General features: G+C 43.2%; 2 protein-coding genes across 6 annotated transcripts; one reads left to right on the top strand and one right to left on the bottom strand.

Moving 5' to 3' along the window:
• The first annotated feature begins 9,323 nt into the window (after nt 1-9,323).
• CLTA (clathrin light chain A) lies at nt 9,324-41,025 on the top strand. Of its 4 annotated transcripts, XM_083179901.1 has the most exons (7): nt 9,324-9,672; nt 14,869-14,897; nt 18,783-18,900; nt 19,286-19,397; nt 22,496-22,549; nt 39,182-39,217; nt 40,548-41,025. In XM_083179901.1, exons 1-7 carry the CDS (start codon nt 9,498-9,500, stop codon nt 40,717-40,719), a joined length of 696 nt encoding a protein of 231 aa, XP_083036027.1. In that variant the 5' UTR covers nt 9,324-9,497; the 3' UTR covers nt 40,720-41,025. The 4 variants fall into 4 exon arrangements, with proteins under 4 accessions (XP_083036027.1, XP_083036035.1, XP_083036043.1 ...); XM_083179909.1 differs by lacking the exon at nt 39,182-39,217 and having other exon boundaries at nt 9,325-9,672; XM_083179917.1 differs by lacking the exon at nt 22,496-22,549 and having other exon boundaries at nt 9,325-9,672.
• Nucleotides 41,026-67,453: 26,428 nt separating this feature from the next.
• Nucleotides 67,454-120,430, bottom strand: GNE (glucosamine (UDP-N-acetyl)-2-epimerase/N-acetylmannosamine kinase). 2 transcript variants are annotated; one of them, XM_083179934.1, is made up of 12 exons: nt 120,098-120,430; nt 84,455-84,657; nt 79,557-80,008; nt 79,071-79,223; nt 78,718-78,930; nt 77,716-77,803; nt 77,402-77,612; nt 75,850-75,979; nt 73,793-74,014; nt 73,267-73,449; nt 71,333-71,449; nt 67,454-70,603 (listed from the first exon to the last, which is right to left on the bottom strand). In XM_083179934.1, exons 1-12 carry the CDS (start codon nt 120,302-120,304, stop codon nt 70,368-70,370), a joined length of 2,415 nt encoding a protein of 804 aa, XP_083036060.1. In that variant the 5' UTR covers nt 120,305-120,430; the 3' UTR covers nt 67,454-70,367. The 2 variants fall into 2 exon arrangements, with proteins under 2 accessions (XP_083036060.1, XP_083036068.1); XM_083179942.1 differs by lacking the exon at nt 120,098-120,430 and adding an exon at nt 106,826-106,977.
• Nucleotides 120,431-144,179: the final 23,749 nt, after the last annotated feature.

The raw sequence follows: 144,179 nt of genomic DNA on the forward strand, positions 1-144,179 counted from the left end.
TTAATGTGATTATGTCTGATTATGAGAATCAGACATAATCACATTAACCTGTTTGGGGGTGAATCCAGGGGTAAATGACAACCCCTGGATGTGTCAGTCACTGGGGAAGGGAGGGTGAGAGAAGCAGCATTGGCGGGCGCACATCTTCCCACCCGCCCGGCTATATTACCGATTAATCAGATGCCCGCCCGCCTATATAACTGATGTATTATCAGCCGCCCGCCCCTATATTACTGATGTATTATCATCCGCCCGCCCTCCCTCCTATATTACATACCAGGCGCCGGGGATGGCTGCTGCTGCTGCCGCCGGGGAGATGTGTAGAAGACGCGCCCGCCAATCACAGTGGCTGTGGAGGGGATGCGCCGGCAGTGATTGGCGGGCGCGTCTTATGCACATCTCCCCGGCGGCAGCAGCAGCAGCCATCCCCGGCGGCTGGTATGAAATATAGGCGGCCGGGCGGATGATACTTCTTTAATATAGGCGGGCGCGCGGCTGTAATATAGGCAGGCGGGCGGGCCGGACATACTGGGTGCGGGGGCCGTATCCGGCCCGCGGGCCGGAGGTTCCCCACCCCTGGCCTAAATGCTCAACTGACAATGGCGGAGAAGCGATCATGCGGGCGCCAGCGGAGGCGCTCCATCTGCCTGAGATGCAGAAGCGTCTCAGTAATTCTTGCGGCAGTGTACGTCAACCCTGCCCATGTCGGCTTCAGGGAGACGGTCAATGCGTCTCAGGCACAATTAAAGATGCATTTGCCAGTGCTCCATGTTACATACTGGCAAGTGCCTCCATTTCAAACCCCCACTATCACGCATCCTCCCTACCTTTTCACGGGATCCCGTCTGTCATTAGCTCGATGTTGGGATCCCGACTGGGCGGACTCAGACAGCGGGGCGATTGCAACAAAGCCCCTTGCGGGCAGGGTTGCTCGCTACTCTTGCCACCTATTCTATTCTCCCTCTATGGGGGTCGTGGAACCCCACGAGGGAGAATAGCCGGTGGCCGTCGGGACCCTGATGTGGGATAATGACTGTTGGGATCCCGACTGTCAGGAAAGTGTCCGGCACCCCCTGTTCATACCCCCACTCATAGGCGAATCTAGAATTATGGTAATGGGTGGTCCCAGATGTAGACATAATAGTAGGGGAACCTTTGCGCGGCGTAGCAAAAAGGGGGCGTGGCCTCATGGGAAGGAGGCATGGAGTCACAAAAAGGGGTGTGGTATTACACTTTAGACCATACACAGTAATGCCCATTACACATTTTAGCAAACTCCGTAATACCCATTACACATAAAGCCACACGCCGTAATGCCAATTACACATAAGGCCACACACCATAATGCCCATTACACATTGTGCCACACATCATGATGCCCATTACATACATATCAAACTGTAATGCCCATTACATATTTGCCACATAAGTGCTGCTTACCTACGTGCTCATTGCTAGGGGGTTCTTGCTTGATGGCACCATAGTACCCATTACACATGATGCCGCACACCATAGTACCCATTACACATGATGCCGCACACCATAGTACCCATTACACATGATGCCGCACACCATAGTACCCATTACACATGATGCCGCACACCATAGTACCCATTACACATGATGCCGCACACCATAGTACCCATTACACATGATGCCGCACATGATTAAAGGGGGGGCGGGCTGAGGTGAAAGCGTGGAGAATAATTGGAGCGGAAACTGCAGGGGTGACAGTCATTGACAGCTGGGCAGAGAGCAGGGGGCTGCCCGGCTGTATTCAGAGCACTGCAGGTCACGGCTGTTTGAAATAATACCCCTTTCACAATAGAAAATGCAGGGATTTTCCCGGGAATATGGTCCCAGGATCAGGCAGGGACATTCCCAGGCTGACCCCTTATACACCAGCCTAGTCCCTGCATTTTATGGTATGAGGGGGAGAGACAAACACTCCCCTCTTCCTACCCCCCTTTAACCAACCAGCTATATCTTCGGAACCAACTGACCCATTTACATTATCATATTGAAGAACTTTTGAGTTGGCTTTGAATGATTTTGGTCCCGTGAAACTGGGCTGTTTGGTTCCAGAGAAATCTGCCCTCAAAAAACATAAATAGTCATGAAATTACATTTAAGAAATGAAAAAAAAAAAACAACCGGTTTAACCTCAATATCCCTGGAAACAATTAACCCATATGGATCCAGCCTGGTATCAGATTGAAGGCCCAGCGATTTGGGTTCGATTGAGATCAACTTTGAGCTTCAGTGATGCCGAAGGGGGAACTGGCAGCCATTGAATTCGGTGGGGGTCGGAATTAGTGGGTCCCATGTTATTCTATAGGGAAAACGTTCCAGCTTTGCCTGGCTGTATCTCCGGTTCCCAGAAATGGGCTAATGGGTGGTCCTCTCCAGTGGACCCATTAATCCGCAATATTGTGAGGCTGCACCCTACGGAGCATAATATCCTCCAGTGGTTATTTCCAACCAAGCCAGGTTAATGGATTCCATTGGTAATGTATTGCTACTATAAGTGGACCTATTGCAGGGACTCTTACTTGCCTTTATGAGAAAGGAGTGAGCAATCTAGAAACAAGCAGCAGGGCTGTACTTAAGTATAATTACTCCTCTTTGTGCCCTTATGTTTACAGTGCACATGTCTATTACCTGTTTTATTATCATTTTTAACCTTGCATAATAAATAAGCATGTTTTTAAAAATCCAGTTAATCCAACTCACATTATCCTTCGCATATACTTAATCTCCCTTAACGTCCCTACTCCTAGGAAGCATTAAATCAAGACAGCATCTGACCTGCATTTTCATATTGAGGGTCAGATGTATCAAGTTACAAAAAGTGATAAGAGAGTGATAAATAACCAGCCAATCAGCTCCTAACTGCCATGTTACAGATTAGGTTTGAACAATGACAGGTAGTAGCTGAATGGCTGGTTGTTTATCACTCTCCACTTTATCATTTTTTGAAGCTTTATAGATTTTTGCCAAAACCTACACAATGGGGGTGATCTACATTTTATAGTATTGTCTGTTAAGGTATATCACCCATCAATTTAGATGGGGAAAAATGCAAACGTGCTCTGGCACTGGGGACCAATTGTTTTTCATGCTTGTTGTGCTCAAAAGTAATGACAAGTAAAATCTGCGAAAATCTAGACTTTGCTCACATTTCTGCTCAAAGGAGTGGAGAGCAGTAGTTTTTTGCCCATTTTGGTTACTTTTTTTTAAACTAATGGTAATTATAATTGGTATTATAATTTATGAGGTTACCGCATACAGTGATACTGGTTTCTGAATGTAACCAATGCAAATATGAAAATTACAACACCAATATAAAAAATTCCTGAGACAGAACCAATTTTGTTGCAAAAAAAATACAATTATTTCAAAACGTATCAACTTGAATCCCCTATAAATGATTACACAATTGCGAACCAAAATGTTGTGCCACCTTTCCACCTGCACAGAAAAGAAATGTGATTCTTCTAAACTCCTTACTTAGCTGTGTGGCTTACAGTAGGTAATTTATTATTAAACGGAACTTGGAAAGGTGACTTTGCCATCTCTATGGTTCAAGTATAAGGGCCCGACAATTCTCCCATTTATTTATTTTTATTTTAATTGAACAAAATGCACCAATTTTTGGATACAAATAACAGCACTTCTGACTTCAGTCAAAAATGTGGGTTATAGTGACACATTCTGCTCACAACTTCACAGCATCTCACCTACAAGTGTGAGCTATAAAAGCTGTGAGAGCGTGAGTTTTTTACAGAAATAATTTTGTACTGACAAAAGTGAGAGCAACTTAAACACCTCTTAATTAACACCTGAGCTATAGGGCCTGATTCAGAGGTGGATGCACACAAAATATCGGGTACAAAGTTTCATTTGTGCAAAGGGTGTCACATGGTCATTGCTGGCAGATGACTGATACAGAGATATACGCAAACTATTCTGAAAAGAAGGCATCAATGACTGTTATAAAGCAACAAGCTCCATCCATCAAGATTATGTTAAAAGCAAAGTGCAGCCACCTACAGCCAATCTGTGGGCAGCACATATAGAGGTGCTCTTTGAGTGGGTGGGGGCTCTTATAATGACAGGTATCATATGATTCCAAATCATTCATGTATGTGTTGACATATGCCGTTGCTCATGTCAGTTTTGGTTTTGATTTTTGGTATAATATTTTTTTTTTAACCCTCTTGGATGCTTAATAGACTTAGGTGGTCCTGATCTACACCACTAGGCATAGGTGCACATTATTTTTATTTTTTTCTTACAGGTTAGCTGAATGCATACCTGCCTACTCTCCCGGAATGGCTTAGAGCAGGCATGTCCAAAGTCAGGCCCGGGGGCCAAATGCGGCCCGTGCTGTCATTTCAAGCGGCCCGCAGCCTCCAGCTGGAAGCGGGAAGAGCATCAGATGTGGGAAGCACAGCACAGGACACTGAAGGTGGGGCCCCGGCGAGCGCACCTTTACCTTGCTGTCTGCTGCTGTGAGGAGGTGCTGGCCGCTACAGTCAGGTGTGTTTGGCGCCCTACCCCTGCTGCTTCAATCGTATATCACCCTACTCCACAATCACAGTGACAGCAGTCTTTGCGGAGGGGGCAGCAAGGGGGAAGCTTGCTCCTGTAACATGCAGAGCAGAGGAGGGCAGCAGCGGGAGCCCAAGCACCTCCTGTCCTTGCAGTGCCTGCTTTGCCTCTCTTTCCTCTTGGCTCACACAAGGGGCTGGGAAACATGCAGAGAAGGGAGGGGGCAGAGTGGGGGACATACAGTGAAGGAGGGTCAGGCTGGGGGACATACAGTGAATGGAGGCAGTGATGGCCATTCAGAGAAGGGGGAGCAGGGGCATGCTGGGGGACATAGAGAGAATGGGGGCAGAGTGGGGGACCATTCTGATGTGATTAATGATTCCAAGAATGTCAGGCTGAATGGTCGGCCCCCACACATTTACACTTCACCAAATCTGGCCCTTGTCGCAAAAAGTTTGGACACCCCTGGCTTAGAGGCTCCCGAAAATCGGGTCCACTCCCCTGGAAAGGTTGGCAAGTGACCTACATTTTCCCCTGACTCCCGTGGCAGTTTGGGGAGGAGGTGGGCTATTTTGTCATTTTGTGTCATTTTAGCCCCCATTTGGCTGCAATGGGGCGGGACTTAATGACGTCATTGTCCACTCTTCCCCCTTGAACCACAGCTTCTCCCAGAGAGGAGCACACAAAAGTAGGCAAGAATGGCTTGCTACTTGGAGAAGAGAACCAAATGGCTACAGGGAGTGTAGGTATGTGTGAGTGTGACTGTGTGCAAGAGTGCTTATTAAATTTATACTACGACGATGTGTCTTGTCTTTTTTTTTAAATATTTTTTTTACAGGGGTACCATGGGCCTGATTCTGTTTTACTCGGTAAGCTGCAAACATCGCAGCCTACCGAGTGACAGATAGCCTGCGCTGACAAAAATCCGCCCCCCCTCTGCCACAGAGTCCCCTTGCTACCATGTGAGGGGATGTGTACCAAAGACACATCCCCTCGCATGCCGCCGCCGCAGGAGAAATCATTTGATAGTTGCCGACCATCGAATGTTTTCTCCTGGACTTGTAAATAAAAGTTAGTGGAAACTGAGTTTTATTTGCGCGTGCCAGAACGAAGACAGGGTGGGTGGCTGACTTCCTGTGACGTCAGCCTGCCGCCCCCGGCACACATCGGCCTGCCCGCATCACCATGGGAACGCCCAGCGCTCCAGCTCTGGCCTTGGGGGATCCCCACTCCCCCAGGAATTTAGCGATGGCTGAATAGTTAGTGGGTGTTAAATCTTTGGCATTACCTCAATGACTAGTGGTGCCTGGTGCTGATTTAAATTGTTTTCTTCTGAATTTTTAAAACCAGGACTAGACTAAAAGTCTGGGACTGGTTCTTAAAATATAGGAGGACCACAAGCAATTTTTATCCCTATATTTTGTGTACCAGTACTGCCTCAAAGAAACTGGGGCTGGTAATGCTTGTGAGGGGTCGGGCTCAATGCTGGGGGGGTGGGGGGGGGGGGGAGGTTGGTCACTGTTTAGAAATGTACACAGAGAACCCTGCAGGGATCTCACTGATCTCAACAGACTTCACGTCAGGAGTGTTTAGCTGCCAGTAAACACGACAGTCAAACACAGAGACGTACACTTTGGGGACGATTCCGGTCCATCCGTAATTAACTGTTCATCCACTGCCCTGATGGTTGTGCATGCAAACCCCAACTGCGAATGGCAGTGGCAATATGCAATGTTTCCAGCGACCATCGTATGATTTCTCCTGCTGCGGGCACATGCGAGGGGATGTGTCTTCATGATACATCCCACTGATGGTTGCGAGGGGATACGGCGGTGGGAGGGGGGCATGGATTCAGCGGATCCGGTAAGCTGCAAGCTTCACAGCTTACCAATTCAACCTGAATGAGGGCCTATAGGAAAGCACCATTGACTAAAACATGGGTACTTAATAAAATAATGTGTTTAAGTTACAAAAAAGCACCAATGTCTGTTTGATCTCATACATGTTTAATTATAAGCAAACACAGGTGAGATACAATTGTTAGTAACTTTTATCCCCTAATATCTATCTCTTTACATATATCAATATTAAAGTTAAGTGGGTTTGGTTTACTGAGAACAAAATACACCCAAACTTAATATAGTGTGGCGAGCGCAGCGAGCCCGAAGCGTGGCGAGCGCACGCGTAATACCTGTGAAGTAATGCACGTGCGCTCGCCTTGCTTCGGGCTCGGTGGCTCGCTGCGCTCACCACACTATATAGAATCAACTCCACGCCGACGTGGATAGTGGGGGTATGAAAAGGTCGGAGGACGAGTACCGCCGCCCCTCGCGGGCTCGTCACGCTTCGGGTTGCCATTGATCGTGGGGTGCCGTTAACAATGGGGGGGGGGGGCATTTGACCCATCAGGCTTGGGAAACAATAAAAATTGGGGTCTGGGGGCCATTTAACATTGGGGCCAATGTAAAATCGGGTCTCATGGACCATTTTACATTGATTCCAATGTAAAAATCGCGTTGATCGCATCGCATGCGATTTGGTTGCATGCAATGCGATCAATGCGATTTCGGGGGGTCCCGATGGTTAAAATTTTTATCGCTGGCGCCGTGCTAGGAAACAAGTACCAAAAAATTGATGGTCATCCATTGCAAAAGGTATGCAACTATCAATGGTCAGTTGCACTATGGCAATCATCGATGACGATGGCCAGCCCTACAACATGGCTCTTCTAATGTGGACCAGCGGCAACCAGTAATAGCTTGGGGGCTCCCACTTTTCGTGTTTGATATATCAAGCATTGAAAAGAGTGAGGAAGTGGCCCATTGAAGATTTTGTCCATACCAACCACTCAGCTCTGGGGTAGCACTTATCGAGTACAGATTCTATAAAAATAAATAAATATATCTATATCTATCTATCTATAGATATATATAAATATAAAAACTGATAGGTTGCTAATGGCAACGTATCCACTCTTTGCAATGATTGAAGCTTCCACCCCACCTAACTAGAGATGTGTCGTTCGCGAACGATCCGGTTCTTTTGAACGGATCCATCAAAAGAACGAGCGAGCCGCCGATCCCAAAATGGTGATCCGGATCCGTTTCGCTTAGCATTACATACAATACAATGCACATTGCATTGCTTGAGCTCAGCACTGCCCCCTTTGGCAGCTGAGATATTTTCTTCTAATTGGCTGCTTGTGCTGCTGCTGCTGCTGCTGTGTCACGTGCAGATCTAGATTCTTCTGAATCTGGAAGCCCTGAGGGAGGTCTGGTGACTACACATCAACAGCAGAGCAGAGCAGAGGCATTGGCACTGGCAGGCATTTCAAGATTGCTTCACCTGAGTTCACCAGTAGTATCACAGAAAGGTGTGTAGTAGAAGTATGAACACACAGACACACAGACATAAATTAGGCAGTGCACATGTGTTTTTTTTTTTTTACTAGATCTCTGTTTGCTGGGCTGTGTAGTACATTTAACTTTAATTTGGAGGGGGAGGGGGCCTTCTTTTAACTTTCATTTGGGGGGGGGGGAGGGGGGGCTCGGCAATGAGCAAATTTAGTCTCCCTTGGCAACGAGCAAATTAATACCCCTTTTACACCGCTGCAAAACCCCGGGTCTTCAGCGGGTCAGACCCCTGTCAGCGGCAGTGTAAATGGGACACGCCGTGTCCCTTTACACGGGACTTCTACCCAGGTCCTGGGAACTGGATTGTTCGTCAGACAAGTGTTGGTCAGACAGTCACTAGGTCGACATGCAGAAAGGTCGACATGGGAAAAGGTTGACATGGGAAAAGGTAGACATGGACGTTAGGATGACATGAGGAAGGTCATAAGGTCGACATGGGGTTTTCGCTGTTTTTTGACCCGAATGTCAACACAGTTGACATGGACACAGTTGGAAGTGAGAATCGGACCCTCGCATCGCTCGCAATGCTTTGGGCACAGTGTCTCACTTCGCTCGCCACACTATTATAATCTCACTCCATGCCCTAGTGGAAGGTAGGGCATGAAATACCGCCTGTCGGCACATGTCGGCTCAAAAAACAGTGAAAATCCCCATGTCGACCTTATGACCTGTCGACCTTCCTCATGTTGACCTATAACCATGTCGATCTTGTTCCACGTCGACCTTTCAGCATGTCGATCTAGTGTTGTTGACCTAATGTCGACCTAGATCAGTCGACCAAACGACTATCTATGTTAAGTGCACCACCTAGGTCAGGGTTAGAGAACCTTTGGCCCCAGCTGTTGTTGGACTACACATCCCAGCATTCCCTGCAACAGTGTTATCATGGCCAAATAGCAAATTGTAGCAGGGCATGCTGGGATGTGTAGTCCAACAACAGCTGGAGGGCCAAAGGTTCCCCATCTCTGACCTACGACTTTGCTCTGTTTCTGGACTTCCCTCTTAACGAATGATTGCTATTACCTGTTCTAAACAGGTAAATGGATAAGAAAGGTGTTTCCACACAGGTAATAACAATCAAACATTAAGAAGGAAGTCCAGAAACAGAGCATTGTGTCCCTCCTGGAAAGGGTCATGTTGGGAGGTATGGTACACTAACTCAAACCATAAATAACTGTCTTTTTTACACAAACTGAGCCGCAGAGCCGCCCAAAGGATCTAGATCTTTTCACCGACCGACCCAGGTCGACCCGGGTCCGCGAAAAGATCCGTTTTGCCCATCTCTACACCTAACAACGACTAAGGAATAAATTAGCTGACAGAGCCACTTATCATCACTTCCTGCCACACGTGACGTTTCGATCTCTGCCGCCTCTTTCTAACCATCGTCACTTCCGGTGCCTTTCCTCGGGTGACTGATCGCCGGTGGCAGGAGGAGAGTGACCGGGAGCGACCTGTCATTAGTGACGATCGGTCTGTATCTCGCCTCGCTCGGTCACCTCCACGGTTCGGATCTCGGTAACTACCATCATGTCTGAATTTGATGTCTTTGACTCTGTCGGTAACGGAGTGTCCGCCGAGGAGGACCCGGCCGCCGCCTTCCTGGCCCAGCAGGAGAGTGAGATCGCCGGCATCGAGAACGACGAGGGGTTCAGCATCCTGGATAGCGGCGACTTGCCCGACAGTCTGCACGACGGGGGATCCGGTGAGTCACTGAGCGGTGGCGGCAGCATAGTACCGGGAGCAGGGCATCACCCTGGCTGTCACATAGGGTTCCCCTCTAGCTGCCATGGTAACACGTGTACATTGCAGCCCACTCCCGGCTCACACACTGCCTCTGATCAAATAATCCTGCACTGGGCGTCCCAGCTCCCTGCCCGTTATATAGCGCTGCTGCCAGCCCGCATCTACTGTACTGTCCTCTCATTACAGCGCTGTGTTATGTGACCGGTGCCAGCACCGGGGATTGGGACAGATGACGTTTCCTTTATATTATAATAAACTTTTATGATCAGACGTCATTTCTATGCAGCGTACTAGCAAATGCCGGTGTTTTGTGCAGTCATCATACATGTCAGAGGTCACAGATGACTATCTTTGTCTAGAAGTCTAGTTACCCATGTAGCTCTTGCTGAAAACTCTATAACTTGCCTGTTAATAATTCAGTGGACACCAAGGGGTCTATTCATGGAGCAGTGACTGGCCCTGTATCAGTGATATCATGGTTTTCCTCAAATTCACAGAAGGGGTGACTGTGGCATAATCTCCAATTTCACAGCAGTGCCTCAGTTCTGTGTCTGGATCACTTCCCCTTATGCTAGTATTTGGAGGGTGATTCATAGAAGCCGTGAATGCTCAGCTTTCCGTTTAACTTTTACATAAAGTATTGGTCATGTGAGGATGAGGTGGGCAGCCTGCGGAGGGGAGAAGAGCAAGGAAGACTGCTCTCTGCCCTTGTATCTAAAGCCCCATACAGACTACATGACCGCAGCTGATATTAACCATATCGGTTGCAGTTGGTCAATGTTGCTCGTACACACTGAATGGTATCGGCCGTCGATGTTATTCAGTGACGTCATCAGGACCCACTTAACATGCAGGTCGTCTCAATGTATTGCCAAATTGACCTGCATTTTCAGTAGATATCACTCATACGGAGTGAAACGCATAGTCGCTCATCCAAACTATAGTAATAACACAGAGTACAGGATCTCATGAATCTACTTCTTCAAATCAGTCCACCAGAAAGGTGAGTATGCATAAATTGTTAAAGGTCCCCATATACTAGTGCAATTTGGGCACTTTTCAACTGATTACGATGCATCAGGCAAAGAAATTGGATGAAAAGTGTCAAATTGCAGGTGTCTCCGCTCCCTACACAAAACGGTCGGAGATCGAAAGGCCTTCACTATAGATTTATCCGATCCCACAGGCTTTGCTGGGATCGCATCGTAGGTAGGGAAGCCAATCCTGGGGCATTTTTTCAATCCCAGGATTTGAGATTGAAAAATGCTCAATCCCGGGATTGGCTTCCCTAAAAAAAAATGCCCCACTTTTTTACTTGCAGGGCAGGGCAGATGCGGCCAGGAGCCTGGTGGGTGATGTTGCTGGGAGCTAGGTGGATGGGCGGGGTCGTCAGGAGCCGGGCAGGATGGGTAAGCAAGTTATCCGGGAGCTGGGTGGGTATGCGGGGTTTCCGGGAGCCGGGCAGGATGGGGCCAGGACAGTGTAGGTCACAAGGGGGCTTGGGCTGTCTGTGCGCCTATGTGGCCTGCGCAGCGTAACCTATGACCTCGTCACCCACTGCCGGGTACTGGGGATGCTGGGCAGCGTCTGAGCGATGCTCAGACGCTGCTCGGCATTGGACTGCCATGTGCAGTCTAATCTTGAAAAAACGGGATTGGAAGCGCCATTCCGGGGATTGAAATCCCAGTGTTTTGTGGGCCAAATCCCGGGTTTGGCCACCCTAATCGTAGGCAAAAAGACCACATACAGTGTATTGTATGCAATCCAGCCACCCAGAAAGCAGCTGGCCAGTTAAAGGTGGATCATATGTGGCTTCTCCCCTCGACAAAGTCGCATAGTGTATGGGGGCTGTTAAGATTCCTTATATTTTAATGTAAATGCACCTATCCACTAGTGCTGCGATGGAATGCATGGAAACATTGCATGTCCTTTTTCCTGTGATTGTGATGTCAAGCGTGCTCCCGTACCTTGCATCTCAATCGCAGATCTGATGGACTGCCATGAATATGCATGCAATTACTAGAAGGAAAGTTTATATATGGTAATAGCCCTTCCCACCTGATGTATCCCATGTGTATATTGCAGGTAAAACATGTTCTTTGGGATTTATCACATCAGATGGATGTAGGATAGATTGCATGTGATAAATCTGATGTAGAACAGTAGCAAATTGCAACTGCAGACCTCCCAGGAAGGTCCAGCCCAGATTGCAGGGAAAAATGATCCAACTTCTTGCTAAGAGAGTTATCAATAGTGGATGGGGACCTTAACTTTGCAACCATTTTTTTTTTTTACTTTATTTTAAGTTCAGCTTTTCCCAGTCAAACAGAATTATAGTTTTATTCATACATTAAGCCCCGTACACACTTCGTGACCCAGCTATTTTGCTGAGGGGGGTGGAGCAGAGGCCATGCTACAGCATTGTCATCGTTAACCTCTCTCGTCTCAAGTGTTGCGACGAGGGAGGGGGGTCATTTATGATATTGAAAATGCATACAAGATGACATAGTAAAAGAGATGACCCAGAAGAGCCCTTCTGAGCAATATCTTTTACTTTCTAGTCTAGTGTGTGTGTGTGTGTGTGTGTGTGTGTGTATAGGGCTTAAGGGGCATACACACAGTGATTCTGGCTATGGCTGATACATTACAAGCAACATAGTCAAAATTGTCTTTCCTGCATAGTCTATTTATCCTTTGGATACTGACCTAGTTTGGCTGTGCATTATTATTATTATTATTATTATTATTATTATAATTTTATTTATAAGGCGCCACAAGTGTTTCGCAGCGCCGTACAAAGGAACAATACAGGGAGACAAAACTTGGCATAACATTGAATAAATAACAAAAATACAGTACAAATAAAGAGCACCACAGTTCAATACACATTACAGCTTAAATGTAAGTAGTGAGGACCCAATCAACATACAACTAGAGGCTTGAGGCCAATGATGGAGATAAGTATGCGGACAAAGATGGTCACTGAGTGTTGGAGTAAAGGAGAGCTGTGAGTGAAATGTGAAGAGAAGAGGGCCCTACTCGGAGGAGCTTACAATCTAGTAGGAAGGGGAGACAGACAGATTACAAGAGGTGCAAGCAAGTGGGTGGTGGTTAGATAGCAGGCTGTAAACAGGCAATAGGTCGGAGAACCAGCTAGTTTATGCAGTGGAAGGGTATGCTTTGATGAATAGGTGAGTTTTCAGTGCCCGTTTGAAGCTTTGCAAGGTCGGGGAGAGTCTAATGAAGCGAGGGAGTGCGTTCCACTGAAGGGGTGCAGCACGGGCAAAGTCCTGTACTCTAGCATTGAAACTGATTTTGACTAGCTGTTCATACAAACTTGACAAGTCAAAGTTGGTAGCCAAAATCTCACCATGTGTATGCACTTTAATGTTTGTGAGCAGATTGGGCAATCACAATCTGAATCCCCTTTTTTTTTATGATGTATGGGACTCTTTCCACTTATTTTATTATTTATTTACAGTTTCTTATATAGTGCAGCAGATTTCGTTGCACTTTACAATAGTAGATCGTGATCAAACAAACTGGGTAACAACAGAGGGTATGAGGGCCCTGCTGCAAGCTTACAGTCTATACACTTTCTAATCATATATTAAACAGCTGTTGGTTTTAATCTTTAAATTTAAAGTGCATACATACTTCTAGTCAATTGATTATATTATATTGCTATTATAATTCAATAATTTTTGTTGTTGTTCGTTGGTGATGGGAGTTACAATTTGTATATGGAATCCTTTCTCTCTGTTTTTACCAGTCTGTAACTGAGAAAACCATGCCTTCAATTAAAGAAATGCGGTCATTATAATATTGTAATAAGATTTGTGACATGCATTGAGACAAAACTGGATTATATTGTAGCCGCTGTCCAGTGTTTCCTGTTTTTTTTGCTTTGTTCATCTTTTGCTAGGAAGGAAATATGCCTGAAACTGCTGATACAAGACAGATATGCATGGAAGAAACAGTCCAAATGTACAGGAAGCACCTAGAACTCTGCAGTTTCCACTCTGATTATATGTAGATGTCATACATGAATGGCATGTCTCAATGTTTCTGCAACATACTGCAGAAATAATTCAATCTTTTAAGGAAAAATCGGGTCCTGACAGTTCACTTGTGCCAGGCATCTCACGCTGCCTGCTATATTGAGGACATGTCTATGAGGACACTTCTGTATTAAATGTCATGTTAGCAAGTGCATGTAACATGATCAGAGATCAATTTCCTTTGGTGTAGTATATACTTCCCATTACTAGTCTTAGCAGAATCCAGTCATTATTTGCAAAATTGAAATTCGAGGAAAGTATGGGTAATGCAGCCTCGCTTTTATTCTCCCAGAATAGGCAGGAGGCTCCTGAAAATCAGGTGGTACTCCTAGTCCTCTGTGACCGTAGACAAATCTCCTGGAACAGGCCCACCCCAGTGCCCACATACCCCTGCAGCCGTCTGTAAAGAACGGCTTCCGTAATGGACTCCTTGTCCATCGACAATACCCTCCCTATTTGTAGTTAGGGGAGCTAGAACCAGCACAGGGGTTGAATTTGGGAACCCACTGGGTACCTGCCATACCAAACTCCATGTGGGTAAACTTTGGAGACCTGGTTTATTCTATTATACATGCTACACATTTGACAGCTGATTAGGTGATTTTTGATCAAATTTCGAAGAAACTGCAGTGTATAGGAGATAAAGTAGATCACTTTCACCCATCAAAATCTTTTGACTGATGTAGTTTATCTGTTTATCACATCCGATTGTCCAACTGTGCAGACTGTACCCTTTATGATCCAGCAGATCATCCTCATTCTCCTCACAATGGCTATATAATAAGTAGTAGTACCGGTATGTAATGAAGATTTGGTAAATTTGCTAAAATGACAGCACTTTGTTTTTATGGTTATATTGCCCTGGATAGACATGGAATTTGGAGTAGTTATGCATACACTGTGGAATTGATTTGCAAAGCATCTGGTTGTATAATCAGCCCCTTCTGATTTTATAATTAAATGTAAAAAAAATTTTTTACTAGCAAAGCTACTAAAAGCATTGGCCTTTAAATATTGGGCATAAACACGAACAGAAATGTTGGACATTTATTGCAAGGATTACATTTGAAAATTAATTTTATTTTCTGTTACAGATGCTGTTATGAATGGTGACTTCTACCAGGTAAAAGCACTTTTTTTATATATACATATGCATTATAATGGGATTATTCACTTTTGTTTGTTTTTGTTTTTTTAATTCAGTCATTTTTATTGAGTTTTGCAATTTTTAGACAAGTTAACATAAAACCCATCAAACAGAAAGATAAATAAAAGGAAAAACGGGTATATAACATTGCACATATCTGAGTGGTGAGCTTGGGAATTCAGACATTCCTACGACAGAGATGTATTATTGCAGTCACCCAAAGGTGCCATTTGGGTTTAACATTACAGGATAGTTAGGATTATACAGTGAAGTGTTGCTCGTAAAGCATAGTAATCAGACTCAGGTATGTACTTTAAAAGATATTACTATATATATGTATCCAAGCATAATGTAGCCAGTAGCAATAAAGATATATATCCAATTAAGGTGCCATTTGGGTTTAACATTACAGGATAGTTAGGATTATACAGTGAAGTGTTGCTCGTAAAGCATAGTAATCAGACTCAGGTATGTACTTTAAAAGATATTACTATATATATGTATCCAAGCATAATGTAGCCAGTAGCAATAAAGATATATATCCAATTACCACTCAAACATAAAATGGCAAATAAATAAAAATTCAAATAATAAGTAAAAAAACAAAACAAACCTTCCCCATAACCCCCCACCCTGTATTTCCTAATCCCAACCTAGGTATACCTGGATCCCTTAAATTTTTAATCCCTAACTGAGCTATCTACCAACTATCTATTCCCCCCTCCCATGTAAAAGAAAAAACGCTGTATAATAAATAAAAATTGGGCACAAAGAACTAATGACCTTAAGCCCGGAAGAGCGGAACCCAGCTCCCCCACAGTATACGGATGTAGAGGAACTCCCATTTTGAATGCGTGGAATCACATTTGCAAAAATAGGCAGAATATGTAAATACTAAACATAAGTAAAGAATAAAAATAAATTAAGACCAATAACTAACCGAAATAGAAACAGGATACAAATATAGAGATAGACTTTGGTAGGAAAAACAATTAAAGGAGAATAAAATTAAGAAAAAGGAAAATAAAAAGGCGGTAAACGGAAAAAAACATCTTCGGTTACAATGCGGTCGTGAAGCATCAGTCTGGCTAGTCCTCGGAATCTCGGAGGGATAGAAATGTATTACAGGTTGAGTATCCCTTATCCAAATTATTCCGAAAACCATGCATTCCAGAAAGTGGGGAAATTTTTTATTTTGTTAAAAGCACTACTGGGGGACATCTGTAACAGCACTACTGAGGATATTATATATAATGTAGAATAACAAACTGCGCTGAATCGGAGTAAGATTAAAAAGATAAATTACCAATTTACCGGTAATTTAGTATCGCAAAACATATCCATTAATGGACTATACAGACATATTGTGGGATTGTGCATTGTGTCCTACACAATGCACAACCCACAATATGTCTGTATAGGCACATCAGATTTTCAGATAAATTGACCCAATCCACCTGAATTGGGTCAAATCTGACAATCTCACAAGTGTAAGGGGCCCTTAAGATATGAGATCACAGGAGTTGTATATGGTACAGCAGCAGGGCATTTAGGCATAAGCTCCTCATTTGGTTCAGCACATTACCCCTGAATGTAGGAGGGAGATGCAGTAGCCCCCATAGGAAACATGTGGAGGAGCCTGGTAGTTGATGCCTGAACAGCTATCGGAATGCATTGCATGGACGTTTCCATAATAATGTGTAAAACACACTCACTTGGCTGTGATTTCTAAGGTGGAGCAGTAGAAAGATAACCACTGTAGCAGAGCTTCAATCTAAAATGGCGACGGCTAGCACGTCTCCAAATATGTAATAATACCGGCAGCCCTATTTTAAGTTCCCCAATACCAAGTCCAGGTAGCTTCACTTTACAACGCAGGGATGATAGTGGAGATCACCTGCTTCGTACGCTGGGACACCACAGGAGCATCAGCCAGTGTTGAGGGGGACTCTCCAACAAGGGGGGAATTAAACACTCAAGTACGGAGTGTGATGGAATTGTGTGACCCTTCTATTGTGTTCACAGGTCAGGGGAATTGGTTTGGTATTGAATTGGTTTGTGACTAGGATCTTGGGGTTGATTTACTAAGCAGCAGCTTTTACAAAGCCACCACTTGTTGGCGGTTCTGGATGTCGATTATTTATTATTATTATTACCATTTAGAATCCCATGGCCAAGCAGCCTCGTCCTGTTAACATTGAAATGTGGTAAAGTTATACTAATCCTAGTGCACAGGGGACAATATGCATAGGAGTGGCGCTTCCAGCTGCGGAGCAGATATGCTATAGGGCAGTGTTTTTCAACCACTGTGCCGTGGCACACTAGTGTGCCTTGGGCTGTTCTCAGGTGTGCCCCCAGATCTAGAGATGCCCAAACCAGTTTACAGCCACCACCAGTTCAACTGTTATTTACTGGTCTCTTCTTTTCATGGTAAGGGCCAATGTATTTATTTTTGTTACCTGTGGGGACCAGTGTGATTGTTTTTTTATATTGGTGCCAATAGGTTTTTTTTTTTCCTGTGAGGGCGAATGTGTTTTGCCCTGTGGGGATCTCATGGTGTGCCTTGGAAAATTTAAAATCTTATTTAGTGTGCCACAAGGTAAAAAAGGTTGAAAATCACTGCTATAGGGGTTGCGCCCAGTCATCAATGTCACTATTCGGGGCATGCCGTGTTGGGCTTCCCCTAAGCTCTCCATTTCATGCGCACGGCATCTCCACATGCGCACGGCACTGGGTCGACACTGGCACGCTGTTTTAGCAGGGCACTGGTAAAAGGACAAGGCATATTTTGCTCTTCTAAACCAGCCTAGCGTGAAGACTAGGTTAATAATTTACTTTCTCTAATGGACAAAACCGTGTACACTGCAGGTGGGGCAGATGTAGCATGTGCACAGAGCTCAATTTGGTTGGGGTGTGTTTAAACTGAAATCTAATTTGCAGTGTAAAAATAAGTCGGTGTTTACCCTGCACAGAAACAAAATAACTCGCCCAAATCTAAGGTGGGGTATACACCAGAACGATTAGGGCTCAATTCCATCAATCTGGATCCAATTCCGACCGATTGGATGTAGATTAGGCATGTTTAGATCCAATTCCAATCCAATGCGTGTCCCCGCTGTCATTTTACAGATCCTACCTGCTGCAGGTAGGATCTGTAAAAGATCCATTCAACTGGATACAGACTCAGATCGGATTGGGATCAGATTGGATGCAGATCGTGTGCTCCAACAGATCGTGCGACCATCACACAATCTGCTAACGATCTACTAACAATCTGGATCGTTCTGGTGTGTACCCCGCCTAACTCTCTGCACATGTTAAATTTGTCCCACCAGCAGTGCACATGGCTTGCCCAATAGAGCGAAAAAATGTGCTTTGGGCCTAATTCGGACTGCATGGCAATGTCCCTTGTGGATAAACAATTTTTTAGCATAATGCTTATCCACCACAGAACTTGAAGTAATATGGCCGGTTAGACTACTTGCTGAATTGCAGTGTGCGTTACAGATTTGTCTGTTTTAGACTTGTTTTGCACCCAAGTCCAGTTGAATGTAATAATATGGCTGTAATAACACTTGTCAGGATCCACTTCCGCAGGCAGTCTCATGGATTTTACTATAAAGTATAAAGGCAGATTCTTGCGTTAGTGTAGACCACTATATCAGGCCCTTAATATGTCCATTTGTTGTTTTCACTACTCTGCTGTCTGGCAATACAGTAAACATGGCATCTAGCCACCCTTTATCTTTAGTGCAAGAACATCACAAATAATTGTATCGATCCCTAGATGTTACAAAAGTCTTCATCCTTAATTTATTGTAAGAATTATGTTCTAAATGTATTTTATAATTTTTTGTAAAGGAGTCAAATGGGCCAACAGACAGCTATGCTGCGATTTCCCAAGTTGATCGTCTCCAAGCAGAACCAGAGAGCATCCGTAAATGGAGAGAGGAACAAAGAAGTCGATTAGAAGTTCTTGGTAAAAGAAGATCACTTATGATTACTAATCAAGTGTTAATTGTGCAGTAGGACTTCTGCATTGCTTTTAGTTACTGGACAGCAGAGAACGTGTGATAAAGACCACAACACTTGCCAAAGGCCATGCAAAAAAGCAATGATTTTGAAGGGGGTTTCTTTTTTATTTATGCTGTAGGTTTCTCTTGAGCATGTGGTACATCAGTCTAAAAGACGTGTAGTTGAATCTGCCTCAAAGTTTTCAGTGTCCTAATATGATTGGTGTGATCATGTCACTGGTTGCATACTTAACCCTTTACTGGAGCGTGTTTTTAAAAAAAAAAAAAACAACAACAACATTTGAACAACTTTTATTTGTCCTAAGTGATTGCATTTTCTCCTCCAAACAGATGCGAACTCTCGAAAACAAGAATCTGAATGGAAAGAGAAAGCTTCAAAGGAACTAGATGAGTGGTATTCCAGACAAGATGAGCTGTTACAGAAGACCAAATCAAATAATCGGTAAAATGAATCCATTTTGGCTTTGAAAATATTTAACAATTACTAATGAAACCAAGGTGCACCAGCTGTATGATTGGGGGGGGGGGGGAGAGAGAAGAGAAGAGAAAGGTGTTATCTATTTATATACTGTGTGTGTGTGTTTAATATTTCTCTAAAGCCATGCCAGTATTATCAAGCTTATCCAATTACTGATCTGAGCACCATTCATTTTAATACAACAGCTGATGATTTAAACTCTGAGTGTTTACAGAAAAAAACAACTTTGGTAAATGTGTACATTAGTGTAAAACACACCATTTAGAGCAGGGGTGGCCCCCTCCAGCTGGTTTTATAGGTTTTTTTTTTGTTTTTTTTACACTACACACCCAAATCGAACCATTTGATTATGAAATCATGAACAGGTGGACGATAATAAAGAAACCTTTAAAAGGAGTCAACATACCCATCCCATTGTGAGTACAGTACGCACCCTAGCCATTCCCCTCCTTTGAAATTGACACCGATGGTGTTCCTATAATAAACTTTTATACACGTGAGTTTACCTATTCTTATGTGAGTTTGGTACGAGACCCATCCTCCTTCCTTCCTCATTATCTTCACACCTTATACAAATTGTGGAAACTTACACTTCGTTTTGTATTTTTATTTCAAACACATTGACCACCAATGGACACTTCACTTACATCATGGAGTCAAGTGCCAGCAATATTGTTCCTTCTTCGCAAGTTCTAAAAAGGAGGTACTCCAGTGATCCTCCATCAATATTGAGGCTGCAAGGACTCAAAATTTCCGCCTTGGGACTTTCTGCTTTTTCCTCTTCTTTTTTTGCAAAAAATAATCAGTTTGGCTGGTTTATACCGTTCCGCTAATTTATTTATTTATTTATTTATTTATTTATTTATTTATTAGCAGTTTCTTATATAGCGCACACAGATTCCGCAGCGCTTTACAGAGAATATTTTGACCATTCACATCAGTCCCTGCCCCAGTGGAGCTTACAATCTATATTCCCTACCACATGTACACGCACACACAGACATTCTAGGGTTAATTTTGTTAGGAGCCAAATTAGCCTAGCAGTATATTTTTGGATTGTGGGAGGAAACCGGAGTACCCGGAGGAAACCCACGCAAGTACGGGGAGAATATACAAACTCCGCACAGTTAGGGCCATGGTGGGTATTGAACCCATGACCTCAGTGCTGTGAGGCAGTAATGCTAACCATTACACCATCCGTACTGCCCCTAATCCTTGTTGCTGAGTGCACTAGATTAAGTTCTGTTTACTGCATGTTGCAGTGCTATGCATTCTGTTAAGGTGCCCATACATGTTACAATTGTTGTATCCAATATCGCATCTCATCGAATCTCGGTTTTGAGATGAGATCTAGTACAAAAAGTATGTGCTGCACATACTTTTTGTACTAGATCTCATCGCAAAACCGAGATTCGATGAGATGCGATATTGTATACAATAATTGTAATGTGTATGGGCACCTTTTAGACCTTATGGACTGGCAGCTCAGATAAGCTTAAGGTAGGGATTCAGAAAAGAAAGAGGTAGACAATTGAATACATGTTGAGCCTCCTATATCCAAAATGCTTGGGACCAGAAGTATTTTACATATCTGATTTATCCGTATCTTGGAATATTTGCATACCCTAATGAGATTTTCGGGAAGGCATCCAAGTCTAAAGCAGGCCATACTCCTGTCCGATCTGGCCCCTTTTTCACCCGATTCTGACAGATCGGGCCAAGAAATCTGGTTAATAGTGGGCAAATCGTAGGTGTTTGGCATCTGATCCAATGCACATTCCTCTGCGCCTAGGAGTCAAAGATTGGACCTTCTTGCACATCCAACCTCAGAGGGACATACCCCGGGAAATGGGGAATGGATCATAAGAGGTATATCCCGGATATCTCAAGGGGGATTGGCTGTGACTTTTCCAGGGCAGAAGTAACAGTGGTGTATGGGATGCTTAAGATTCGAATGCATTTGCTTAATATACATACAGCCTGAAGGTCATTTTTGTACAATATTTTTATTTATTTGCATTAAACAAATAGGTACTTTTTTCCTAGCACGGCGCCCATCGCATAGTAGTGTTCCCTCTAGGAGTGACAGCGCGCAGGGGGCGGACCGGGCACGCCGACTTCACAGCTGGGGGCATGCCCGGGCCGCCACCGTCATGAAAGGGGCGTGCCCACCCCCTCCGAAGCGTGGAGTTGATACTAAATAGTGTGGCAAGCGAATGCGCAATACGAGCCCGAAGCGTGGCGAGCGGACGCGGAATACATGTAACGTAATCAGTGTCCCCTCGCGGGGCTCGCCACACTACAATCAACGCTGACGTGGATAGTGGGGGTATGAAAAGGTCGGAGAACACGTACAGCTGTCCCTCGCGGGCTCGCTACGCTCGCCACGCTTTGGGTTGGCGTTGATAGTGGGGGTGGCGTTGCCAATGGGGGTGCATTTAACATTGAATGCACCCATCAAGGTGCTTGTACATTTAAAAATCGCATTGCATGCCGCTATATTGCATGCAATGCGATGCGTTTGTATAAGATGTACTACGATCAAAAGATTGGGCGCCGTGCTAGGAAACAAGTACCAACAAATATTATGCACATTGGACCATCAGGAAACAAAGCTGTCAGTCTCATTGGCACTCCAAAAAAACTGTCTTTTGGTATTGTGTATTTTGACGTTTTATATGTGGGAAACTTTACCTGCATGATGTATGTGGTCATCGTCTGAGATAATGTTAATGTTTGTTTTTTTTGTTAGAAAACAATTCAGACCACCAATCCATTCTCTGCTAAAAGATATTTATTTTATTTCAGTGTATTTAAATTTCTTAATTTATTGCTAGTCATGCTTCGTGCCTTCTGAAATATAACACTCCATTAATTATCTATACATCTTGTGTTATCAGTTGTGGGTGTTGTGTTCTTGTTTCATATATGTTCTTACTAAAACACCTTTTTTTCTTTAACCTCGTTCAAGCTTATTAAATCTCTCTGATCTCTTTTCAATGCTCTCTCTCCTTCTTTTTTTTCTTGCCTGCTTGCCTTCTTTTTGGACTTGCTGTCTGTAGGGTGGCAGATGAAGCTTTCTACAAACAACCCTTCGCTGACATGATTGGTTATGTGTATGTTGCAATATTACTAATTCTACTTTGAGTACACATACCTTTTTACTTACCTTTTTATATTTGATATGTTTCAGGTGGTATAGATTTAAAGTTATGATTGTGGTGTGAATAAATATTGTGTAGATGAAAGTTTATTATGTTCTAAACCTAATATCATTTATTCCAACACACTCCTAAATCACACTTGGTACACAATGTAATTTTTACATTCTGTGCATATTTTAATGCTGGCTTAGCAGATATTTAGCAAGATTTACATGAACAAGCGTTGCTTACCAGACAGGAAAGGAAAATAGTTTACCCCTTTTAGATGTCTGTAAAACCTGTGTACATTAGTAATCGGCTGTACACGAGGCTTTTAGGATAGTGGGGGCTTGAATAATGTAGTATGCATCACTTCAGCAAGCCTGTAATATAGTCTGTGACTGTCTTGCTCACTCATATATAATTAAAAAAGTAAAAGGCAAGCTGTGTAATCTCTTCCAACTCACATTTGCAAAATTCAGCAAACTGCCCATCTCTGTATGGTTTCTGTACAGCAGTGGTGTCAAATACGTGGTCGTACATCTGTTGTGGAACTACACATCCCAGCATGCCCTACCACAGTCTTAGCAACCCATTATATAAAATCTGTGTCAGGGCATGCTGGGATGTGTAGTTCCACAACAGCTGGAGGGCCATGAGTTTGACACCACTGCTGTACAGTATATGCTTTCTCCCTTACAATCCCCATACACTAGTCCAACTTGTCTGATCTGATTTCCCTTGAACTTTCCCCAGCAGCTCCCCGGGAGGGTTTTCATCTGGTTTGGCACTTGATGTGCCATTTTTTAAATGCAATTTATCAATGGAATCTGATACATGGAAGGTGCTAAAAAGCACCCGCGATATGGGGCTGATTTTAATTTATCTTATGCGCTGCAAGTCCAACCTCCGACTCGCAGGAACACGCATCAGATCCGATGATATGATCTCGTCCCGCTAAATCCAAATCTGGTGAAAACAAGCCAAATTGGACTAGTGTATGGGTAGCCTCGGTATTATGAATGTACAGTAGCACATGCAATGGAGATTTAATCAAAATGATTCTTAGTGGTTTACTGAACTGTAACATAAAAAACTCAAATCAGCAGGAATAAGTTCAATGTTTTTTTGTGTAGTTATTTATTCCAACTAGAAAATTGGGTAGAGAGATGTTTGAGTCCTAGCTTATCTAAACTAAATATAGTCCTGTACTAGCATGGTGAACTGAATGCTGCTACAGACTTCCAGATGTGCTCTTCAGTTCTGTCCCAGGGCTATCTTCCAGTTTCCTACTACCTCAGGGATGTGGTCCTCCTTTTTTTTTTTTTTTTTTTTCTTTTCTTTAAATGCCCTTTGTATAGTGCAACTTATGTGCGATAAACCATCATATAATTTATAAAAAAAAAAAAAACATGGTAAAATATCGTGTACAAATTTGGGAATAAAGACTTAAGCCCCGTACACACGGGGGAGATATATTGCTCAGCAATATATTGCTCAGTTTCTCCTGTTCATCAGCGACCAGAGATGGCCACTGATGAAAGGGAACCTCTGCCGGGGTTCTGCAGAGGTAATCAGCTGGTTGCGGGGAACAAGCTCCTGCGACCAGCGACTACAACGGGGCTGAAAACAGGAGCGCGCACCATCACTGGCAATATGGTCGCCAGCGACCGTATTCCCCGCGATTTCACCCCATATCACTGCCGTGTGTACAATGCCGTGTGTATTCAATCATTGCCTTTTTTGTTTTGCAAAGATTATGAAGATTCATATTAAAACACATTGGTCAACCTTTTTTTTTTTTTAAACGGCATGGGCAAAAACGTCTGTGAATTCAACAAATTCAGCAGCAAATTCACCAATCCATTTGGGAGTGATTGAATAAGGAGCATCTACATTAAAATGTATTTATTTTTTTGCTGGTGAAAAATTTAAGCACGGCTTGATTACCCCTATAAATATCCACAAAAAAAAAATGTTTTTATGATTGAATTAAGTTAAGAACATTTATTTAAAACATAACTAACTTTAAGGGGGAATTTTTTTTTTAGAATATATTTTTCTTAAAGAAAAAGCCATTAAACATCATTGCCCAAAATAATGGTTCATTTTCCCAATGGAAACTTATTTTACAAATTAGGGCTGGAAAATACTTGTGCTTCCCTGGTGTTTTTTAGTCTTTTTATTTTATTTATTTATTTGTTGCTATTAGTATATAATTCTCTACAGGTAGGTGTGTGTGTGTGTGTGTGTGTGTGTGTGTGTATAAATAAAATCCTCCTTAATGCTCTTCCTCCACCTGCTTCCTTGAGTCATCAGTAATCAAGGCAAGTCTTGCCCATAATTCCCTCTGCCTGACTTCATCTCTCCTTTCTATAACAGTAATTTTTATCAAAATACATGCACTTGATAGATGTGTTTTTTGCTAGTAGCATATGACCGCTAATTTTAGGTGTGTGTTTATAAATAAGCTAATTATATTAACCCTATGATCACCTGGTAAACAAACACTTTTTGATGTAGCTCCAAAATAAATTTTGGCTGAATAAATATAGAGGGCCGTATTCAATGAGCCTAATTCGCCATGTTTTCTGGCGATTTTGTGCTATTTTCGTGCTGTACGGCGATTTTTTGACTAAAACGGTGAATCACCCTATTCAATGACCAGATGGCGAATACATTTCAAGGTTTTTTTCGCCATGATTCACCGAGTAGCAATCACTATCTTTTTATGGTGAAGTGGAATGTGAACTTTTAAAATAAAGTGTTTTTTACATTTGGTGTCAAAAAATCAGGAATTTTATTCTGAGGGGCATGCTATTTTTATTCATGTGCTTTAAGCACATGAATATATATTTAATTTTAAAAGAATTATTATTATTATTATTATTATTATTATTATAATTTTTTTTTTTTTTACACTAGCAGCCAGCACAAAACTTCTGGGGCAGGCAGGGAGACTTCCATCTCCCTGCCTGCCGCTGTCCTCGGGCTCCCTGCGGCATCCGCCGCAGGAGTTAAAATTCGCCGGTCAGGGGCAGTGAGCCCCTGTCTTGTTGAATACTGGAGCCGGCGAGGCTCCGGAACGCGGCGGGCAGTGGCAAATGTGCAGCGAATCCTAAACAGGATTCGCTGCACGTCGTCATTTTTTTTCATTGAATACTGCCCTTAGAGTGTTTGTCATCAATTGGGACAGGATTGATATTGTCTTGGTGACGTGTGACTTTGGCCTTTCTAGCAGTTGACTTATTTGTCGTTATTACCGGCATAAACTTGGGCAAATGCATAAAACCTATGTTGAAAGTCTGCTGTTATTTACCAGGCATAATGTAGCTTTTAGCAGCAATGGAAAGTGTGGGATTCAGAACAGTACAATTAAGGCTAAGTAATGTAAGTTCTGTTAGCTGAGTAAATTGCGTAATGTATGTCACAGGAAACGTATGCATAATTGGTTTACCTTGCTTTTGAATATTAAATAAAAGTAAGACTACCTTTTTAATGCAAGTCCATTTTTGTTTTACAATACATTTCAGGATATGTGATAGATGAGAGATACAGATAGTGCTGTACAATGTTTTATTACATTGTGTGTATATTTGAGTAACATGAAGGGGATCAGTATGTGAAACCAGGGGCTGGATAAGTATACATACCATCTCCTCCTACCAGCCTAACTGGCCCCTTCTTTCATGCCTAAAGTTAACTAGCTTTATACAGATACACTGGTATTCAGTATTTGACACTCCAGCTGCTGTGGGACTACACATCCCTGAATACCCTTCCACAGTTTTGCTGTTAGGGTATGCTAGAACTGTGTTGGGCATCCTGGGATGTGTAGTTCCATCTGGAGGACTGCATGTTGAATACCCCTGTATTAGAGGATCTGAGCAGGCCAAATGATGTGTTTCCATGTCACCTGAGCAACACACTCTTCCTGAACTCTAATGACAAACCATATCAATGTTTTACTTAGTGCTGTTATAAAATTAAATACCTTTTAAGTATTCTGTAGAAAATGTCAGTCAATTGTTATGCAAGAGAAACAGAAGCTGGGGTTAATAAATATTCAGTTTGGAGATTGGGAACACTGGTTTGAATTTTTGTGGTCCACCACCTATAGGGGATTATTCAGTGGTGCTGGATAGCTCACCATCAGAGTATTTTACAGAATCTCCTTCACTTGCCCTTTTCATCGAGGTGGAAATGGCGAGTGCAGTCGTCAAAACTGCGAAATGCAGCAGGCTCACTGAAAACCAGCCATCCTGGCCGCACAAAGCCCCTTGCTGCCGGCATTGAATACCGCCCATATTTGGTTACATATATTGATTAGTGACACAGTAACAGCCAATCTGTGCCTGTCATTTGGCTGGTGCTTTGCCACTCTCCCCTTTATCACTTAAGGCTATATACATATGGTCCATGGTCTGTTAGCTTGCAGTTTGCTGTCAATTTTTTGTTAAATTATTTGTGATCAGCTAAAATGTGTGCTGTTCCATGCAGAGGAAATGTGCTAACCCTTGCAAAAGACAGTGTTTTGCTATATTGTGACCTATAGAGAACATCGTGTCACCCATCTTATCCCAAATACTTGTATAGATGTGTCTTTTTATTTCGTTTTGGGAAACATCCCACAAAACTAACACTAACTTAAAGGAAATTGTTATCTTAAGTATTTAATGAATTAAGCCCCATACACAAGGAGAAGATAGTGAAATATATATATATATATATATATATATATATATATATATATATATATATATATATATATATATATATATATATATATACACATTTTTATATTCTCTCTCTATATCTATATCTCTGGCGCACTACCGTGCATCGTTAACGATTCCCTCCCTTGTCCAGCATGTTCAGGTCCTCATTAATAATGGCTCCCCCCGCCATCACTCGATTCGGAGCTGGCTGTGTATGCACTTGCTTATGCTGGCGCACACTGGGTTCTCTTCACCACCAATGTTGGCGGTGTCCCCTAGTGTGTATGTTGCTTTAAGCTAGGTACACACAGAAATATTTTTTTTGTCCTATCTCTCTGCAAATGTGTGGGAGCAAAAGACGATCAACCATTTGCTCCTAAATGCTAGAGAGCAGACCAGTTATTCCGACAAACTGCTCTAAACCAATTTATGTAAACCATTGTTTATCTGTTTTCCAGTGTGTATCCAGCTTTAGGCTTGCCCCCACACATTTATTACCAGTCACTTATATAGCGCACACATATCCTGCAGCGCTTTTACAGAGAATAGTGGAACACTCACATCAGTCCCTGCCCCAGTGGAGCTTACAATCTATATTTCCTACCACATGTACACGCACACACATTCATTTAACCTACCAGTATATGTTTGTATTGTAGGATGACATCTGAGTACCCACACAAGTACAGGGAAAATATACAAACTCCATACTACAGTTGAGGCCATGACTGGAATCAAACCCATGACCTCAGTGCTGTGAGGCAGTAATGCTAACCATTACACCGCCCATGCGGCACACGTGCAGTTTTGTGTGATGGACCTGATGCAGAATAAGTTTGTGGTGCATGAGGATGTGACCATCTGTTTGAGACCAGAGTTGAGGCTGTAGGGGAATCTGGGGAGTAACTAGCTTGTAGTATATTTGACAACACTTAGATTAAGGGCTTGCTGTCACAATTTACTACATGACCTTAGAAAGACTGTTGGAGTGGTGATTAGGAGGCTTTCAGCAGGTAAAGCTCCAAATCCTGTTGCAATATAGCCATAAATTGTAAAAAAAAAAAAAAAAAAAGCTAAAGCGGTTTGTGCCCTGAACTTGTCTGCACTTTATAGCATGATAGAAGTAGGTTATTTTATGCAGTCTAGACTTCTTTGCATGCAAGTAACTTATGTAGGTGGTTGAGCTGACATGTCAATTTATATATGGGTTATTACTAACGCTGCTTTCAGACCGCAAAACTGGCTTTGACCAGGTATTTTAAAACGTTTCTAAAAACGGGTCTGCCAGCTACAACCCCTTTCACACGCATGTCTAAACAGTATTTCAATGCAGTTTTTGTCCCTTCACAACACTGAACCCGTTTTAACCCATAGAAAACAGTGGATGAAAAAAAAAATGGTTCTGAAACGGGTAGGACCCTGCTTTATTACCGTTTAGAAATACCAGTTCAATAGAACCGGTAAATTCACACGGCACCTTTCAGACTGCACAAATTACCGTTTAAAAATGGAAAATAACTGGTAAATAGTGCGGTCTGAAAGGGGCATGAGTAGTGCATTCTTCGCAAACCTCTGTTTTTCTGCAGGCTGATATTACATACTTCCTTTCTTTCAAGATCGTCTTAGCACTTTATTATTTGAAATGTTTTTTTTTAGCCCTGGAGTAAATTCCATTTAATGAGGGCCATTAGGTAGCAAATTGCACAACTCTACTGTAACTACTAGTAAGTAGTTGCATATCCTCTTTTGTTGAGGTTAAATAATGAAAATATTTAGTTACTCTGGGTATTATGTGCTCTATATGCAATGTATCAATTAGTGACCATTAGTCATTGGATGTATATATTTTCTACATATCATAAACAAATACTTGATCCCTTTTTAAATGCAATGTAAGCTGTTTGGTGCTGTGGGAGTGTGTGAATGTGTGCTATTTATCCTTGTATGTACTGTACATATGTGATTGGCCAACTGTAAGTAGTCTGGGATATCATTAGTGTAGCTGGGTGATTATCTTATCATGTATACTGTAGTCGCCTTCAAATCTCATATATATATATATATATATATATATATATATATATATATATATATATATATATGTCTGTCTGGGATTGGTGGTATTTTCAGACCAATATACAGTGTGACCTGAAACCATTAGAGCTACAATGAACGTATTAGCCATTACCATTCCAGGCTTTGGGGCATTGGGCACCTTTATCATATCCTGCCCCGCTTCAGTTGTGACACAAATATACTTGGTTGTACAGGTAAATTGCAGTACACAGCCAGCTTCCAAGGTTTATAGTCCCCCTACTCTGGTATATGGGAGACGGGGAGTTTTGTTTTTTGTTAGGGGGATTGTTCATGTGTAGGATGGCTTCTATTCTTTGTCAGTCAGTATAGTAAACCTATTTATTTGCTGTCCCAGCTGGGTATTATCTGAATGTTTTTAAGGCGTATTTTTGGGATTGCAGTGACTTCTAGCATAAATATGGAATAGTGTACAGTTGTATTCTCAGCTGCCACCTTGTGAAAACATTGTTACCATGTTCAGGTTACAATAATTCATGATAATTCATCAATGGTTTAAATAAGGGCTCATTTTTATGTTATATTTTTTTTAATTTATTTATGGTTCTCATTCCTTTTGACTTTGAAAATGTGTGTTTGTAGTATAGTGTGTACATCGGGCCAAATCAGAGATGTTTGACGTCCAATGCGCAGTCCTGTCCGGACCTGCTGGCCATCCAACCTCTGACTTTGCCCTCCTCCTGCCGACAGGGGTCGGGGTTGCGACGACGGAATCTGTTGCGCTATATAAGAAACTGTAAATAAATAAATGTGAAAGGACAGCATGAGATGTGTTTAGGGGGGGGGGGGGGGGGGGCAGTTGGGTGGCCCATACACTGCTGCTATACATCACAGCAGTGTATGGGTACCTTTTTACTTTAGTCCAAACCTGGTTGCTACCTGGGTTGGATTCCTGGGTCACTGAAACCCTTTTTTCCACTGAGCCATGACATATCCTGAGTGCTGGCTGCAGTGGAAAGGGGGTATTAATGTTGCAGTCTGTAATACATGAGAAACTGTCCAAGCTCTGCTTCTTACGGTAATTTATATCCGTTTTGAAACCACATTTATATACATTAGACTTCTTTCATTTTCTCTAGATGGTCCGGTTATTTGGGGGTGATTTTTACTTGGGTTTAATTAACAGAATATTGCGCATTGTTTTAACTGATATATATTCAATATGCAAAAGAGAAAATATGCATGTAAGTATTTAAAAATGTCATATAGGTAACATTATCTGATTTTTGATGAATGTTGTCAGCTTAGTATGTACAGATAAGGCGCAGTAGCATTATAATTTCAATTGAACCTTCTGGTCCTTTTTTTTTTTTTTTTGTCACACATTCCTATTAACATTTAATGTGTAGGCTATATCTAGAAAGATGAATAAAACATTAGCTACAGAGAATTGTATTACATAGCTAAATTAATATAATAGATTAATTCTTAGAAGGGAGTGCAGGTATGTTTATAATTGGCTGTCCTATTAATTCATCCAACATTCACGGTTTTCTTCAGGCTAATAGTCTAATGATGTAATTCACTATATTGTCTCCTGGTTACAGATAGATTAGCATAGTCCCTGTGTTTCTAGCATATCTACTTTGATATCAACATCTGAGCATCTGTTGTGAAATGTATTGCTATGGGGTGTATTCATGAAGCAGTGAAAAGAGTGGAGAAGTGCACCAGTGGATGGTTGCCATGGCAACCAGTCAGCTGCTACGTATAATTTTGTAGAATGTACTTGGTAAATTTTGCATTCAAAGCTGACTGGTTGCCATGAGCAACTTCTCCATTCTTTGTATGGCTTCATTAATAGACCTGTTTTTATAAACTCCAATTGTAAAGTACCAAGCACAGTGCTTTCTTTGTAATTAGAGGAAATGCCATGTATAATTCTTTTAAACACGGTTTATGGCACATATGTAGTATTTTTTTTTTGTATTCTATTCAGCTTCTGTTATACATGCAATAAAAAGATGGATTCAGTTGCAAAATAGCTACAAGATTAATGAACTTATGATTTATTTCACGGTCCTCAGCACTTGTATAGACATTAAGCTGGGTACGCACTGGCCAATGTATCAGGCTTTTAAGTGAATTGCCAATATATGGTGAGCCCATTGGCGGGTGTGTGCATGATGGACAGACCACTTGCTGCAAGGACTGGTTGAGACTGATCTCTCAACTGGGCAGGGAAATTTAAATGCCCGCCCAATTGTGACCTCACATGGAGGGGGGGGTGTAATGCGTAAGTGTACGTATTTCACTAACGTCCTTGATGGGATACTGGGAATGGTCTTAAGACATTGGGTATTAGAGGGTATCCGCAGGAGACAGGCACATCTATAACTTTGAAGCTGGGTGTACTGGCTCCTCCCCTCTGATTCCCCTCCCAGGAACCAGTTTAGAAAAATGTGCCCTCAGGAGAGGATGCACACTGCTGGAGCTCCAGAGAGTTTGTCTTCAGTTTATTTTCTTTTATTATTTTGGGGTTACTGTGTTGGACTTCACAGTATCCCTGCTTCGTGGGAGTCAGTTGAGGAGGGTTCAGCTGCAGGCCTCTTAAGGTACCGAGCTGTCCCTGCTGCAGGACCACTGTCCTGAGAGGGTGTTTGTACTCACGGGCATTGCGCTGCAGTGATACTCACCCCCAGCATGCCGCACACTCCTGACACAGTCCGAAGACGTCTGTAGTGAGTAGAAACCGGGGTTCCCACAGTGGGGTACCCCGGCGCATTGTGCGGCAAGATGGCGGCGGCGGCAGACGCGGTACCCTGCACAGGGGCTGCGCAGACCCCCCGTCACAGACTGGCTGCGGGTGACAGTCCCTGGGCTACCAGGGCAGATCCCACCTCAAAACGCTGTTCAGTGTAAAGGGCGCCATTAAAACTGACAGCCAGCGCCAGTATAAAGATCAGTGAAGCCCCTGCGCCATCACAGGGGGGCGGGGCTTCAGCGGAGCGAGGCCAGAGCTCTGAGCGCGCATACACTACTTCCTGCTTCTCCCTGGGCGCCATTACAGCCTACAGATCACTCCTCAGCGGTGAGGTGTTGGACAGAGGAAATCTGCAGAAAACAGCAAGTGTATTTAGCGCTAAAATCGCTTATTTGATCACACTGTTCTGTGTTTATGCGTGTTACCAACTCCTAAATAGGAGTTCAGGTTGTACAGGGTGTGCTGGTCTCCTCAGTGTAATCTGAGCGCTCCCCCACGTGCTTGTTAAGCTACACACTTCCAGTGATAGAGCTCACACATATATAGCTGCTATACACTGCACATTGATATATATATATATTTTATTTCATTGTGATTGTGGTGTGTTTGTGGAACAAAGGTTACTTATTCCCCCAACATGGTGAGGAAGTTAACCTGTCTCATTTGCAGCAGCAAGTTTGTGCCTAAGTCCACCTCACAGATTACCTGTGAGGAATGTATGTCCACTCAAACGAGTGGGGCAGGGGTTTCACAGATCAGTGGTACTCCTCAATCAGACTCACAAGAGCCTGAGTGGGCGGCAGGCATTAAAACTATGCTGCAGGCAGTGTCAACTCAATTGGCTGCAAATACAGTGCAGACCAAACAGGTGCAGCAAGACTTAACAGTTCTAGCCGCACGGGTGGATAATATGAATACCACCACGGGCCAGTCACGGAAGCGTGCTGCGACCGCCATGTTGCCTGATTCAGATGATGATCTGCAGGCGGGTGACGACACAGATGATAATGTGGACGACGGGGCTCTGATCCCTGATTCACAGTCATCTCTTAGAGGCCCTGAACCTCTTATTACAGCAATAAGAGAAGTGTTAGACCTTCCCTTAGCAGACATGCAGGAAGGTGATCCGTTTTTTGGGTCCCAAAGGAAACAGCAAATTGTTTATCCTGAACAAGTTGACCTTGATGAGACGTTTAAGGAGACTTGGAAACAACCTGAAAAGCGTTTCCAACTTTCTAAAAGGTTCAAGTCAAATTTTCCCTTTGATCCCGCCACTAGAGCGGTGTGGGAAGAGCCTCCGGTTGTGGATGCGTCAGTGTCCAGACTGTCCAAGAAGGTGGTTCTCCCCGTTCCAGGGGCAGCAACACTAAAGGATAGTACAGACAAAAAACTGGATACTACCCTTAAGTCCATGTACACAGCGAGTGGGGCGTCTCAGAGACCTGTCCTCGCCAGTTGTTGGATGGCTAAGTCCATTTATACATGGGCTTCTCAAATCCAGGAAGGCATGCTGGCCGATATGTCAATGGCGCAGGTCGGAGAGAGACTTCGCCATATCCAGGATACTGCAAAGATCCTGTGTGACACACAAAAGGAGCTTGGAGCTATAAATGCTCGCTCTTCCGCAATGGCGGTTTCGGGCCGCAGGGCTCTCTGGTTAAGACAATGGGTAGCTGATCCAGAGTCAAAGCGTAGTGTGGAGAGTTTGCCTTTTAAGGGAGAAAAGTTGTTTGGTAGCGAACTTGACGACCTGATATCCAAGGCTACAGCCGGCAAGTCGACTTTTCTGCCGACAGCTTCCACTCACGCAAAACGTCCCTTTCAGGGGCATGCTTCCCAGTCCTTTCGGGCGTCTCAGTCCTTTCGGCCTTCCAGGCCCAGGCAGAGGGCGAGAGGCTCCAGCTCGGCCGCCAGAGGGGGCCGCGGTAGGTTCAGAAAGCCCGCCAGCACAGGATCTCAGGATCGTGCCGCTAATGCCGCCGCCTCTAAGCCTGCAGCATGACTCGGGTTCCGGCCCTGGAGTCACTTGCGAGGTGGGGGGTCGCCTGTCAGTTTTCAGCCACGTGTGGTCAGTCTCTCACCTGGATTCCTGGGTGAGGGATCTTATTACCAACGGCTACAGGTTGGAATTCGAGAAACCTCCCCCTCACAGGTTCTTCAAATCAGGTCTGCCGGCCCTACAGGCAGATCGGGTGAACCTGCAACAGGCTATACAACGCCTGCTGACGTCACAGGTTATCACACCTGTCCCATTGGAGGAACAAGGAAGGGGTTACTACTCCAATCTGTTCCTCGTGCCGAAGCCGGATGGCTCGGTACGCCCCATTTTAAATTTAAAGTCACTAAACCCGTTCTTAAGGGTTTACAAATTCAAGATGGAGTCCCTCCGGGCAGTAATAGCAACCCTGGAGGAGGGAGAGTTCTTAGCATCGCTGGATGTGAAGGACGCCTACCTCCACATACCAATTTGGGGTCCACACCAGGCTTTCCTGAGGTTTGCGGTAAAAGATCTGCACTTTCAGTTCAGAGCGCTGCCATTCGGCCTGTCATCAGCGCCGCGTGTGTTCACGAAGGTGATGGCAGAGATGATGGTACTACTCAGGAGGTCGGGTGTCAACATTATCCCCTACCTGGACGACTTGCTGATCAAAGCAAGGTCGGAGCAGGTCCTGCTGCAGGATATAGCAAAAACCAGGCAGGTTTTATCCGAGCATGGGTGGATCCTAAATATCCCCAAGTCCTTCCTGACGCCGTCGCGTCGTATCCTCTTTCTAGGAATGTTCCTAGATACAGAGTTGAAGCAGATTTTCCTCCCTCGGGAGAAGATGGAAGCCATACAATCCCTGGTGATGGTGATTTTGGCAAAGCCTCAGGTGTCGGTTCACCAATGCATCCAGCTATTGGGCAGGATGGTAGCCACCTTCGAGGCCATTCAGTTCGGACGCTTTCACACCAGGGTGTTCCAACTGGATCTGTTGGCAAAATGGTCGGGCTCCCATCTCCTGATGTACAAGAGGATTTCTCTGTCGCATCAGTCCCGGCAGTCCCTTCTATGGTGGACCCAGGAGTCGAACCTGCTTGCGGGTCGGAGATTTGGCATCCAGGATTGGGTGCGACTCACAACAGATGCGAGTCTGCAAGGATGGGGTGCTGTGACCATGGACAGAACCTTTCAAGGTCAGTGGACTCGGTGGGAAGCGAGACTCCACATCAATATACTGGAGCTGAGAGCTGTATACTATGCAGTGTTACAAGCCCAGGATCTCCTCCAAGGTCGGGCGCTCCAGATACAGTCCGACAATGCCACAACTGTGGCCTACATAAATCGCCAGGGAGGCACGAAAAGCAGGACTTGCATGAAGGAAGCTTCCAAGATCCTGGCTTGGGCGGAATTGTACGTGGTGGCTCTGTCGGCCATCTTTATCCCGGGTGTGGACAATTGGGAGGCGGACTTTCTGAGCCGTCACGCCCTCCACCCCGGGGAATGGAGCCTGAACTCGCAGGTGTTTGCAGCAATTGTGGACCGTTGGGGCCAGCCATCGATAGATCTGATGGCATCCCGGTTAAACCACAAGGTCCCCAGGTATTGCACAAGGACCAGGGATCCCTGCGCAGTGGCAATAGACGCCCTGACAATTCCATGGGTGTTTCCCTTGGTGTACCTGTTTCCACCCATACCACTGCTGACAAGAGTTCTAAAAAGGGTTCGAAGTCAGGGAGTGGAAGCCATTCTTGTGGCTCCGGACTGGCCAAGAAGGGCTTGGTTCTCGGACCTACAGAGCCTGCTGATCGAGGATCCTTGGCCTCTGCCTCTAAGGAGAGATCTTCTCACACAGGGCCCTTGCGTCTTCCAAGATTTAGGGCGGCTACGTTTGTCGGCGTGGAGGCTGAGCGGAAAATTTTAGCTCAGAAGGGTCTGCATTCGTCAGTTATCACCACGATGATTCAGGCCAGAAAGCCGGTGACAAACACGCACTACTACAAGATCTGGAGAAAGTACGTGGGTTGGTGTGAGGAACAGAAGGTTCCCCCTGCAAAATTCAACCTAAATAGGTTGTTGTGCTTCTTACAAGCGGGATTGGATTTGGGTCTTCGTCTGGGCTCACTAAAAGTACAGATTTCGGCCCTGTCCATATTCTTCCAAAGAAAATTGGCTGTCATCCCGGAAGTACAGACCTTCCTTCAGGGAGTGCTTCACATCCAGCCTCCCTTTGTACCTCCTACACCTCCTTGGAGTTTGGACGTTGTTCTAAACTTCCTTCAATCCTCCTGGTTTGAACCATTGGAGTCAATTGAGTTGAGGTATATCACCTGGAAGGCAGTGGTCCTTTTGGCCCTAGCCTCGGCTAGGAGAGTGTCTGAATTGGGAGCCCTTTCCTGTAAAAGTCCTTATCTGATTTTCCACTCAGATCGAGCGGAGTTGAGAACAAACCCGCGTTTTCTTCCCAAGGTGATTTCTTCCTTTCACCTAAATCAGCCAATTGTGGTCCCGTCTGCATCTGGTTCGCCGGATATTCCGGTATCCCTGGATGTGGTGCGTGTCTTGCGTGTGTATGTCCAGAGGACGTTAAGAATCAGGAAGACAGATTGTCTATTTATTCTGTATGACGCACAAAAGAAGGGACACCCTGCATCTAAGCAGTCCATTGCTAGATGGATTAGGACTACAATCCAACAAGCCTATGTGACGGCAGGCATGCCGACTCCTCCGGTTTTAAAGGCTCATTCCACCAGATCGGTGGGCGCATCCTGGGCGGCTGCTCGGGGTGTGTCAGCTCTGCAACTCTGTAGAGCTGCTACATGGTCGGGGCAACACACCTTTGTAAAATTTTACAAGTTTGATGCCTTGGCCCAAGAAGATACCCAGTTTGGGCAGGCAGTACTGCAGCAGTCTCCGCACGTACCCTCCCTTTCTGGAAGCTTTGGGACATCCCCAATGTCTTAAGACCATTCCCAGTATCCCATCAAGGACGTTAGTGAAAATAGGAATTTAATACCTACCGGTAATTCCTTTTCACGTAGTCCTTATGGGATACTGGGCGCCCGCCCCGTGCGGGGGTCTGGCTGCAGCCTATTCTGCTGTTTAAGTTCAGAAGTTCACCTTATGGTCTTCTGGTTCAAAGGTCTAGTTCAGTGACCTTGTTAAAGAAAATCCACCCAGTTGGTGGTATTATAGTTGTTTATTGTTTTGTATGAATGCGGGTGTGCTGGCATAAATCTCACCACACTATTCACACTTATGTTTACATAGGTGACATATATGTTATTCCTCTCATATGTACATTCTCCTTCGGGCACAGTTTTTCCATTAACTGGTTCCTGGGAGGGGAATCAGAGGAGAGGAGCCAGTACACCCAGCTTCAAAGTTATAGATGTGCCTGTCTCCTGCGGATACCCTCTAATACCCAATGTCTTAAGACCATTCCCAGTATCCCATAAGGACTACGTGAAAAGGAATTACTGGTAGGTATTAAATTCCTATTTTACCACTCTCCAGGACGATCCGTTGGCCAGGAGTGTACCCAGCATTAGACCACTAAATTGATTTTGTATAATGCCTGTTTTAGTCTCCCTTACGTTTGTGTGCTGCACCCTAATAGAACAGTTTTTATAATAATTTATTAGAACTTAAAGAAAATATTAGAACCCCTGCAGATTCTTGGCATATAGGGCCTTATTCGAGTTCACTCTTTCTGGCAAAATCCTTTTTAGACGGACAAAACCACGTGCACTGCAGGGGGGGGCAGATGTAAAATGTGCAGAGAGAATTAGATTTGGGTGAGTTTTATTTTGTTTCTGTGCAGGGTAAATACTGGCTGCTTTATTTTTACACTGCAATATAGATCTCACTTTGAAGTAAAACCCCACCAAAATCTAACTCTCTCTGCACATGTTACATCTGCCCCCCTGCAGTGCACATCTAAGAAAGATTTTGTTAGAAATTGTGAACTAGAATAAGGCCCATAGTGCTCTACATAACATAACTGCATTGCACTTTTCCTCTGATTGTATCACCAGAAATGCAATGATCACTGCCTTACTGGTGACTACAGTGGGGGCTTCAGAAGCCATTCACGTTACACGTAAACATAAGATTTCAGAAATACAGGAGAATTTTTTTTTTCATATGACTAGCTAGCTTAGAATTTTAGAATGTGAGATGAATAGTGTAATTTGGAATTCTGTCAAATTAGTATTACCTATCCATTGTTACCAGAGACCAAACCCAGAGCCATTAGTTGGCACGGTCACAATTTCCACTTGGCATCAATAAGGCTTTATAGACATAAATATGTACTGTGTGTGTGTGTGTGTGTGTGTGTGTGTGTGTGTGTGTGTATGTATATATGTATATGTATATATATATATATATATATATATATATATATATATATATATATATATATATATATATATATATATATATATATATATATATATATATATATATATATATATATATACTACAGATAGATACCATAGGTATTCTCATAATCTCGTTGCCCAGGGACTAGCTGTGATGTAAATTAAGTTGATAACATACTAAATGAGTCTTGGCTATGGTGCACCTAACCAATTACAGAGGGGCGCTAAATATAGGCCAGTATACTGTGGCTGCACTACTGATTTCTTGTACATGTTTACTCTTAAAGTATACAGATGTTGGGATTGAGTGGTGGATCCTTGATCATTCTAGACTCCTCACAATAACACAGAACTTCCCAATTGAAGCATCTTCCCTGCCTTTAGTCTGTATGTGTGTGTTTAATGCCATCAAAGCCTTTCATTGTTGTGATCTACTGCAGAACCATGCATCTTCTTGAATAGAGGTGAAGTGGATGTACAGTATTTGTTTAGAATCCCCCTACAAAAGAATGAATCTTCTATGCTTTAACTTTCCTCTTAACTGCTAATACAGTTTTCTCGAGCAATTATTGTCACCTAAAGTGTAAAACCAAGTTTCCACAGCATGTCCGCTTAATACCATAAGGCATGTCCTGCTTGTCATCGACATTAAATCATTTTCATTTTCTATATCTGACTTAAACTTTTTTCTTCTTGTTTTTATTTCTTCTCTTCACCTATAAGCACAAACATAAACCATCCTTGCTACAGCCTAGAACAGTTAAGTAAAATCTTCTCACTGCCCCCTTAACCTGTCTGTCCCATGGTTAGTGCTAGTGTCGTAGTGATCTGTCTGCAATCATGTTATGTACTCAAATATACCCACCCCACCCCACGTCCAGATGTACTCACAACTTGCCTTGAAATATCATCCTTTTTTCTTTTTATTTGTTTGCTTTTCCAGTTTATCTACATGTTGCTTTTGTTTTTAGCCTGTTTTGTTGTCATGAACACAAATGATTACGGTTTGGTGGCTATTGTAATAGAGGGGGATTTTGGTGGAGGTACTGGTAATAACCAGCTTCTCTCTGCATGAGCTGGGACATGTCTAATTCTGTGGTGAGGCTTTAGAAATGTATGCACTGTAATAACCCTGCTGGATTAGTGACATGCAAACCTTTTTTTATTCTAATCTCTATAATGAATGGTCATCTACTAAATGTAGTTCTGCTAATCTGCTCTACTTGGATGCATTAAGCTTACTTTTATGCTAGCTATGTTTCTGTACAAAAGCTTGCTGTAGTATGCTATGAAGTTCTGGAAAACGAAATAGATGCTTGTAGGTGGTGTGTTTTTAAAAGCAGTCCTTTTTCTAGCTTAGCTATGTCATAGTAGTAGGCTTGTGATATTATACTGGAAAATGATAGGCAATCTTTATTCAATCACTACACGGGGACAGATATAAAGATTACATTTTTAAGGAACACATACAAAGCACTTAGCATCTCATTGAAAAGGTAAATGCATAGAAATGGGTGTTATATAACTATACTTTTGGGGGGCAGATGTAGTAAGCCTGGCAAAGTAGACTTTGATAACGCATCAGCCAATCAACCCCTGTCATTTTTTTCAAACACAGCTGGTTGGCGCTTATTAAATTCCACTTCGTCACTACTTAATAACTTACCAGGCTTAATACATTTTCCCCAGTGTCCTCCAGCGGTCAATAAGTAACGGAGTAATGTTAATACAATTATTTCTATCTTTACATATATGCTTTTCTACATATTTCTGAACTCCGCTTAAACCTCCAAAATATGCCGAAACGTAACTTTCAAGTTGACTAAAAAGTATGTGGTTAAAAAAAAAAAAAAATTAAATATGAAAATTTAGTCCTGAACACTACATACAATTGTTTTTTGCAGCATAGGTACAACAGACCTATTGGTCTAAATTACATAGTGAATGTGGTTCTATTAAAAGAGTTATGTAGGTGGCTCTTAGTTCAAAGGTGAATATATATCTATCTATCACACACACATTTTTTGAGGGGTGGGGGTGTTTCGATCTTAAATGAACATTCCTAATAATTGTGATTGCTGCATTTCAGGGCCGCTGAGGAGGCGTTTGTAAGTGATGTTGAAGAAACAACCCCAGGAACAGAATGGGAGCGAGTGGCTCGTCTTTGTGACTTTAACCCCAAGTCTAGCAAGCAGACGAAAGATGTTTCCCGTATGCGCTCTGTCCTGATATCACTGAAGCAGGCTCCACTGGTTCACTGAGAACAAAGCACGACAAAACATGACACTTCCAATATTTTAATCTCAGAGAAGCTATGTTTGCAAAATATGGTTATTTTACTATTCTCCTTTTGGGACCAAACTTCCTCATGTATTTGATATTGATCATTGTATGTAATTGCCAGTTTACTCCTTGTTTCTCCTCCCTTGTATTTAGGAATGAGATATTGGAGTGTACCCACATCGATCATTAGTCTCAGTCTGCTTCTGTGTCATATGAATTGTCATTGATTTTTGATTTGTGCTTAATTGTAATAGTGATATTAAAGGTCTATATATGGTAAAGTCTTCATGATTGTTAAACTGCGCCATAATAAGAGACTGTATTCTTCTGAAAACGACGGTTTTCTGGCAAAAATGTACCTAACTTTCTGCTCACGTTGGTAAATAACAAAGCCCTCAAAATCCTTTAAACCTGTTCCAGTCTGTAATGCTGGGTACACACTAGATCAGTGATGGCTGGCCTTGACACTCTGGCTGTTGTTGAACTACACATACCAGCATGCCCTCCAGTTTTAGCATGGCCAAATAGTAAAACTGTAGCAGGGCATGTTGGGATGTGTAGTTCAACAACAGCTGGAGTGTCAAGGTTAGCCATCACGGCACTAGATGATATTTTTGCTTTATTTGTTACTAATTCTTTAAATCATCTGGTCTGTACCCACTATATCACTAGCAATGTGTTCTCCTGCAGTTCAATAGCAACATCCCTGTACATGCAGCTCAATTGTGGGACATCTCTAGCGATGCCTTGATGCTGAATGCAGCATGGCCCCCTGCAAAGCTTTCCCATCAAACCCCCACCTGCTCCGACCTGCTGGCATCGGCAAGTATATGCACTTACTGAGGCTGGGCCATGACGCTAATGATCTCACTCGGTGTCCACATTGTGTGATGTTAAAACCTTAGCTGGTACCTTTGTGGGGGATGCAGTTGAAATCCCGGCGTTCAAAATCCCGACCGCTGAAACCCCGACACTTTCTCCCTTATCGGGATTCCGGCGCCAGTATTTTGAACACCGGTATTTCCTATGTATTCCCCTTGTGGGATGAGCAGGAGCACTGTGTATCACCAACTGTCAAATTTAAAAAAAAAAAAAAATCCACAGGTGGACTTGAAAACAGGAACTGTTGGGGGGTACTTGAGTTGCAGAGTTGTAAACCATTGGTGTATATACTTGCACTAATATATAGGTCTTGTTCCCACAAATGTAAACTTTGTTAAAATTCTACATTTAACATTTTAATTTTGTAGAAATCCATGGTCTATGTCCCTGAAGTTTTCATTATTTTTCAGCTGCACAATGGGTTATCTTTGCTAAGCATCTGTCTTCACTTTTAAATGTAAAGTGCAAAATCCGAAGCTAGTTCAAAAAGTATGCGCACAACATACTTTTTGAACTCTGCGGCAGGATGTGCGTGGGAGTGTATCGCACCTGCAAAACGCACCGTGTATGGGCACCTTAAGATGTGAGTTCTATTACACATGAGAGAGCAATATTAACATGAGATGTTGCTCATAGCAACATCCCATGTGAAATAGAACTCCCGTCTTAGTAAATTTCCCCCTTAGTGTACATCTAACTGCAAATAACTTTGCAGTTATATGTAAAATAAATGTTATTATTGTGTTTAATGTTTAGCACAGAAAACTTGATTTTAATGTTTTAGTACCTATAGACGTACCTAGTATTAACACATTCTTTGTGTTTGACTTAAGTTCCATTTTAAGTGTGCATTCTTGATTCAAATTGCTAAATTTAAGATTATGGGAACATACACCCTTTGCCTATAAAACAGATCCTCAATATCATCAATTTCTTTGAAAGAACTGGGATTTGTATAAAAAGAATTGTATATCATGTGTGATTTGCTCAGCAATCCTCCTTGGGCAGCTGTTGCCTAATCTAAATAGAATGTGTACAGCAACTCTGTGCCCACATTACCAACGCCTGTATCCTGACTAGCGCCCAGTTGGGGAAATAGTGAATGCGAGTATGGTTTAAGCATCAGAGAGTGACTTCGGGTTAGGTTGGTTGTGGGGAGTGTGGTCCAAGGAGAGAATTATTCCCAATATAGGGCAACCAGAAAGTGCAGCCTAAATTTACACAAATACTGATACTAGAGAGAGACGCAGATATACAGTAAATAGTGCAATAACAATGGTGCTTTGCCTTGTAGTCTCTTAATACTGGACACCACATCTCAAGTATAGAAATTGTATTTAAACCATTTCTACACTTGAGGTGTGGTGTCCTGTATTACGAGACTAAAAGGTAAAGCGACATGGTCTTTGCACTATTTTCTGTAAATCTTTGGGGAGTGTGGGAAAAGTTTAATTTTAGGTACTTAGATGGGCTAGGCTGAAGGGCGGGGAGTTAGGAACTTCATGGGGGGGAGGGATAAGCTGAGAGGAGTTGGAGGGAATCCCAACAGTAACCAAAAAGAGAAAAGATGTTGATCGCACAGGAAAGTAACGTGAGTATAGGTTTCAATAGACCCCTTAGATAATTAATTGAGAATAATCAATATAATGAATAAGGGTGTGCTACCACTGGGCATTGATTTTGCAGCAAACAGGGATTTTTTCAAGATAGAAAAAAAGAGAAGTATGCCTCTTTGTGGTGCACCAAATAAAGGATACGTAAAATATAACTTTTATTTAAGTCTAGATAAGAAAGGCGAAATAAAAACAGACACAATACATATACAAACAAACGTGTACAATTATATAAAAAGGATAATGAATCCTCACAACGTGGGACCCCCTGTCCAAATTGAGTTGTAATTAAACTTTATTAGTACAAGTAAAATGACTTTTTGATCAGTATGTTTTAACTGTAATGACCCTTTGTGGGTGCGACATAGAAGTGAGAATCCCTTTATTGCGTAGAAAAGGGAGAATAATATAGTCGTGCTGTCTCATATAGTATCCAGATACGTATGATTACGTGCATCTACAAATAATTGGCACACATATCTTTCTGGAAAGTACACCTGAAATCTAGCCTGCATATATGACCTTAAATTGCGGCTTTCAAAATTGTGCCGTGGTTGGTGTGTATACAACAAATTGGTTTATTCCTAGTCAGTCCGTCAGACTCTCCTGGGCAACTTGCATGTAATTACAAATTGCTCTCTATATATTAGAGTAGTCTGACCTTCAGATGATAGCTTTCTCAAATGCGCAAAATATTCGTTAATTAATTAGCACATAAATCTAGAGAAAATGCACTTAGGATTAATGTGCATACATTTGTGACCGATCTAAAGGCAAGGTATACTTGCTATAGAGGTTGATAATGAAATGAACGGCATTCAAGGATTACACCGCGCTCACCACAAATATTAAGTGGTTTTGCTAGGTCAATATAGCAGTGGTGTAACAAAACAATCTAGTAGACTCGCAGATTGCCTCGTGTGTAGAGAGGCAAACTGCTTGCTATGTTTGCGGGCAGCACGCTCTCAGGGCAACACAGTGCCGAGTAACAGTCAGCTCAGATAAGGGCTAGATATACGTGGTGCAGCCGGCATGTACCACGCGTCTGTGCCTGATATACCCGCAAGTGCGGGGAGCTGCTCACTTCGTCGCTGGAAAAAAATTTTGTTAATTACAGATCAAAATGCATTGTATGTGGGGAGGGGGATCAGGGGGTGAAGCCACGAATCCCAACAGTAGTTTACTTACCTGCATCAGGCTGCTGGCATTGGTATTCTGAACACCGGCATCACCAATGTCACCGGACATTCGTATGTTTCCCAACATTTTCTGAACATAATTTAGCTAACATCCCTTTAGAAGGGAATCTTTCGTTGGAAGAAAGAATTAAAATCCACTGCATTAGAATCTAACCAATCGCCAGAGTAGTCACAAGTCTTCCAGTCTCCACTACATCCGCTTTAGAGACTGAAGGTGCTATGAACCAGTTATATCATGAAAGACAGTACCAATTCAGACCTGCTTGCTAGGCTGCGTATATATGCTGCCTAACGAGCAGGTAAAAGCTGCCTGAATCCTTGCACTAAAATGCAAGTGGATGTATACGCTTACACATCCGTTTGCATGGAGGAGAGAAAGATCATTTGATAGTTGTTCACCACCGAATAATCTTTCCACCCTTTGGTATGAAAATTAAGTCTATACTAACTTTTCAGATGGCCGCTTTCTGCAAAATTGGGGCGGGCACGGGTAGCATTTCTATAGGTGCACCCACCAGTTTTTGTGGGCACGCCCATAAAATGCTGGCTGCTCTCCTGTGACCGCCCCTGCCTGTAGTGAATGCCCTGGTGGGAGTATAACTTGCTGATGGCATTTGCTCCAGGAGTTTGCACATGAGCAGACCTCCACCATCAGGGGCGGGCCAAATTCGGACCTGTGCGAACATGTGGTCTATACCTCTACACATAATTACACATTCTTTAGAGATAAGGTCACATTTGTATTCTTTATGATGCTAGAAAAAGAGTTCTGTCTACATCACTTTAGTAGGAATAGTTGGGAGCTGTATGGCATATTCCAGGTAGCGATCTCTGCTCTTTACACTTTGGTGGTGGCATACCATGGAGCTTATGACAAATGGTACATGGTCCTCATTTTAAAACTTCAACCAATGTTAAAGTTTATATGATTTGGTTGGAATGGTTCTTTTTTTATGGAAAGTATTGCATTCAGCAAAGGTGGAGTATATGTTCCCCTAGGAACAACTTTGACATCCCCATTGTCAAGGAGTGTGCTCCATATGGATGAAGGGGAAAAAAAAGATTTTTGTGTTCTTTTTCTAAGTCCATGTAGGTCAGTAGTTCCCAATCCTGGTCCTCAAGTACCCCCAACAGTGCATGTTTTTCATGTCTCCACATATAATCACAGGTGACATAATTAGCTCCACCTGTGGATCTTTTAAAAGGTGTCTGACTAATGAGTGCACCTGCTGGGTGACCTGGAAAACGTGCACTGTTGGGGGTACTTGAGGACCAGGGTTGGGAACCACTGATCTAGGTGACACTTCAATTCCTTTCCTATTTTGTAATGCAGTGGTAGCCAACCCTAGCCCTCAAGAGCTACCAACAGTTCACATTTTCCAGACAACCTAGCTGCTGCACTCATTAATCACTGACACATTTTAAAAGATACACAGATGGAGCTAATTAGCTCACTTGTGATTCTGTGAGAAGACCTGCAAAACATGCACTGTTGGTAGCTCTCGAGGACTAGGGTTGGCTACCCCAGCTGTAATGCATGAGAAGGATGTGACTTATGTCCTTATTCATGGAATTTTTGATTATCCATAGATCTCATGGAGGCGGTACTTATGTAGTATCTGGATGCCCGATAAAAAAAATCGGGCGCATCGATCGTATGCGATGCGATGAACCCGATTTTTTTCATCGGATTCAATGTTAAAATGGAGTCCATTTCCACACTATCCAAGTGGGCATGGAGTTGGATATAATTCGGTGGCGAGCGTAGCGAGGCGAGTGAACGCAGGATACTGTTTAAGAAATCTGCGTCCCCTCGCCATGCTTCGGGCTCACTACGCTCGCCACAGGTTTATATCCAACTCCATGCCCACTTGGATAGTGTGGAAATGAAATGGGCCCATTTTCCCATAGAATCCTATGTTAAAATGGACTCCATTTTAACATTGAATCCGATGAAAAAAATCGGGTGCATCGCATCGCATACGATCGATGCGATGGACCTGATTTTTTTATCGGGCGTCCAGATACTACATAAGTACCCATGGAGGCTTACTTTCTCCTTCTCATTTAAGTTTAGCTTGGATAAGTTCTTCGGTTCTGGATCATGGTACAACACTTCTAATTAACTTTCAGCTTGTAATGTATTCAATAGCATTTACAAAGGTGCTGGTTATATTAATGGTGGTGTTCAAGGGCAATCATACATTACCAGGGAAGTCCAGAAACAGAGCATTTTCTCCCTCATGGAGAAGGTCAGGTAGGCAAGTATGGTCTGAGGCAACACTGGCCCTCCAGATGTTAATGAACTACACATCCCAGGATTCTTTGCATTAGTTTTGCTATGTGGCCATGCTGAAACTGATGCAAGGCATGCTGGGATGTGTAGTTCATCAACATCTGGAGGGCAGGTGTTGCCCAGCCCTGGTCTGAGGGGTATTCTGACCCTATGCATTGCCCACGGCAAACCCCACTTACCCCGACATGTTCACTGCCACAGCTATCTTATTGGTGGTCGACAGGAAATGACTTGCTTCATTCTCTGCTACCATCAGTCTCCCCTGGCCTGTTCTGATGGCCTTCTTGTCTGCCATGTATTGCTGGTAGGAGCTGTGGAGGGGAAGGGAGGGCTCATACACATTGGCTTCCACTTTCCAAGTCTGAGACATGACAGACTTATCAAATTATTTCATAACAATTGTTTTTAATAAAACCTTTTATAGGGAGAGCTTTACTTTGTGATTTTAGTTATAAATCTACTTACATACCAGTGTTCTTTATGCCACTATGCATGTGGTATGTGCTGTGATGTATCCCATTTGCTTGATGCAGTCTCCATATAGTGCAAATGCTTTTATGTTTTAAATATTTTTATTAAAAGAAAATAACTTACAGTACATCACATGAAAATGTATAGTTTGTAGTTTTACATATATGTACATTTGTTGAAGGCGATAGGGTTTCAAATAAGGCAGCCATATTGCAATTTTGAATCCTATTTCCACATCTAATAAACAGTCAACCCAGTCCATTTGATGCAAATATGACAAGCGGGGTAGCATTAATGACAGGGGAATATGATCCTTGTGAGTCCACTGAGACATGATGGTCTTGTTAGCAGCAGCAGAAACACGAGCTAACTGTAGTTTTAAATATTTGGTTAATGGTATATTGTTGGGTGAATACTGATTCCAAAATGCCCAGTCCATTGTTATATTAAAGTATGGCTAGATCAATATTAATATATGTTTGTATATTCTTCCAAAAAAGTTGGAAAGTACCATAAACTATGAATTATATCGGCATCCGGAGAAGAACACTTAAAACATAGTGAATTATCTGAAGTATCTAAGTTTTGGGGTATAATAAGCCCTATGTAGAATATTAAAATGAATTCTGAATATGATGCAGAAACCAGTTCTTTGTTGAACACGTTACAGAAAGGAATAATAGTCTGCAACCTAATGTTTTCAAAAGTGTCCTGCCATTTAGCTTTACCCGTTTTAATTTTAGTAAGATTCATTTTCCGTCTAGTATGATCATATATGAAGGACGTAGGATGACCTTGGCGATTCCAACTACGGACAACAGCAACTAAGAACACAGGTCGGATCCAAGAGGGTTCTAAGGAAATGACTTGTCTCTTCCTAAATATATGCCAAGCTAAACATGGGGTATAAATTAATCGATTATCATATATAAATGAAGGTAAATAAGTACATGCCATGCGCAATAAAATTGATAGCTCAGTTTCTAGTGTGAAAGTGTGTTCTAGATCCAAATCCCTCTCCGACAGCACTTGCCATCAGGGACGTTCTGGCAAATGCCGGCAATGGAAGAGAGGGGCTCCATCTGTAGGGGATGCAGTTAAAATCCCGGCGGTCGGGATCCCGGCGTTCAGAATCCCGACAATTTCTCCCTCCGTGGGTGTCCACGACACCCCTGGAGGGAGAATAAATTAGCGTGCCGAGCGTAGCGAGGCACCGGGCCCGCTGCGGGGCGAGCGCAGCGGGCCCGCAAGGGGGGCGATCCACGTCCCCCCCCTTGTCGGGATTTTGAACGCCGGGATCCCGACCGCCAGGATATCATACTGAATCCATCTGTAGGATGTGCAAGGGGTGAACTAATAGCCTAGGTGGCTAATAGTAAACAGGTGCCTAATAGGGTGGTTTGTCAAGCAGCTCCTACTAGGGGGCGTCAAACCCCTACAATAAAGAATATATGGAATAGCAAGGGGTGGAGCGCTAAAATATTGGATCAATATGATTGGATGAAAAAACAGTATATCATTTATTTGCTGTTGCACAGTATATAGTGGATATGTAACCACTCAATAGGTATAAAAATGTGTACACAATTATTACAAGTATATGAAATAAACCAAAATACAAAAAGGTAATTCTTTAAAAAAAATAAAAACATATATATATATAAAAGTATAGAAGGGTTTCATACTTATGGGAGTGGATTCTCGTTGTATTGTCCTTATTGGAGGCACTTGTAGTTTGATGGATTATATACGGCCTATTCCATCTGTAGGATACATTGTAAGATTGTTTGCAAACGACCAGATAGCAATTTGGTGAATAGTTTTAGTGCAAAAGTTTTAATACTTGCAGAATTTGTTTCTCTTTGATAATGTGCTTATTATTAGCTTAGATATAACTAAAAATATAAGGACATTTTATCCACCATTTTATCAAAGACACAGCTGCTCACTGACTGTGATATCATCTTAAGGTGTACAGATTGGTTTCATAACAACCCTCTGTGATTGTTGTTATGAAGTGGGTACATTTGTTTCTTTGCAGCCATTCCTATTGTATTGGTTGGGTATGTCCAGATGAAAGTGCTGCATAGGAGTTCTTTGAAGAAAAATAATTTAGTTAAACATAATTTGATCAAATATATAGCAATATAATCTCTGGCGCAAAAGAGGGCAGCGCTTAACCACACTGGGAGTTACCTTCCCAGAAAAAGTGAATAATAGAAGAAAAGTAAATGGGATAAAGCGCCCAACTGTTAGATACAGGGTAATAAAGTCTTACAATTTGTTGGAAATGTCCAAAGATCTTATAATCCTACTGAATGGTTCCAAACATCCGACGGGAATTCTCAGGTATGTACCTCCGTATAGGACATGCAAAATAAAAATGTAAACAAAAAATGTGTAGTTTTGTCTTTTATACAGTCTGGTAATATGGGTATTCCCCGGGGATGAAAAATCTTGTCTGTATTTTCTCCTTTTCCCACTACTGCCTGTTCCAATGAATAACTTGTATAGGTTCACCACGTGTCCCCCAGTCAGTAAGTTTCTTACATGTATGCTTACATGTAATCTACACCGTCTACACATATCAAGGTTTCTTTTAATACAGTTGTGCGTACTTGTATGCTTACTTTTCACAATGCTTGACTCCTCCTATCGCGGTTTCTTTAGATGGACATCTTAGACATGATAATCGTCCAAAAAATATTTTATTGATACTAAAGTTTTTTCTTTTTTCTTCATATAAAATACAATAGTCCACAAAATGAAATAAAACAAAATAGAATAGAAACCTGGACCACACCCACCGGTACTTTCACTGGGAGGTTCACTGATGATAATTGGAGGCCTCTAGGAGTTCACCAGTTCCAGTAGTCAGGGGGTAGACACAGGGTCTAAATAAAAAGAGGTAGCAACACCGCACCAACGCGTTTCGACTCTAAGGTCTTTATAACCTTGGCTTGGGGGCATAGCATACACCTGCGCAGGTATATGTAACCAATATCTCTGAATTCTATTATCATGTAGTGTTCAAGATTGGTTGCTAAAACTATTCAGTGTGCCGGTTGAACCAATGTCTTGTTACTTACTAAGTATTAACCCCTCCCTTGCATGCCCCTGAAAAGTTTTACTGAACTAATTTGAGCATCTACCACTATCTGTATGTATGTTGTGAGAGGCAGAGAGGAGCTTGTATTAGGAGCAGATTCAGGCCCTGAGATGCCACATGGAGTAGTCTGGGGTTGCTCCAAGGTAGGTAGCTCTTAGTTCAGATATACCAAGTAAGGAGCCATTATCATGTGGCTCCTTGCTGACTAATTGTAGACCCAATTTTGGGTAACAGTGGTGTGGGGTGTGGTGCCCCTGGACTGGTTGGGCTGGGTGGCTTTAGTGTGGCATGCCCTTACATTCTATTAACACTTTTCCCTCACTAACTCTATCTCTCTCTTATTTTAATTACATTTCATTTATCTCTTTCTTTATGTATAGCCTTGGCTTTCTATCACTTATTATTAACACTTAGTATCTCACTGGCATGCCGCGCTGGGCCTCCTAGCTTGTGATAGTTTTTGGGTTGCCACACCCTGCACCTAGATATAGCGCTAGGGACCCCCAATATACAGAGAAGCCTTAACGTGGCTTGGGGGCATATCATACACCTGCGCAGGTATATGTAACCAATATCTCTGAATTCTATTATCATGTAGTGTTCAAGATTGGTTGCTAAAACTATTCAGTGTGCCGGGGGAACCAATGTCTTGTTACTTACTAAGTATTAACCTCTCCCTTGCATGCCCCTGAAAAGTTTTACTGAACTAATTTGAGCATCTACCACTATCTGTATGTACTGCAGGGACTTACCCAGGAATATTGTCCCAGGATCATGCAGGGACAATCCCGGGTTGGCCCTTTTTACACCAGCCTAGTCCCTACATTTTCTGGTGTGAGGGGGAGAGAAAATCACCCCCTCCCTTTGAACCGGCTATCTCGTTTAACCGGCTATATCTTCGGAACCAACTGATGCATTTACATGAGACCAGTATTACATTGAAGAACTTTTGAGTGGACTTAGAATGATTTTGGTCCCATGAAACTGGGGTGCTTGGTTCCAGAGTAATCTGCCCTCAAAGAACATGAACAGCCATGAAATTACATTTCAAAAATAAAAAAAATTGGTTTATCCACAATATCTCTGGAACAAATTGACCCAAATGGACCAGCCTGGTATCAAATTGAAGGTCCGGCGATTTGTATTCGAATGGGATCACGAGTTTCTGTGATGCCGCGGGGGGGGGGGGGGGGAGGAAATGGCAGCCGTTGGAACCGGGTGGGGGTCGGAATTATCGGGTCCGATGTTATCCTATGGGGAAAACATTCTAGCTTTGTCTGGCGATATCTCCGGTTACCGGGGGGGGGGGGGGGGGGGGGCTAGCGACCCGGGCCCGGGCTCGTTGGAAGTCACAGTCCTCAGCTACAAAATGAGCAGGGGGGCACGTGCCCTGGTGCCTCCCCCCTGAATCCGCCCATGGTCAGTATAGGCTTTGTGGTAAGACACTAGGGGGACTGTTGGGTTGCCTATGAGTAATAGCACTGCATATGAGTGATGTAAATAGGAAAAGTGCAATTTGATGGGGTTTTTTTTTCTATGTGATTGTTGTGCTGTTTTGGCTTATCAAGTGTATGAAGAATTACTTTATTGAGAAAGATGCTTTTTTGGTTTGCTTAATGGAAACATACAGAGGCCCCAGAAATGTGTTCTTGATGAATGTGCAAAATAATTGTTGATCCATTTAAGCTTCAATCTGTTCAGTGCCTTTAAGTGGGACATATTTCAATGTATTCTTTACCCTCCATTACAACATGGCAGCAATTACATTTTCTGGAAGTTAAGTGACTTGTCAGAAGTTACTACTATTATTCTCATTATTGGATTTGTGTGTGTTCCATTATATCAAATTCACTGACTTTTTTTGTATTGGTCATACTATTTTTGTTTTCTACTCTTCATACAGTATATTGTATGCCATTTGATATAATTATACATATATACAAAACCATTTCTAGTGTTACTTAATTCTATTTGAAGCATGTTTTGCATTCAGTAGCCTAGCTACCCGTGTTCTGATGTTCGGGATCACTGTGCTATGGGAGGGAATACATTCTGTATTGTTTATAAGCCGCACACATAGAAAGAAGCTTTTAGCTAACAAATAATGTAGGATATACTGTAACATTTATACAAAGAAGCTTTTAGCTAACAGAAAATGTGAAATATACTGTATCGTTTCTATAAATCTGTATCTTTTTTATTTGATTTTTTATAAAAGGTATTTGACAAATGCAAAAAATAAAATAAATTACCGACAGAAAGTTTAATCTGCTGGAATGCCCAGGTGGATTATTCATCTATAGTGATATCAAAGCAAGAGAAAGATTATTTATGAAAGGAGCATATTATCTTTATGGATCTAAATGGATTTGGACTGATGCCTATGTCTAATTTAACCCAACCTATAGAAATATATGCATATTTTAAAGTTCATTCATAATATTATTTCAAATGTACATTGAACCTGCATGACTTGGCCACATCGTTCCATGTGAATGCATGATGAACGATGTGGTATATGATTTGCAGGGTTAGATGGGTTGTTAAATGTCTCATCTTATCGGGATGCAGTTACAATCCCGCTGTTCAAAATCCCGACACCAGAATCCCGACCGCCGAAATCCTGACAAAATTCATATAATGCCACATGGATTGAGCCAAAATTCACATAATGCGACAGAGATTAAGTCAAAATTTACAATATGCTTCATAAACAGGGACACTGCGTGCCAAAGGCGCGCATTAAAAATTTACACCATAATGACCATTACATGTTAAGCCACACAGCATAATGTCTATTACGTATTATGCCAAACACCATAATGCCTATTAAAAATTATGGCCACATCATCGCCCTGCCCCCTTGGGCTAGCTATATCAGTGCGAGACATGGTGCAGGAAGTCTGATGCCTAAGGAAGAGCTGGCATGTGCTCCTGAAGTCCTAGAGAGGTGTCGACCATGAAAATCCGCTTAAAGGCCACGGACTCCCAGGTAAAGGTTTATATTTCCTTCACAGGGTGATTATAGGTACCAGTAAGCCCTTAATGCCCTACATGCTGGTACTTGTGGTTCTTCAAGTACTAGAATATGGAGCAGGCTTGCCCACTGTAAGGACAATATTATTTTATACAATCGCAGAAGCGATCAACCCTGCACCCACTGCTCAGGGGTGTGGGGGAAAGCCCGAGTCTTTAGTCCAGGCCTTGGGCACCCTGTAGTGCATTGACAAATTTATATCTATCAACAACAGTGTTCATTGTCCTGATAGTTCAAGTGTAGTATGGGGGTGGTGAGCCGCAGTAGTACCGCCCATAATCTTCTCCATGTGACTAGGAAAATGACAATCAATTAAATTGATGTATAGGTACTATCAGGATGTGAAGATGCAATCTTAAAATGGGAATATTCTGACGATCACTGAAACACATCTGTGGTATATGGGCAAGATAGATAGATTGGAGAAAATGTATCTGTGGAAAAAAATCACAGGATCTGAGAAACAATTATTTGTGATTGCCGATGTATGGGCATCTTTAGAAATTAATAGGAATGTTAGTAATAATTACAGCCCTGGCCAATAGTTTTGAGAGTGACATAAGTATTGGTCTGCTGCTTTAGATTTATTTTAGATCTATTTGGCAGATGTTATTATAGTATACTAGAGTAAAATTACAAGCATGTAATAGGTGTCTGGCTTTTTATTGACAATTACATTAAGTTTATGCAATGTGTTAATATTTGCAGTGTTGACCCTTCTTTTTTTAAGACCTCTCCAATACATCTTGGCATGCTGTCAATCAACTACTATGCCACTTACTGACTGAGGGCTGCCCATTCTTTCCTATCAATGCTTGAGATTTTGTGGGTTTTATTTGTCTACCCGCCTCTTGAGAAATTACCACAAGTTCTCAATGTATTTAAGGTCTGGGGAGTTTCCTGGCCATGGACCCAAATTTTTGATTATTTGTTCCCCAAGCTACTTAGTTATCACTATTTACTTTTGGCAAGGTGCTCCATCATACTTGAAAAGGAATTGTTCATTACCAAACTGTTCTTGGATGGTTGGCAGAAATATCTCTTGGAGGATGTTTTGGTACCAATCTTTATTCATAGCTGTGCTCTTAGGCCCAGGGCCGGCGCCACCACTAGGCAGCTTTAGGCATTTGCCTAGGGCGCCGGCCACTAGAGGGCGGCACCGAGCTGAGCTCTTTGGAAGTGATGAGGGGAGGACCAAGACAGATACAGCCGCCCGCCAATTAACCATCGCAGTCGGCTGGGCCACTACCATCAGTGATGTAAGTAAGTCTCTAGCACTCTAGCAGGACCAGGGTAGCATGCATCGCCCCTCCCCAGGGCTCTGGGCAGTAGTAAGGGGCTAGTAGTAGTGGGTAAGGGGTTGTTGGTAGTGGTAAGGGACTAGTAGCAGTGGTGCTGCAGTGACAGGGAGCGCGGTGTGTCTGCCGCAGTGGCCTCTCCTCTCACTGTGCTGCCGCCTGGAGCATCTCACGCTGCTTTATCCCAGGGCTGGAAGACTGGAAGTCTGAACTGCGCGCACTGTGACGTCATCGCAGCCCCAGGGCCACTCACAGGATGGAGGGTGAGACAGTGTGACAGCTCTCCGCTGCTTCCCTGCCTGCTGTAACACAGGTAGAGACCACTTGCTGCATGCTGGCACGTGTAGTACCACAGAGTCTGGAGCCATGCAGTTTTGCACTAGCACTGGTCAGTGTATGTCTCATAAGCTACAAATCAGTGCCTGTCAGTCCTCTTCCAGCAGCTACTGTGTGTCCAGCGTTCTTATTAGCCATACAGTGGGGCTTTTCCTACAGGACATCAAGTAGTCTGCATTAAGTGACTCTAGAACATATTCTATTACATTCAAGTGTTTTCCTAGTTCCATAGAATCTTGTAAATATATCTAAATGTTTGTAATATCAGATTAATTTTGATAAAATGGATTTCATTGGCGATATAAAACCTGGTCTTTGCACTGTACCAACAGAATAATCTACAGACCTGGGGCATCACAGAATCTCCCCCCAAAATAATTGTACTTCCCCCCCCCCCCCTTCCCTAGCCAACCACTACTGCCCCCACATACTCATTAACCAAGATGCTGGGACAGCATGGGCAGGCTAAAGGGGCAGGGCACTGCTAAAGGGGAAGGGTGCATTTTGCCCTTTAAACATTGGGAACAGGACAGTGTCATGCTAAAATAGTCTAGCGTGAACACATTTTGGAGGTGGTGGTGGGGGAGTGGGGGGAGGCGTTGGGCTAACAGTTTGCCTAGGGTGCCGGGAAACCTTGCACCGGCCCTGCTTAGGCCAAATTACGAGTGAACCCTCTACCTTTTCTACCCCACACATGAATGGTCTCATGATGCTTTTCTGACTGATGGTAGCACTCATCTTCCCTTATCCGCACAAGCATATATTTTTTTTCAGATGGACCAAACAATCTGCAGCTGATTGACACAGGTGTGTAGCTGATTAGACTGAGCAGTATATTACTGCAGGAGGAAAGCAATCCATTGAGCTTGCAATTTCAACTGCCATTTAATTAAAGTGTGGGGTTACATCCAATAAGGAGTTAAATCCAGTAATGGGTTAAACCAAGGCATAAGAGGTGTGGTTACCCGCTGTTTCTGTGTTTTTTCTTTCCCCCTGGCTAGAGGCCCAGGCACATGAACCGGTAAAGGGTCCGAACAATGCAGAAAAGCAAGAAGGATTGAGATTTAGAGGGTCCTGACACATAAGCAAACAGATTAGATTTAGGGCCTTATTCTAGTTCACTAGAGGCAAATTCCTTCTCAGATGGACAAAACCATGTGCACTGCAGGGGGGACAGATGTAACAGGTGCAGATAGAATTAGATTTGGGTGAGTTATTTTGTTTCTGTGCAGGGAAAATACTGGCTGCTTTATTTTTACACTGCAATATAGATCTCACATTGAAGAAAAACCCCACCCAAATCTAATTCTCTCTACACAAGTTACATCTGCCCCACCTGCAGTGCACATGGGGCCTTATTCTAGTTCACTCTTTCTGACAAAATTCTTCTTAGATGGACAAAACCATGTGCACTGCAGGGGGGCAGATGTAAAATGTGCAGAGAGAATTAGATTTGGGTGAGTTATTTTGTTTCTGTGCAGGGTAAATACTGGCTGCTTTACTTTTACACTGCAATATAGATCTCACTTTGAAGTAAAAACCCACCCAAATCTAATTCTCTCTGCACAAGTTACATCTGCCCCACCTGCAGTGCACATGGTTTTGTCCATCTAAGAAGGATTTTGTCAGAAAGAGTGAACTAGAATAAGGCCCAGTATCACAAGTTAAGTAATTATCTCTACCTAGGGATTTTGCAATTTGTAAAGAGTGCACCTTGGAAACAGTGACCACAATATGGTTTCACTGGAAATTAGCTTTTGTAAACAATATAAGGGACCATCTAAAATCCCTAATTTTAGGAAAGCTCATTACAAATAATATACCCCCACTATCCACGTAGGCGTGGAGTTGATTTTATAAAGTGTAATACATGAAAAGTAATCTGCGTCCGCTCACCACGCTTCGGGCTCCATGGTTCACTGCGCATGTCAACATGGATAGTGGGGGTATGAAAAGGTCGGGAGGACGCGTAACCGCGTGCACTCCCCACGCTTTAGGGTGAGGTGGATAGTGGGGGTGTGCATGGGTGCTTTTAAAATGAAGTACCATCACATCTCATGGTATGGGTGCTTATACAATGAAAAATCACATTGCACAGAAAATTTGCATGCGATGCGATTTTCCTATGGTGCCCTACCTATGTAAATTTGGCGCCCTGCAAATACACAAGTACCTACATTTATCCCAAAGGGAAATAAGAGTAATATCAAAAGAACAAATGGTTGAACAAAAAAGTTAGGGAAGCAATAAGGAGAGCATTTAAAATATACAAGGCTAATGGGGATGAGGCATTCACTAACTACAAAGAATTAAATACAATTCGTAAACAGGAAATTAAAGCAGCTGAAAGGGAAACTGAAAAGCGATTAGCCAATGAAAGCAGAACAAATCCCCCAAAGTTTTTTAAATACATAAATAGCAAAAGATTAAGGAAGGAGACCATAGGCCCCTTAACCAGTGTTAACAGAAATCACATTACTGAGGATAAAGATAAACCTGAACTGTTAAATACATCTTTTTCATCTGTCTTTACTAGGGAGGAACAGGTAGTAGAACCTACAGGCACCCAGTGCCGGTGCAAGGCATCGGGGCGCCCCAGGCACCCCGGCGCCCACCCACACCACGGGTGTGTGTGTGTGGGGGGGGGATATGGCCGCTGTGGGGGGGGGGGGGGGGGGGGGGGGATGATGCAGCCTGTGGGCTGACTGGTGGAAGGGAGGTACAGCGACTAAGCGAGGGGTCTTCAGCAGGAGCTGAGCGCCGTCAGCGGGCAGGAGCTCGGGCCTAGCTCAGTGGGTGGGAGTGAGAGCTGGAGGTCTGGCTTAGCGGGCAGGAGGGAGTACACGCTGCGCTATGTGCAGTTCAGTCCCGGTGCAGTGTGACTGACTGACATCTTCCTCCACCTGCACCATGTACAGCCACTCAGTCGGGCAGCGTCTGAGGGTGAGCCAAGTGCTCAGCGCCACCCAGCATTAACATGTGCTGCCCAATCCCAAAATCCCAGCCGGCGTGCGGATCATGGGGGAGGGGGGGGGGGGGGTGGTGGAAATACGGTCGCCGTGCTACTCCGGGGGTGAGGGATGTTAGTGACCGCCACTCACCTCCATCCAGGGGTCCCTGCTCCACACTACCACCCCCCCAGTGGCCCTGCAGGCACCACATATGAGAGGAGCTCACTAGATCTAAATATAGATTTCACTACAGGAGATCCATAAGAGGGATAGCAAAAGCAAAAAAAAAAAAATCAACAGAGCAAGATGAGATTTATCCTAGGGTTCGCACAGAACTCACAGGACTATATACTGGCAGATCCTCAACTAAGTGATATCACACAGGTGCTTGCAAGGGGTATGGATCATTAAATAGCAACTAGGTCGACAAGCATTAGGTCGACACCACTAGGTCAACATGACTGAAGGTCGACATGACTGAATGTCAACATGGGGTTAGGTTGACAGGGTCATTAGGTCGACACAAGCATTAGGTCAAAAGGTCGACATGGAGTATTTCACTTTTTTTGGGACCCGCATGGCGACAGTCAACATGGACACTAAAAAAGTGCACCGCTGTGCTGGCATCCTTCAGGTACGGTACCTCGCTACGCTCGGCACACTATTTTATTCTCCCACCGCGCCCTAGTGGAGTGGATGGCTAACTTTGACACTCCAGCTGTTGTTGAACTACTGTATCCCCTTGCAAGGGAGGGGGTGATCTTGAGTTGGGCGAAACCAAGTGTGCTTTCCTTACTCAAGACCCACCCCCAGGCTGAAGACTGGCACAAATCCCCGCATGCAGGGCATTTAAGGGCCTGCTTGGACTTTTAGTTCCACTAAGACTTCGAACAAAAACAGTGTGGACCAAATTCACCTATCAGGTGATTCTGCACAAAAATGAAATACATCAGATTATCTGTTAAACCAACCAATGTTGCTGTTTGCAACAGAAATCTGGTAATGTAAGGGAACAGAGGACAACTGGTCATTTGCTCCCAAACACTGGAAAACTGTCAGACCAGTCCATTAACCACTTCTGTACATTTTACAGCATTTGGGAGCCAAGGACTGATTGCCACTTGCTCCCATACCTTACCAGAATTTCATTCCAACTAGCAGTTGGTTGGACAGAGACTATTCAGGTATATGATCAGCTTTAAGAACATTCTCAGGTGCTAAAATTGTCAAATAGCAAAACCACTATTTCTCAGCATTTAGTTATCTAGCACCAGTATATAGTTTTATGGTGTATGGCAGGCATGTCCAAAGTCAGGCCCGGGGGCCAATTGCGGCCTGTGCTGTCCTTTCAAGCGGTCCACAGCCTCCAGCTTGAAGCGGGCAGAGCATAAGATGTGGGAAGCACAGCACAGGACACTAAAGTTGGGGCCCCAGCGAGCGCGCCTTTACCTTGCTGTCTGCTGCCAGGGGCGTAACTATAGCACCGCTGCCCCGCCACCGCGGTGGGGCGCTGTGCATGTGGGGGCGCCGGGGGCTGCGGTGCTATAGTTACCCCCCCCCCCAATCCCCCGCAGACTTACGTTTCTCGCTGGTCCCGGCGGCTCCGTTTTTCTGATGAGGACCACCACAAAATGGCCGCCCCCATATAGCACACTGTTCTCTGAAACTGTCCGCTGTATGGGAGCGGCCATTTTGTGGTGGTCCTCAGCAGAAGAACGGAGCTGCCGGGACCAGCGCGATAGGTAAGACTGCGGGGGAGGGGGTTAGCATGGGCGGCGAGGCGGGGGTGGTGGGTGCTTGACGGGGCGGCGGCTGGGGGTGGGTATGGGCGCCCCCCCCTAACGGCGGGGGGGCGCCCAAAACGTAGCTACGCCACTGTCTGCTGCAGTAAGGAGGTGCCGGCCGCCAGTCAGATGTGTTTGGCATCCTACCCCTGCTGCTGCAATCGTATATCACCCTACTCCACAATCACAGTGACAGCAGTGTTTGGGGAGGGGGGCAGCAAGGGGGAAGCTTTCTCCCGTAACATGCAGAGCGGAGGAGGGCAGCAGCGGGAGCCCAAGCATCTCCTGTCCTTGCAGTGCCTTCTTTGCCTCTCCTTCCTCTGGCTCACACAAGGGGTTGGGAAAAATACAGAGAAGGGAGGGGGCAGAGTGGGGGGCATACAGTGAAGGAGGGTCAGGCTGGGGGACATACAGTGAATGGAGGCAGTGATGGCCATTCAGAGAAGGGGGAGCAGGGGCAGGCTGGGGGACATGCAGTGAATGTGGGCAGAGTGGGGTACATAGTGAATGGGGGTCATACAGTGAAGGAGGGTCAGGCTTGGGGACATACAATGACTGGAGGCACTGATGGACATTAAGAGACAGAGTGAATGGGTGCAGAGTGGGGAACATACAGTGAATGGGGGCAGGCTGGGGGAAATACAGTGAAGGGGCAGGCTGGGGAACATAGAGTGAATGGGGGCAGAGTGGGGGACTATTCTGATAATGGGGAACATACAGTGAATGGGTGACATACAGTGAAGGAGGGGCAGGCTGGGGAACATACAGTGAATGGGGGCAGAGTTGGGGACCATTCTGATGTGATTAATGATTCAAAGAATGTCAGGCTGAATAGTCGGCCCCCACACATTTACACTTCACCAAATCTGGCCCTCGTCGCAAAAAGTTTGGACACCGCTGGTGTATGCCTTATATTTGCCATTCAAATTTGTATGTACAGAACTGCTACATTTATATATTGTAAATAAATCCATTCATGAATGGTGCTGCTGCTTAATAGAATATGGCTAGTGAGGGTAAGGAGAAAAGGGTTATATCTAAATGATCCATGTACAACATACTGTACATATGTGCAAGGATGTAAAACAGTGGTTCCAAACCTAGGGTACATGAACCCTGGAGGTACGCTGCAGACCTGTTGGGGATACTTGAAAATAATATTGAGAAAAGAAGAAGAAAAATATAATTAAACTTCTTCCAGCTTTATTTACACATCATAATCCTCAACATGAAAGTAAAGATAAGACCTATACAAAATCTGAAAGAGTTAAAGATTGGTGTAAATTACGGTACTTGTTTCCTAGCACAGCCACACCGATTTGTATCGGGGTGATCGTGTCGGAAAAATCGCGTCGGTCGCATCGCATGTGACCAAATCGCATGCGATGCGACAGACGCGATTTTTACATTGAATCAAATGTGAATAGGGCCCCATGGACCCTATTTTACATTGGATTCAATGTAAAGTATTCCCCAGACCCCCAATTTTACCCCCTCAACGTCACCCCACGATTGACGCCAACCCGAAGCGTGGGGAGCGCAGCGGTGCGCGTCCTCCTACCTTTTCATACCCCTACTATCCACGTCGGCGTGGAGTTGAGAATATAAAGCATGGCGAGCGCAGCGAGCCCGAAGCGTGGCGAGCACAGCGAGCCCCGTGAGGGGACGCGTATAACTTCACAGGTATATGCGTGCACTCGCCACGCTTCGGGTTGGCGTCAATCGTGGGGTGACTCTCACAATGGGGTTGCGTTACTTTTACACCATGACGGGGCCATATACAATGTGAAATGGGTCATATTGGCCCATTTCACATTGTTTCCTATGTGAGATGGACTTAATCAAGTCCATCTCATCTTGTGCCATTATAATGGCACATGACCGACGCGATGCTCCTGATTTCAATGTTAAAAATATTTTAACATTGAAGCCTATGGCAAAATCGCGTCCATCGCGTTGGGGGACATGTTAATGCACGCGACCGACGCGATGCCCCCGATTTTGCCTTTTTCGGCAAAATGGACCTGATTTCAAAGGAAATCGGGTCCATCGCATTCATCGTGTACCTTAACTTTAAGGTACACGATGGACGCGATTGTGGCCGTGCTAGGAAACAAGTACCTAAATTACTAACTGGTCAAGTCGATTTCTAGAATCATGCACAAGTGATTTGATCTATTTTGCTGGGTCAGTAAATATCCCAACTGATTCCAAAAACAGCAATCCTAAAAACATTATCTAAGTCAGGCATGTCCAAACTATGTGAAACTAAACATCCCAGCTGTTGTGAAACTAAACATCCCAGCATGCCTTGCCAGAGTCTTAGCATTTCCTAATAGCAAAAGGCATGATGGGACTTGTAGTTTCACAACAGCTGGAGGGGCATAGTTTGGCCATGCCTGATCTAAGTAGTTTTGGAAAACATGAGGGTTGAGGAGGAGAAGAACCACTGACATAAACTGGTAAGACATCTAAAAGATTACCTTTCCAACTAGCCAATTAGTTGGTTGGCTGGAACAAAAACCTGGTAATATATGGGAGCAAACGACAATTGCCATTTGTTCCAAAATGCAAGAAAGCCAACAAAAACAGTACTTCAGACAAACTGGTTCAACCAAATGGATTTAACAAACTTTACAAAATCACCATTTGTGAAATTCTGCTTATTTATCTAGAAGAGAACGGATAGAATCTCCACTTCTAAAAACTTGCACTTTAGTAAATATACCCAGTAATATTTAGGTGTATGGTCTGCTTTAGAGTAACTATTGTAACCTTTTCATGTACAGCCTTGACATTGCTGTTCAAGTTACAGGCAAATTGGCCACCATCTCACATCAATTATAGTAGTTGAATTACCTCAGAAAAAAACTATTCCTTGAGGCAGGGGCACACTTTGGCGCAGCAGAAATTGTCGCCCCCTCTCTTCCTATTATTTACATTGTTTGGTTCTAAGCTCTCATTTGAGGATTTGCAATTAAACATAAACAGGGCCCCTGCCCCAGGGCCATCTTAACACATAGGCTTACTGGGCAGCCTTCCTAGGGTACCACAATTCTAGGGGCCCTCGAGCAGGGGTTTGCTGGTGTATTCAGAGTTTCTTGTGTGGCTAGTAGAGATTACTGGTGGGCTGCTTTCATCATACATTACACAAAATCAGGACTGCTGGTAAACATTCTCTCCCAGCCTCCAGCCAAACAGTCTCTGTGAGCATGCTAATTGCTGGGTGGTTGATAGCAGGTGAAGAGACACCGTAGGAAGCTATGTTTGTATTACTTCAGTAGGGGCCCCAGTGCATTACTTTGCCTAGGGACCACAATGCTGTTCAGACGGCGTTGCCCCTCCCCCCCAATTAACTAATGCTGTGTACACACGGGGGAGATATATTGCTCAGCCATATATTGCTGAGCAATATATGGCTGAGCAATATATTGCTCAGTTTCTCCTGTTCATCAGCGACCAGAGATGGTCGCTGATGAAAAAGAAACTGCCCGGGGGAGCCCGGCAGTGGTAATCAGCTGGTCGCAGGAGCATGTTCCTGCGACCAGCGATCACCACAGGGGCAAAAACGGGAGCGCGCACCCGGCAATATATCGCCGGTGCACACTCCTATTGCGGGCAATATGGTCGCTCAGCGACCATATTTCCCGCGATTTTGGACAAAATCGCCCCCGTGTGTACGCACCTTTAGACCTTTTCTTTTTAAAAAGGACAGTTCCAGGGGATGTCTGTGCATGCCCTACCCATTTAAGTTTAAACTTTCCATTAACAGTAGTAAAACAAGCATGTAAGTGCTGCCCCCCAACAAGTAGGCACCCCCCATGCCTCATGGGAAACTCACTACTGCCTTGATCACTCCACTACTAGTAGTGCATGGTAATGCAAATAATTCACCATAGTTGGAAACGCTCTTTGAAAAGGGATCCAGGATAAAGCGTGGAAAGACACATTAGGATACAAAAATAATTTAACCCTTTCAATTACCCCAAAAAATTTTGAATGCAAACTGTCTGGTTTAAATTAATTGTATTTTTTTTTATTCAAAAATGGTCTGCATTTAATGTTGAACGATGTTAATGTTAATATTTTAAAGTGGCTCACCACTGGATCTGCTAGTAGCACTAGGGCTGTTGAGCCTAACTAGACGTTGGACCTGAAAGGGTTAAGGGGCTCTTTTCTCTCTCAAACTGAGTTCTGTACTGTTCAAACTGGATACCAGATCCAGGATTAAGGAAACTACCAAGATACTACAGGCAACTTTGAAGGACTTACAAGTCTTTATGGCTAAGATGCAGACAGACCAATTATCTCGTAAGTGTTGGCTGTATAGCATCGTGGCAACAGTAAAATCTCTTTAGAAAAAGTGCTGTACAGTCTTTATAGCCTTCTTTGCTAATTGCACTTGAAAGATTCTGATACCAATAGTTAAAAGCCATGCATAGATTATAGGCAGGCAGTTGCTCATCACAAAGAATCTGCTGGGTTTCTGAAATTCCTGCTGCTTGGAGCTGTTATTCGGAGCAGGTGATTGTGTGTGCGCGCATGCGTGTCAGTGTCCCAAACTGAGCTGTTAAAAATATTATCTACAGTAAATATAAATAAAAGGTTGTTTGGTCAGAAGAAAGCAAGATATCATAATTTGGGACTGAGCTCCAAGTACGGTTTGGCAAAAAACAAACACTGCACACCACTCAAACCAGAAGGGTCTAGGAATCCCTGTGTTTGGTATATAAATAACTTATAATAATCAAAAAGGCATTTTTCAAGGGAAGGCGTAAGCTACCAAATACACTCAAATTCTGGAGGAAAACCGGTGGCCCTCTGCTGTAATTGCACCAAAAGTGGACTTTACAAGACATTTCCTGTCTTGTTATTTCAGTTTTTCATTATTAATTTCCAGAACTATTCCCTTCTTGTTTCATTAGTTAAATGTTGTGATTCAAATGATGTAAAGTTTATTTTTCATTGATTTTATTTTCCATGGTGCAATGTGACAAAGGAAAGACATGACAAGGTAAACTTATTTCCTATAGGTACTGTACTGTAAATGGTAGCCTGGACTCTGGGCCAGATTCACTAAGCTTCAAAAGTGATAAGATGGAGAGTGATAAACAACCAGCTCCTTCCTGCTGTGTCACAGACGGTGTTTGAAAAATGTCAGGCAGGAGCTGATTGGCTGGCTGTTTATCACTTTTAAAGCTTAGAGCAGTGGTCTCCAACCTTTTTTGGGTCGGGAGCTACTCGCGACAAAATAAACCGCCCGAAGAGCTACTAAAGTAAAAAAAAATTTAAAATCTGCATAATATCCCAAAAAATGCCCTTTACACATAATGCCACAAACTGTAATGCCCCAGACACATTATGCCACACAATGCAATGCCCCAAAACATACCTCCCAACACTGGAGGCAGAGGAGAAGTCATCTGCGCGTGCCGTAGGCAGGCGCCAAAAATTAGAAGGTTCAGCTACTACCGTGGAACTCCTGCGAGGCTACATCCCCCATTTTTTCCGCTATGGGGGCATAGTCAGCTCTCTAAGAGCTGTAGCCACATGGGGTGCGGCCATGGAAAATGGGGGTGTGATACACATGACCACAATAGTGCAGTCCGTGATACCCATTATACATATGCCCCACACCGTGATGCACCATTATACATATGCCCCACACCGTGATGCACCATTATACATATGCCACACCGTGATACTCCATTATACATATGCCCCACACCGTGATGCACCATTATACATATGCCACACCGTGATACTTCATTATACATATGCCACACACCGTGATGCACCATTATACATATGCCACACCGTGATACTCCATTATACATATGCCCCACACCTTGATGCTCATTAAACTTGTGCCACACAAATGATGCCCATTACACATATTGCACACAATGTCCCACAGTAAGGCTAATAAAAAAAGGTACTTATGAGTTATCCGGGCGCCCGATTTCTAAATCGGGTCGGATCGGGCACATCGCATCGCATGCGACCATCGGATGCGATGCGATGACCCGATTTTTCCATAGGAATCAATGTTAAAATGGACAGAGTCCATTTTAACATGGAATTCAATGGGAAAAAGGGGTCCTTTTCATACCCCTACTATCCAAGTGGGCACGCCCGAAGCGTGGCGAGCGTAGCGAGCCCCGCGAGGGGACATAGAATACCGTCCCCTCGCGGGGCTCGCTTCGCTCGCCTCGCTACGCTCGCCACAGGTTTATATCCAACTCCATGCCCACTTGGATAGTAGGGGTATGAAGAGGACCCCTTTTTCACATTGAATTCCATGTTAAAATGGACTCTGTCCATTTTAACATTGATTCCTATGGAAAAATCGGGTCATCGCATCCGATGGTCGCATGCGATGCGATATCGCATCGCATCTGATTGTATGCCTTAACTTAAGGCATACAATCAAAAAATCGGGCGCCCAGATAACTCATAAGTACCTAAAAAAATGTAAATTACCTGGGGTTCATTTTTGTTGCCAGGGGTTAATGCTCATTGATAAGGGGGTCACTGCTTGCCCCCTCCACTATGCCCGTCTTCAAATGGGCATAGTGGGCAGTTTCACTACAATAAATAAATTAGTCATTGCTGCTGCTGCCGCGTTCGGAGCTCAGCTCAGCTCCATCATCTGGCTGGCTTATGGAGCCCCCCACACCATGCTAGAAGTCATATTTGCAGATCTGACAGTGAACACAGCGCTGCAGCGTTACCCGGAAGTGCCGGGAGCGCTTAGCGCGGTGCTCCCTGTCAGACGCTAGAGGTCAAATATGACTTCTAGCGCCTGCTGTCTCCTCTGGTCCCGACTCCCCGTACAAGGACTAAAGCGGGGGGGGGGGGGGGGGGGGGGAAGCTGACGGCGGCTGTAGCGGGGCAAGGCGGCGGCTATAGCGCCGCAAGCCTGCGGCAACAGCGGGCAGGCGGGCGGACCGGGCAGGCAGCAGTGGTCGAGCCACCCGTTTCGCTCAGGCGAGCTACCGGTAGCTCGCGAGCGACGGGTTGGCGACCACTGGCTTAGAGCATCTGGCCCTGTGTCTGTAATGTGAAGTGGCAGGGACAGTTTTATTTGAGACTTAATCAAGTAAACTGAATTATACCCCTTTTACATTGCAAATGCCCGGTTGCACCCGGGATTTGGAGACTGGTCAGTCCCGGGAGGAACCCCATACACCCGCCCGATGTGATGTCAGCACATCCCCCCGCCCGATGTGATGTCAGCACGCTGCCTCCTCCCTATAGTGTAAATGGGACCTGGGTCCCTCGACCCGGGTTACCAGTACAAGACCTTAACCAGGAGTTTTATAATTATTTATAAATTATATTACTATTATCGTTGCAACTAACATAGATTGACAGTTTTACAATTATACATATTTAGACATGTCTTCATTATAGGGGCATAGGTATCTCTGTCGCTCAGAAGGAAGCTGGAGTTTGGTGCCTTCCAACACAAATACGGTGTGGGTCAACATTCACTGGTGCATCATCTCAGAGGCCATCCTGTGTCCCCTATTGCAGGTGTTAGCAGAGCCAATTCCCTACTGGTGCCCCACAGAGCTCCAATCCAATGGTCACACTTTGATCCTGATATGAACCACACAGGTGCTGCTTTACATGAATCTGCCCCTTCAGGGCTGGAGCCTCCATTTCCTCTGGGAGTTTCACTACTGATAATACAAATCTCACAATAATGAGACTATTTAATGAATATAAATTTTAATACACATTTTTTAAATAGTCATTTTATTTACAGTCACTGACATTTCATGAAATAACATGGTCTGAAGAAAATATGTAGTGTTTACTAACACTAAAAATTAATTTGTACAATACAATTTTTGATACATTATCAAATACAGTAAAGTAGGTGGAATGTAGACAGATTCTTTCATTTAGAACTATTACCTGGTTGTAATATTTGGTATTTAATAAAAAAGAAAGCCATGAGTAGGAGAGGTGTAAGTAATATTATAGGCATACAATGCAAGCACAGAAAAATGCCATGACAGAAGGGGCTTCTGGTCTCAGGGCTGCCAGGGGGTGTAAAACAGCTACTAAGTTTACTAAAAATCTGGCAACATTAACAATGCATACTTAAAAATACTATTTAGTTGAACCTCATTTTCCCATTAAATCCAATACCACAACATAGTGGAAGATTTAATGGTACAAAAAAAAATTAGCTCTACAAATCAGTAAAAATATATATATTTTAAATTAGTAAACATTCTGGTAACGTGTTTCATAATTACAAAGATCAAAGTTTCTAATGCAATTATCAGCATTGCATGCATTGGCATTTAGAGCGCACATCCCATCGCACAGACCAAAAGTATGCGCTGCACATACTTTTTGAACTAGCTTCGGATCGCATCGCATGCAAATCGAATGTGATGTGATGTAGTTCAAAATGCATGCAATTATTGTAATGTGTATGGTCACCTTTATGTAACCCATACAATTATGAGATATTGTATACAATCATTCAATTTCAACCACATCTATTCGATAAATCGAATAATTGTATGCACATTTTATGTACCATGTGACGCGATACGCATGCCCAGTGGTCGAAGTGATCACTCGCAATGCGATCAGCAGGAGTGCTGGTGAGGGGAATTGGTTTCGCAGAGCAGGCGTCACCAGTCAGTGGCGGTCGGCAGAATAAAAAAAAACAAAAAACCCCACACATTTCAAAAGACTTGGCGGCCAGTTTGATTACCGCCGCCCGCCAGTCCTCCTGCACAGTGCTCCGCTACATCGATGCAACATCGGGTGCTGTAAAAAAGCACTTGGACACCATAAAATGCGATCGGATGCAATGGCAGAACGCATTGATCTGTTGAATCATAACCAATCGCATATGTGTATTGGCACCATTACTCTGATCAACAGCCACGTCAGTGTTGTAATTTGCATGCATATCTATTGATTGGAGAGTAAGTGTAATAGGGTATTCTGTTATGTGAACAATAAAGCGTATTTGAATGCTTACAAACTAGAATAATAATAAAAAAAAAAAAATTTGCATTTAATAAAAGTTGTATTTTTACTAGTGTGGGTTTTTTAGAAGTGGAGATGTTGCTACTAGCAACCAGATTCTACCTAGAAACCTTTTGGTTGCTATGGGCAACATCTCTAGTTTAAAACCCCTAAACTTAAATGTACCCCATAAGTGCAGAGGGTATAATCCTTTTCATACCAGGTTCATACAACATTGAATGCAATTTAATATATACTGTACATGAAAAAGATGTAAGCGTGTGAAGTGATGTGAAACAATGTTCTAAAAGAACACGCTCACTGTTTTTCATATATAGTAATTGTCATTTACAAAACAACAACCCCAAGATTACAAAGCGTGATTATTTACAGACTTCTATCAAAGAACAATATAAACAGACTAATTATCTCATATTTGAGAAAGCACTGTTGTGGTGACATTCTACACTAGCTGTACATAATATAAATAAAATCATATGTAGATATAAATTAGAAAGATTCCATAGGTATTTCAAATGATGCTTCACCATGAGGAAGCTAAACATATAAAAAGATTTGGTTCACTTCTCAAAATACACTTTAAATACATGTTCTCTCCTGTTCACATAAAACAATTGCACCAAATACACAGGCAGGGCTATTTGGTCTTTTGCGTCAAATGTCTTAATATGCAGAGACTTCATCCACTGCACATGTCGCAATAAACAAATAAAAAACTTGCATGGATTATGGTGTGCACACACCTATGCCCCATTCAGACTGTACATTACATATGCACATATGTAATGAGCCGCTCATTACATATGTGCATATGTAATGAGTGGCTGACTCATTAAATATGCACTGCGCTGGCTCAGCTAATGCTCAGTGTCAGACCCCCTACCCGTACCCTTCCAGCGTCCTGCAGCTCTCCTCCCTGCCTGCAGTGCGGGAGCTCCTGCTGGCAGTCTTGTGGGCTCTGGTGCCTGATCCCCTCTCTCTATACCTCCAAGAGGTCACTCCCCAGCGCATGTCCGGGATGACTCATGCTGCTTTCACACCGCAAACCTGCTTTAGACCAGGTATTTACATGCGATGTGAAAGGGGTTAAACTTGCTCTGACCCGTTTTAAATACCTGGTCTAAGCAGGTTTTGCGGTGTGAAAGCAGCTATTCGACTTGCTATGCAATCTTTGCTAACTCATGTGCTATTTACATATAATTAATGCTATCTGCTTTAGATTCGCACTATATAGTCATTGCTGCCCTGTCTATCTGGGTTTTGGATTTGTGCTGTCTCGGGAGCGCGCATCGGGATCGCAAGGTAAAAAACCTGTGAGATCTGCACGTGATCCCAATGCGATTTTGACTATACAGTCAAAAGCTCATGCTGGATTGTACCGTGTGTACACACCATTACTTCTATCTCCTGTTACTTAATGCTACCCCCCTTATATATATATATATATATAAAAAAAGTCAACTTGTCATTAAATAAGGAGGGGGGATCTAGCAGAGATGAATCACTTTATACCCATAAAAAGGGATACATTTGAGATCATGTAATCCAGCTTCTTCCAAAGACAAAAGCTTCAAAGAAAGTGTAATATGGACATGGTAGGTACTAGAATCACAGTCTGTTAGAAGTCTAGAATGTTCTGCGGGTGGTATAGTCGAGGACCATACTCGCAGCACCCAGTAGAGCTGGCTCAGCTAAGTCTGACACAACAACGCTGACATCTTGGACTGATGCTAATCCTCTTTTCTGTATCATTTCTTCCACCACACTGACGTACTGGTTTGCTAGGACACCGGAGAGGATAACTAACTGTGGATTTATGGTGTGAAGGATGTTCACAATCCCAGTGCCCAAAGCTGTTGCCGCTGTTTTAGAGAGAGAAAAAAGAAAAAAAAAAGTTTAGCTGAAACTGATTATAAAAAAAATAACATTCTAGGTTCTGAATCTGAATAGTAGTCAGAGGAATGCACGTGGCTCACAGACAGCCATTTTCCTTTGCAAGGGGGTCATGTAAATATTAATCATGAATACAAAAAGGACTGATTATTCTATGAGAAAATATGATGCTTATGTTTTGTCTGGATTTACTATCCAAGAAAAGTGCTTAACTTCAGTATCAAATTTATTGCACAGGATGAGGGAATCTGTTTTTTTGAGGTGTACTTGGGATTTTCTATTAAATCAATGATTTCATTTTGAAAAAAAAAAAAAAATAAAGAAATGATATTAATATTGTTACTAAATAGACTTTTTCCTTTTCCTTTGCAATAAATGGCTTACATTTGAGTCTTAAGAACGAAAGGCTGCTGCTGGGTCCCCATTCCTGGTAATGGGAACCACTCTTGCCAACTGAAATGGAGTAACTGGTACAGGGGCAAACAGTGGTAAACTAAGCGTACTGCTGTTTGTTAAATACTGAAAATACTGAAAGTAGGACAAACTGTATGTCTCAGTGTTAAAAGGGGCCCTTAATTCGAAATATTGTTTTGATAGTACTCAGAAATTTATGTTAGTTCAAGGTTGAACTTTATGGACGCAAGTCTTTTTTTCAGCCTAAACTATTTTGTAACTATGCAATACTTCAACTTTAGTACCTGTCTTCAAAATATCATTGGCTTTGGTGTTGCCCAGTTTTGCTGCTTGGATAAGATGAATAGCTGTCACAGACTCATCATTCTTTAAGGACATTCCCTCCACTAATAGAGAGTCCTCTGTGTAACAATGGAAAAAGAACAGATGTTAAAAGATTTTTAGTGCAATTTTAGGGGTTAACCGTTCCAGCATAACATTTCCATAAGGGGCCAATGAGCACGTTTCTAACAAAGCATTGCAGATTATTCAAACCGCCAAATGATGTTATGGAGGTAAGTTTTTGCTCTGATGTACTCAAAAATGTATAAAAAACAAAAACCTGCAAATGCAGATCATGGCAAATATTATGCTGCTTTCACACCTCAAAACTGGCTTAGACCCGGTATTTAAAACATTACTTAAAACGGGTCCAAGCAGGTTAATGTCCCTTACCCAACGCACATATTACCCGGTATTATACCAGGTATAAGCAGGTTTGCGGTGTGAAAGCACTCTATCACTGATCGGCAATGAGGCCTTACCTGAGGTAAGGTTGCCCCGGCAACATGGCGGAGTCCGGTGGAGGGGAGTATGGAGGCAGGTCCCGGGTGGGGCTGGCTATCGGGGGGTGACATATGGGAGTCCGGGGGATCCGGCAGGCAGAAAGGGCTCTGGCACACTTATCGCCACGGAGGTCCCGCTCTGTGCATATTTAATGAGCGGGACCCAGAGCAGTGAATATTTAATGAGTGGGCCCCCACCCCCTGTATATGTAATGAGCAGACCCGCTGCATTAATTATTCACTGCACTGGCTCCCACTCATTAGATATGCACAGAGCAGGACCTCCGTGGCGATAAGTGTGCCAGAGCCCCGGACTCCCGTATGTCACCGCCGTTAGCCAGCTCAGTGCTCACTACTACCAGGTTCCTAAATACCGTTTCAGACACGTTCATGATTCTGAAACGTATAGGACATTGTTTTCTACCTGTATAAGAAATACCGGTATTTCTTAAACGGGTAAAGCACCCTGGAGCTTTCACACTGCAGCTCTAAACGTTTTAAAAAGCAAAAAAAAAAAGGCAATATACTGTTTAAGAGCTGTATTGTGAAAGGATTATTAGTATATAACGAAGAACTGTGCATGCATTTGTTGAACTAGGACAAGAGATAGACTGGCACCTAGTGGCAGCACTTTACTTTGCAAGAAGAAAAGCGGCAATGTACAATATAACATTTGTATACTCATTTAATTGTATAACTATTTCTTGAAATTCAATTGTTATTTTTCAGAAGCAACGTTTATATAGAATTTGTATTAATGGTTTTCCTTTGCTATCAGCATAAAGTGTGTGATAGATCCCAAGTATTCACAGGAAACAGCTCTAAGAAGGCACTCCAACTGTGGCCAGTACATAATGAGTTTATAGCTTACATAAAGGATTAAGGGGCCCATTATTTAACATATAATATTTGCATCCAATTCGTTTTTGGGGGTTCGCCGTACATATTAAGTATCCCCCAAATGTATCAGGAGAGGCCGCAGCAGGAATCTCCGGTCCCTGCTGTGATCCCTCCTGCACCGCCGCCAGCCGCTTCGGGGCTCTCCTGATACATTTGGGGGATATGTGATGCTGCCCGGGGATCAACATTGGGCAGCATTGCAGTGGGTCCCTAGACTACTGCCATTCTGAGATGGCAGAAGCCCAGGGCTACAGACCGCATGGCCAGCAGGACAGACCCCCCCTAGCATCCAGTAAAGTAGAACACAGGGATGGGCTCTTTTCAGAGCCCCTGTCTCTGCAGCTGCAGGGACATACACATTGCCAAAAGTATTGCAAATTGCAATGCCGTCCTGGGTGGTAAATCCTGCCCAGATCGCAATGCGATATGTGATCCTGTAGTAAATGCCCCCCATAGCCTCTTCTAGCCTTGTTAGAAGTTATAAGGAGACTCACTATCATGCAAGTTCTTTGCATCTCTCTGCAGAGCAATTCCAGATGCATATGCTTCAATACAACCACGGCTGCCGCACATACACTCCGGTCCTTCTAAAGACACCATAATGTGGCCTAGTTCACCAGCACAATACGAGCTGCCATGTACAAGTTCATTCTGATGGATCACTCCGCCGCCAATACCTGAAACAGAACATAGATACCAGCACATTAGCAAGTCTGGGGATACACCTATTACTCAACTGCTAAAGTGGTAATGAACCACTTACAACCTTTCCTAACACTTTTCTGAGGTTTACAGACACCGAAGAAACACTGTGGTATTTAAATACATATCTTTAAATTAATTCAGGAGTTTAAATCATGTAATAGCTAATGGAGCCTTCCAATATACATACAACAAGCCAGTGTATAAACTACCACTGGAGATCAAAAGCTCAATACATTACAATGCATCATTTAAAAACAAACCACACATTTAAAGTAGACCACCGCCTTTTATGTTCCCTAGTTCTGTAATGCATACCTGTCCCTGTAATCACTGTGACAAAATCTGCCACCCCTATGCCTTGGCCAAATTTCTTCTCTGCCAACGCAGCACAGTTTCCATCATTATCCACCCACACTGGTAGGTGCAGTGTGTCAGATATGGGGGTTCGCAGGTCAACTGAGCACCATTCTTGGATTAACTTTGTAGAATGAAGTACTACACCCTCTTGTGGGTTTACACGCCCACCTGTAGAAATACCTAGGCAATATAAAAAAAATATATATATATAAAAAAGAAATAAATGCAAATTTCCTATTTCATACAGGTATAATGCAGCTGCAAGGTTCGATTTCTAAAAGTATGGTATAACCAGCAGATGAGCATCTTTGTATAGGGCTGCGCTATGCAAAGCCATCCACCCCCCTGCTGACAGTGCCATGCAGGGAGAAAGCGGCTCAGTGTGTATGCACTGAGCAGCTTCCCCCCCAGCGATGACAGCGGTCATCCCTGTCCATACACGCTGGGCATAATCGCCCAGTATGTATGGACCTTTAGGGGAGTATTCAATCTCCTGCCGCTATTTTCGATGGGAGAAATAGCGACTGGGACCGACTGCTTCTAAAGTCGCCCCCTTTCTGCCAAGATCCGTGTTCAATGCTGGTGGGATCTCGGCTGAAAGGGGACGACTTTAGAAGCAGTCGGGCCCGTTCTGCCGGGAACGGCCATGGATTGTCGAGCTACTGGCCAAGGCTCGACGAACCATGACAAATCTCTCGGGCCACACCCCCCTTTTTCGAGTTAGGCAGGTGAGACATTGAATTCCACCTGCAGATTGTCAGTCGAGCCGGCCAAGAACAGGACAGGGTCACGGCTGTCGGGCCAGCCCGACAGTCGTGACCCGGGATTAAATATCTCCCTCGGAGAGCAAGCTTCCATAGAAACATAATGAATTAGACAGACTATCATACAAGGCAACAATGTTATTAGAGGCAACTTCAAAAGGGGGATGTCGGTTATAGCTAAAATATAGCCTGCATGAATCCTGTCTAAAGTGCAGAAAAGGGAGAGCGATGCTAAGGGGTTTATTTACTATGGTGGGAGTTGTATTGGAAGATGAGATGTTGCCCATAGCAACTAAATCAGAATCTACTTATTTAGTACATTCTAGAAGATAGGTATAATCTGATTTCAACAGAACTCCTATTTTAGTAAATAAACCCCTGCATCCTATTTAAGAGAGGAGCGACCGTTGTTTTTTCTGAAACCTGGAGCACCAAGCCTAAAATAATTACAAACAATTATTTTCACAGAAACGGCTCTTCCTTTACTAATAACTTAGCAGTGATCCTCACCAACTAAAGGAGACACTTAGTCACCAGGACCTTCCTTATTCCTTCTTGGAAATTTCTCAATATGCTAAAAACAACAACTGTAATAGATGTAATGTATTTGCATCAGCCTTTCCACCACTTACAGACTGCAAATGCAGTCTCGGGGCCAACAGCAGTACATTTTTATTTTTGCTCATCCTGCAATCTCACTTTCAATACCATTTTGGATAATTAAGTTCCTGGTTACAGGTTATATTAATTTGAAAGATGTGTGGTCCCCTCAGTACATTAAAAGCAATAATATCTTGGTAACTGCTTTACTAGTACATTAAAATAATGTTCCTAATGACTCCATGCAGCAAAATGTACTATTTAATCAGCCCCCCTTTTTTTTTTTTTTTTTAAAGACATACTATTCAAAAATCGTCCTCAGAAAAAAGAAATGAAATTCACCTGACATTCATCCAACCACTGAGGAGATACGAATACAGAACATTTTGGCTTATAGCACAGTCTCTTAAGGACAATGCCAAGCAAATCATAATGGGAGTGGGCATTATTGTCCACAATTAAAATGCTGTCTGACATTGAGCATGCCAATAAAAGGTTAACAATAATGGTAACCAGCCTGATTAGTATTCTACATATGGAAGCTGCGGGTCTTCATTTATGCAAACAGGGGTGGAGTGTGGAATTTTTAGCTACAGCCTACAAAGACACCCCATCCCAGAGATGAAATGAGAGATAGTCACAGGTACATACCCACTCCAAGTATTCTGCAGTTTAGAGTAACTGCCTCTGATGCTGCTTCAACACACATCTTTATAATTAAATTAATCCTATCCTCATATGTTTTAGGATTGGGTTGTACATATTTCTTAATAATCTGTCCCTGCAAAACAGAATTAATATGTAGTTAACACATTCATTTTAATTAGTGTTTGCATGTATTAATATGTAGTATAACTTCTCCCAGGCCATTCCCACCACATGTTGTCTCTTTAGTAAGCAGCCAGTAATTATACATTTTCACCGTGTCATTGGTAGGTTTGCACCACAATCTTTCAGATTTGCAAAAAAAAAAAAAAATTCCCTTCCACAAACAGGTTTCTTCTAATAGCTCCAAATTCTACACTGTCACTTCATCGCTTTCTTCTGTAGATTCCTTACAAAATCCTAAGGCCATTGAACGTTTATGTATATCTAGGCCTTTTAGACAAAAAGTACCATTCTATCGTTACACATGAATCTCCACCTCTGGAGCCTCATGAACAATTTTGGGAAAAGATTTAGGTACTTCCCTTGAAGACACTTGGGAGGCAATTCCCCTTAACATCTCCAAATGTCCTATTAGTGTCTCCATCAATGAAAGCTCCTATAAATTATATACCAGATGGTACCTTGTCAGAGAGTGTTTTAAAATATCACGGTGGACAAGTTCATATGGCCACCATGTAAAGGACTCCTGGTGTGACTCCTCACAGTATCTCTCGACCATTTATTTCCCGTTCCGATTACATTATCCACCTACATTTCTTTGCATTTCATATCCATCTAATTTATACAACTTTTCCCCTTGCCCCCCCCCCCCCCCAAGTTCAATACCCTTTATTTAAATATTTTAACTTAAACTCACTTTCACCCACATTTCTGTTTTTTCCCTCTTTACTCTTTTCTTCTTCTTTTTACTCCTTAATAGTCGATTATTCTGACACACAACTTTCATCCAACCTATTTTCCAATCTTTTCCTTTTCCCCTCCTCTTCTTACTTTGAATTTTTCTTTAGAGAATTTATTATTGCTCTATGTTACACCATTTCACTTGTTTATTTCTGCCTTTGTGTATTAGGTTTAGGGTTTAACTTGTCATCTATTCTTTTTTTATGACCAGTGCTGTTTTTTCAACAGGAACTAGCAGGAACTCCGTTCCTGAACCTCTCATTAAATAGGACATCATCAGGAACTGGGTTCCTAAACCTGTTCTGGGCCAAAATACTTTCCATAAGGTAAGTTATCTATCTCGGTTTTTATTTAATCAATCCACCCCCAGTCCCGGAGTTCCTGGACCTATTTTTCCAGATAAAAAGTACTGTTCTGACTAACTCTTTAATCTTTGTTTGATAACATCTCAATAAAATGATGGAAGAAAACAAAAAGTTGTATAACAAACTTGCCTAAGATGTATCAACTAATAAGTAAACAAGGTCACATGCATAGCTAACCAACAATTCACACAATTATTCATCTTCATAGAGTTATTAAAAGCTTGAACAGTGCTGCATATTAAGTTGGCACTTTATAAAAGGACACTTACCTTCATGCTGACAATTGCTATCCTGAGGTTTGTCCCTCCTAGATCAACAGCCAAAGCGCTCAGTGTTTCCAAAATATGATCAATGTCTTGAGATATGTTTTCTTTTACAGGAGGAAAACAAAACTTCTTCTGTAACGTTTCTGACAAACTGATTGACTTCAAATACTTCACAATCCTCGGGACAGAATTACCATCACCATAAATCTTTGAGCTAGGCAAAAGGAAAATATTGTGCTCAGTTTCAATGCATAAATAGAGCAAAAAACTTCTCCTAAAAAGCAGCGAGAAAAATAAAAACGCAAAAAATACCTTACCAAGGGTAACGTTTTCCAAATTGCAGCTGAAGTGCATGAACGATTTTATTCTCTGTGTCTGCATCTCGAACATGAAGAACATTTTCACCTGAAAATGGATACACATATTAAGACATTGTCTAGAGGAGTTACATACAAGAACATGTATAAAAAAAATATTTGAGGTAAAAAGCCTGAACATTTTGACAATTGCACCAATCACCTACCAATAGTGCATTTAAATAGCTGCTAGACCAAAGCACTTTTTGACAGAAATAAAAATACAGTTCATCCAGAAAGAATTCACAGCGCTTCACTTTTTCCCCCATCAACATTCTACACACAATACCCTATAATGAGAATGTAAAAAAAAAAAAAAAAAAAAGCTTTGGGGGGCTTTTTGCAAATGTATTAACAATAAAAAAAACTAAGAAATGACATGTACAAAAGTATTCACAGCCTTTGCCATGAAGCTCAAGTGCATCCTGTTTCACTTTCCACTGATAGTCGTTGAGATGTTCCTACAGCTTAACCGGAGCCCACCTGTGGTAAATCCAGCTTATTGGACATGATTTGGAAAGGCATACACCTGTCTATATAAGGTCCCACACTTGACAGAGCATGTCAGAGCACAAACCAAGCATTAAGTTAAAGGAATTGTCTGTAGACCTCCGAGTCGGGATTGTCTCGAGGCACAAATCTGGGAAAGGGTAGAGTAAAATATCTGCTACTTTGAAGGTCCTAATGAGCACAGTGGCCTCCCTAATCCGTAATGGGGGACGTTTGGAACCTCCAGGACTCTTGCTAGAGCTGTCTGGCCCAAACTGAGTGATTGGGGAGAAGGTCCCTAGTCAGGGAGGCGACCAACCTAATGGTCCCTGACGGGGGATAAAAGGCAGTTTTAAAGCCGTTAAGGAAGAAATGAATTATAAAGTATTTTGTCTGATCACTCACTCACTATTGTTTTTAAGTTGCAACTATGGCCGGGTTTTGTGCAGTCCAGGTATAGTTAATCCCACTCACCTGTTTCTCTGCCTGTCTGACGTGTTCCCAAGTTGATAACTGGGGTTCCAAAAGCTCCTGCTTCCCGCACACCACAGCTGCTGTTCCCAATCATACATCCTGCATGAGCAACCAACTGTATGAACTGCTCAAATGGTACATGCTTCACTGCTCTGAAGTTGGGATGGTGCTCCACTCCTTTCTTCCTAATTACTCGTACCATTTCCTTACTTCCTGTAACAAGCACAAATGCAATTCTACTTTAGAACAGAATGACATTTTCTGCAATTCAAGTCAAACTCCAAATGAAGAGGTTTTATTATTTAAATCTGTAGAGTAAGCAAATATACATCTAGACTTCCATAGAAACTCACCCGCATCAATGTTTGGGAAGAGAACCAAGGTCTTTTTATTAAAGGAGATGAGCGCATCTAAGGTAAACTCAAACATCTTCACTGAATGTTTAATATCGGTGGTGACTGGATGCTGTAAAGCTACAATATATTCCTCAGGCTTCACATCATCACCTATGGAGAGAAGAGGGAATACACACATGTGAAATACTATTTACAGGTACAGTAGTGTCATGGTTTCCTTAAGTAAGCCAAGATAGTCGAGGTTCCCTGTACAAGCTGTAGTGCGTCCGGTGAATTTCTTAGTGTGGATGCCAGAACAGCTCCAATTTGATTAACTTGGGAAATAAATTATTGCAATTTATGAAGTACATTTACCAACCCACAAAAAACAAACAAACAAAAAAACTTTACATTTTATGGGTAGAAAACGAGCACACCGAGTGAAATAAATATGACGTGCGTATAAGTGTTTGCAACTGTGATTTATTATTGAATTACACATACCGAGCCACTTCTTGATCACACCCATGTAGTCCTTGTTTTTCAAATTGAGCAGCTTGTCGTAAGAGGGGCATCCGGCCAAGAGGATGCGGTCATGGTCCTCACACATGGCAATGAGGTGCTGTTCTGCACTACGGGTGCAGCACACATGGTAATGGGAAAGTTTAGTGATGGCATGTCTGATTGAGTCATCTATCGTTCCACTGACTTCACCTCCTTCTATATGAAGAATTCTTATGTTCATCAGGGCAGCAGTGGTAGCTAAAGCTAGAGCATCAAATCTATCCCCGTGGACAACTATCATGTCTGGTTGTAACCGGTTTAACACATCTGGCAATTTCACCAAAGCAAGGCCTACTGATTCCACCATGGCAGCTTCATCCTCCCCCCTCACAATGGTATGTAGTCTTGCCTGTATATCAAAATCATCTTGCTCAATCATTCTATATGTATTCCTAAGAGAATGGAGATAACACCACCGTTAGTATAACATAACCATGTTACCGGGCAAAATAAGATACGAGAGATATGGTACCTCACAATGTATTTTTGCCTGGGAAAAAAAAAGAAAGAGATGGTCTGATAGCATGATATGTGGCCGATAGACATTATCGGGGAATACAAATAGGACCCTTTTTTCCCTCTGGCAAAAAATATTTAGTTTTATAACTATAAAACATGGGATGCGGGATAACTACCCGGGATCCATGTGTTCTAGCAGATCAGAAGGCTACATCTTGGGGATTATGTTTTGGGTGCCTGAGACATCAGAAGCAAAATCTGCAATATATGCCAGGTTATCGGGGCTAATTGGATTGGCTCAGGTGAACCTATCTGGCTGCAGGAATTTACCACAGCTAATTGGATATTGCCCTAAGACTAAAAAGGTCTATGCACAAATTATCTCTGACGTCTACATTTTACCAGTTCTCATTATTCAAAGTATATTGTGTGATAAAGGGACAGTACAGTAACAAGTTATTTTTAACAATATATTCACAAAAAAAAAACTAAAACAAGACATTCTTTGTGACATAACGCCAATGATCATCAAACAAGTAAAGTCACAGGGTAACACAATGTGATGTTGCCAATCTATGGAGACAAAAGACAATTGTAGAAGGCAACTGACGTGCAGGAAATGTCTGCTCAAACAACTTTGTGCAATAAAGCTCAATTACCTACTTAGTACACACAACCTAACTGCAGTTTAACTTCATTAATTAAACAAGGGTAAGGCAGAGTAAGGAGCAACAGAACAACAAACAGAGTATAATGTAATGTGGAAAAGTATAAGCCATACTGCGTGGAATTGTTTTCAAACTGGAATTGAAAACCAAGCTAGGATAGGCCTCTTTGCAAATCAAAATCTCTGCATTTTAAATCTGACCCAACGGCTGTTTATTAGAGTATTTTATGTACAAACATAAAGAGTGACATTCTATGGAATGAGATCTGCGTTTTTTTGCGTTAATTAGACAACAAAATGGCGATATCACCAAAAACACGAATTAGGTTACAGACTTATCCGGCGCTTCGTAGCGTATTCCTCTGCCGAAAGATCCTTCAGCATATATTCCACATACAAGGGATATAAACAAAATCTCTCATGGTGTAGTACCACATGTAAAGAATTTAATACATAAGAGACAATACAGACAATAGAAACAATTTAGATTAAATTGTAACAATTCAACAATAAAATGAATCCTCCGTTTGCCAGCATGTAAAAGGGGGTAATTACCAGATAAATGGGAACTGTAGACGCACAGTTCAAATGGGCATGTTGAAATAATTCCCTGGAGTTTTAGGATGGCGATATCGCATTTTTCCTTCAAATCGCCAATTTAATGGGATGCGCTAAGGGACTGAAATCGCATATTATGTGCGTTAAGGCATGCTGACCAAAAGTGCGAGATTAATTCACATTTTTTTCGCATCCAGATGTTTTCGTACAGAACAGTATACAACTCGCTTATTTAATGCTATGCGCATTTGCAAATCGCAATTTTTAGTTGTCTAATTATCGCACTTATTTCAGACCAGGGTCTGTTTGGCGAATTAGCCAGAACCCTGCACAGATCGCAATGTTCTGTGCAGGGTTCTGGTGTTAAAAAAAAAACGGTTAAAATAAAAAAAAAAAAACGAGCGCGGGGTCCCCCGCCAGAGCATAACCAGCCCTGGACTCATTGAGCCGGTGCTGGTGACATAAAATCAGGGTCCCGACAAATCGGGGTCCCCTTGATTTCATGAAACCAGCACCAGGCTCAAGGTCCGGCGCTGGTTCACAAAATACGGGGGACAAAATGACTAGGGGTCCCCCGTATTTTAAGAACCAGCACCGGACCCAACCAGCCAGCAGGGTAATGCCACAGCCGGGGGACACTTATTATATAAGGTCCCGCGGCCAAAGCATTAACCCCCTGGCTGGTCAGCATGGGCAGGGGTCCTGGGGAAGTGGGGACCCCCCCAATAAATGGGGTCCCCCCCCTCCAGGACTTACCAGCCCATGCTGATAGTCCGGGGCTGTCCCCGATGCCCCTGGGCGGTGGGCATCGGGCTGATGAATTGTGTAAAAAAAAAGAAGTAAAACTTTTGTTTTCTACTGGCGAACTATGAGTCCCAGCAAGCCTACCCCGCATGCTGGGACTTGGAGAACCACAAGTCCCAGCATGTGGGGCATTAAAGGGCCCGCTGGCACTTGTAGTTCTACAGTACAAAAAATAGTTAAAGAAAACACACTGACACCCTGAAAAATAAAAGTTTAATACACACAAAACACACACACACTGATACTTACCTACCTTGAGCCCGTAGGTCGGTCCCTGGATCCTGGGTCCGGGCTCCGGGGCTCCAGAGCAGAAGAGTCCGGTTCCGGGGCCTTGGTCCTGGGGGTTCCGGGGCTCCTGGCCTGAAGAATCCGGGGTCCGAGGTATTCCCCAGGGGTACCTAAGGAAGGAAATCCTACTCACCTGGTCCCCGGCGACGACCTCGGCATCCTCTCCGGCTGAAGCGCTGCTCCCATCTGGTACCCGGCTTACAGGACTTCACCGGCGCAGAGATGTTTCTTCCTCGGCGTCTCTGGACAGAATGATTTCTGGCCAATCAGGAGCCGAGAAAGTCGGCTCCTGATTGGCCAGAAATCATTCTGACTATAGACGCCGAGGAAGAAACATCTCTGCGCCGGTGAAGTCCTGTAAGCCGGGTACCAGATGGGAGCAGCGATTCAGCCGGAGAGGATGCCGAGGTCGTCGCCGGGGACCAGGTGAGTAGGATTTCCTTCCTTAGGTACCCCTGGGGACTACCTCGGATCCCGGACCCCGGATTCTTCAGGCCAGGAGCCCCGGAACCCCAGGACCAGGACCAAGGCCCCGGAACCGGACTCTTCTGCCCTGGAGCCCGGATCCAGGGACCGACCTACGGGCTCAAGGTAGGTAAGTATCAGTGTGTGTGTGTTCTGTGTGTATTAAACTTTTTTCAGGGTGTCAGTGTGTTTTCTTTAACTATTTTATGTACTGTAGAACTACAAGTGCCAGCGGGCCCTTTAATGCCCCGCATGCTGGGACTTGTGGTTCTCCAAGTCCCAGCATGCGGGGTAGGCTTGCTGGGACTCATAGTTTGCCAGTAGAAAACAATAGTTTTACTTCTTTTTTTTTACACAATTCATCAGCCCGATGCCCACCGCCCAGGGGCATCGGGGACAGCCCCGGACTATCAGCATGGGCTGGTAAGTCCTGGAGGGGGGGGGTCCCCACTTCCCCAGGACCCCTGCTGACCAGCCAGGGGGTTAATGCTTTGGCCGCGGGACCTTATATAATAAGTGTCCCCCGGCTGTGGCATTACCCTGCTGGCTGGTTGGGTCCGGTGCTGGTTCTTAAAATACGGGGGACCCCTAGTCATTTTGTCCCCCGTATTTTGGGAACCAGCGCCGGACCTTGAGCCTGGTGCTGGTTTCATGAAATCAAGGGGACCCCGATTTGTCGGGGACCCTGATTTTATGTCACCAGCACCGGCTCAATGAGCCCGGGGCTGGTTATGCTCGGGCGCGGGACCCTGCGCGCGTTTTCTTTTTTTTACTTTGCGCTTTCCTGCAAACGTGCGATTTTCAGACATGAAAATCGCACATTTTCAGGACTAAAGACAGCGCACCAATTCGCACCACTTCGCACTTTTCAGGCTCCAATGCGCATCACAAATATGCGAATTTTGACTGAAAAGTGCGATTTGAAAAAGTGCGATTTGCGGCGATGTGGTGCGCTAAAAAAACATGCGCATTTATCTCAATCCATAGAATGTCACCCAAAATCTGATGACAGCTAAGAACCATTTGGCCCATCATGTCTGCCCCCCCCCCCCCCCCCCCTTATCCTTTTGGCAACCTTAACACTATTTGATTCTTAGGTCTTTTTACCTGGTTAAACCTCTGGTATATTTCAAAGTCTCTATCATGCCCGCAGTTGTGGAACTTGTGAGTGGTTGGACCAGGTGCAAAAATATAATTTGGGCCCCCCTCCTACACCTAAGTTCACAATATGCCACACAGCATTGGGTGGCAGCAGTGGTCCCCTCAGTCGCCCTTGTGCAATGCACCTGCTGCACTAATGGTAGTCCTACCTCTGCATGCCTGCATTTCCCTTCTTTGCTTCAAACTGCTTCTAACGATTTTCTAGCCTTTCCTGGTAAGTTTTGTGATGCAGGCCATGTACCATTTTAGCTGCCCATTGTTCTTACAGGACCAGTTCTGAATACCCTATGATCAGTTTTCCAAAACTAGAGAACCAATACCTTTTGTGCCAAGAGCCCTCTATGACGTCATCAGATCACTGAAATGCTGGCCACACAATTTTACACTCCCTATGTGATACGAAGAATAAAAAAGTAATATCTAGTATAAAACATACCCATAGTCATCAATCAGGTGAGATCCTAGAACCACTACACTCAGTTCAAAGTGGTCTGCTTCTGCTTTGATACCAAACATAATAGGAGCCAGCTTTGAGTAATCTGCCCTGTTGCAGGTAGCCACACATACTCGAAGTTTTCTTTGGTTTGCTTTCTTCTCCATGACAACTTTCTGCTTTGATAGTTTCTCAAAATAAAGTGCCTGCAAAACACAGTAGACATAAAGCTGTAAGAAAATGGTAGCAAAACTTTAAACAAAACATAACCTAGTGTCAATCCTTTACATGTGGGTCTAGTTATCTCTCATAGGGCCTTATTCTAGTTCACTCTGACAAAATCCTTCTTAGATGGACAAAACCATGTGCACTGCAGGTGGGGCAGATGTAACTTCTGCAGAGAGAATTAGATTTGGGTGGGGTTTTACTTCAAAGTGAGATCTATATTGCAGTGTAAAAATAAAGCAGCCAGTATTTACCCTGCACAGAAAACAAATAACTCACCCAAATCCAATTCTCTCTGCACGTTTTACATCTGCCCCTCTGCAGTGCACATGGTTTTGTCCATTTAAGAAGGATTTTGTCAGAAAGAGTAAACTAGAATAAGGCCCATTTTAGGCTTAGTAAATTACCAGCCAATCAGGTCTGCCAAGTTACAGGTTGTGTTTCAGGAGCTGATTGGATGGCACTTTATCTCGCCCCAAAGCTTAGCACATAAATCCCCTCATGTGGAATTTTACAAACATTCTTACATAGTAGTTAAGGCTGAATAAAGACTTGCGTCCATCTAGTTCAGCGGTAGGGAATCTCCGGCCCGCGGGCGTATATTGCCCCCGCAGCCGGTCTGTGTGGCCCACCCTCCCGGCAGTTATTCAGGGAGCCAAGTACAGGGGAATCTCGCAAGAGCTACCGACCTCTCATGAGATTTCCCCTGTACTTGACTCCCTGCACAGCCGCCGGACCACACAGACCGGCGACTCTTAAACTGCGGCAGCCGCCGGAGTGTGGACGGCCGCAGCAGGGTAAATTGTAAACAATTTTTTTTTTTTTTATATGCCCTCCCCCCCAGACAGAAACGGCCCTTGGCCCCAGAAAGGTTCCGCACTCCTGATCTAGTTCAACCTTGGTTTTAGTGAGTATAATCTATTAGCTTATCCCATTAGTTATACTTCGTGTTTTCTGGTGTCCTTAAAAGACAGATTATGATTATTGTTTGTACCCCTGGATTTTTTTAACCAACAGATGTTTGTCCAATCTTCTTTTAAATGTATTTATTGTGTCTGCTGACACCACCTCAAAGAGAGTTCCACAATTTTGCTGCCCTGACCGTAAAAAATGTTTCCTTCTAAGGCAGCAAAATCTTTCCTCCAATCTAAACTCATGCCCCCGTTTGTTCAACCCGTCCTCAGATTGAATTCTCCATTCCCTTTATTAGCTCTGTTGCTCTTCTCTGGATTTTTTCCAGTTCTAGAATGTCCTTTTTATAGTGCGGGGCCCAGAATTATACTCCATATTCCACATGCAGTCTAACCAATGCTTTGTACAATGGCGTAATTACTTTTGAGTCCCTAGTTTCCATACCCCTTTTTATACATGCTAGTATCCGGTTGGCCTTATTAGTTGCTATGTGACATTGAGCCTTGCACCCCAGTTTGCTATCAATTATGACCCCTAAGTCCTTTTCAGTTTCTGAGTTACCCAATGCCTCCCCCTTTAGGTTATAGCTAGCACATTGGTTATCTCTCCCAAGATGCATAACCTTGCATTTGTCCACACTGAACCTCATATTCCACTTTTTTGCCCACTCATCTAATTTATTGAGATCGATTTGAAGTGTGGAGATATCCTCGTTGATCTAATTACTCTGCTCAGATTTGTGTCATCTGCAAAGATAGAAACATTGCTGAGTATTCCCACTCCAATATCGTTAATGAATATGTTAAACAAAATGGGCCCCAGTACCGACTCCTGTGGCACTCCGCTTAGAACTGTTGTCATATTGGATACTGCGACATTCACAACCACTCTGTTCTCTCGTACACAGCCAGTTCCCTACCCATCTACAAATTATTACCCCTAGTCCAAGTTCCTCCATTTTATTTATCAACTTATGTGGCACTGTATCAAAAGCCAAGAAGATCACATCTACTGCATTTCCATTATCAAGGTTTTTGCTGACATCCTCATAGAAGTCTAGCAAATTTGTTTGGCATGATTGATTTTTCACAAACCCATGTTGGTTAATACTAATTAAGTTATGAAGATCTAAATATTTTTGGATACCATCCCATAAAATCCCTCAAATATTTTACCTACTATGGATGTTAAACTCACAGGTCTGTAGTTAGCTGGGTCATCCCTTTTTCCTTTTTTGAATATTGGTGCTACCTCTGCTATTCTCCAGTCCTTTGGTACCCTACCCAATGAAAGGAAGTTTACAAAAACATAATAGAGGGGTCGCTATTTCCTCCCTTAATTCCTTTAGAACCCTAGGATGAATCGCACCTGGGCCTGGCGATTTGTTTGTTTTGATTTTGCTGAGCAGCGATTTTATCTTTTCTGTCGTGAAATCGATGTTAAGATCTAGCTTGTTCGTCCCATTTGTGGTACCTGTATGCACCGGTGTCTGCTCCTCCCTAGTAAACACTGATGAGAAAAACTCGCTTAACAGTTCTGCTTTTCCTTTATCTTCTGTAAAGCTGGATTCAGTATTGAATCCCGGCGGTCGGGATCCCGGCGTTCAGAATCCCGACAGACGAAATGCCGACAAGGGGGGGGACGTGGATCGCCCCTCCTTGCGGGCTCGCTGCGCTCGCCACGCAGCGGGCCCGGTACCTCGCTACGCTCGGCACACTAATTTATTCTCCCTCCAGGGGTGTCGTGGACACCCCAGGAGGGAGAAAGTGTCGGCATTTCGGCGGTCGGGATTCTGAACGCCGGGATTGTAACTGCATCCCGTAAAGCTTTGTCCATTAATATTGGTTAATGGACCTAAGTTTTCTTTTTTTTTTTTTTAAATATTCTTTTTATTGTCTTTTCTTCAAACAAAACAATACAAAGGATGAGCAATTTGGCATCTGACATTAGAAATTGACAATAGGAATGCTTCTCACTAAGGTGTTAGGCACCTCTTAAGTCTATGAAAACATTACAAACAGGGATCCGTGAACCGAAGTGCGATACTGTGATAAAAACTTTGCTCCGAGGGAGCTCTAGGTTTAACATAAACTATACCAGAAGTAGTGTGGGCAGACTGCTTGGGCAAAAGCAGAGCGGGAGAGTGCCTAGGTGCATGGAGAATGCTGAGCTAGGAGGTGAGAAGATAGCCTTGTTGCCTTAAAGTGACAACGTATGGTGTTAGACTATAAAAAAAAGGGGGGAAAAAGTGGGGGAGAGGAAGGTTAGGTAGAGCAGGATATTATATTAGGGTGAACGAGTAGAGGTTTAGGGAAAGATTAGGAGTGACCGAGGTATAGGATAAGGAAGGGGGTGAATGGAAGTAGAATTCGAAGTGTATGGGTAGTTATGTTGGAAGGAAAAGACATAGAGAGAGAGAGGTGTACGGCTATGAAGGAATATGTTGGAGCTATTAATACTTCTTTGCTGGGCTATTTGGGTAAGAAGAGAGGTTTTAGTCGTAAACAGAGGACAGAAATTAAATGGAAACACATAAGAATGCAGTTTTAGGGTTATTAAAATCCCGATATAACACTATATTTAACCTCTCTGTCTCCACAACTCATGTTCAGAGCAACAGTAAGTGGATTAAGGTGAGGTGGGTTATTGCTTTATGAGGGTCTTATGGATGCTAAGAGTCCCTTGGGAACCAGGAAGCGTTGAGGAATGGTTTCAAGATGTCTTTACGAGAGGGATCTGGGAGGTAAAAGATAAATGGTTTCCAAATGTTGTAGAACTGCAATGATGAGGCGTCGGAATGCATATCCATGGTGGAACGTCGTTCCAACATTAGAAGTTGTAAAAGTTTCTGTGTGAGTTCGTTGAGAGAAGGGGGTAGTCTTGAGGTCCAGTGTATTAGGATGAGTTTCTTTGCAACTGTTATGATTTTAATCAATAGTGGGATTATGGTGTGGGCGTTGTTCTGAAGATTCAGGGCACTGAAATGAAGAAATATATAGGAAACAATTTCTGGTGGGTACCGGATTCCTAGCAGGTTGTATATGAAGAGACCAATTTTATTCCAGAAGCGTTTTATTTTACTGCAGTCCCATATACAGTGTTGGAATGAGGCGGAGTGGTGATGGCATTTCTGGCATATACCTGTTTCTTCTTGGACCCAGTGTTTTCTCTGTGCAGGAGAGATGTAAGCTCTATGTAGAAATCTGAAGTGAACTTCTTGTAGATATGCTGAATGGAGGTGTTTGTATGCTTTGTTATAAGATTTCAATAGATATTCCATATCTTCTATGTTGGGAATACATTCCTTCCATGGAGCTGCTATTACTGTCCATAATTTGCGGGATTCAATTAGACTCAGTTGTGAATAGAGCTGCTTTGTGTGGTAGGGAGCAAGGGATATTGATCTTAACACTGCATTTAACACATCGGGAGAATTTATAACAGTGCATGCCCTGTGAAGAGACAGAGCGTAATGTCTGGTCTGTAAATACATATAAAAATGCTGCGGAGGGAGAGCGTACTTTTCCTGAAGAGCAGAGAATGGATGTATCCGTCCCCCAGGGTCGAAGACTTTGGATATATTAGTGAGACCTTTTTCTTTCCAGGTGTAGAAGTTATGGTTAGATAGAGAAGGAGGGAAAGCTGGGTTGCCCCAGACAGGGACATACGGAGAGCTGCGGTGATCTCTATGGAGCTTTTTATTCAGGGTTTGCCACACAGAGTAAGTGTCGTGAAAGATGATGTTGTTGCGTAAGTTAGTGGGAATTGTTTTAGCGTCAGAGTGTAGCAGTCCCGCTGGGGAGTATGGATGGAATAAGTCTTGATCTAGTTGGGCTGACGTATATGTAGATTCACTAAGAAGCCAATCGCTTATATACCTGAAGAATACTGATAATGTGTATTGTTCAAGATTAGGAACCTGCATTCCTCCGTTCGCTCTGGGTAGTTGTAGTTTTGACAGGGAAAATCTAGGGCGTTTACCTGACCATATGAACCTCGATACTATTTTATCAAAGTACGTGAGATCTGTTCTGGTTAGGGTGATTGGGAGCATCTGGATAATATAGAAGATTTTGGGAAACAAAATGGTTTTCACCACTGCTATTCGGCCTAAAATTGATAGTGGTAACTGAAGCCAATTAGAAACAGAGTTATTTAATTTCGTTAGCACTGTGGTAAAGTTTAGTTTATAGAGGTCTGATAATTTTGGTGGGATATTAATGCCTAAGTATTTAATTTTATCGGAAACTATTTTAAAGGAAGTGATGATAGGGGAGTTATGGATCTGGTCCGGGAGTGTTGTTAGAGGTAGGAGTTCGGACTTGTCGATATTAATTTTATATCCCGAAACTTTGCCAAATTTGTGTATTAAATCCATTACCACTGGGATACTAGCTATTGGGTCTTTTATGAAGAGCAGCATGTCGTCTGCAAAGAGTGATACTTTTAAAGTGGAGTTATTTATTGGAATCCCAAGAATCTGAGGGTGCTCGCGGATCGCTATTGCCAGTGGCTCAATCGCTATGGCGAAGAGGAGTGGCGAAAGCGGGCACCCTTGCCTTGTTCCTCTAGAGATCGGGAAAGAGGTTGACATATGGCCATTGCAGTACACTTGGGAAGTGGAGTTTGCGTATATAGCAGTTATGAGAGATATAAACTGGGGAGGAAATCCAAATTTTTCTAATGTTTTGTAGAGGTGGGGCCAGAGAATCATGTCGAACGCTTTTTCTGCGTCTAATGATAGGATAGCGTATTTATCGGGTGTTGGTAGTGTGGAGGTGTGTTGGATTACTGCAAGGACTTTACGGACATTTACTACTGAGTGTCGGTTAGTGATGAAACCTGTCTGGTCGGGGTGGATAATGGAGGGGAGAATGTGTTTTAGACGTTCGGATAATATCTTTGTAAGTATTTTGTATTCTATGTTTAATAGAGATATCGGGCGGTAAGAGCCGGGTAAGGATAAATCTCTCCCTAGTTTAGGTATTAATTTGATTATGGCCGAATTAAAATAAAGGGGAAATAGTTGGGAGCCAAGCATCTGGTTGTATGCTGCAACTAAGGTATCTGTGATATGGGGGAGAAGTATTTTATAGAATTCTACTGTGTAACCATCTGGTCCCGGAGACCTAAGTTTTCTTTAATTATTTGTTTACTATTGATGTATTTGAAAAACTTTTTTGGATTGGTTTTGCCCTCGTCAGCTATACGTTCTTCATTCTCCCTTTTAGCTACTTTGATTACCCTTTTACAAATTTTATTTAATTCTTTGTACTTACAGACAGAACGCCTCCTCATTCACATTATCCTTGTAAAATTTAAATGCTTGTGTCTTATTGTTAATTGCTGTCCTAACTTTTTTGTCCAACCATGATGTTTTTTTCTTATTGAATTTACCCTTATTGCATTTTGGGATGTATTTAATTGTTAGTGATTAGAGTACATTTTTCAGTGTATCCAACATTTCCTCTGCATTCCACTCAATTTATTTTAAGTAATCCCTAAATAATTCGAAGTTAGCTTTCCTAAAATTTAATATTTTTGCCGGTCCTGTATGTTGTAGTTTACATAAGTTTATTTCCAGTGAGACCATATTATGGTCACTGTTACCTAGATGTTCTATTACTTTGGTATTTGGAACTAAATCTATATTGTTAGTTAATACTAAATCCAATAATGCCCCGTTATGTGTTGGTGTTTCAACTGTATGTATAATAAACTGATCCTTTAGTAAGTTTACGAACCCGCTACTTTTTGCTGACTTACCCGTCTCATTTGTCCAATCAATATCTGTAAAGTTAAAATCCCCCATAATTCATATCTGCCCCTGATCTGGCGATTTTTTTATTTGGTTTAAAAGTAGAGACTCGTCCCTTTCATTAATGTTAGGTGGTCCGTAACATACCCCTATTAAAATATTATTATTAGAGTATTATCATCATCCTTCCCTGAGCTCCTTTACACATGATTTTAAGTTATATTTTACATAAAGGCACCCCCCCACCCCTTTTCTTTCCCCTGTCTTTTCTGAAAAGTGTATAACCCTCCGTGTTTAGAGCCCAATTGTGTGACTCATTGCACCATGTTTCAGTTATACCAATTATATCATAATCATCCCTTGTGGCAACAGTTTCCAGTTCCCCAATTTTCCCTGCCAAGCTTCTTGCATTCGCCAGCAAGCATTTTAGTTTATGTTTACTCTTTTTTTCAGCTAAGGGTTGAATGTGTTCATGATGTGCTATCGATTTCTTACTAAATCTAGTTTTTCTCCCCCCTTCTCCAACCTCCTTTCTCTTGCTTACCCATTCCTTATTACTCTTTCACCCCTATAGTTTCTATTTGTATTACCCCCCTAGTTTAAACACTCCTCCAACCTTCTAACCATCCTGCCTCCCAGCACCGCCACCCCCTTTCCATTCAGGTGCAATACATCTGTGCCCTAAAGATGGTGCCCGTTTGAAAAGTCTAGGAACCCAAACCCCTCTTTCCTACACCATCCCTTTAGCCACGCATTTAGCTCCATAAGTTCCCTCTGTCTCCCTAGGCTAGCGCACGGCACAGGTAATATTTCTCAGAAATTTACCTTGGATGTCCTTGCTTTTAACTTATATCCTAAATCCCTGAAATCGTTTTTAAGGGTTTTTAAGGACACCCCACCTGCCACTAATGCTAGGTACACACCAGGACGACTAGGGCCCGATCAGCACAATCTAGATCCAATTCCGATCAATCGGATGTAGATTGTGTGCTGATTGGGCCCTTTTCTGACCTGGTGTGGAGCGATTCCGATCCGATGCGCGGTCCCGCGGGTCGGTCGGTCGTTATTGAGATCCTACCTGCTGCAGGTAGGATCTCAATGACGACCATAGAACCGGGTGCGGGTCGCCATCGGATCGGACCCGCTCACGGTGCACATCGTGAGCGGGTCGTGCCCTCCCGCGTCATCGTGAGCGGGTCGGACGAGACACTGACGACCCGCTCACGATGTGCATCGTGAGCGGGTCGTCCTGGTGTGTACCCCGCATAACTTGGTCATTTGTGCCAATGTGCACCATGATCCCCCCCCCCCCCCCCAAGTAATCTGTCCACCCGGTCCGCGATGTGCCGTACCCGAGCACCCGGAAGACAACAGACTGTACGACTATCGCGGTCCCAGTAGCAGATTGCCCTGTCTGTCTTACGGATGATAGAATCCCCTACCACCACCATCTGTCTTGTGGTCCCTGATTTCCCTAGCCCCCACTAAGCCTGATGTGCCAGTCCCCTGGATGCCATTGGTGCTGGTCACATCCGGCACCACCAGTTTTGAAGTAACATTCGCAGTAGTTTCATCCAGTCTGGAGAATCTACTTTGATTAGTTATGTCAGCAATGGCCTGCCTCTTCCTTCCCCTACTACCCCTTCTGACTGTTACCTAGCTCACCCTCCTCTTATATTGCTAATACCCCCGATCCTCCAAAGTTTCCACTGTGAGGCAAAAGCTTTCTTCTAATTTGGCAATGTCCCTCAGAGTTTCGACGGTCTGGTTTAGATCAGAAATCTGGGCTTCCAAAGCAACCATCTCTAGACATCTCACACAGATTTACCCAGGATCTTGTGATCCAAGTGCGTATACATCTGGCAAGATACGCACTACGAGTGAGATTACCGACCCCGCTCATGGTCTTATTAGGGTGAGTACTACCGCTACTGTAGGGGTGTAATATATTATACTAGATTATATTAAACTATATTATTTTATTCTATTTTGGACTATAATGAGTGGATACTATCCGGGAGCTATGACTACTGATGGGAGTCTATATGGGCACCTATACCGATATTAGTGTAAAAATTATCATTCAAAAAACGATGTTCAATTATACATGTATGTTTTGCCTTTACCAAAATAATGGTAGCCTGCAATGGCCCCTGGTCCCTTGTCGGAAGAATACTACACAAGGGGGTTATTCTGGTTCACTCGCAAACACAATCACTCTCTAATGGACAAAACCATATGCACTGCAGGTGGGGCTGATGTAACATGTGCAGAGAGTTAGATTTGGGTGTTTTATTGTTTCTGTGCAGGGTAAATACTGGCTGCTTTATTTCTACACTGCAATATAGATATCAGTCTCAAGTACAAACCCCACCCATATCTAACTCTCTCTAGGCGTGTTACATCAGCCCCACCTGCAGTGCACATGGTTTTGTTCATTAGAGAGTGATTGTGCCTTTGTGAGTGAACCAGAATAACCCCCAAGGCCCTGAAAGCTTGCAATGAACACCATTATAGTGGGCTATTGAAATGGTAACAATGATGATTGATTCCAGTGTAGCCATGGCATAGCTTTTGTTGACTAAATACAATTTCTTAAAGTTAACATTTGCCATTTTCTATACACAAATAAGTACCATAAACATTTCAATTTTTTTCCCATTTGTAATGGAAAGATGACTCAAATGATTAAAGTAATATGTCAAGAATGAAAGTATTTGCAATCCACACCCAAGATTAAATGTTTATACAGGATTAAGCTATGGCATCATACATACACCTGTTCTGTGTTGGGCAACATGATTGGCACTGCCCAGGGTGAACTTCAATAATACAATGACGCTTTAAGAAACCGCAGCCAATGTTGACAGTCTTGTCTGTATCAAAACGTCAAAATTACACAGTATATTTTGGCATTCTCTAATGAAATAATAATTCACTATGTGCCTTATATGCCAGTTGTAATATATTGTATTTCATTTGAATTTTTTCATGGTGCTCTACAAAATACCCACTAGTGTTAAAAACAGAATATAGAAAAAGTGCCTTTTAGTTGGAAGTACACAGAAAGGTTAGAGAGGGTTGTAAGTGTTAATGACAAAATAATTGAATGTTTAGGAATAAAATACTTTCAGGGCACAAAATGTATTGCAACATATTTATCAAAGCTTGGAGAGCAATAAAGTATAACAGCCAATCAGCTGCTGTCATGTTTGAATTTAATTTATGAATTGGATTGGTTGGTAACTTCTCCAAGCTTTGAAGAGTCTCCGATAGTGGAATGCGTGTGTCAGGACCACTTTGGTCTTTGAGCATTATTTAAAATGGTCATGGATATAGATCAAGGTTTTATAGAATAAATCCTGTTGAATATTATATGGGTAGGATATAAATAGTGGGCAAGATAGGTAAGAACCCCCCAATAATATCATCAGCGTGTGCTGCCGCAGTAGATGTGTAAGGACATTCCTGCTCAAAGGCTTAACTAACATAGGTACAAAGGGTGCAGCTGCTATGGGGCCCATCTTTACAGTCTTAAGGTGCATACACATGTACAGATTTATCTGTCCGATCTATCTGGAGGGAACAAAAACCTGGAAATGTATGGGAGCAAATGAAAATCAAAAAATTGTTCCCAAACACTTGAAAACAGTCAGACAAATTGTTTAAATTGTTCTGATATAACAAATTTATCAAAGCATATATTTTTTTCTGTTTTCCTGCATTTGGGTGGAAATTTTTCATTGTCCTTTGCTCCCATACATTTCCAGGTTTCTGTTCCCACCAGATAGATTGAACAGGTAAATCTGTACGTGTGTATGCACCTTTATTTATATGTGCTATATACATTTATTAACATCAGTTGCTAAATAGGGGGCCCTTACAAAGTTTTGCTATGGGGCCTACGAATGTCTAGTTACGCCCCTGTTCCTGATCTAATCTGTGGTCTATTGAGCACTTTGCATCATTGATCCCTAAAGTCCCATACACACCAGACCAGTGGTTCCCAAACATTTTTGAATCATGGCACCCTAGCGTATCAGAATTTTGTTCATGGCTCCACTAGCCAAAATATTCTTATTGAGAAATGTAGAATTTTTTTTTAAAATAAAATAAATTGTTTTTATATAGGCTCAGTTATGTAGTAAGGGTCAAGATTTGTTTGTTTGTTCTGTCTGGTTTTGCTTGTTACATTGTCCATAGTTTTAATAGAATTGGTCCTGGACCACCATTCCAGGGAACCCCTGCAAGTGTCCCGAGGAACCCCAGGGTGAACGGCACACAGTTGGGGGAACCACTGCACTTAAACAACTTTATAAAAGATATCGCTCAGAAGAGAGATCTTTTAAAACAAACATCTAGTAGGGTGTACACTCCATATTGTTAACGATACGCACTCCTGTGCATCTTTAACAATCCCCTTCAGCTGAATATACAGATGGACGGTTGGAGGAAAGTTGGTCTGCTGTATGCTCAGCACAAGCATACTGATTGTTTGCAAGCAAAGGTCTGTCAAATAACTGCATGAGGACCCAAGTTTTAAATCTACAATACGTTTGCCAGGTCCCATTCATAGCAGTTGTATAACCCCCCCCCCAAAAAAAAACAATAGTTCCTAAACTGTGTGCTGTGGCACCCAGGGGTGCCTCAGGACACATGCGGGAATGCCTCGGTGGTCCAGTACCAATTTAAAATTATTTAATGTCAATATAATAGACAAAACCTGGTGCTGGTGGCTGCCAATCATAAAATATGTAGACATATAGATGCAATTCCTCTCCCTTATCATACAATTACCCTAAGGATGACCTATAAACACAATCTACTCATTTTTATATTTTTTCCCCCCAAAATGTCTTTTGGCTTAGGGGTGCTGAGAAAAAATTCTGATACTCTAGGGCAGTGGTTCCCAACCTTTTTTCTCTCCCGTACCCCTTGATTAGGCTTTTCATTGATGAGTACCCCCTCCTCTCAATTTAAAATATAGACAGTACTTATGAGTGGAGTGGAAGTGAGCGGTATGCGTATCCTTATGCATGTCCTTATATTAAGGAGTAGCGGACAGGAATCGTGCCCTTCCGTGTCTGGCCGCTGGTTGTGTATTGTCTCCAGGGTTCCCACTTACCCCTGTAAGATTAATGCTGCTTCTTCCACCCGTGTCAGTGCAGGGCAGATGATCGCTGATGTCTAAATGGCAGCGCGGGTAGCTCCCAGTGGATTGCTGGTCAGGCAAAAGCACAATGAGACGCTGATGACGCTGAAGACAGAACCATAAGTGACAACATGGTTCTTCTCCATAGCAGTGGGTCTTCTGCAATCAAAATACTTTTTTCATATTCCGCCATTACCAATATTATTTTCAAGTACCCCCAACTGGTCTGCAGAGTACCCCCAGGGGTACCAGTACCCCAGGTAGGGAACCACTGCTCTAGGGTTCCGTCCCTCAAAAAAGTTTTGGAACCTCTGGGTTACACAACAGGCAGCACAAGCTCGAAATAAATAGTGCAATGGCTGAGTATGGGCAACTCTGCACTAGTTTTTCAGTGGATTTGTCTCCCTTTTCTTTTTTTTTTTTACAGCTGTGTAGTAAATATATCCCCAGGTGTAGACTGAAACGTGAGGTTTGGACACCCTTAGCCTAAAGCTGCAGAACAAAGGAATACCACACAGGAGGCTGGAGAGTGACTGTTCACCTTCCCTACAGAAAATGAGACATGCAGTATTTCTTGTTAATTCTGAATTTCCAAGAGATGCCTGAGATTTTTTTCTATACGGCTGAAGCTACTCAGGCATTCCTTGTTCGGATTCTGTTACCAGAGTGAAGAAATTAGTTGGAAGGACCACAATTGTTCTGTTGTTGGCCAAGGTTTGTGCTGGGAAAAACCATGATCAATATTACATATATGCTGACCGGTAAATTAGCACGTGACATTCGTCTTTGTAAACATCATGTATTCAAGTGGGACCTTTTCTTCCCTAGCATCTGGTATAAATGCCATCATTCCCCTTTACAGATGGGCTGTTTTCACAACCTGTAACACAAGCAGCATTTGTCTTACTATATTCAGGCCAGAGCATTTCTGAAATTCCTTTCCAGTAGGCCGATTACTTTAAAGCTGTGTCTTCAGTTCAAAATGTTATTCCTTTTTCAATTGAGAAAAACTATTTCTGGATTTAAATAGAAATTAGAAACAACTTTGGGTTTAAAAGAGGGACATGTATAAAACACTGCCCTATTCTAATAAGGAGATTTATAAAGATAACGCCCCTAATTCTGGCACTCTTCTGGCTGATGTACTGTAAAGGCTAGAAGAAAAACTAACCTCCCCAAAAATTCCCTTGAAATATACCTCCTCTACAGGAGTCCAAATAGCCGTCAATATAAGATTTCAATCCCATGTCATGTAGGATGCCTGTATGGTGGGTTAATATACACCCTGTAGAAAGGTATGATACCTTGATAAAGCTGGCATTTAGTCCAGTGAAACGCATTGGTGTTTCCTCCTGATTCCTTACCACCACCATTGGACCCACCTGCTTTCTTCTCTGCCCACTTGGACCCCATAAGAATTGGATGTCTTTGGCCAAATCTACCTGGGACTATTGGATACAACTTTCTGTGAGGTTGCAGGTGAGCTACAGTCATCTAAAATCCACTCCCTCAGACAACTTCCAGGATAACACTGCCGTGTGGACTCCATCAAAAATTGGGACTGCTGCTAATGTGGACAGTGCAGGTTATATACACTAGTGTGCATTGAGCTGTTCTCAAGTGTGCCCCCAGATCTAGAGGTGCCCAAACCAGTTTACAGCCACCACCAGTTCAACTGTTTTTTTTTTTTCATGTAAAGGGCCTATGTATTTTATGTTTGTTACCTGTGGGGACTAGTGTGATTGTTTTTTTTATATGGGGGCCAATATGTTTTGCCCTGTGGGGATCTCATGGTGTGCCTTGCCAATTTTTAAATCTTATTTAGTGTGCAGCAAGGTAAACAAAAGTTGAAAATCACTGCCTTACAGGATCAGGAATACCCTGCTGAAATTTTAATGGTGATATTCTAGGTGTACATTGATCATTTTGTTTTATTAAAATTATTTTTTACCTAATTGATTCACCCTCTCTATCATTTAAGCACTGCTTTATTTTCTTTGTTTATTCTGTATCTTCAGGGTACTGACCATCTCCTATTCAGCAGCTGCTTTTAAAGAAGCAACTTGTGAACTTAGCGCTCTAGAATTTTCAACCAAGTGTTGAGATTACTTTTTTTCTCTTTGAAAGATTTGTTAATAGCTGCAGTAGAAGATCATTTCAAGGCCAAAACTGAACGCTTTCATTCTTTGGACTCAGTTATGCTGCCTAGGTACCAAATAGAAATTTACCATCAATCATCAAAATCTCCATGACACTTTGTATCTGAATCCGCATTGCTCTTCTAGCGACCACTACTAGACCTGATATCTGAGATTGCATAACATAAGTGTCTAATGCAGCTTAGGATACATTAATTTGAAACCTGCATGGCACCTAAAAAAATTTTCTTTGGATTTGCCCACATATCTGATATCTTCATCGCTGTTGACAACTCGACAATCTACCCTACCCCACAAGCTCGTTGCTTAGGGGTCATCCTATACTCTAAACTTTCCTTTCTTTCCCACATTCAATCTTTCTCCAAATCATGTTACATGCATCTAAAAAACATATCCAAAATACGACCGTATCGCACACAAGACACTACTAAATCTCTTATCCATGCACTCATTATATCCCGCATTGATTAATGAAATAGTCTCCTAACTTGTCTTCCCAAGAACAGACTCTCACCACTGCAATCCATTTTAAATGCTGCTGCTAGGCTGATCTTCCTTGCAAGACGCTCATCGTCTGCTGATCCGCTCTGCCAGTCTCTCCATTGGTTGCCTGTATCTTACCGCATTCAATATAAAAAAAAAAAACTCTTCTACTCGCATATAAAGCTATTAACCATACTGCACCAGGATATCTCTCTTTACAAAATATCTCCCATCTCGACCACTCCGCTCTGCACAAGATCTGAGTCTCTCTTCTGCACGGATCACTAGCTCCCATTCACTATTACAGGACTTTCACCGGGCTGCTCCCATCCTATGGAATGCCCTTCCACGCACAATAAGACTCTCCGCTAGCCTCCAAACTTTCAAGTGTTCCCTGAAAACACACCTCTTCAGGCAAGCCTATCATATTTAAGTTCTACACGCATAACCCTCTGAGGCACTTATGTATTATTTAGCTTCCCTTCTGGACTTGTAACTTGGTGGGCCTGCTATGCTTTTACTGGTGCCTGTCCTTGTGTTTCCCTCCTATATCCCTATAGATTGTAAGCTTGCAGCAGAGCTCTCCTACCTCCAAGTCTGTCGGTTGTTACCCAGTTTGTTTTATCACCGTCTACTATTGTAAAGCGCAACGGAATCTGCTGCGCTATATAAGAAACTGTCAATAAATAAATATCTGCAATTAATTTACAAATCTGCACTGATGTAGGAAAAACTAATTTCTTACATTTTTCTGAGCCTGAACAAAATCAGCAGGTACATTATCTTGATTTATATTATTACTTAAGTCAATAACCTGACAAACTGCTTTGACTACATCCACACCAACACTGATTCATACTGTAAGTCAGAATAATTCAATTGACCTTCTTAGACTCTGAAAACCCACCACTTTCTCAGCATTGTCTCTTACAAGACTTAAGTTTAGGCCCAGAAGTGGCAAATATTTTATCAAGATCAAGAAGTTTTTTCTAAGCCCAAGGCTTTCTTTTCCACGGACCTGGCCCAAGCTGGTCACAGGCTCCTTTAATTGTCTAATATTAAATAATATTGTCTAATATTAAAAGTATCCTTTTGTATCTTTGATACTGAATCCATTTTATTCTGATTAAACACAAAATTAGACAAATCTCTCAAAACAGAGATAAAAGACATTGCAAAGGACTTAAAGCAAGATAGAAGCTTCTCAAAATTCCTGCAGTATTTTATCACAAACAGAACATTTAGCATTTGTGCCCCCAGCAGGCAACTTAACCCGACATTCAGAGCAGAAATTCTGAACTTCCCTTTTTCAGACTTGAACCTTGGTGCATCTGGCCTTTAAAAGTGATAAAATGGAGTGATAAACAACCAACCAAATCAGCTCCTGTCTGACATTTTCAATCATAGTCTGTGATATGGCAGGTAGGAGCTGATTGACTGGCTGCTTATCCCTCTCCATTTTATAACTTTTGAAGCTTAGTGCATCTGGTCATAAGAGTCTGATTCAAACATGTCTGATAATGTGAGACTTAGCAGTGGACTGAGAGGCGTAAGCCACCAAAGTAACAGCCAGACTCCCATTTACAGCTATGGGGGAAGCCCAACCACCAGATCGCAGCGTCCTGTGGTCAACATTGAGGTTGGGTGGGGGGTGTGCACAGAGTCTCCGTTGCTGTCTGCTGTACTGTGCAGACAGCAGCAGAGGCAGGGAGGAGGTGAATGGATGGCTGTGTGCGGCATCCATTCACCTTGGGGGGCTAGGGGGTGCACCAAGGCTGGGGGCAGCCCAGCAGCTTACCTTGGGGCTGGGCTTGCCCCCAGCAAGGCTATGACGATGCGGGGGTCCCGGCTGGCGGATTTCCAGGCGCTCTGAGATAGTCATCTTCAAGCGCCGGCTCAGAAACCCCCACCTACGCGCGCGTGGGGGGGGGGGGGGAGTGGAGGTTGTTTGGCAGCATGCCGGTAAAGTTTGCCGAGGCAGACGCCGGTGTAAAAGATAACAAATGCCGGGTCGTACCTGGGTGCGACCTGGCGTTTTGTTGTAAAAGGGGTATTGATTACCCTTTTTTGGAGAGGTAGGCACAGAGCACATCTGCCCCTACTGGAAACACACCTGGGTGAAGGTCAGAAAGAGGAGCAGCCAGAGAGAGGGAGGGAGAAAATAGATGCGTGTAGATGGCGGCAGTCTGAAAAATGATGACACTAACCACCAGGTTGCAACGTCAATGTTTTATGGTGGTTTTTGTGTGGTTATAATCATATCCTGAGTGCCGCCCCTACAGACTTCTATTGAATGGGTTGCTGGTGAGAGAATATTATGGAAGACAAAGGGACAAGTAAAACATAACTTTGCAGTGAGTGCCAGACATACACACATTATATATCTCTCATATATATATATATATATATATATATATATATATATATATATATATATATATATATATATATATATATATATATATATTATATGTAGGAGAGTCCGCACTCAAGGTAGATTGTTATCATAGGGGGTGCTCCAACAGATGAATGAACATCACAGGGATATAAGATATAGAGAAATGGGCACTCACCAAGGTCTTAAATTCAGCAGAAAAATTTATTCATGAAATGAAAATACATCCGACGTGACGTGACGTTTCGATCAAAGGATCGTCATCAGGAAAATGTCAACATAAATAACAAGTATCATACCCAACCAACAGGCAACCTGGTATCCATCCATGGAGGAGATACAACTGTACAGCCTCACCGGGCCAGTTTAAATACCATCTCACAGGAAGTGATCACTGCACTTCCTGGTGCAACATCAAAATTGGTACCATAATGCGTTTGAGGCATATACATAAGGTTCAGGCAGTTAATTAACAATTGTCGCAAAAACCTCGGACAAACCTGTCGCTAAACATTTTGCAAAAATGGGCCACAGTGTGGCAAGCCTTCGATGCATGTTGATAGATCACATCCCAAAACCAGTGAGAGGTGGCGATAGGGACACCATGCTTAAGAAACGTGAAGCTAAATGGATCTTTGAATTGGGCACGATTGCCCCTAAAGGCCTAAATGAGGCAAATCCACTGTCCATCTTTTTGCGTTAAATAACCTCTGATACCCTTTTCCCGTTTTTTCATTTTTATGGTTATGTTTCCAGTTGCCTTGGTTTGGATTTTTGTTTTTTTGAAGTTGGATTTGGTGTCTCCAGGTCATTCTTTATGTATATTTTTTATGTACTGTTTATGTTCTAATTTTTGTATATATTCATTTATATAATTTTTGATGTCACTACACCTGGTGTTTATGATATGCTTGTCTCACATCTGCAATATTGTGAGATGATACTCTTTGAAGTGGTATGCACCCCCCTTGGGGTATTTTGTTTATAAATTTCTTAATAATAATTTTTTCTATAAAAATATAAAATTATCTAAACAGTATAAAATATAAAATAACAAACATAGCATACAATTGCATATCTTTTGTATATACATTTCTTTAGTGTCATTTGGTTGTGCTGTTTCGTGTGTCAACAAGTGGTGACACATGGATATTTCATTTTGATGTGTATCTATTTATATTATATTTTTTCTTTTTCGATATTTTTTGTATATAAAAATTTTTTTCTTTATAATTTTTTCTTTATAATTTTTTCTTTATAGTTTGCCAGTATTAGTGAGGCCACCCGGGCTGGTTTATTAATACCACAACATCTTAAATGTTCTTTGTCCCCCGATGTCCGATGCTCTTTAATCCCAAGCCGCGCTGTCATGACAACCAAAACTGTTTGTATACTACAGTGCTGTGCGCTATGTATGACACACGCTAGTCCTATTTCCGGTCTAGCGTAGCTGACGTTGAGAACTGTGACACGCGGAAGTTCCCGGCGATACGGGCGGGTGGAACGCAGATTCTACTTCCGGTCCAGCGGGACTGGAGCGTTTAGCGCTAAACAGCGCTTCTATTGTTTTATGTCACCAGTTGTTTTAGTATGGTACTATTCATTATGCCTATGTTCATTAGCGAAGTTAATTAACTGCCTGAACCTTATGTATATGCCTCAAACGCATTATGGTACCAATTTTGATGTTGCACCAGGAAGTGCAGTGATCACTTCCTGTGAGATGGTATTTAAACTGGCCCGGTGAGGCTGTACAGTTGTATCTCCTCCATGGATGGATACCAGGTTGCCTGTTGGTTGGGTATGATACTTGTTATTTATGTTGACATTTTCCTGATGACGATCCTTTGATCGAAACGTCACGTCACGTCGGATGTATTTTCATTTCATGAATAAATTTTTCTGCTGAATTTAAGACCTTGGTGAGTGCCCATTTCTCTATATCTTATATATATATTATATATATATATATATATATATATATATATATATATCTATCCACAGATTGTGCTGCGCTATATAAGAAACCTATTAGAAATTGAACAAACCATCAAACCATATTGTTTGAGGGTTACTTTACTGATTCCCATCTCAAACCTCAACTCAGACCCAGGTTATTGCCGGCTTGCTGCCTGTCTGACCAAGGTGCAGTGTGAACCCAAACTTTATAACCAGTTATAAGAAGAGTTAAATCAAGGTTGCCCTGTGTATAATCGGCGACCCAGGTTTAATGTAAAAGCACCAGACCTGGCAATAGCATTGTGAAAGTGGTATGAGCAGGGGTTAAATTGAGGGGGAACGGGGTGGAATGGAGTTCCACCACCTCTAATGGTAGGGGGGACTGAGTTCCACCTCTACCACAGCCCTGAACAGTAATTCCAACAGAAAGTCCCAGCAGCTTCTTCTTCTGGCATGTTGTAGGTGATGTCATGCCGCAGAAGTGAAGAGCAGCCACTTAGAGGAGCAGACTGTGCTTGCTGAAGACTGGATGTTGTAACATCCGCTGCCCATCATCGCATTATTAATAACGGCATATGTTCTAACATATGCGGTTATTAACGCAAGAGACAGCTCTTGCGATAAGAGCTGTCCCTTGCAATGCGGTGCCGGACTTCCGGGTCTGTGACCCGGGAGTCCATCTGCGCATGCGCAGAGCGCCGGAGCCTGCCGCAGGGCATGCTGGGAGGGATCCGTGACTGATCCCTCACACAGCGCTGCGGTAAGAAGCCCATAGGCTTCTGCAGGGAATTGTGCTACCGTGTATATGATTGTGCTACTGTGTGTTATCATTTTAATTGGAGTTACAATCGTGTGACCACGGCACTGCCTAATGAGGAGGAGGGGGGGGGGGGGCCATGTCATTGTACAATAAAAGTAGGGTACTTGTGTAGTTTCACGGCGGCAGTTACGTAGTCAGTGTAGCATTCCTGTCAGAATCAGCGTACTGTTCCAGCAACCAGCGTAATCAGCGTTCCTGTCAGTATCAGCGTAGTGTTCCCATCCGTTGGCGGCTAGCCGGAGCTTACGTAGTTAGCATAGTCAGTCAGCGCTTATGACAGACCTGCCTGACATGACAGGTGTGAATGTGTTCCTGAAACACCCCCACTATCCACATCAGCCTGAAGAGTGGCGAGCATAGCGTGCCCGCGAGGGGCGGCGGTACGCGTCCTCCCGACCTGTTCATACCCCCACTATCCACATCAGTGTGGAGTTGATTTTATAAAGTGTGGCGAGCGCAGTGAGCCAACGTGGAATACATGTCAAGAAATCCGCGTCTGTTTGCCACACTTTATAAAATCAACTCCACGCCAACATGGAAAGTGGGGGTATGAACAGGTCGGGAGGACGCGCACTGTGTCCGATAGCCACGCTTTGGGCTGGCGTGGCTATTAGGGGTTTAAAAAGGAGGCATTTGCCAGTATGTAAAATGGAGCACCCCCCCCCCCCCCCTTTGTGCAGGAGATGCATGTGCTACCAAACCCTAACCCTGTCCGTCTCCCTGAAGCAGACACAGGCAGGGTTGCCGTACCCTGCCACAAGAATTCCTGAGACAGTGTCTCAGACAAATGGAGCGCCTCTCCGCCAGCGCCTGCATGATGGCCTCTCCGCCAGCGCAGGGGATCTGGCTGTTACCGGCGCTGTGTGAGAGGCGATCACTCGGCTTGCCAAGGACACGGGGACAGAGCTCCAGCTCGCGGGGACAGTACGCTGACTACGCTAGGCAGCCGTTGGGCTACGCTGACAATGTAGCTTAGCCTACACTGAAAACGTATTGTAGCCTGACGCCGTGAAACTACACAAGTACCAAAAGAAGTTCCACCACCTCTCCAGGACCACTTAAAGGGCCAGATTTATCAAGCTTCACAAAGTGATAAAATCGAGTGTGGTAAAGAACCAGCCATTCAGCTCCTACCTGTCATGTTACAGGCTGGGTTTGAAAAAAAATGACAGGTAGGAGCTATTTGGCTGGTTCTTGATCACTCTCCATTTTATCACTTTCTGAAGCTCGATATATCTGGCCCTAATCCCTGGGTATGAGATACACTGGAAAATTGCAGGTGCCGGGCAGGGTCCCGACAGTCATTTACCAGACGTCGGGATCCCGATAGTCGTCGGGATCCCGATAGTCATTTACCAAACGTCGGGATCCCGATAGTCATTTACCAAACGTCGGGATCCCGATGGCCACTGGCTATTCTCCCTTGTGGGGATCCACGACCCCCATAGAGGGAGAATAGGTGGCGATCGTAGCGAGCCACCGTGCCCGCAGCATGGCAAGCCCGCCAGGGGCTTAGTTGTGCTCGCCATGCTGTCGGGCTAATGACCCTGACATATACCACACTCAAACTTGCAATGGGTCAAAAAAGAGTTCATCTATTTCAACTGTAAAGAACGCAGTCACTGTTCGGATTCAGTATTGAATCCCGGCGGTCGGGATCCCGGCGTTCAGAATCCCGACAGCCGAAATGCCGACAAGGGGGGGGGACGTGGATCGCCCCCCCTTGCGGGCTCGCCACACAGCGGGCCCGGTGCCTCGCTACGCTCGACACACTAATTTATTCTCCCTCCAGGGGTGTCGTGGACACCCACGGAGGGAGAAAGTGACGACATTTCGGCGGTCGGGATTCTGAACGCCAGGATCCCGACCGCCGGGATTGTAACTGCATCCCCTCTGTTCTAGCTGTAATAAGAGGGCCGAGGTGAAATGCTGCCATTTACTGCTGCCTGAGGGTAGACATCAAACCCAAGGCCCAGCTGTAATCCAAAACTACCAATTAACTACAAGAGCCACCTCAAATGATTTGAAAACCCCATTTCACAACGCTACGTAGTTTTTACACATTTTGTACAGTTGGCAAAGACTTGACGTGATGATGTAGTATTGTGTGCTGAGCAGTGATGTAGAAATGGGACCGTTGTTATCAGGTACAATTACAATGCAGAAGGAAATGCGCATACAGCGGGCATCCACTGCGGCTTCCAAGCGGAATGGAGTACTGCTCACTCCTAGCACACATGCAGCAACTCATTACATGCCATCAGCTTAGGATGAATAGTGACGGCCACATCCAGTACATACGGCCGGTGACAATAGTCCCTCAACCCCCTGGAGGAGCAGTAATAAACATGGACAAACGGATTTGACCTGAAAATTACATCTTCCAATAAGATGCCAGCAGGGCTGGCCCACACTGTAGTAGCACAGTCGGGCATCTACACAGAGGTGTAGATGCCCGGGGCTGCTGCGGGCACACAGGGCGTCGTCTGTCCCCCGGGTCTCGTCTCTTACCTGCCGGGGCGGTGCGGGACGGGACGCGGCTGCTACACGCCAAGTTCCAGACTCAGTCAGTCAGTCTGCAGAGTGACGCTAGGGGCGGGGCCGCCGCAAACACAGGGGTGCGGCCTGGTCTCCGCCAATAGCCATGCCGCTAGCATTCGCCGCATGCTCTGTGAGATGTCCCTCTGGGAGGGGCTGCTGCTGCCGGGAATGTCCCAGGGCGGGGCCTGTCCACGCTGCGTGTGGTGATGCTTGTTGGCAACATACACGGCCACTCCTCCGTACTCATTGCCCTGTGACCCCCCCCCCCCCCCCCCCGCAAAGCTCCAATATTTATATAGTGTTTCTACATCAATGGAACGAAGTGCGTCGCAGCACGGAGGCTGACATTTGTACACACACACAAAATGGTTACAGCGCATGTTATACACCGCCTCTCCCCCATGTATGAATACAGCAGTGTGTGCAACACGACAGGGGCGTTATGTGCACACACACAATTTTTTTTTTTTTTTTTTTACATTGCAACACATTTTGGATTACTGCAAGTACGTGCGCTGCTGATACCCACGGTATTTAATTAAACAGAAATTAGTTGCGTGGTGTTTTGCAGCAAAATTACACTGAAGGGGCTGCCAATGTTGTGTGCAGGGAGCAGTGACATGTAGCAGTGGTTCCCAAACTGTATGATGTGGCTCCCTGGGGTGCCTCGGGACACTTGCAGGGGTACCCCAAGTTGGTGGTCCAGGACCAATTCAAATTATTTATGGTTAATTATTTATGCGCAGGCACGCCGGTCGATTGTCAGGTCTCACGGTCTTATGTGCTGCACATAATATTTATCGAACTGCAGGAGCAATCACATGTGGTTTTTAACCACATGCAATGCTCAAATGCATTCCGCTTGTGGGAGGCAGAGGGAACGCTTTTTCAAATGGCTTGGGGAGAAGGGGCCGGAGGGACCACTGGCGGCGTGGGAGAGGGTTAGCAGAGGGCGGCATTGTAGCTGTAGCGATAGCGGGTGGTGGGGGTCAGTCAGCGGTGCGGCAGAAGTGTTTAAAACGCTGGGGGCTGAGGGCTGCCCAGTGTTTAAACACTTCTGCCGCCAGCACTGACCCCCGCTAGCGCTACATTACACCGCCTTCTGCCCTCCCTCTTCCAACACCCGATGTGCCATCTCAAGATGGCATGCGACATTGGGTGCTGTAAGGGGACACTTATTACCATAAGATGCAATCGGGTTTGATGGACATCGCACTTTGAGGTCACATTGAATCCGATCGCACAAGTGTATGGGCAGCATTAGAATCGCAAATAAAACACAATCTACTTAATGTTATATGTATTCTGCTTTTTTTCTTTTTTTTGGTCTAGGGGTGCTGTGAAAAGAATTTGGTACTCTTTACCTAGAACGGCGCCCACGATTTTGATCTTAGGCATCGCAAGGTAAAAAATCACGTCGGTCACATCGCATGCGACCAAAAAAAATCGCATGCGATGCGACCGACGCGATTACCGCGATTTTACATAGGGAACAATGTTAAATGGCCCACAGACCACAAATAGCCACCCTGAAGTGTGAAATGGCCCCCCCAATACCTTTAAATAGTTAAATAAATTATTATAATAACGATAATTACTATTCAACATACTTAAGGATTGGATTCCTGGGTAATATTTTTGAAATAACAAACTCCACTTGACTACGTGGGGCAGTATAGATGGTGTAATGGATAGCATTACTGCCTCACAGCGCTGAGGATATGAGTTCAATGCCCACCAAGGCCCTATGTATGTGGAGTTGGTACATCTCCCCGTGCTTGGGTAGATTTCCCTTAAGTAATCTAGTTTTCTCCCACAATCTAAAAAATATATATTGTATATAATAGAGATATATATATATATATATATATATATAAGAGATATATATATATATATATATATATATATATATAGCCAGGTAGTACAAAAGTATACACAAACAGCGGCACTCAGTGGGTTTTCAAACAGGTGTATTCAAATTGTCCAACGTTTCAGGGACTAGCCCCTTTGTCAAGGTGCAGGAAACAACAATAACAGTGGTCATACATCAAACTTATATAAGGTGAAATTTACCGTAAGGCGTGTTCGTTCAGACACCGGGGACCGCCCGCTGCCGGAAGCCGCTCTAACCGGAAGGCGGATGCCTGAGTGTGGGTGGTATTTCATTTGCGTGTCAGCGTCATGGTGCTGAGACGCAAGCTTCTGATATATGATGGCGGTTTACGGAAGCTATATATATGACACACTCCATTCATAGTTGCTTCTGCCCCGGTGCAGGTTAGTGAAATGTCATATAGATATGCAGTAAAACCGCACACATGGGACTTTGCTCCTTCCGAAATAATTATCAGGCGACAGTGCAAGCTTTCGGGAAGTTTTATTATCCCGTCCTCAGGCTAGATAAATGTTACAACAGTGACAAATAATGAACATACCTTATATCCCCTCCTGTCCTCCACACAGTCCCATGTGTGCGGTTTTTCTGCGTATCTATCTATCTATATATCTATATATATATATATATATATATAATCACGCGTCACCCCTTCTCCGCGTCTTCCCGCTCACTCTGACTACCTCCGCTTGCTCCACCCACCCAGTAAACTGCAAAAAGGACTGCTTCTGAGCCAGTGGTTCACAAACGTTTTCAATCACACCTACAATATCAGAATATTTTTCACGGCACCCCTAGGCCAAAAGTTTGTTACTGAGAATTTCAGAAACAAATTCTCAGTAACAATGTTATCCTTAGGTTCGGTTATGTGGTGAGGAACATGACTCGCTTCTGCTTACCCACATATTTTATAATTGGAAGCCACAAGCTCTAATTTTGCCTATTTCTGGGCCATAATAATTGGTTCTAGATTTATCAACCTGAGGTACCCCTGCAAGTGCTCCGGGGTACCCCAGGGAGCCTAGCCACACAGTTTGGGAATCACTGTTCTTAGTAGTTCCCAGGGTCAGAAGGCCAATCCCAATTCAACTGGGATGCACGAGCGCAGGGGCGGATCCAGGAGAAAATGACAGGGGGGGCACCATGACAGGGGGGATGGGAGTGAGCGGTGTTAGTAGTGCCAGTGTGCATTCTCAGAGAGTGAAGCGAGATAGAGAGGAGAGTAGAGAGAGAGGGAAGGAATGGGATTAGAAATAGGCCCTGACATTTTAAGTCCATAGGCCCACTGTGGAGTGAAAAGTGAAGGATACAGTGGTGTGCGTGCCGGGTGTGGGTTTTTTAAAAGGGGACGTGGTCATTCCAAAGGGGGCGTGTCCTTGAGTGTAGTGTACCACACCATATACCACTTTTACACATTATGCAACAAAATAGTGGACCCTATTATACTTGCCGCTTACACATGATGCCAAAAAGAATGAGACAAAATTTCCATAATGCCACATGGATTAAGCCAAAATTCAGATAACGCCACATGGATTAAGCCATAGTATAGATAATGATGTATCAATAGGGACATTGCGCGCCGTTGGTGAGCCAAAAATGTACACAGTAATGCCCATTACACATAATGTCACACACCGTAATACCAATTAAATATAATGTCACACACTGTAATGGCCATTACACATAATGCCAACAAAGTAATGCCCATAAAACACAATGCCATACGTTGTGATGCCCATTAAACATAATGCCAATACCAAAATGCCCACTAAACATAATAATGCCTATTACATATTATACCATTTAATTGCTGCTTACCTACATACTTATTGTCAGAGGAATATCACTTGTTGCCAGGGGTTACATGCTTCTTGCCAGGGGTTTTATTCTTGTTGCCATGCCATGGGATTGATATATTTTTTTTGCCAGGGGGGAGCCAGGGTGCATGCTTGTGAAGGGTTCCATTTAAATAGCGTGCCAGCGCTACCCAAATCCACACTTCCGGGTAGCGCTGGCCGCACTCTTCTGTTCTGACAAACACTAGAGGTATAGCAGTACCTCTAGTGTCTGTCTCCTATAGGGCGGCGACAGTGGTGTAGCTAGGTGCCACGGTGCCCGGAGCAAGGGCATGTTTCGCGCCCCCCCTCCCTCTCAATTTGTAGTAGGTGAGGCTCCTGCTCAGTTAAAAGTGGGCATGGACCAACATTATACCACACACCGTAATGCCCATTGCACATTTTAGTGAACTTTGTAATTCCAATTACACATAAGCCCACACATGATGTCCATTACATACTATATAACACACCGCAATGCCCATGACATACTATATAACACCGTAATCCCCATAACATACTATATAACACACTGTAATGCCCATGACATACTATATAACACACCGTAATGCCCATGACATACTATATAACACACCGTAATGCCCATTACATACTTTATAACACACCGCAATGCCCATGACATACTATATAACACTCCGCAATGCCAATGACATACTATATAACACACCGTAATGCCCATTACATACTATATAACACACCGTAATGCCCATTACATACTATATAACACACCGTAATGCCCATTACATACTATATAACACACCATAATGCCCATGACATACTATATAACATACCGTAATGCCCATTACATACTATCTAACACACCGTAATGCCCATTACATACTATATAACACACCATAATGCCCATGACATATTATATAACATACCGTAATGCCCATTACATACTATATAACACACCGTAATGCCTGTCACATACTATACAACACACCGTAATGCACATGACATACTATATAACACACCGCAATGCACATTACATACTATATAACACACAGCAATGCCCATGACATACTATATAACACACCGTAATGCCCATTACATACTATATATCACACCATAATGCCCATTACATACTATATAACACACCGCAATGCACATTACATACTATATAACACACCGCAATGCACATTACATACTATATAACACACCGTAATGCCCATGACATACTATATAACACACCGTAATGCCCATTACATACTATATATCACACCATAATGCCCATTACATACTATATAACACACCGCAATGCCCATTACATACTATATAACACACCATAATGCCCATTACACATTTGACACATAAGTGCCACTTACCTTCATGCTCGATGCCAAGGGGCTTCATGCTCGACTGAATCTGTTTGGGTGCAGCAGGGTGGGAGGGTGCTTGCAGCAGGGTGGGTGCAGTAGGGTGGGAGGGTTGTGTGTGCACCCACCCCCCCCCCCCCCGCCTGTGCTGACAGCCAGCCAGCCATCACCCCCGCCCCGCTAGCCCGCGTCTCCCCGCTCCCCCGCTGTGCCCGCTCCACAGTGTGCCCGGCCGGGAGAGAAATGTGCTCCTATCCTATGTAAAATTCATATCTCCTGCTGGACCGCTAGCCAATAGGCGCTTCAGCAGGAGAAGTGAATTTTATACAGTAGCACATCTCTCTCCCGGCCGGGCACAGCGGGGAGCGGGCACAGCGGGGGAGCGGGCAGCAGAAAAAATAAAAAACGTCTGAAATGACAGGGGGGGCACATGCCCGGGTGCCCCCCCCCTGAATCCGCCAGTGCACGAGCGTCCCACACACACGCGCGTGTCCCAGTTACCGTGCAGCGGGGGAATGCGAACCCTGCCCATCTCTTCAGGGAGACGGGCAGGGTTAGGGGGGAGCAGAGGGTAGCAGACCGGCAGCGAGGGGAGCTCCGTTAGAAGGGGATGGGCGCGCGTCCCCTTCCAGCAGCTGGCGGTTGTCGACCTGAATACCAGACCACCGCTAAAAGAGATGCGTTCCATCTGTACTTTGTTTCATGCACACAATCATTACAATTTTTTATGTATACTATTACCTTCATTCTATGTGTATAAGGAAATACATGAAAAAATAAAAAACTTCATGTGCTTAGACTTTAGCCCCATCCCTAACATATCTCATTATAGTATGCGAATACTCCAAGATACGGAAAATTCTGAAATCCAAAATACTTCTTGTCCTGCGAGTTTTAGATACGGAAGACAACCTGTAAAAAAAAATGTATTGCATTTCATAGCTTGCAGCCATAATTATGCACAATTAGCATATTTCACGCCCTGCTCTACATTGTTATAAATATTAAAGTCAATGTGAATCAAAGTACTGTACATAGCTGCTGCATAAGCCAAGAAAAATGCTGTACAGCATTAATTACTTGCTTTATCGTCCAGTCACGTGAATAAGCTACAGGATTGTTCCCATAATGAATGGAATGGAATTCATGGCATATGACACACTTGTCTCAGACACATGTCTTCATGCACCTCACCTAATATGCCATGTTGAGATGCCCGAGCGAGTTAGCATGGATGTAACCCTCCTTGCACTGGGTATATGTTTGTCCTGAAAATGAGTTAATGCAATGCAACTAGGATGCATCAGGAAAATGCACCAATTCATTTGATATGCTCTATATCTGTTTGCTATGGAGTCTAGATTCAAAAGGACAACAGAACTTGGGGCCTTATTCTAGTTCACTCTTAGAGGCAAATTCCTTCTTAGCTGGACAAAACCATGTACACTGCAGGTGGGGCAGATGTAACATGTGCAGAGTAAACTAAAACCCCACCCAAATCTAATTCTAAGTGAGATCTATATTGCAGTGTAAAAATAAAGCAGTCAGTATTTTCCCTGTACAGAAACAAAATAACTCCCCCAAAGCTAAATCTCTCTGCACATGTTACATCTGCCCCCCTGCAGTGCACATGGGCCTTATTCGAGTTCACTCTTTCAGACAAAATCCATCTTAGATGGACAAAACCATGTGCACTGCAGGGGGGCAGATGTAACTTGTGCAGATCTAATTAGATTTGGGTGGGGTTTTACTTCAAAGTGAGATCTATATTGCAGTGTTAAAATAAAGCAGCCAGTATTTACCCTGCAAAGAATCACCAAAAAATCACCAAATCTATTTCTATCTGCACATGTTACATCTGCCCCCCTGCAGTGCACATGGTTTTGTCCATCTAAGAAGGATTTTGTCAGAAAGAGTGAACTCGAATAAGGCCCTTGGTTTTGTCCAGCTAAGAACAAATAGCCATGGCCACTGCATTGTAGCACTTCATATACAGAGTCGGTGTTGCATATAAAGTTATTCAGCAGAGTCTCATAGTACACTATGAGTAAAGCGCATTTTCTGGATAAAAAGACTCCCAGTGCCAGGACAGACTGTTTGCGCAACTGCAGAAGGCACATCTCAGAGATGCCTTATGTATAGTACAGGAAAATCCTCAACTATAAAATGCAAATAAGTCTAATAAAAAGGCATCCTACATCTGCTTCCTGCAATGTTACCTAAAACAAAAACAAACCTCATACAAACAAAAACCAAACCACCTTCTTAGCACTACGCTTACCAACGTTAACTGTTCACTTTCCACTTCTGTCAATCTATAAAATATATTTGTCCCCCACATGTAGTTAAGACTGGTGGGGTCAAAAGGAGATGGCAGAAAAGGACATTATCTTGCCTTGTCACTAGTAGAATTCCAGAAGATAGTGTAGTGCAGAGCCAGCGGAGCACAATATAAAAGGGACAATCTACTCCATCCTGGCAGCCAGAGACATAAGGTGCCCATACACGGTGCGATGATCGCACCAGTTATGGGCTGGATCGCATCGCATTGTGCAGCACATACTTTTTGTACTGTGCGATGGGATGCCCACGGGAGCGCGCATCCCATTGCATGCTGCTACCGCAGCATGTATGGGCACCTTCAGGGGTATCTCTGATTTACTGGCTGGTAATCAGGGGGCTCACAGACAATCCCCATACACTACACAAATCAATAACAATTGTTGTGCTCTTTGTGGTTTGAAAAAATGGATTGGCGCCAAAGAAAGAACTGACAACTATTTCTCATGGTGACAATTAGAAGATGAACATATTTTTCCTTTCATTCACTTTTTTTGCATTTCAATAAACTGTATAAGGGGTACACGGCATAACTTTGGGGGGGGGGGGGGGGGGGATGTGTGGAATACTATCCAAAAAGTGACAAAATGGGCTTAGCACAGGGGTGAGAAAAACCTCAGCAATGAGAGGGTTTAACATGGCCCCTATTATGTACTTCTGCAGTACAGACTTTGCTAGCATAGTTTAAATAGAACTAATAATAAATAATCTTATTTGTTTTGGATTGTGCAACGCGAAGTAATACTTTCTACTAGTCTCACCAGCTTCAAATATGGACTTAAATTAGTCATATCATCAAAGCCTACCATCTTTCCTTCTATCTCCGCTTTTACACTACAACAGGAAGTAGTCCTAATGCAAACATTTACATCCTATTTACAATGGGTGCAGTGTGTGTGGTACAAACAGGCCCCCTGGGGTCCCACACCTCACACCCATTTCTGTCAATACTTACCCTCCTGAGTCTCCTGTCATCAGCAGCGCTGCAGAAATGACCAAATTTTCCCAGTATTTCGATCATGCACAGTAAGAAAATCACTGAGAAAATGGCCACTGCACCATTTTCCTGTAGACCATGTGCAGTAGACTCTAGGACAGCGTGCGTAGCTTGCTGTGCTCGCCACACTATATAATATCAACTCCATGCATAGTTGGATAGTAGGGGTATGAAAAAATGGGGTGCATTTAACATGGGATCCCAGATAATACATAAGTACCGAAAACTTTAATGAGAAGTCTCCGAGTGCCACTTTCTTTAGAAAATCTGTACCATTATCCATTGGGGGCACAGAAGCAATTGCTTGGAGAAAAGGAGAGTGCAGCTCCTACAAAACGACTAATATATATATATATATATATATATATATATATATATATATATATCTGCATTAAGCTTGTTCTTGTTACTTCACCAGTAAGAGAATACTAACTTATCTGCGACCTTACAATAAGGTAGGGATGAGCATTGACCATCGATAGCCAACAACTATTGTTTATAAATTGTTTTCCCATTGACAGCGGAGAACCAATGTTCCTCTACCAACGATGGTAAAGAGCCCACCAATGTTTCTTTTCTCCTTGGCATGAGGACACGGAGGCTATCTCTGCCCCTATATTAGTAATAGATCAGGGATGTTTTTACCATGATGACCATCCTTACTGTATGCTGAATACCGGATGTGGATGGGTGTGGATCAGTTGGTCACCAGCATGTTGTTAGACAGTCATTAGGTTGACATGCATTTAGGTCGACATATGTCTAGGTCGACATGGGTCCAGGTCGACAGGGTCATAAGGTCGACAGTGAAAGTCAATGTGCTCTCCATGCTTCGGGCTTGTGCCTCGCTTAAGAATAAAGCAGACTGTATTTACTCTACACAGAAACAAATGAACTCACCAAAATCTAACTCTCTGCACATGTTAAATTTGCCCCAACTGCAGTGGAACATGGTTTTGCCCACTAGAGCAAGATTTTTCTTTAGAGATCCATACTGACTAACCCCCATGGTTAGGAATCTTTACAAGAGTAAGTTATTTTACAGCAGCTTGGTAGACAGACTAAGGGCCAGATGCACTAAGCTTCAAAAGTGATAAAATGTAAAGTTATAAACTGCCAGCCAATCAGCTCCTGTCTGCCATGTCACAGACTGTGTTTGAAAAATGTCAGGCAGGAGCTGATTGGCAGGTTGTTGATTGGCTTCGTCCTGACGGTTCGTCCTGATGAAGCTCCCCAGCGAAGCGTGCGCTGACCAAACACCTCGTTTGACCCCCTGTTCCCTTCCCCAAACATGAATGTATTTTGATCTGTTTAGATAGGGCTGATTCTGAAAGTGGTACACCGCACTCTGAAGCGGCTGAACCTGAGGCGCGGCACTTGACGCCCGTGACCTCTATGCTCAGCCACTCAGGCGCACACCTGGCGGTATTCTCCCCCCGGCGTTGCAGCCTCCACCATAGTCACATAGTCATAGATTTTGCATGATAGACTGATACCGAGAGACAGACTACAGTCTGCTCCGGATTTTGTCTTATAGCAACAGTGTAGCGGGTGATTAGACCGCAGTCTTACAACTGTAACTACAGCCGGTGACTGAGCAGCATTTAACTGCAATTTACGTATTACTGACAAGACAATAAGTCAGAATCACTGACACATCGACACACTGTGTGTCAACAAAACTGTTGTGCCACCAACTTCAGAGAACGCATACATGTCCACCAGTGCCTATATGTATTAAACAGACAACAAATTTGTGAATTAATACACTTACCTGAAACTTTCACTTAAAAATTAAAAATAAATAAAGACATAAAACGGAAGGTACACGTGACAGTGGGGTCTCACGTTGTAGGGATAGTTATATCCCGTTTTGAAATACATGTTTGTGTATGTATGTGTAAATCTGTGTGTTTTTTATTTCGCTCCTTTTAGAAATATGAATTAAAAGCTACATTTTACTTAATCTTTTTCTTCTGGTGCGCCACACAGAGACATTCTTCTCTCTATCCACTATTTTTCCTCTTGATTACTGCCTATGGGATCCAAAGGTCTCTGAAAGTCACCTGCTCTCTCTTAATGTGCGTACACACTGGCATTTATTGCTGGCAATATGGTCAGCGATTGGAATGTGCACTGGCGAGATAGAGATATATATATATATATCTCTATCTCTATCACACATACACATGTCCCACACCATGGTGTATATAGTATACGATATCGGGTGGGAAATTAAGTGAACAATATAGATAATTGACCTCACTGGGACCCGCTTAACATATGGGTTATTGGCTATATAGCCAAAATGATCAGCCAAGAGCGGGGGGAGGGGGTCATCATTACCAATTCGCGGGAGCGCACATTGTTAACAACATTGAGGATACATACTTTCAAAATAACCTCCAGTGTGTATGGGGCTTAACTCAATGTGGGGGGTCAATGAGTGTTTTTTTTTGTAGAGCACATACAGGAATATAAATAAAAAGTTCTTGAAACACAACACAAACATAGTAGGTGTTTTAAATTGGTTGCTTAACTGCTATTTGTAGTAGGCATGGTCACAGAATGTACTGAAAGAGGTTTTGTACAATTTTTTTTTATATAAACAAGTGTCTTCAGAATTCCATTAGATGAATCATAAGGGAAACCTGTTGTTTTAACAAATTGACTGCACAGTTTTTTTTATACTCAAGCCAGGTAGAAATATATATATATATATATATATATCATAAAAAACACCTTTGGCCAGATCTGGGAGCTCACCACAGACAGGTGTATGTCGATCAGACCATGGGCATAGTGAGCGGTTAAGTTTAAAACAAATTAAGGATAAGAGTTCCAGTTATGCAAATTGCACAACCAAACCTGAGCAACGGCGGGTACCTCGGCTATTTTTTTTTAATAAACTTAAGGTTCCCATGTTTCATATTTTTATTACTGGCATACTCAGGTTCTGCCAAATTCTCATTATTGTGCAACTTGGAAAAGGAGAAAGTGGATGGTGGTGAAGCTGGAAAGGTAGTAATAAAGTAATTAATTTAATATAGTTATTTATAGAATTGGATATGTGATGGTCATTTTTTAAACAGGTGTCTGCAAATGAAAGCATACACCATTTATACCCCTTTTACATGCCGCAAAAACCCGGCTCATCGGCAGTGTAAATTGGTCACGCCGTATCCCTTTACACGGAACACGGATAGGACCTGGGTAGAGGGCGGTGTAAACGGGTATGCCGGGTCTTCCGACCCAGCTCCCATTTACATGAATGGAGTACGTTCAGGTTGGATGGGGGGGGGGGGGCACACACAGCCTCCGCTTCTATCTTCTATACTCTGCAGACAGCAGCAGCGGCGGTGAATGGATGCCTATGTGTGGCGGTCCATTCGCGGACGACGGCCGAGGGGGGGGGGGGGGGTGCACGGAGGCTGCCCAGCAGCCTTCCTTTGTGCTGGGCTGCCCCCAGCACAGCGATCCCGGCGGGGATGACCGAGGTCCCGGCGCATGGAGATGATGTCAAGTGCCGCCTCCATCTCCGTAAATGGGGTAAATCCCGGATCCGATCCGGCTTGGATCCTTGTTCCAAATGCCGGGTCGGATCTGGGATTTTTGGTGTAAAAGGGGTACTATTTTCGGTACTTATGTAGTAACTGGGCTGCCGATTTCTAAATCGGGTCGGATCGGGAGATCGCATCGCATCGCATGCGACCATGCGATTCGATGCGATGCGATGCGATGCGATGACCCGATTTTTCCATAGGAATCAATGTTAAAATGGACTGAGTCCATTTTAACATGGAATTCAATGGGAAAAATGGGTCCTTTTCATACCCCTACTATCCAAGTGGGCATGGAGTTGGATATAAACCTGTGGCGAGCGTAGCGAGCCACCGAGCCCGAAGCGTGGCGAGCGAAGCGAGCCCCGCGAGGGGACGAATACCGTCCCCTCGCGGGGCTCGCTTCGCTCGCCACGCTTCGGGCTCGGTGGCTCGCTACGCTCGCCACAGGTTTATATCCAACTCCATGCCCACTTGGATAGTAGGGGTATGAAAAGGACCCATTTTTCCATAGGAATCATTTTAACATTGATTCCTATGGAAAAATCGGGTCATCGCATCCGATATCGGATGCGATATCGGATGCGATGCGATGCGATATCGCATCGCATCGCATCTGATTGTATGCCTTAACTTAAGGCATACAATCAAAAAATCGGCAGCCCAGTTACTACATAAGTACCCTATTTTCTATCGATTTTTATAAATGGATGTCTACAGAGATGGAGGAGGGGGGGGGGGGGGGGCAAGATGATAAACTGTGTGTCCTGACATTATCACATCACAACAAAACAATAGGAGGAAAGAACAAAAATGTATTTATGACATTTAGCATTGATTATCGGAAGCTCGAACGTTATATTTATACACTTTTGAATGAAACAATTGTGCAGCGTTTTACATGCCCACACAAATGGACAATCTAAATATATTTCCTATTTCTATGCTAAAATATTTTTAGTACTTTGTTATATTTGTGAGATAAGTGATCAGGACCAGAGATCTGCGAGACAGATGCTCAGCTGATAGTTCTACACCCAGCGCTGCTGCTGTCAGGCAACCCAGCCTATATACAGTATATGCCATAGCTGTAGTAACAAGGAGGAGCCCACGCCAAAGGGCACAGCATGGATACATACCGGGCACCATCTCATTCACCATGAACTACACACACACTTGCCAAATACACATGACATACAATAGGTTGCCATCCAGGCCTCAGCTGCACCCGTCCAGACACAATAGGCGCACAGCTGGAGGACGTGGGACTTACATGGGGACCCCGCACAGCGCCGTTTCCGTTACGAGGATGCAGCTCACTCCCCATTCCGATCAGATGGCTTGGTGTAGTGCGGCGCAGGCTGTGCGGTGACTGGCAGCTCCCTTCTCTATACTGGGCTCTCCCCGGCGATCCTCCCTCCCGTAGCCGCCGCACTAGTAGATGTGAGTGTAGTTTCTGTGATTGGCATCCGCACTCCATTCTTAACGGAGGGCGTAGCCCCGCCCCCTTCTATGCAAAGCACACAGATGCTACTCTCACCCAGCAGCAGCAGCAGACTGTCTACTCTGCATTGCCAGCTTCTACCCTTCCCATTTCCCCTTCTTCACAGCTCAGCTGCATACCACGTGACTGACGTCCCCTTGCTCTGCTGCTCTGCCTGACATCGAGGGATCCTGGCCTGATGCTGCTGTCATACTGCTGCTACACATGTGCTGATGATTAGTAGCAGTAGGAACAAGCAGATGCTGAGCAGATTTTCCTGTATACCCAACAGCTTCCCATTAACAGTTTTACATTTAATTGATAATTTTATACATACCCTCCAACATGTCCCATTCCATTAGGTACAAAATGCTCTGTTCCTGGACTTCCCTGCCAGTGGCAGTTACAGATGTGAGCCTGCAGCACAGTCCAATATTCAAAAAGGGGAGCCACACCAGCTGCCATCCCAAACATCACTGAGAGTTGATGTGACCCCCCCTCTTTGAATATTGGACTGTGCTGTAGGCTCACATCTGTAACTGTCACTGGCAGGGAAGTCCAGGAACAGAGCATTTTGTACCTAATGGGATGGGTCATGTTGGAGGGTATGTTTTATACAGAGCTGGATTTACTCCATGGGGCCCTAGGCAAGATAAAGTTTTGCCCCCCAGTGGCAAACGCAGGATTTCAGGGGGGTGGGCGGGTTCAGTACGTCCGAACAAAAAAATAATAATATATATATATATATATATATATATAAACACACACACACACACATACATCCAGTGATGGTTCGTACACTTTTGGAGGAGGAGGGCTGCCACGATGCGCCCCCCTGCACTCCCTGCACCTTCCGGTCCCGGCCACTGGTCCCCTGTATGGGGCCAGCGCATGCGGAGTAACTTCATACATACTGCGCATGTGCTGGACTAAACCGCCATGGGCTGCCTTTGCAGCAGCCCCTGAGGCTTAATCAGGTTGCCGGGTCCGGCGCATGCGCAGTATGATCTGTGGTACTGCGCATGTGCAGAACCCGTTTTGGGGGCTGCCGCACATTTGCGCACAAAGAGGCATCCTGGATGGAGGATGCCTCCCAATGGGACTGCCTTGAGTGACTGGGAGGTCAGACTTCCAATAGGAAGTCACTGTCAGTCACATTGAAGCCAGTGCAGTCTCACAGACTGCATCTGGCTTCACTTTAGGCAGAGACAGTGGCAAAATTTGCCTGGGGGGCTGCAGCCCATAGGTAAAAAAAGGAACTGCATATATCATATCTCTAGGGTTACCACCCGTCTGGGATTACTCCAGACAGTCCGGTAATTAGACCGGGTGTCCGTAATCTGGGAACTGGAGACCGGAGGTGGGAGATTGTGCGCTGCCGGGGAAGCCAGCTAGAGCAGGTACGCCTGCGACTATTTCAAATATCGCGCCTGCACTGCTCGCGGTCAGCCAGCCAATCGGGTGCAGCTGCTCCTGATTGACAGTCGGACCACGAGCAGGGCATTCACTATATTTGAAATAGCACCACGGACCTGCTCTGGTGTCTGATACAGCGGCACCACCAGGCTGCAGAGCAGCGCAATATTCTCTGCCCAGCTCCAGCTGCCTGATCATTTGCATTCCCCTTGATAAAAGAGCATTTGTACTCCTCCTTGGTAACAGGCATTTGCCCTCCCCTCAGCAATGAGCATTTGCCCTTCACCTTGGCAACAGGCATTTGCAGTCCCCCTTGGCAATGATCAATTGGCCTCCACCTTGGCAACAGGCATTTGCCCTCCCCCTTGGCAACAAGCATTTGCCCTCCACCTTGGCAACAGGCATTTGCACTCCCGTGGCATCGAAGGTGCTCTCATATGCCCTGGATACAGAGATAGGACTGGAGCACCAACAGACTAGTGATTAATAGTTGATCTGGTGGTGGTGGCTGTAAACTTGTTGGTCATGTCTAGCTCTGGTGGCATACTTAAGAACAGCTCAAGGCACACTAGTGTGCCATGGCACAATGGTTGAAAAACACTGGTCTAGTGTATGACCAGCATAGGAGAAATAGGGCTGTTACACACGCTCCGGCTCCTGCAGGGTGGAGAAACCCTGCACGACCAAATGCCGTGCCGCACACACAGTAATTGTTAATGGACACGATTGTGTCCATTCACACGGGACGGCCCGGTCACCCGGTTGCAGCTGGATCCCACCATTGGAAGGGACGGCTGCCGGGCTGTGGCCATCCCCACCATTGTAAACTGCTGTGTGCGGCACGGCTTACTGGCCGTGAAGGGTTTCGCCGCCCGGCAGGAGCCGGAGCATGTGAAATAGCCCAGAGGGTGAGGAAGGAATTGAAGTGAATACACCCTTCCAGTCAGTGACCACACCTACCCAATAGCCGGTCACACATTGTATTGCCCTGGTGGGCCCTTTATGTCCCAGTCTGAAACTGGTCCAATTGAGCTCTAAAACAAATGAGAGGCTCTAGCCTCTCTTGTGCCTCTTCTCCTCATTGGGGCAGAGGGCTTCAGAAATATATAATTCAAACATATTGCTGATCCCACACATACTTTTCAACAACCGCAATTGCATGGAGACTTAATAGGCTTTTATAGGCTTCTTTCCATGTGCTTGCATGGAGACTTAATAGGCTTTTATAGGCTTCTTTCCATGTGCTATGTGACTTGTTCCTGTGTACTATTTGTACAAAAAAAGGTACTTGTTTCCTAGCACGGCCACACCGATTTACATCGGGGTGGTCGTGTCGGAAAAATCGGGTCGATCGCATCGCATGCGATTTGGTGGCATGCGATGCGATCGACGCGACCGACCGATTTTGGACCCGATTTTTTTTTTTTATGAAATGTAAATCGGGTCCCTGGGACCCGATTTTACATTGGATTCAATGTAAAATATTCCCAACCCCCCCAAATGTCACGGCGTACACCCCACCCCACGATAGACGCCATCCCGAAGCGTGGCGAGCGCAGCGAGCCCGCGAGGGGCGGCGGTGCGCGTCCTCCGACCTTTTCATTCCCCTACTATCCAAGTCGGCGTGGAGTTGAGAATAGAATAGTGTGGCGAGCGCAGCGAGCCACCGAGCCCGAAGCGTGGCGAGCCCCGCGAGGGGACGCGTATACCTGTGAAGTTATACGCGTCCCCTCGCGGGGCTCGCTGCGCTCGCCACGCTTCGGGCTCGGTGGCTCGCTGCGCTCCCCACACTATTCTATTCTCAACTCCACGCCGACGTGGATAGTAGGGGAATGAAAAGGTCGGAGGACACGCACCGCCGCCCCTCACGGGCTCGCTGCGCTCGCCACGCTTCGGGTTGGCGTCTATCGTGGGGTGACGACGGGGACATCTTTAACCCCTTCACGACATTTGACGTATATATACGTCATGGCCGGGAAGTACTTCCCGACACATGACGTATATATACGTCATGACTTTAAACTGTCACTGCGTCTCGAGACGCAGTGACAGAGGGACGATGTCTGCTGTCCCTGACAGCAGACATGTCCCTGCATGCCCAGGGGGGGCTGCGATGTCGCCCCCCCGTCGGCGATCGCTGTGATTGGCTGTTCAGTGTGAACAGCCATTCACAGCGTTTTCCTGTGTTACCAGCGAATCAGACGCTTGGTAACACAGGTGTCAATCACCGCCGGGCGTCAGGGGGCATGAGGGGGTCATCGGTGACGATGACACCTCACCCCACCCTCACCCCACCTGCCCCCAAGGCTGTGATTGGTCCGTGGGACCCACGGACCAATCACAGCCAAGGCGCGACATTTAAACTAACGGTGACTGCGCTGCAGACGCCATTCCGGTCTGGAATAGCGTGCAGAGCGGTCACCGTGCCTATCTGCCGTGATACTGACCTGATCCTTGCTAATACTTACCTGATCCTTGCAAATACCTTACCTGATCACTTGATCACTGCTTGTAGCGTGCTGGACGCTTCCTGGATCTGACTTCCTGAGACTTCCTGCTGCTGCTGCAGTGTGATAGAGAGATAGAGAGAGAGATAGAGAGAGATAGATAGATAGTGACAGAGAGAGCTATATTTTGTGTCTGCTACCCCCCCTTTTTGGGGGTGCAGTGGTTTTTTATATATAAATAACTGTCAGTGCTGCTGCTGCAGTGTCATAGAGTGATAGATAGTGATAGATAGTGATAGATAGTGATAGATAGTGAGAGATAGAGAGATTTGTGTCTGCTACCCCCCCTTTTTGGGGGTGCAGTTTTTTTTTTATATATATAACTGTCAGTGCTGCTGCTGCAGTGTCATAGAGTGATAGATAGTGATAGATAGTGAGAGATAGAGAGATAGAGAGAGATAGTGACAGAGAGTGATAGAGAGTGTATATTTTGTGTCTGCTACCCCCCCTTTTTGGGGGTGCAGGTTTTTTTTTATACATATAACTGTCAGTGCTGCTGCTGCAGTGTCCTAGAGTGATAGATAGTGATAGATAGTGATAGATAGTGATAGATAGTGAGAGATAGAGAGAGATAGTGACAGAGAGTGATAGAGAGTGTATATTTTGTGTCTGCTACCCCCGCCTTTTGTGCTGATCACTATATCTGAGGTGATCAGCAACTTTTTGGGGGCGCAGAGGTTTTTTTTTTTTATATATACCTGTCAGTTGCTGCCAGTTGCACCAAAGGTTGTGCACCTGCTGCCCCTCACTGGTAATCAGTGTCGCATCACTGATCACCTTTTTTTTTTTTGTGGGTGCTGTGTGGTCTTTTTTTAATTTTTTTTTTACACACATTGTGATTTTGTGGGTGTCCTGTGGCCACTGTGCGCTGATCAGTGACGTACATCACTGATCAGCTTTTTCGGCACAGGGTTGATCTATTTTTTTTTTTTTTTATCAAATTCCTGTTGCCTTTGAGCGCTGTTCAGTGACGGACGTTACTGACCAACATCTGTGCTCAATTTTTGGCGCAGGACCTTTTTTTTTGTTTTTTTAACCCCTTCAATTTTTTTTTTTTAACCCCTTCAATTTTTTTTTTTTTTAACCCCTTCAATTTTTTTTTTTTTTGTATAAAGTATTTTTTTTTTCTGCACTACATACACACTACACACTACATACCCCCCGGGTTGAAATAAAGTTTGTACCCCCCCCCCTACACTATACACGTGTTGAAACATTTCACTACCAGTAACACAAAAATAAAAATGGCATCCCAAATGTCATCCCAAATGTCATCCCAGTCATCCAGAAGAATGTATTCAGTGGAGGAGGCATATGCCATGCTTGCTTCTGACTCTGACACAGCCAGTGAGGCAAGCGGGGAATTTGAAGGATTCATCTTAAGCTCCTCTTCCTCCTCTGGTGATGAGGGACCCCCTCAAAGACGCCCCCGTACAGCAGCTGAGACCCCCCCCCCAATAATTGATCTCGTATGGACCCCACCACCAGACAATTTTGAGCCCCAGGTTCCTGAGTTTTTGGCCATGCCAGGAATCCAATTTGATTCCACAGGTCTCAGAGAAATTGACTTTTTCAAATTATTTTTCTCTGATGATTATATAAATTTAATGGTGGACCAAACTAATTTATATGCCCAGCAGTTTATTGCTCAAAACCCCACGTCATCATTTGCTAGGTGGACCCCTGTAGATGCAGTAGAGATTTGACGTTTTGGGGTCTGGTGTTTCATATGGGCATAGTAAAAAAGCCACAAATTAGGCAATATTGGAGTACAGATGTTCTGTACAGCACCCCATTTTACCGTATGGCCATGACTCGGACTCGTTTTGAGGCAATCCATAAATTTATACATTACACCGATAATGCACAGTGCCCACCCAGAGATGATCCCACCTTTGACAGGCTATTCAAAGTCAGGCCGGTCATTGATCATTTCAGTGCCAAATTTGCAGAGCTATACATCCCTGATAAATGTATTAGCATCGACGAGTCCCTTATACATTTTAAAGGAAGGGTTAAATTCCGCCAGTACCTTCCCAGTAAGAGGGCAAGGTATGGCATAAAAATGTATAAGCTGTGTGAAAGCACCACAGGGTACACCCACAAGTTTAGGGTATATGAAGGGAAGGATTCAAGAATTGAACCGCCAGAATGCCCCCCCTCCCTCGTAGGTGTTAGTGGAAAAATTGTCTGGGATTTAATGCACCCCTTCCTGGATAAGGGTTATCACCTCTATGTGGATAACTTTTACACCAGCATCCCCCTGTTTAAGGCCCTTGGTTCAAGAGGTACAGCAGCTTGCGGTACTGTGCGTAAGAACCAAAGAGGCCTCCCAAAAACGCACATTGCCCAAGTAATGAGAAGGGGTGAAAGCAGGGGAATATGCACCGAAAATATGTTGTTGGTCAAATATAAGGACAAGAGGGATGTCCTTATACTGACAACAATTCATGGAGACAGTACCACCTCCATCCCTGTACGAGGTACCAGTACCCACACCTCAAAACCAAATTGTATCCTAGATTACAATAAGTACATGGGCGGAGTGGATCTTTCAGATCAGGTACTGAAGCCGTACAGTGCCCTGCGGAAAACAAATATCTGGTACAAGAAGCTGGCCGTGTATATCATCCAGATGGCACTGTATAACGCTTACGTGCTATTCCGTTCTACCGGCCAGAGGGGGACATTTATGCACTTTCAAGAGGAAGTCATAAAGTGCCTAATATTTGGGAACCAGCAGGCAGAGGGCCCCAGTACTTCTAGTACTGGCCCCCGTATTGTACCAGGGCAGCATTTTCCCAACGAAATCCCCTCCACTGCAAGAAAGGGCAGGACACAAAAAAGGTGCAAAGTTTGCTATAAAAAGGGAATAAGAAAGGAAACTATTTTCCACTGTGAAACTTGCCCCGACAAACCCGGCCTATGTATAAAGGAGTGTTTCAAAATATACCACACATCTATGGATTATTAGGTTCATCATTTCACCGTGCTTCGGGGGTCTTGCTAATGCCACATAGCACCCACCATTCATTCCACCAGAATCTGAGCTGCAAAATCCAAAAATCACTCCTTCCCTTCTGAGTCCTGCCATGCACCCAACTGGTATTTTTTGGTCACATGTGAGGCATTGCCGTACTCTGGAGAAATGGGGGCACAGATTTTGGGGTGCTTTGTCTCCTTCATTCCTTGTGAAAATGAAAAATTTTGAGCCAGAAGTACATTTTTGTGTAAAAAAATGTAATTTTTCATTTTCACAGCCCAGTTGTACCAAAATTGGTGAAACCCCTGGGGGTTTGAAATGTACACTATACCCCTAGATGAATTCCCTGAGGGGTGTAGTTTGCAAAATGGGGTCACTTGTGGGGGGGTTCCACTGTATTGGTAATGCAACATAGCACCCACCATTCATTCCACCAAAATCTGTGCTCCAAAATCCAAAAATCACTCCTTCCCTTCTGAGTCCTGCCATGCACCCAACTGGTATTTTTTGGTCACATGTGAGGCATTGCCGTACTCTGGAGAAATGGGGGCACAGATTTTGGGGTGCTTTGTCTCCTTTATTCCTTGTGAAAATGAAAAATTTTGAGCCAGAAGTACATTTTTGTGTAAAAAAAATGTAATTTTTCATTTTCACAGCCCAGTTGTACCAAAATTGGTGAAACCCCTGGGGGTTTGAAATGTACACTATACCCCTAGATGAATTCCCTGAGGAGTGTAGTTTGCAAAATGGGGTCACTTGTGGGGGGGTTCCACTGTATTGGTAATGCAACATAGCACCCACCATTCATTCCACCAAAATCTGTGCTCCAAAATCCAAAAATCACTCCTTCCCTTCTGAGTCCTGCCATGCACCCAACTGGTATTTTTTGGTCACATGTGAGGCATTGCCGTACTCTGGAGAAATGGGGGCACAGATTTTGGGGTGCTTTGTCTCCTTCATTCCTTGTGAAAATGAAAAATTTTGAGCCACAAGTACATTTTTGTGTAAAAAAATGTAATTTTTCATTTTCACAGCCCAGTTGTACCAAAATTGGTGAAACCCCTGGGGGTTTGAAATGTACACTATACCCCTAGATGAATTCCCTGAGGGGTGTACTTTGCAAAATGGGGTGACTTGTGGGGGGGTTCCACTGTATTGGTGCTTTGGGAGTCTTGCTAATGCAACATGGCACCCACCATTCATTCCACCAAAATCTGTGCTGCCAAATCCAAAAATCACTCCTTCCCTTCTGAGTCCTGCCATGCGCCCAACTGGTATTTTTTGGTCACATGTGAGGCATTGCCGTACTCGGGAGAAATTGGGGCACAGATTTTGGGGTGCTTTGTCTCCTTCATTCCTTGTGAAAATGAAAAATTTTGAGCCAGAACTGCATTTTTGTGTAAAAAAATGTAATTTTTCATTTTCACTGCCCAGTTGTATCAAAATTGGTGAAACCCCTGGGGGTTTGAAATGTACACTATACCCCTAGATGAATTCCCTGAGGGGTGTACTTTGCAAAATGGGGTGACTTGTGGGGGGGTTCCACTGTATTGGTGCTTTGGGAGTCTTGCTAATGCAACATGGCACCCACCATTCATTCCACCAAAATCTGTGCTGCCAAATCCAAAAATCACTCCTTCCCTTCTGAGTCCTGCCATGCGCCCAACTGGTATTTTTTGGTCACATGTGAGGCATTGCCGTACTCGGGAGAAATTGTGGCACAGATTTTGGGGTGCTTTGTCTCCTTCATTCCTTGTGAAAATGAAAAATGTTGAGCCAGAACTGCATTTTTGTGTAAAAAAATGTAATTTTTCATTTTCACTGCCCAGTTGTATCAAAATTGGTGAAACCCCTGGGTGTTTGAAATGTACACTATACCCCTAGATGAATTCCCTGAGGGGTGTACTTTGCAAAATGGGGTGACTTGTGGGGGGGTTCCACTGTATTGGTGCTTTGGGAGTCTTGCTAATGCAACATGGCACCCACCATTCATTCCACCAAAATCTGTGCTGCCAAATCCAAAAATCACTCCTTCCCTTCTGAGTCCTGCCATGCGCCCAACTGGTATTTTTTGGTCACATGTGAGGCATTGCCGTACTCGGGAGAAATTGGGGCACAGATTTTGGGGTGCTTTGTCTCCTTCATTCCTTGTGAAAATGAAAAATTTTGAGCCAGAACTGCATTTTTGTGTAAAAAAATGTAATTTTTCATTTTCACTGCCCAGTTGTATCAAAATTGGTGAAACCCCTGGGGGTTTGAAATGTACACTATACCCCTAGATGAATTCCCTGAGGGGTGTACTTTGCAAAATGGGGTGACTTGTGGGGGGGTTCCACTGTATTGGTGCAACATAGCACCCACCATTCATTCCACCAAAATCTGTGCTGCAAAATCCAAAAATCACTCCTTCCCTTCTGAGTCCTGCCATGCGCCCAACTGGTATTTTTTGGTCACATGTGAGGCATTGCCGTACTCGGGAGAAATTGGGGCACAGATTTTGGGGTGCTTTGTCTCCTTCATTCCTTGTGAAAATGAAAAATTTTGAGCCAGAACTGCATTTTTGTGTAAAAAAATGTAATTTTTCATTTTCACTGCCCAGTTGTATCAAAATTGGTGAAACCCCTGGGGGTTTGAAATGTACACTATACCCCTAGATGAATTCCCTGAGGGGTGTACTTTGCAAAATGGGGTGACTTGTGGGGGGGTTCCACTGTATTGGTGCTTTGGGAGTCTTGCTAATGCAACATGGCACCCACCATTCATTCCACCAAAATCTGTGCTGCAAAATCCAAAAATCACTCCTTCCCTTCTGAGTCCTGCCATGCGCCCAACTGGTATTTTTTGGTCACATGTGAGGCATTGCCGTACTCGGGAGAAATTGGGGCACAGACTTTGGGGTGCTTTGTCTCCTTCATTCCTTGTGAAAATTAAAAATTTTGAGCCAGAACTGCATGTTTGTGTAAAAAAATGTAATTTTCCATTTTCACATCCCAGTTGTACCAAAATTGGTGAAACCCCTGGGGGTTTTAAATGTACACTATACCCCTAGATGAATTCCCTGAGGGGTGTAGATTGCAAAATGGGGTGACTTGTGGGGGAGGTTCCTAACTTTTAGCACTTATGGTGCCTAGAAACCTACATGGTGCCTAAAAAAAAATCTCATAAAAAGGAGGCTCCAAAATCAAGTAGGTGCTCCTTCTATTATGAAGCCTGTGGTTTGGTCAACGTGCACACTAGGGCCACATATAGGATATTTTTGAAAACAAAAGAATTGGGGGAATCAATTTTTCGTCACATTTCTCTAGTAAAATCTACTGTATTCGTTAGAAAAATGTATTAAAATTGAAACTCTGCAAAAAAAAAGAAATTTTGAAATTTCACCTACACTTTGTTTTAATTCCTGTGAAACACCTAAAGGGTTAACAAACTTCCAAAATGCTGTTTTGAATACTGTGAGGGGTGCAGTTTTTGAAATGGCATCATTTATGGGGGTGTCTCACATACAAGTCCCTCAAAGTCACATCAGAACTGAACTGGTCCCTAAAAAAATCAGTGTTTGAAATTTTCTTGAAAATTTGAGAATTTGCTAGTCATATTTGAAGCCTCCTAGTGTCCAAAAAAATGAAAAGGAGGTTGAAATAATGATTGCAACATAAAGTAGACATATGGTCTTTGTTAGTTATTAACTATTTTGAGTGGTATGATTATTTGTCTCACAAGCAGAAAATGTGACATTTTGCATATTGCTAAATTTTCCATTTTTTCACGATATTTTGGTATTTTGCACAAAAAAACACAGACTGTATCGACCAAAATTTACCACTAACTTGAAGTACAATGTGTCACGAGAAAACAATCTCAAAATCACTGGGATAAGTAAAAGCAAAAAAAAGTTATCCCCACTTAAGTGAGACATGTCAGATTTGAAAAAAAGGGCTCTGTCATGAAGGCACAAACTGGCTCTGTCATGAAGGGGTTAATGTGAAATGGGTCATATTGGCCCATTTCACATTTTTCACATTTTTTCACGATTTCAATGTTAAAAAATCTTTTAACATTGAAGCCTATGGAAAAATCGTGGGCATCGCGTCGGGACCTATGTTAATGGTCCCGACCGACGCGATGCCCCCGATATTTTACCTTTCCCGACAAGATTTCAATGTTAAAATATTTTTTAACATTGAAGTCTATGGAAATATCGGGGGCATCGCGTCGGTCGCGTCGGGACCAATGTTAATGGTCCCGACCGACGCGATGCCCCCGATATTGTCTCCTAGCCGGCAAAATGGACCTGATTTCAAAGGAAATCGGGTCCATCGTATGGATCGTGTACCTTAACTTAAAGGTACACGATCCATACGATTGTGGCCGTGCTAGGAAACAAGTACCAAAAAAAACATTTCAATGTCATTGGTCACATCAATTATACAGTATATATATATATATATATATATATATATGTAATGTTTTTAGTATATTTTGTATATTTAAGTTTTTTTGATGTTATTGTGGTTTTTTAAGTGCTCACTTATGCCAGCTGTAATCAACACTCCCTGTGGGGCAGTAACTTCGGTGTGTCCACAGGTGAGGGGGTGCGGCTGCCTAAGTGATTACTATTGATTGGTGGAGTTGGAACTAGTGGGTGAATAAATTATGTTAACTTGTTCATTTGGATTATCCCTGACGACAGGAGATATACTCTCGAAACATGTTGGACCATTAAATTGAATCCTTAAATTCATCCTTTTGTTATAAGGATCTGCAGTGTTTAAAGAGGGCACCGGAGCATTATTCAACAGTTTTATGAAGACAAGAGTGCCGGATCATTTGAATATATATATATATATATATATATATATAAATAGTGACAAGGAATCACATACACTGGATAAGATGAAGTTGGATGAAGTCTTTATTTTGTAGCAGGTACACAGTTTACAAGGTAATCAGCATAAGCAAGAATGGTTACAGCATTTCAGCATACAGGTGTCACAGCGTAATACAAACTTTTCAGAAAGCTCCAGTGGTCACTACCATAGTCCACATCCCGGCCTACTACTTGGGCATCTATTCCATCATCAAGAGCAATGACCCTGTGCCCTGGAAACACTTCTATTAGGGAGCCACATGTGCTGCCTGATCACATCCGTTTTCTTGCTGCTGCTCTAAAACCTGGACTGGTGTTAGGCGCTGTCCTGGGCGCCGCCGTTGCCCGGGTCTCTCTGCAGCATCTGCGCTGCCGGGACGGTGGCCATCTTCTTCCGGCATACTCCGCACGGAGGCGTCGGGGACGTTGCTAGGCAACGTCCCGAGCTTCCGCTGCCGGAGTCAGAGCAGGGGGAAGATTTTTCTGGACGCACCTGACGTCACAGCACCAGGGGGGGCGGATTCAAATAAAAGCCGGCGCAGCTTACATGCTGGTGCCGGTTATAGCGTCCAAGCCTTGTTTGTGCTGAGTCATGTTCCTGGTTCTGGAGTCTGTTGGACGGTCTCGCTATCCTGATGGTTACTTACAGTTATTGTTCCTGGTATCTGCGGAAGTCCTGTTGTATTAGACTCCTGCATTCCTAAAGTTGGAGGTCTCTATCTGCGGCGCTGGTCATCTCCCAGATAAGTCAGGGTTCACCCTGCAGTATCTTCAATTTTCCATAACCTATTATTATTACCATCTTCTGAGCATTGTTGCCATAGTGTATTATTACCATCTTCTGAGCATTGTTGCCACTGTTTATTTATTGTTAATTCATACCATCTTCTGAGCATTGTTGCCATTGTGTACTTTACCACCGTCACGCATTGTTGCATCTAGCCATAGACTACCCTGTCGTATCATTGTGGGAGCATTCCCAATCTCCCAGTGTAGTCACCCCCTTATGGGGTCCGGGGGTCTCTTGCCTCGAGTGGGCTTTAGTTAGCTGGTCCCCTTGCACTCTCCTGGCCTTGGTGGGCGCGTTGTCACTCTTAAGACCAGTTGGCATCGGGGTTGGAGCTAGACTAACTGGCTCCTTCCAAAGAACAAAGAGGGTGTACAATGATGCGCTGTCAGACAATGAGGTAGATGTTTCTTTCCTCCTTCCTTAGGTGTAACGTATTCACCCGGATATAAGCTCCAAAAATAGAAAATATAGCAGAGATAAGTAACTTCAAACTTCAAATCAGCGTTAGACTCTCAGTATTTTCATACTGTACTGACCTGAAGACCAGGCCCTATGAGCCCTTAAAGGTTTATTTGTTGTACACCAGACAATCACTTCCCCATAAGGATAAAGGCTCACCTTTTAGTAGTGCCCTATGTGCAGACAAAGGTTTCTTTTCTGGCTCCTGGGTCCTCTGGCTGTATAAGAAATTCACTCCAAAAACCGGTTCCACAAACGGTCATACACAGTTTTATTTCAGAGTCCAGAAAAAGTACAACAATAAAAAGGTAAAAAATGGCTTCACAGATGCCTATTCGTCTTAGCTCCTTATAGCTGTGTCACTTGCCCGGGTACAGAGGTGAACAGGAGTCCCAATATGATGACAAAAAAGTGGGTAAAGAAGAAAAGCCAAGGCACTGATCAGCCTACTCCACAGCACCGACACGTTTCGGACCAAACTGGTCCTTGAAAAAGTTTTTATCTCAAACTCCACCCCTTTCTGCGTCTTCAAAGATATGGATCTGGGGGGAGTTCTCCGGAAACGATTCAAAATCAGTGGTTTGAGCAGGGACACATGAAAGGTGGAAGAGATCTTCAATGATGATGGGAGCTTCAGTCGAACGGCCACTGGGTTAATTATTTGAGAGATGGCATATGGGCCTATAAATCTCGGGGCCAGTTTCAGGGTGGGCACTTTGAGCCGCAGATTCTTGGTAGACAACCAGACTCGGTCGCCCACACGATATACGGGAGCAGCGGATCGTTGCCTGTCTGCAAACTTTTTGTATTTAGCAGAAGCTTTACGGAGCGCAGAATGGACGTTTTTCCAGATGCCTGAAAAGAAGCGTAAGGAGGTGATTACAGCTGGCACTTCGGTAACAGGCAATTGAGGGAACTCGGTTACTCGGGGGTGTCTTCCGTAAACCACAAGGAAAGGAGTGGTCTGAATCGAACTATGATACATGTTGTTATGCGAGAATTCGGCCCAAGGAAGCAATTCCACCCAATTATCCTGAGATGATGAAAGGTATAATCGAAGGAAAGTTTCGTGATCCTGGTTTAATACACAACAATTGGGGATTTCCAACCACGGGCGCAAGGTGAGTTTGTAGTCTTATATATCTTCCTGAATTCTCCTTGGCGGTTTCTCGACCATATAAGGGAAATTTAGAAGGAAAGATGGTGATTATTACTGACCATCCTAAAGACCTACTGCAATGAATATATGGAATATAGAGGAAAGAAGCGTACCCTACTTACAGTAGGCAGGGCAGCGTAAAAACACGTAGCGGTTTCTTTATTCTTCTTTTCTTTCTTCTTGGTTTTATTCTTCTTCTGTTTTCTTACTTTCTGGGGACCAACTTCCACAATGTGCTCCTCGGTTGTGGTTAAAGGTGATGAGTGTTGTGAAAAAAAATGTAATATAAATTAGTAATTTGTTCACTTTATTGCAAAAAGTAAAGAGGACACCCAGTGATGAAATTGATGAAATGGTGATGATTGAGTCGTACCTTACTCACCAAAGTAAAGGTAAGGTACACATACAAAGGTTTCTTTCACTTGAAGACGTTCTATTTCATCTAAAGACCATAACAATAATGGCGTACCCCAACTCACGTCTATTAAGATTTCTTTACACACGTAGCGTGTTCTTTATATGAAGGGGCTTGACCTTGGTCAGAAGATGTAAATTTTCCTCTCCAGATGATATGGTGCAAAACAAGACAATATAATAAAGAATGTGTTAGATCAAATTTATGTGTCTCTATGTTATAACGGGCATAGAGATTTATTCTCTTAGGGGGTGTTTATATTAATCTCATTAGAGGGTACTTATGTCGTACCGTAACTCACACGTGAAAGTGCGATTAAACACTTATAAAGGTGTCTTTGTGTGGAGAACGAGTATCTCCACTGTGATGCTTCTTATATTTAATGGGTGAATGTGAGGAGAGAGGTCCCAACAGAAGGTTATATTGGCGTACCCAAACTCACAGTCATGCGATGTTTTCACCACATATAGCGGTTTCTTTTTAATCCTGGGTCTGGGGGGTCTTTGTAATCAATATAGATGGTTCCAAACAGAATGGTTCCAAAAAAGGAAGATAGTCTCTTCAGAAAATTTATTTTATTGTAAAAAACAGTGGCACAAAAATATCCTTCATCCCAACAATGAAAGGATCCCAATGAATATCCAAGCAGACTTCCACAGTAAGTCCCAAAATTTACAAAAATATGTATAAAAATACAAAACACGATAAAAAATCCTTAAAAATATTTAAAAAAATACATACAAAATCCAGAGTAAGGTGTCCAAGGGAAGAATGATGGCTGCTCACTTTCCACAGAAATCTGTCAACGCGTTTCGGTGTCTACACACCTTTTTCAAGACATATCTGTGGACAGTGAGCTACCATCTTTTATACTGAAAGCAGCCAATCAAAGTACACAGGAAATGAAATAGTTGAAATTGTACTACATTATTCAAAACCAACGTACACAATGCAAGGATTATAGTTTCTATCCTGACATGTTTAGCAATCACATTAAGTTCACAAAATTATACACATAAGGTTCAAAAAATATTCACAATCGTCCATTGTCCTGGATGGCATAAACGGTCACCATAGCAACTGCACGTCACTTCCTGTTCTCAGGTCCGTTTTGAAGAATGGTGTTTAAGCTGCGATCGTGGGTCCCTAATAGGTGCGCTATCTATCTGCACATATAGGATGAAGATCCTGGATGTCAGAGATGACATCCAGACTCAGGGAGAAAGCCGCGATTTGTGTTCAAAGTAGACGCGCTGTGATCCCCTTCTCGCTTCCGGTCGCTGGAACGCAGACTACGGAAGCCCGGATGGATCAGATGTCAGCGCTGGATATCAGCTTCCGTTCATTTGAACCGCATAACGCGGAAGTAGCTGGTTTTGACGGCCTGGCTTTAGGAATGCATTGCATGTTGCCATGGTGACCCTCATCACGCAACTATATAAACACAAAAAGAGAGCAATTAGATACTGTTAGTCTCAACAATTGACTTTAGCATATTCTAGCTGGATCTATTCAAAGCGGAGTGTATTATATATACATTTACAAACCGCTTAGTAATTGCGCTATGTTCAACATATGGATCTTGATGACTGTTCATTTGAATAGTATACACGGTACAATTGAGGAATGCATCTCAAAACTAATCACTTATATTAAGACTTTTATGCATTCCGCTAAAGCCCTATGTACAAAATTCATGAGACCGATCAGTAGACATAAACATGATTTTTGTGGGGAACAGTGACCTCGAGTTTTAAGGCACCCTATTAGAGGAACCATTTCAGCTCGAAGTCACTGTTCAAACCACCCGGTATGAGGGTATTACAGTTGAAGATGAGATTCATCTCCATTTTTGCCAGAGGGGTGGTATTATCATTATGTCTAAGATTATTTTTTACAACTCTGAGTCCACAAAATGAGGTAATTTCTGTGGGAGAGCAATTATGTACAGCTTTAAAGTGGGCTGATAGTGCATGGGATTCGAAACCGTTCTTAATATTTCGAATATGTTCTCCCAATCTGACTTTCAAAGCCCTGGTTGTACGACCAATATAATGTTTTTTACAACTGCATTCTATGGTATATATAACGTTCTTAACATTGCAGGTAATAAAATCTTTAATGTCCATTTTGTACCCATTTATCATGTAATCTGTAGTCTTATTGGATCCTCTACTTTTTATATTCTTGCATCCCACACAACTTCCACATCTGAAGAAGCCTTTTGTATTTATTCTCGACATGGGCGGTTTTGAGGTATATGCACTCTTTACCAATGTGGATTTAATGTTGGGGGCTCTGCGATATATATGCTTGGGTAGATCTGGAAGTAGATTCTTTAAAATGGGGTCACACAGCAAAATTTTCCAATGTTTTTTAAATACCTTTTCAATTCTTTTATGTTCTTGTGTGTAGGTGGACACAAAAGCAAAGGCAAAGTTGTCTTTCTTAGTTTTTGTTTGACTAACAGTAGGAGGGTTTGTGATGATATTGGTCTCTACCAACTCTATTTCTTTATCTAATTTTTCCTTCTCATAACCACATGCAATAAATTTTCTCTTCATATCAGTAGCCTGTTCTCGAAAAACTTTGTCGTCAGAACAATTTCTACGTAACCTTTTGAACTGCCCTTTTGGGACTGAATTCAGCCATTGCGTGTGGTGGCAACTTGATGAGGAAATGTATGTGCCGGAGTCTGTGGGTTTACGATAGTTTTTATGTTTAAGTACTCCCTCCTCCACATATACTGTAATGTCTAAGAAGTTGATGGTTTCCTCATTTATTTCAAATGTGAGCTTTATGTTGCAATTATTATTATTTAAATGCTCATGTTTTGCACCATATCATCTGGAGAGGAAAATTTACATCTTCTGACCAAGGTCAAGCCCCTTCATATAAAGAACACGCTACGTGTGTAAAGAAATCTTAATAGACGTGAGTTGGGGTACGCCATTATTGTTATGGTCTTTAGATGAAATAGAACGTCTTCAAGTGAAAGAAACCTTTGTATGTGTACCTTACCTTTACTTTGGTGAGTAAGGTACGACTCAATCATCACCATTTCATCAATTTCATCACTGGGTGTCCTCTTTACTTTTTGCAATAAAGTGAACAAATTACTAATTTATATTACATTTTTTTTCACAACACTCATCACCTTTAACCACAACCGAGGAGCACATTGTGGAAGTTGGTCCCCAGAAAGTAAGAAAACAGAAGAAGAATAAAACCAAGAAGAAAGAAAAGAAGAATAAAGAAACCGCTACGTGTTTTTACGCTGCCCTGCCTACTGTAAGTAGGGTACGCTTCTTTCCTCTATATTCCATATATTCATTGCAGTAGGTCTTTAGGATGGTCAGTAATAATCACCATCTTTCCTTCTAAATTTCCCTTATATGGTCGAGAAACCGCCAAGGAGAATTCAGGAAGATATATAAGACTACAAACTCACCTTGCGCCCGTGGTTGGAAATCCCCAATTGTTGTGTATTGTATCGTTTTTTCAGTTATTGGGTGATAACTGGGGGTCTGTACAGTCCATAGGCAGCATAGCGCCATCACAGGTCATTTTCTATTTCTTCGAAAATTGTATTGTGTTGTCACCTTCATAGAAAGATCTGTAAAGGCTGCTTGTCAATTTAAAAATACATTATGTTCCAATTTAGAGAACAACGTCGCTCTAACTTTGAAAAGATGTTTGAGGAGAACTCTGAGGATATAGAACTCATAGATGAGGACTTAGAGGGGATCATGGAGAAGTTAGAAACTATGCTCCTGAAAGAAAGTAAAACCCTGTGGGAAGTGATTACTCTTGAAAAATATTTGTCCCAAAAACTAATCCCTAAGGGCCTAAAAATCAACAAAACCTCAACTTTCTCAACTGCCAGAGATGAATTTAAAAAACAATGGGAAACTATTATCAACGAATGTTCGTTTTCCCTTATGGAATTAATAATTAATGAAAGAAAAAGAGAATTAGAAAAAGTAGAGGATGAAATTAAGATGTATAAATCACTGGCCCTGCCTTATGCAAAAAATGAGGAATTCAAATTACTTGAACAAACCATCTCAGCTAATGTCAAAAGAGCAGAAAGGGCAATAATTCAAAGGAAAGTAAAAAAATTCAAAAGGGATAAGGAAGAACTAAATAAAGCCCCTGAGGACATAAAACCTGCCAAGAACATTCCCAAAGAAGTTAAACAAAATACCCAAGGACAAAAGAGAACCTATACAAAGAAAAACTATACACAGGATCCCTATAGATACAAAATAAGGGACTATGACGAGAGAGCATATATCAATGAAAGGGAATCATATAGATATAACAGACACCAATCTCCCTATCAAAAATTTAACACTCATAATGGGAGAAGCTCAAACCATGCTTCTCATTGGAAAAGATATTCTCCAAGTAGAACCGAAAGATATCATACCAATGAGTCAAAAAGAACACCTGAGTGGAGAGTACCATCAAAAGTCTATAGAGACAGAAACAGAGAGCAGATAAGACCCAATCCAGCCAGTTTCAAAATACAAAATCGATATAGCCCACTTCTACAGGATGAATCTTTAAATGAAGATCTAGACCCATGCTATTCTCCTTTTTTAGAAGAGAGCCAGACTTCTTCCCCGAACAGATAGTTAACCATAAATATAGGGGAAAAAGAGGGGGGAAAGAAAGAAAAACCATCCCCAAAAAAACCAAAACCTATAAAAAGAAGAGAGAGAAAAAGAAAAAAAACCCAGAGATAGTGGAAAATGAAAATCTCAATATTGAACCCACGAAAATCTTTAATTTAAGTTCACATGAACTATCTCAAGAAGAATTGAATCTATTACAGAAAGGGTTAAAATATGCACCCACCAATCATATTAATAATTTTGAACTTTATATTGATCTTCAAAGATTCACTAGAAAATTGGCCCTAAAAAAGTTCTTCCAAAAAACTAAGTCGTCCACCACTGATATCAACAGTGAAGAGACCATATCTAAGTTTAGACCGAAGTCGGTTTTTTACCCTCAACACTGCAGGGGACCATATGTGGAGACTTTTTCTACATTGGTCCTAGAAGATGTAAAATCGATAAAAACTGAAAAGAATAAATCAAACCTAACTAAGAAGGAAAAGGAAGCAATGAAAAATCTTAAAGATAACAAGAAAATAATTGTAAAGCCCGCAGACAAGGGGGGGGGGATTGTAGTGCTAGATATTGAGAAATATGAGACAGAGGTCATGAGACAATTGAATGATAAACAGACGTACAGGAAGCTAAGAGGGGACCCCACGTCTAACACCTTAAAAAAACTAGAGGCCCTTATAAAAACTGCATTAGACAAAAACATTATCACTCCAGGAGAGGCAAAATTCCTCCTTAATGATAAACCAATAACGCCTGTTATCTATATTTTGCCAAAAGTGCATAAATGTCTGACCAATCCCCCCGGAAGACCTATAATCTCCGGGGTGGAATCAATCACAAGCAATCTATCCATGTTTGTAGATCATCATCTCCAACCCTTGGTGTGCCTTAACAAGTCACATTTAAAGGACACTGGTGACTTCATCAAACTCATTGATTCCATTACATGGAAACCAAACCTCCTATTAGTTACGGCCGATGTAGGCTCGCTTTACACCATAATTGAGCATGATGTGGGCATACAAAGCGCTAAATATTTTCTCTCTTTGTCAGAAGAACCCCAAGGCCTCCAAGACTTTCTTCTGGAGGGTATATCTTTTATTTTGCAGAATAATTTTTTTCTGTTCAATGGGGACTTTTATGTTCAGCGTACCGGTACTGCGATGGGCACCAGATTCGCCCCAAGCTATGCCAACCTTTTTATGGGGGCATGGGAGCTAAATAACATCTGGGCAAACAACCCACTTGGGGCGAGTCTGGTGTCCTACGCTAGGTACATTGACGATATATTTTTCGTGTGGGAAGGGGACAAACAAACCCTTAACACTTTCTGTGAGCATTTAAATAATAATAATTGCAACATAAAGCTCACATTTGAAATAAATGAGGAAACCATCAACTTCTTAGACATTACAGTATATGTGGAGGAGGGAGTACTTAAACATAAAAACTATCGTAAACCCACAGACTCCGGCACATACATTTCCTCATCAAGTTGCCACCACACGCAATGGCTGAATTCAGTCCCAAAAGGGCAGTTCAAAAGGTTACGTAGAAATTGTTCTGACGACAAAGTTTTTCGAGAACAGGCTACTGATATGAAGAGAAAATTTATTGCATGTGGTTATGAGAAGGAAAAATTAGATAAAGAAATAGAGTTGGTAGAGACCAATATCATCACAAACCCTCCTACTGTTAGTCAAACAAAAACTAAGAAAGACAACTTTGCCTTTGCTTTTGTGTCCACCTACACACAAGAACATAAAAGAATTGAAAAGGTATTTAAAAAACATTGGAAAATTTTGCTGTGTGACCCCATTTTAAAGAATCTACTTCCAGATCTACCCAAGCATATATATCGCAGAGCCCCCAACATTAAATCCACATTGGTAAAGAGTGCATATACCTCAAAACCGCCCATGTCGAGAATAAATACAAAAGGCTTCTTCAGATGTGGAAGTTGTGTGGGATGCAAGAATATAAAAAGTAGAGGATCCAATAAGACTACAGATTACATGATAAATGGGTACAAAATGGACATTAAAGATTTTATTACCTGCAATGTTAAGAACGTTATATATACCATAGAATGCAGTTGTAAAAAACATTATATTGGTCGTACAACCAGGGCTTTGAAAGTCAGATTGGGAGAACATATTCGAAATATTAAGAACGGTTTCGAATCCCATGCACTATCAGCCCACTTTAAAGCTGTACATAATTGCTCTCCCACAGAAATTACCTCATTTTGTGGACTCAGAGTTGTAAAAAATAATCTTAGACATAATGATAATACCACCCCTCTGGCAAAAATGGAGATGAATCTCATCTTCAACTGTAATACCCTCATACCGGGTGGTTTGAACAGTGACTTCGAGCTGAAATGGTTCCTCTAATAGGGTGCCTTAAAACTCGAGGTCACTGTTCCCCACAAAAATCATGTTTATGTCTACTGATCGGTCTCATGAATTTTGTACATAGGGCTTTAGCGGAATGCATAAAAGTCTTAATATAAGTGATTAGTTTTGAGATGCATTCCTCAATTGTACCGTGTATACTATTCAAATGAACAGTCATCAAGATCCATATGTTGAACATAGCGCAATTACTAAGCGGTTTGTAAATGTATATATAATACACTCCGCTTTGAATAGATCCAGCTAGAATATGCTAAAGTCAATTGTTGAGACTAACAGTATCTAATTGCTCTCTTTTTGTGTTTATATAGTTGCGTGATGAGGGTCACCATGGCAACATGCAATGCATTCCTAAAGCCAGGCCGTCAAAACCAGCTACTTCCGCGTTATGCGGTTCAAATGAACGGAAGCTGATATCCAGCGCTGACATCTGATCCATCCGGGCTTCCGTAGTCTGCGTTCCAGCGACCGGAAGCGAGAAGGGGATCACAGCGCGTCTACTTTGAACACAAATCGCGGCTTTCTCCCTGAGTCTGGATGTCATCTCTGACATCCAGGATCTTCATCCTATATGTGCAGATAGATAGCGCACCTATTAGGGACCCACGATCGCAGCTTAAACACCATTCTTCAAAACGGACCTGAGAACAGGAAGTGACGTGCAGTTGCTATGGTGACCGTTTATGCCATCCAGGACAATGGACGATTGTGAATATTTTTTGAACCTTATGTGTATAATTTTGTGAACTTAATGTGATTGCTAAACATGTCAGGATAGAAACTATAATCCTTGCATTGTGTACGTTGGTTTTGAATAATGTAGTACAATTTCAACTATTTCATTTCCTGTGTACTTTGATTGGCTGCTTTCAGTATAAAAGATGGTAGCTCACTGTCCACAGATATGTCTTGAAAAAGGTGTGTAGACACCGAAACGCGTTGACAGATTTCTGTGGAAAGTGAGCAGCCATCATTCTTCCCTTGGACACCTTACTCTGGATTTTGTATGTATTTTTTTAAATATTTTTAAGGATTTTTTATCGTGTTTTGTATTTTTATACATATTTTTGTAAATTTTGGGACTTACTGTGGAAGTCTGCTTGGATATTCATTGGGATCCTTTCATTGTTGGGATGAAGGATATTTTTGTGCCACTGTTTTTTACAATAAAATAAATTTTCTGAAGAGACTATCTTCCTTTTTTGGAACCATTCTGTTTGGAACCATCTATATTGATTACAAAGACCCCCCAGACCCAGGATTAAAAAGAAACCGCTATATGTGGTGAAAACATCGCATGACTGTGAGTTTGGGTACGCCAATATAACCTTCTGTTGGGACCTCTCTCCTCACATTCACCCATTAAATATAAGAAGCATCACAGTGGAGATACTCGTTCTCCACACAAAGACACCTTTATAAGTGTTTAATCGCACTTTCACGTGTGAGTTACGGTACGACATAAGTACCCTCTAATGAGATTAATATAAACACCCCCTAAGAGAATAAATCTCTATGCCCGTTATAACATAGAGACACATAAATTTGATCTAACACATTCTTTATTATATTGTCTTGTTTTGCACCATATCATCTGGAGAGGAAAATTTACATCTTCTGACCAAGGTCAAGCCCCTTCATATAAAGAACACGCTACGTGTGTAAAGAAATCTTAATAGACGTGAGTTGGGGTACGCCATTATTGTTATGGTCTTTAGATGAAATAGAACGTCTTCAAGTGAAAGAAACCTTTGTATGTGTACCTTACCTTTACTTTGGTGAGTAAGGTACGACTCAATCATCACCATTTCATCAATTTCATCACTGGGTGTCCTCTTTACTTTTTGCAATAAAGTGAACAAATTACTAATTTATATTACATTTTTTTTCACAACACTCATCACCTTTAACCACAACCGAGGAGCACATTGTGGAAGTTGGTCCCCAGAAAGTAAGAAAACAGAAGAAGAATAAAACCAAGAAGAAAGAAAAGAAGAATAAAGAAACCGCTACGTGTTTTTACGCTGCCCTGCCTACTGTAAGTAGGGTACGCTTCTTTCCTCTATATTCCATATATTCATTGCAGTAGGTCTTTAGGATGGTCAGTAATAATCACCATCTTTCCTTCTAAATTTCCCTTATATGGTCGAGAAACCGCCAAGGAGAATTCAGGAAGATATATAAGACTACAAACTCACCTTGCGCCCGTGGTTGGAAAT

Source organism: Crinia signifera, chromosome 1 (genome assembly GCF_055691185.1).
Source record: "Crinia signifera chromosome 1, ASM5569118v1, whole genome shotgun sequence".
Taxonomy (NCBI): domain Eukaryota; kingdom Metazoa; phylum Chordata; class Amphibia; order Anura; family Myobatrachidae; genus Crinia; species Crinia signifera.

What these genes read in the sequence shown, in the direction of transcription:
- CLTA (XM_083179901.1), top strand. Translation starts at nt 9,498, where the DNA reads ATGTCTGAATTTGATGTCTTTGACTCTGTCGGTAACGGAGTGTCCGCC. An exon ending in TGAATGGTGACTTCTACCAG is followed by an intron (nt 14,898 to 18,782) that starts GTAAAAGCACTT and finishes TTTTTTGTAAAG; the next exon opens with GAGTCAAATGGGCCAACAGA. An exon ending in CCTTGCTACAGCCTAGAACA is followed by an intron (nt 39,218 to 40,547) that starts GTTAAGTAAAAT and finishes GCTGCATTTCAG; the next exon opens with GGCCGCTGAGGAGGCGTTTG.
- GNE (XM_083179934.1), bottom strand. Translation starts at nt 120,304, where the DNA reads ATGGAGTGCGGATGCCAATCACAGAAACTACACTCACATCTACTAGTG. An exon ending in GCGCTGTGCGGGGTCCCCAT is followed by an intron (nt 84,658 to 120,097) that starts GTAAGTCCCACG and finishes TGTGTTTTGCAG; the next exon opens with GCACTTTATTTTGAGAAACT. An exon ending in TGTGATCAAGAAGTGGCTCG is followed by an intron (nt 79,224 to 79,556) that starts GTATGTGTAATT and finishes TTCTCTCCATAG; the next exon opens with GTGATGATGTGAAGCCTGAG.